This window comes from Pyxicephalus adspersus, chromosome 8, assembly GCF_032062135.1.
Source record: "Pyxicephalus adspersus chromosome 8, UCB_Pads_2.0, whole genome shotgun sequence".
NCBI classification, from domain to species: Eukaryota; Metazoa; Chordata; class Amphibia; order Anura; family Pyxicephalidae; genus Pyxicephalus; species Pyxicephalus adspersus.
Genome location: NC_092865.1, coordinates 18,693,855 through 18,798,362, shown reverse-complemented (window position 1 = coordinate 18,798,362; position 104,508 = coordinate 18,693,855). Strand labels below are relative to the sequence as shown.

Sequence of the window (104,508 nt, the reverse complement as noted above, 5' to 3'; positions counted from 1 at the left end):
GACAGGTGCTCTTTAATCTTCATGTGAAGTACAGGGGTATGTAATAGTGTTCTGTATCTTTTTATAATGTATCTTTTTATGTATCCTTTTACAATATCTTTTTACAATGTATCTTTTTACATCTGTTTGGATGCTGTAGAAGCTCTACACAGTGCTGAAAAAAACCCAAATTTTTCCTCCTATTGACTTTAATGGTGTTCGACTTTGACATTCGACCACCTGAATAATTTTGCTCTATTCGAGCGAATAGCTGCCAAATCGAATAGTGAGCTATTCGACCAACACTAGTTTTAGGAGACAGAATAAGATGGGTGAGCAAGTTTAAAAAGATGGGTTTTGAGTGCTCTTTTAAATGAGCAGAAAGTAGGAGCAGGCCAAATAGGATGAGGGAGACCATTCCAGAGAGTCGGGGCAGCTCTAGAAAAGTATTGGAGCCGTGGAGGTTGGAAGAGAGCGGATGGAGGAGTATTTTTCTATCAGGTCAGAAAGGTAAGTGGGACAAGAACTGTGGATAGATTTGAGGGCAAAGCACAGGAGCTTGAATTTGATTCTAAGGTGAAATGGAAGTCAATGAAGGGAACTAAAAAGATAGACAGCAGAAGAGGAGTGGTGGGAAGGATGGATGAGTCTGGCTCCTGAATTCATAATAGATTGTAAAGGAGTGAGTCGGGTTATTAGAAAACCAGTTTCTAAAGAACCAGCATCTGCACATTGGACTGACTGGCAGCAGTGAGCTGTACTAGCGGTATGTTTAGTTCCACCATAAAATAGCTCCTATCTATCTATCTGCTTTGCTTGTTCAGCTTTAAATTCATTTTTTACTCCTTTGTGCAGTTTCTAGTTTACAGGAAATGATCCAAGAATATGCATTTCTTCAGTAGCCTTCATGGTTGATCCCTGGACATTGCAGTATGTCTGAATACCTTCATGCACGTCAGTAGACAGCTGTACCAGAAGACTGTAAAACAAAGATCAGCACATTCATCAAAAGCTTATTGGTGGGATTATTGCTGCACCTTGCAAACATATGCAGAACCAATCATTACTCTACTTTTATCCCTGATAACCACAACTGGGAAATTACTCCAGGAAGAAGAAGGAGTAGGTAAGTATGTATTTCAGGACTATTATCATTTAGCAACATTTATTTAAAACTGTTGCATTCTTTTCACTTGTACATATCATTGAATGAAGAAAACTTATGTCTGCTGAAATACTGTCCTTGTAAATGCGATAAAGCCTACTGACATGAAAAGCAATAAAAAAACCTATCTGGTAAAAGTGTGAAGTAAGAGTGTAAAGTGAGGGACCATCTTGTGACAAATAATAGTGTTATTATCCATAATGTACAGAGCAGAAAGGGGTGCCATGTACACTACAATTACAACACCACATTAGATGGAGGAGAAGAAACAAGTTCACCGATTAGGCATTGTTACTAGCCAAATAATTTGTCTGCACTCAGTGTAATATTCTATAGTCACATTTCCTCCTAACCTTAAAAGGCTTTGATCTACTGAATTTTACTTTCTATAGTAATTAGAGTAAATTACTGACATCTATACACAGAATGTGTAAAAACATATACATGGACAGCATGAAATGAACAAAAATGGCTTCTGGAGAACCATTACTGAGTTTAATGGGGCATGAGCCACAATGCCATATATAGGTCAGTAGTTGTTCACCTAGGACATAGGGGTAATGTTTTTACTTTTATAGTACATAAGGCCAAATGTTCATTTTCCTACTCATTGGGGTTATAATTTATCAAGATTGGATCTACTTTGTTCAGCAGTTATCAGCTACAGCTAAGGTTGTCTTCTTTTCAACTGGAGAACCTCATGCTTACATTTCGTGATGGTATCCAGCAGATTTCTGAAAGCTTCTTCTGGTGGCTTATTTTATTTTTAATTTTTTTGTAATTTACTTTTTTCTGAAAGTCAGTAACTGTGGCTCACTATTTGCACAGGGGTGACGTAGACCGTTGTTTCCCGATCACTGCCTGCCCTGATCTTTGGCTCGTCTGACCATTCTCTGGCTCTCACTCTGGCACCATGCCTTGTTCCTGATAGTTAGCAGTCACCTGTCTTGGCGGGCATGGGGGCCGCAACCTGGCAGCAGCTCGCCATACAACTTCCTCACCTCTAGAGGGTCTGGACAAGACTGAACTCTTGTTTAGGCTCTGCGCCCTGTGCACATCTTCACCCACTGGGCTGGTGACACAGAGGGTCCATCACTCTGCCCTGTGGAGCCGTGACATCTTTCCACTATCTCTATTTAATTGCCTTCTTTGGCCACCCATTTTGTCTTTTTTAATTTAAGTATGGAGAAAAGAAATAGTGTAGGGTTGATGGTCTATATGCTCAAACCTCAAATTCTTCAAAATATCCATTGTCTTGGAAGCCTTGTGATCAAGAGCACACCTTTCCATTGCCTCTCTTGGCATTTTTCCTTAAATACCCCCTTTGGCCACTCTTTTTGGCTTTTAGATCTTGAATTTGTTTGGAGAACATAAGTGCTGCTACTACAAGGACTGCTGGTTAATTTTGGATTCTTTGTATTGTAATCATGTTTCATCAATAGTAACAATTATCACTACTACTATTACTACTGCTCATAATGCTGCAAAAGAAATTTGGAGGTGTACACTCGATATCTTTGCTTGTCAGCATTCAAACACATTGACTCCCACTTGGCTGACCACTTGGTGCCTTAGGAATTGAGATGAAATGAGTTTCATGGATCTGCCAAAATCAAGTCATGAACATGATCAACAATTTCTGTAGTTGACTTTGTTAAAATCCCTCCACATGTTGCTGCAGTTTAGATCTTCAAATGTCCACTCTGAAAGTTGGTATATCACTTCTTTACAATTGAGTATGACGGGCACTTGTCACTTCATATTTGCATATATTATCATGGATTTTCCTTGGAGATTCCTTCTGAATGACAGGAACTTTATGGTGGGCCAAAGTTTAACACAAAAATTCCACACTTTTTATTGATATGGTGCTATCAATGATCTGATATGAACAAATTTGACATGTGTACATTTGTCACAATATGACAAAAACAGTACGGCACTTCTAAAGTTAGTATGCGGTGCCATTGTCTCTAGTTTTGATTGTAACTAAAAGTGAAAGAATCTGGGATATCTTGAATTTCACTACATTATTGCACAGCGTTCAGGGTCCCATAGCACATTAGCTGTTACAAAAGACTAATTCATTTGAGCACATGCAAAAGTCCTGCTGTATTTTAGTTTTGAAACTTTGAGCGCAGGGAAATGCGTGTCTATAAAATCAAAGGGGAAAATTTAAATAACACAATTTCCTGCCGGTGTAAAATAGGCACTTAGAGATATATTTAAACTGAAAAAATACAATTATTTTTAATGCCTTACCAGTGTTGCATTATATTTAAATTCCGAATACTGAGAACCGTTTCCAATATAAATTAACAAGCCAACAAATTATAAATCAGGTCCTGTGTGGGTTTATAAAATTACAATTTATCTAGCTGACAAATTGGTGTATTATAAAACGGGGAGTTGACTGGCTGAAGTGCTCAAGCAATATGGTTAAGATTGGATTAGCTTTATTTTGGAATCTCTAGTGGATCGTCTGAGAAGCTGATTGTAAAATTGGTATAGGGTTTGTTAACGAGCACAGAGAAAACAATACCTTTCAGAATTCCCATGAACCTGAAAAGGTTTTGGTTTCAAGGTGTAGAACACAGAATATCTATGGTATTTTTTTCCAAACTTTCTTCATGCTGCCATTGTCAAGATTTAAAAAATGCTAGCTGTTTAAATATCCAATGGCTTTAATATTCTTTGAGTCATTGACATAGGATAAATATGCAGATCTTAAGTTCTGATCTCACTGCAATCTTGTCCTGGGTCAGTGCCTTTGACGGTATTAAGAGCCAATTTACATGTTGTTGTTCCTGTGTGTTGCATTAAATCACACACATTAACATGCGTTCGTGAGCATGTTAACCTTCAGTGCATTTATTCAACTTAGCCGATTTTAATGGCTTATTTCATATGGCAATGCACAAGGAAAAACAAAAATGGACATCTTTTACACAATACATCACAATGTGGATGTGTATTACTGCACACGGTGGTGCTCTGCATTGCATGTGTATCAGAAAGGAGAAGATATTATATATGAGAAGAGAAGATATTATTATTATTATTATTATTATTATTATTATTAATAAACTGTATTATATGGCACCAACCAGATAATACTCCAGTTTTTGTGATCATGCTATACATCTTCTAGACGGCAGTCCTTGAAATTACTTGCTGGTAGTAGAGGTCACACTGGATCAGGTGAAGTATCCAAATAGTGACGAGTCATTAAAAGATCAGAACAAAGTAAAGAGCAGGCCACATACAATTGCAGCGGAAAAAATGAGTTGAAGGTCAAAGCAGACAGAGAACAGAGACCATGACTCAAGCTGCATCATACTCAATGCAACTGATCAGAAGAAATGAAAAAGGAAGCCAAGATCAAGCCAGGATCAAGAGATCAGGAACAGATACCAGAGATATGGGGAGCTTTAAAGTGGAAATAAACTTTAAAATGAAAACAAATGTGAGGGGGCAGAGGTTCTTTATTGCAGATGGCTATGTCTCTAGCAAATTTGTTTGCAATTTTTTTGTAAGGTGCATTGAACTCAGTGTACTATCCTGACATAGCTGGCTCCCGGGATTAAGTTAACTTTCATGTGTGCGTGCAGGGGTTACTTTATTCTGGCCTGGCCAAAATGGTTTAGGACCCCAAACCTGGAGGATGTCAGTGCTGGTGAAGAAGCGAGGAGAGGTAAGTTTAGTTAAAAAAATAATGGATATTTAAGTTCGTTTTATTGCAGAAAAAAAAAGACATAGCCATTCTGCCATATAGAGCTCACATTTTGTAACTTTCAACTTTAGGTCTGCTTTAACCAGAGTAAGCTCTCAGATCTTGGAACAGATTACCAACGTAAACACAGATACCTTCACTCAGGTACTAAGTCAGTAAGCTGGATTTAAAGCCCATAAAATGCAAGAGCATGTCATCTTCCCTAATGGACGTAATCAAGCCAGAAGTGAACTTTAACACCCAAGCTCCAATACATTTTTGCACTTAAAACAGGTATGCATCTCAGGAGTTTTCCTGGAATTATTCTGATCAGATTGGTAGAGAAATCAAAATAAATTTACTAATTTGGAGTCAGAATTCAGATGAAAAAAAAAGTATATAATATAGTATTGTGACAGAGTGTCCCTAGAAAGTGTAGAAAGTGTCAGGGAATGTGGTAAAATGGCTCCAGGGAAAAGAGAGTTGTAATAGTTAAAAGGTTCAGGAAGAAACCAGGTCTTTAGGGCCCTGAAGCCAGCCAAGGGAGTGAAAGGGTGGGTTCCTCGGCCCAACTCAATCCTGACTGGGTTAATATGGACCTGCACTCAGGTGTGTGAGAGAGGATTTGTTCAGCAAGAGGCTGAGGGGAGAGTGATCAGCCAGGGTGTTGCAGGCTGGTGGTTATCAGAGAGGGGTCCAGGCTGGTGGTGGTCAGAGAGGGGTCCAGGCTTGGGGTGATCATAGAGGGGTCCAGGCTGAGTGAGAGCCGGAGGGGTCCGGGCTGAGTGAGAGCCGGAGGGGTCCGGGCTGAGTGAGAGCCGGAGGGGTCCGGGCTGAGTGAGAGCCGGAGGGGCCCGGGCTGAGTGAGAGCCGGAGGGGTCGGGGCTCAGTGAGAGCCGGAGGGGTCGGGGCTCAGTGAGAGCCGGAGGGCTCGGGGGTCAGTGAGAGCCGGAGGGGTCGGGGCTCAGTGAGAGCCGGAGGGGTCGGGGGTCAGTGAGAGCCGGAGGGGTCGGGGCTCAGTGAGAGCCGGAGGGGTCGCGGCTCAGTGAGAGCCGGAGGGGTCGGGGCTCAGTGAGAGCCGGAGGGGTCCCGGCTGAGTGACAGCCGGAGGGGTCCCGGCTGAGTGACAGCCGGAGGGGTCCCGGCTGAGTGACAGCCGGAGGGGTCCCGGCTGAGTGAGAGCCGGAGTGGTCCCGGCTGAGTGAGAGCAGGAGGGGTCCGGGCTGAGTGAGAGCCGGAGGGGTCCGGGCTGAGTGAGAGCCGGAGGGGTCGGGGCTGAATGAGAGCCGGAGGGGTCGGGGCTGAATGAGAGCCGGAGGGGTCTGGGCTCAGTGAGAGCCGGAGGGGTCTGGGCTGAGTGAGAGCTGGAGGGGTCGGGCTGAGTGAGAGCTGGAGGGGTCCGGGCTGAGTGAGAGCCGGAGGGGTCCGGGCTGAGTGAGAGCCGGAGTGGTCCGGGCTGAGAAAAGCCATTGTCCACACAGGACTACAAAACTGTGAGTAAACAGTACCGATACTGAGATAGTGTTTGTGTTAGCTAGGGCACTCAGTGAGGTAGCCGGTTGCCCAGCCGGGCTTCTACTATTTATTGTTTTTTGTAAAGTGCTAATAAATAGACAGGCAGGAGCCTGTTTGAACTGGAACGTTGAAGTCTTAGTCACTGCTGTCTTCTGACCCCGTTTCTATGTGTGATATTTTCAACAAATATTTATTTTTTGGGTGAAATATTACTAGGGATGGTTTGTTTGGCCAATCTTAGGGCAGCATGGGGACATAGAAAAGCTTGGCATCAGAAAAGGTGCAAAAGAATGGTCGCCAATGATTAATTTTATTGAATGTCAGTCATGCTACACAGATCCCTGTTTTGGAGCCAAAATTCCACCTACTGCACTAAAATCTACTTCTGCATGACACCTGAGGGTGAAGAAGACAGCACCTGGATGACATACTCTATCTAGGCGACAAGCACTAACTGCTCCCTTTCTTTAACCCTATCCGTCCTTAGATTAGCTTCAAGCTCTGTCCCTGACTATCGGAAAATGGTACCTTGGCTAGCTGTTCATCATCTTTCATAGAGGGCTGCATTGACATCATGACATCAGCTGCAGCACTCCAAATCAAGATGGGTCAGAAATAGGCATCCCAGTGCAGCAACTTTTCATTGGATAATTACCACCAAGTTATTTTCTTTATTCAAGTTATTTCATTATAATTCCTATAGACACAGAGACAATTGGCCTTGTTTGAAAGCAGAACTATGTTCTAAACAGACAATGTTCCTTCTGCATCAAAACATACTTACCTGCCTGTTCAGTATCTTCATTTAAAGAAAAAAAGCTGAATTGAGCATGTGCAAAGGACAATGTTAGGATATGCCCAGTCTCCTGGGGTCCAGCACTGAATGAACTTTTATGTGCATGCTTGGAAGTTACATGATTCTTTCCCAGTTGGTCAAAGATCAAGAAACCAATAAGAGAAGAAGTAGAAGATTGGTTGAGCACAATGGAACAGGGACAGATGAGTGTATATTGTGATCAGGTAGGTATGTTTATTTTTTTGCAGACCGGACATTGCCTCTCTCTTCTGCAAAAAAAGGACCTGTCTGGTCACAATTTCAAAATTAGAGCTATAGCTACACTTTAAACTGCATTTGTGCTTGTTCAAAATATGTGAATGCTACCACTTCTGTGCATGGTCTAGGGCCCAGGTACAATCCAACAAAAACAGAATTCAGTTGTAATTAAGTTTTGAAACAAGTTGAAGTAAATTGTGCCTAAAATTATAATTAAGAAAGAAAGAGTGAAAGCACATGCCAGCTAAGAATTCCACTGCAGATCAATTAATACAGGAAAAAGAAATGTGAACAAGCCAGATGTAAGCCATCTGAATGCATAACAGGTGTCTTATCCACCAAGCAGACTGAAATTACAAATCATTTAATTTTAAATCTGGCTATAGACATTTTGTAGAGGGCATAAGAATACTTTAAAACGAGAAAAAACAACATTAGAAATAAAGAATAACTTTTGCTTGATTTAGAGTGTAACCCAACATTTTCTAGAGCTGCCCCAACTCTCTGGAATGGTCATCCTCGTTCTATTCGACTTGCTCCTACTTTCTGCACATTAAAAGAGCTCCTAAAGTCTATCTTTTCAAAACTTGCCTATCTCTCGTCTTCTATCTCTTAAACCTTGACTACTCACCCACCAATTCATATCCCCCTCCTATTGGTCCTGATTTATTAAAGCTCTCCAAGGCTGGAGAGAATACACTTTCATCAGCGAAGCCTGGTGATACAGCAAACCTGGAATGGATCTGGTCCAGGATTTAAAATGTTTTACGGCAAATAGCAAATGATTTTTAAAAATCCATTCCGTGTTTTCTGTATCACCCAGCTTAACTTCTGAAAGTGTATTCTCTTCAGCCTTGGAGAGCCTTAGTAAATCAGGGCCATTGTGTGAAACCTCCCCCACCTCTTCCTCGGGGACATCGGGGCAGGGTCCTTTCCTCCTCCTGTGTCATTGTTTGTATCTGTCTGTCATTTGCTACCCCTGCTGGAAAATGTCTAGCAGAAGAATATTGAGGCAGGGCTGACAACACTGTGCGGCAGAGGCAGTGGTGTCCATTAACAACAGGAAGTTATGGGTTCAATTGATTTCTGAAAGGGCCACTGGATATTTTCAATAGTTGCAGCATTTGTAAATTGATAAACCAAATGTGCTGTAGAAATTTGTTGCAGAAATAAACTGAATATGTTTTCTTGCTCAGACATACTTTAATACAGATCATTACCTTTTCCTCATCATCTCCTTATTGACAAACTTTTCCAAGCAACTTTAGTAACTGCATATAATCAATACCTTAATTAAGTCTTGTGTATATGTTTCACATCATCAAAACTTAACATAGATGTTAAAATTAATGCTAAAATCTGCATAGCACGGAGGCTCAGTATCTAGCACTCTTCTTATTACAACGCTGAGTCCCAGGGATGAGTCAGCCAGTACACAACCTGCACTGATTTTCTATATTATGTTTGCATTGGTTTCCTCTATGCACTCCGTTTTTACCAGTCCAAAAACATTTATTTAGGATAAATGGTTATTCCCCAAAAATGGTGTTGGATACAGGGATGGAAATAGGGAGCCCTGGACCCTCCTCGGCTACTAGGGGCCTTCATGAGGGTCCCAAGTCAGTTAAGCAGGAAGACCCCACACCAGTTCTGCACAGGGGCCTACTGTTGGCTATGTCCACCACTGGTTAGAATGTTATTGATGTATGAATATCGTAGGGATATTAGATTTTGATACTTGTCAATGCAGGACAGTTAATGATATGACTTTGTTCATGATTATGACTTTGTAAAGTGCTGTGTATTATGTTGGTGCCATATAAATACAAGTTAATAGCTCTAATCTCTAATAGCATTAGGTTCTGTGTAACCTAGTAAATTAGGCCTAACCTAATTATTTGCAATTTGCTATTTAGCAATTTCCTGTTCATAAATTACTTTTTTTATATTATTATTATTAATAATGATAATAATAATAATATAAATATTAAATTTACATTTTTACCTTGCAATGTGCCTCTGAGCTTTCTAGAAACTTTGACTAAGCTATTCCCTAACATTGCCCTTCCCCTCTTGCCGTGTCACAACCCCCTAAGATCCCACACCCCCTGCACCCCAATAATTTTAACCAGAGCAACCCTTGAAATACATTTTGGGTCCATACAACCTATAAAAAAAATTATTTCTTTGAGGGTTGGTGGGAAGAATGTCACCCATTACTGGATAATAAGGAAAGAATACCCTTTATAGTTGAAATACCACCCTTATAAACAGCTAAAAGATAACTGGAGTCTTCCTACTGGCATTGGCAAATAGCGTTGAACCTGGAACTATGTCGACATCATCAGACGGGAAGTCAATCAGCCAAAGCTCAAAGAACCCCTAATAACCTCAGGAAAAACCCCACGTTCCATTCTTGAGATTGGCAGCTATAGCATGTCACTTCAGTATCTGCTTTTAATCTGCTGGTGCTGCTGACATCAAATCCAAGATGGCGGCATTCAGAAGCGATCACATATTTGAAGTTCTACAAACCTTACTATAAACATTTTCTTAAAGCAGATTGGCTAAATAATTTGAAACTTTGGGGCACGCTGCCAACCAATGGGCTTAAAAATGCTTCCATTCCAATGTTTCATGAGCAATTATTACTGGTAATATTAATATTGTCATTGCTACCCTTTTATCATTGTTTATTTTACATTTTATTTTACTTGTCTTTTTACTGTGCGAAAGAGATGTTTCAAGTCTTGACTGGAAAGGTCATGTAAAGGTTACAACCATGTTATTATTAAACACCAGCAAGTAATCAAAGGTAATTTCATTGGTCATTACATAGATTAGGTGCTAATGTATTATTGTTCCCATTTTATTTGCACAGATAATGTTAATGATTTAAATGGCACAGCAGAGCAGTGAAAGGTCTTGTAATTATGGTGACACTCTATAGGTTGGCTTTTATGGCTTAGTTCACACAAGCCATCAATTCTGGGGGTCAGCCATGTTTTTAAGTATTACTGTAGCCTATTACAGACTGTCAGGGACAGCAAATTACACATAGAGGTCAATTAAACCTATATACAAGATAGATGGGAACAAATCTACCATTATGTTTTTAACGTAATAGGATGATGAGCCAGATTTTGTGCAGCAAGGCAGACAAAAACAGAAAACACTTTGTGTCATTGTGTCATACACTTTGAGTCATTATTACATACAGTGCCATGCATAATTTTTGGGACAAAAACAGATTTTTCTTTGATTTTTAAATCAAACATTTCATACATGATTAAAATGCACAGCTGACTTTTAAGACTTTTTATATTTGCATATATTTCAGTTTCACTATAATTCAATTTCAGTAGAAAAACACTTTTTATAATTTAAAATCTAGTTTAATTTAAAATTTTACACTGAGGAACAGAAGGGTAAACCAAAGAAACTTTTATTTTTGCCCCAAACATTATGGAGGTCACTGTAGGAACTGGTAAATCAGTGCTAACACCTTGATTTCTACTGCCTGAGGTACTGTTCTATCCACTATTTCTTTCCTTTCTCCATCCTTTCCCTTCCCCATACCTTCTGTTTTTCTCCGTTCCCCATACCTTCTGTTTTTTTTCCCTTCCCCATACCTTCCTTTTATTTCCTTTCCCTTCTCCATCCCTTCCCTTTCTTTCCTTTCCTTTACCCATCCCTTCCCTTGCCTTTCTTTTCCTGATCCCTTCCTTTCCTTTCCCAATCCCTTCTTTTCCTTTCCTTTCCCCATCCCTTCTTTTCCTTTCCTTTCCCTATCCCTTCTTTTCCTTTCCTTTCCCCATCCCTTCTTTTCAAATGCAACACAAAATAACCAAAGCTACTAAGTTTTATCCAATAAGATGTCATCAGTCCTGCAGAGGAGAGAGCAGGGAAGATCCGTTCGTATCTAGGAGTCGTCCATATGTCGGATGTTGTTAACTCGGGGACTACATGTTCTAAGGACACATGTGTGAAACCTCAGTGTGGTCTTAGCCTCATCCATGCCATGTTTTACCAGCTGGGGGATTTCAGGTAGCCTCTATCTGTCCTTTTGGGTAAGCCCCTAAAATTAAAGGTTAAGTGTAGCCCAAACATTGCAATGTTGATGTCGGAAGTAAAGCATCGTAGCGCCTGTTGATTTTGTATGGGTCTACTGAACCAAATTTGGCTGTTATTGTGTAGATATTCAAATACCCCATTTGGAATGGGACCTGAGGATTTTCATCCTAATACTGTCTGTACCTCATACGAGCTGAAGAAGATACAAGACCAAACTTTGTCATGTTTCCAAAATATTCTGAGTTAATTTTGACTTTCTTCGAAATCTCAAAGCTCCTTATCATCAGAGTTTCTGTGTAATGGCTCTCATGTTTGATTAGCTCACTTATATTCCTCTCTTCTCAGTAGACATCTGATCCAGAGAACATTTCATCTGATATTTCAGTTTTTTTTACAGAAAATCCACTGTGCTCCAGCCCCATGGACCTAATCAGTAGTTTTTATTATAACAAAACTAAAGCTCCCCTGAAACCTGATTTAGCTGGGATGTAATCACATGTTGCAGTGCTTCTGATAGCAGCAGCCAGTGATGTAAGTTCCTCTCTGTGCTCATTGTTGCTTAGTCTTATGTCTAACCCCATACCAAAGTCATGATTCAGGACACTGTAAAGACAAGAGTGGCAGCAATTTGATATGTATTCACAGAGCATTCTTTCCCTGAAAATAGTGAGTTAATTGAACGTACAGAAGTCTTCATCTGTTGCATCCCTGTGCACTCTTATCACCTTATCTCACAACTGAGCCAAACTGGATACCAGCAAGCCCATGACTGCTTGATCCGGTAGCACCTCCATTTTCAAATTACACTACCTGTCTCAATTTATCTGTGACCAACCATTACATAAGATCATAACCTTATTTCCTGACTGTAGATGTCTCTCCCTTCATTTACCTGCTTCTTTTACTATAACCACACTAAACTGGACTATCCCAAATTCGCCTCGGCTACTAAGAATGAACTGCATTTAACAACATACCATCACCCTAAAACAGCCAAAGTACAATCACCCTCATTGCCCTCTTTATTGTTGCACCTCACCAATGAAAACATCAAATAACAATGTAAGTCTCCAAAAAATCTCCTGAAAAAGCCAGTTGGCGAAACGTGTTGGTATAAAGAGACAAAGCCCATAGGACCCAATGAGATATTGTGCATTGGTTGTACATTGTGTTTGTATCACTTTATTAATATTTTGTTTTGAAGCACAGATGGACTATGTATAGTTAGGCATCCATATTTAAGTAAAGCACATTGATTGAAGTGTTGCCACAAAAAAGCCGTCTTCAGTCTTCCTTCTTCTTTTATATATATATATATATATATATATATATATATATATATATATATTGAATTTGTGGCTTGGCAACCCTGCTAACCCTATCCCCTTGGGTATACCATTTATTTATCTAGACTAGAGTAAGGCTTAGTCTACACAGACAGTAGTTTTTTTATTTTTAGACTCCCATACTACTTTTTATATAAGTGTTTAAAAGTAAGCTTAAAAATGTCTATAAAAGCCCTTTTATGAGAGTTGGTAAGAGTTTCTAGGCTTTTAAAGCAGCATTTAAAACTCTTATCAATTACTCTAAATGTGTCCATTTGTTTTCAATGGAAGCAAATTTTAAATGCTAATAAAGTCTTGTAAAGGAATGCTAAAGCTCCCAAAACCTCTCCTAAAAGCTCAAAAGTGCACCTCTTACAAACTCCCTGGTGTAGACTAGCTTATTGGAATGCATAGGAATTTCAGACATGGCCTTTTGAAAGCACAGGGTAAATGCTGGGGAAACAGTCCATGTAAACCAGGGGTGTCAAACTCTGGCCCGGGGGCCAAATCTGGCCCCCAACGTCCTTTTTTTTCTGCCCCCCAAAGGAATTCTAAATATGAACTGCAGCTGGCCCGCCGCTGCATTAAAATAGCGCCGCTACTACAAATCCTGGCATCACTCGTGTCTATAGACCAGCGGGCTCTCTGCCTATGCGTGGCCCCACATTGTTTTATAGACTCGAATAATGCTGGGAATTTGAGTAGTGGTGCTATTTCAATGAAGAGGGAGTTTCAGCGGCGGGCCACTCATAGGTTTTAGCCCCGCATTGGCCGCGTCTGGCATTTCCAGCTTTCCCCCTCAACTGTACTTTTCCTTGCTACTCCAAGGCATGCACTTGAATGGTTGGATTTTCATAGAAGAATATTGTTATTATTATTGTTAGCCTGTGCAAAAAGTTTACCATTGAAATTTAACTACAAATAAAGAGGCAAAAGATTTTTTCCTAAATAAAATAAAAAAAAAAAATTATGCCCCTTTCTCTCTTATAGGCTTGTTCCAGATTGAATGTGAAGCAAAACCTCTTTTTTTCTATATAAAAAGGTTTTATATCTAATGAGAAGGAAAATATTTCCTCCAATTTTTTCAATAAATTTCAAGGTTGGCCCATGACTTTGTCCAAGTTTTTAACTTTGGCCCTCTGTTTATTTAGGTTTGACACCCCTGATGTAGACTAAGCCTATATATACTATGGGTGGCAGTATTTGGGGCCAGCAGGCAGTTTCCACTTTGCCAAAAAGCTACAATGGCAGTAGCGGCCAATCCTTTCTAGACTACAAAGCAGAACAAAGAACTGTTTTCATTATATATATATTATATTTAAACATATTTATATGTTATAATTGTTCATCTTGGTTCCAGTTTAGCAACACTTTTGACTTTTACCTGTTTTAGGTCTCTATCCACATCCTACTGCAATAACCTGCTCATTTTGGGGAATACAATAGACCTAAAATTTGTTATTTATACAACATGGCAAAAATATAAATATCCAAAGGTATGAAAACTGATGTTTTAATTCAATATATTGGAAGAATCAATTGGTAGAATTGTAACTTTGATAAAAGTTAACAATTATTTAGATGGTCGACTACTTATAGTTGATCACCGAGATCAACTGAAATCATTTGTAATATTGATCAAAAATAGATATATAAAAATAGATAATAGAGGTAATAAATAGGATAAGTAATAGGATAATATTAGATAAGAATTATAAAAATAGATCAAAAATGAAATTTCACAATGTAGTCCTAGCAAGTGAAAACAATGCACTCCGAGTGATACTTTTCCCAGGAGTTGCAAAGTAAAGTGATTACAGTGAATTTTAGAACACCCGCTAGTGGTAAATCCTCTGGTCTGCATATTTATTGTAATAAGGAAAATTTATATTAAGGAAGGCATTATAGTTAAAACTAAATTACTGTACGTGCTCACTGAATATTTGGCGTGATTTCCCTTTAGGTGCCTGTAAATTAATATGAAATAACAGAAAACTGGATTTCAAGCTGCTTTCGTATGCATTTCATAACTGCTGCTGACAGAGGACTCATTTTATATGCATTGGATTTTATCACGTTTGCCTATAGACAGTTATGGAATGCTTGGTTTTGCACTGAGGATTAATTTATGGCATTTATATATATTCATGTTTAACTTAGTTAACTGATCCGTGGCTGTGATCCACTGTGATGTGCAATTTAGTTATAATGGGGTTATTATTATTCTCCTGATCCAGGGCTTGGTGGCTTTTTTGCTGTCTTTAAAAGGACAATAAAATGAATCTGCTTTGTGATGTGTAAATGTTTTTAGATATAACATTTTGTGCTTCATGGTGGATTTCCCCTGTAGCTATAAACATAGGTGGGAAAAGTCTGGAAAAAGTCTAGTCACATTTTAATTGTTTTTTCTAAAGCTGAACTCTAGGTACAAATTTGGACAAGGATTAATGAAGCTTTTAATATCTCATTAAATCCCAGGTTGCACTGAGATATTGTACAATTTTATGTTTGCAATGTAATTATGTGTGTTTATTATCTAACAATATTTATTTATGAAGCACAAGCAATATTTCATTTGCATAAATTATTTGTTTCTCCTCGGATTCTGTATAACTCAATTAATTATTTGTAAAAGAAATGTAAACAGCTACCGGTATGTACCTGAATTTGACCTGGTATCATTCTCTTACAGTCTACTGTATAGCAGGACTGGAGAGTGATCAGAAAAGGCAGCACAAAGAGCCAATCAGTTTGTGTCTTAGTATTCAATGCAGACTTATCAGCACATTTGTACTTTATTTAAAAGGATAGATAAAGTTAAAAAAAATATATATTTTTTTAAAAGGATATTATAAAGTCCCCTCCCCCCCCCCCCCCCTTTTGTCTGAAAAGACAGAATGGGAAGGGAAGTCCACTGCCTCCTGGGATACATAGGTCACCTATCCCAGTAAGTTGTGTCTGCTCCTTCTGTACATGCCTGATCTTGACCATGCGTAAAAAGGGCTTTTCCCATAAAGTGCCGATCTCACGCATGCACAGTGACATAAGCTGAGCCAGGAAGAAGACAGACGAAAGTGATGGTGCCCACTGGTTTCCGTGCGCCGAAATAAAGAAAGAATCCAGGATGGCGTGGCACTAAATAAAAGCCAAATATTGACTGAGGGCTCTGTGGAAGTAAAGGTAAGTGTCATTTGTTTTAATGAAAGCTCTGCTTTAAAGCCCCCATCCCCTGCCCTCTAGTGCTACCTCCCAGCTGCCCCCTTTCCCCATCACATCTTTTTTTCAATTTTTTTAGATGACACAAAGGGGCTGATTTATAAAAGATTTCCAGGTTTGCTGGATCACCCAACTTTACTGATGAGTGTAGAAGATAGACTGTCATGGGACAACCTGAGTGATTCAGCAAACCTGAAATGGATCTGGTCCAGGATTCAATAAGGTTTTTTTTGTTTTTTTGATTTATAATTTTTTTATATATATATATTATTGTTTACTGTTGATATGAACATTAGAACAATATTGTACTTGTCTCCATCCTACCTAAATAAAGCTTGCTATACAAAGGTCATTACCACATCCATGCACAAAGTACAGTCGGTTCATGGTGCAAGCCAAATATGAAAGAGATCTGGTCCAGAACTGAAAACAATTGCCAAATAAATGCAAAAGATTTATAAGAATTTAATTTCAGGTTTGCTGGGTAACCCAGATTCCCCCAATACTGCTATCTTCCCCAATCTTGGAGAGATTTAATAAATCAGGCCCAATGTTGGATTTTTTCCATTTTAAGAAAAAAATGGCTGTAGATTGAAATAGAAAATGTAATTTTATTAAAACAAAATGAGAAAAAGGCTTCTTTAGCGATTGTTATATCAATGTTTTGAGAAAAGTTAAACCTTTTATTAGTCCTTTTTATTTTTTTTTACTCTACATACATTCTATAAAATATTGCACCCCACAATAGTTTGGTCAATATGCAATCTCAATATGTTTATCCTCCATTTTCCACTTTTCCAAATGGTTTTCCTCCCATGTTAATTTTCATGTTTAATTTGGAAAGCAGCAGTTGATGTAAATCCCAGGGTGTAATATTTTGCTGTGATACAAAGTCTCTATAAGTGAACTTTCTTAATATAACACACTGTCATACAGTGCGAAAAATAAATTGTAACAATCTTATATCGATCTGAGACTCCTGCCATTCATTTACCCCCAGCTGTTCTTTTAATTGGAAATAGTAGAAAGCATAGAGCACAATTTCCAATCCATGCCACTATGTTCTGGGAAAAAGCAAGGCTTATACAAATGCCACACAGAGACAAACAATGTAAAAGAGCCAATATAAATGTTTATTGACGGAATGTGGAGCATTTCTGTATGGAGCGTCAGGTGCAGGAGATCAAAGCCAAAGCAGTCGTTTGGAAACGCTGGATCGTACCACAATGATCTGTGAAAAGAAACAAAACATATGAGCAGAATATGCAAATAAAGATGGAGGTGCATAGTTAATACGAGTAAAAGTTGCTGTAATGTTTATTAAGCATTACATTGATTTGCTATGCAATTCTTTGAAATATTTTGAACTCTTGTGTAATTATAAAGAATAAAGCAATTCACTATAAGCTATACACTCAAATCATTTCCTGACCTCTGTCTGCCATGACACATTTACATTTTTTCATAGGTTGAATACCTGTCAGGTGAAAATATAAAAAAGTGATGAAAAGTTTTAGGTCCAACCAAGAAAATAACTAATTAATCTGGAGCAATGAAAACTACCACTTTATTACACATATTCACCGTGAAGTTGTACACACTTGTTGTTTCTCAATTTTCTCAAACCTTTCCAAAACAATTTAATGTATGGTGTCTGAAATACTGCTTGGCTATCACTTACAACTCAAATATACCTTTCACTATATTCTTAAGGTTTGGAAGAACGAAAAAGTCAGAGGGAGTAAGATCTGATTGTGACGAACGCCCTCTCAGCCTGCACATAGACCTTCCAGCACGCTCAGCAACAGTCCAGGCTGAAGAGAGGCCGTCACTGGGCAAGGTTAACCACTCTGTTACCCCTTGCCACACACACCGTCACAGGTAGACTGCCACCATGTACTTAGATGGAAGAACACACCGTTACCCTTGACAACCGCAGTTATGCTTCTGCTTTTTTAGTGTCACCCACTGCCACTCCAGACAGCGATGTCTCAGAAATCACAATGTTTATAGCAGCGTTTCAGGTTAGCAAGTTACACTTTTTCTATTTAGCTCATTCAGAGATTCAGCTTTTTATAGTGCTTAATAAGTAAAAACATACAAAAACAGCGCATAAACAAATTATAGAAAAATAAAGACTAATCTAAGAACAATAACAGAATTATAGCAACAGCATAAAAAAAGGAAAACTGTGAAATAATACTTAGGTAGAGTTGGTTTTCCTGCTCCAGGTTGCTGTGTAACGTCCAAGTTATCAGCCAGAGTCACTGGGCTCTCTGCAGTGCTCAATGTGTCAGTGCCGTTGTCCTTAGCAACAAGATGATATCAGTGAGAGCTCCCTCTACTGGGCTTACATAGCTTTTTTATGCCAACCACAGAGGTGGGACTAATCCAATAGCAGCAGAGTGAGGGCTGTCTGAAGGCCTGTCTCCACATGGATTATGATGCTCTGTGGACACTTCCCAAAATGCCCTTGTTCTAGCCATTATTAATAATTCCATAAGTTCAGGTTTTATGAACAAAATCACAAAATAAGGAGTTCAAAGAGACAAACTAGGCATGTCTGGGACCTATGGTTCACCAGGACAGGCTACATATGGTTTCCAGGCTTTCCTGAGGCCTAGGAGACTAGTTCTTGGTCTCAAAATGCTCACCATACCGATCCAGCTACAAATCAGTCAACTACTACTTTATAAAGAATGGTATATTAAAAATATAAAGATTATGAATAAATGTATTTCAGAATACATCTCAATCAGAGTTCAATCAGGGCCACTCTGCTAACCTTATCTGAATTTTACGACCCCTGGAGACACAAAACTCCAACTTTTACATTGGGTGTCATAAACCAGAGGAGGCTGGTTGTCCGATCAAGAACTAATCTGATAAAGGAAAATGTATGACCATGGTCTGTTAGAGAGACAATTTCCAACAAAGACTTTTTAAAAGAAGATTATTGGTTATATTTAAAGGGAAAATCAGGACTTACAATTTTCCACTATATAAGACTAATGATTGGGGTGGATGATCTATGCATTCAAACCCCCAATTCTTCAAATCATTGTGTTGTGAGCAGGTGCATGGTAGTGAAAAAAAGGAAACCTAAGTTTCCATTGATGTATTCCTTACAATGTTTTCTTCAAGTAGCACAGAATGTTAGAGTAGTATTCGACATTTCAGTATTGCTTTTCTGAAGTCAGTAATCAGAATGCCTCCCATATCTCAAATACAGGTAGTCCCCGAGTTAAGGACAACCGACATATGGACAACTCCTAGAACAGGGCTTCCTTGATCGACAGAGGCTTGATGGGGGGGAGGGGACAGTTCACATGACTTGCAGAAGAAATCTTTTGCTCTTCCGCAGCCTCTTGTAACTCTTCAAGACCCAAGACAAACTCTGCAATTGTTTCTTTTGGCATATCAAAGCACAGCTTGCTTTAGAAGTTAATGAATGTCTAGGCTCCATAAAGCTTTTGTATGTTTTGTTGTGCTTGTTTTCTTGCTTTGTTTGTGATTAGCTCACAGTGAGGATTTTATACAGTAACGACACCATGCTGCCTAATAATATGTTGAGACAAACATCTGTCCTAATTGCATTTATTAAAATTTTGTACCTGTTCCGACTTACATACAAATTCAACTTAAGGACAAACCTACAGTCTCTATCTGGTATGTAACCCGGGGACTACCTGTACACATGGCCATGACCTTTCCTGCTGACGTTTGGGTCTGGAATTTCCTCAGCCATAGAGAACTGGTGCTGCCACTGAAATGGTTGTTCTTTGGTCTCCTAATCACAGTGGTGTAACCATATTTTATCAATGGTAACGAGACATTCGAAAGGATTTTCACAAGATCTCTCCAATTGCTGCAAGATTAACTTTGAGCTATCTACTTAATATTCCCTGGATTTATCTAGTGTCTTAGCAATTGTTTTAGTTGAAATATACAAATCTGCCAAAACGGGATCATGAACATAATCGACAATATCAGAAGTTGAAGTTAAAGACTCGCAGATCTTACTGCACCCCTGGATTTACCATCTCTACGTTGAAAGTTGACATAACACTTGTTCACCATTTATTTGACTGATACTTGTCACTCAATATTTGCATATACTTTAAGGATTTCCTTTAGAAGATTTGGTTTGGAAGTTCCTTCTGCAGGAACAGGAACATAATGATAACCCTTATCATTGACAACAATATTAAAAAAAACATTGTGGTGTGATCCTGCAAATTGGCGCTTTACATCATGAAATAACTTTTTTTTAGCTACAGTGATGAAATCACACTCATTGTTTGGGAAGTGGGTCAGGTTGAAAATGTTTCATCACTCCTTTCACCAATGAAAGAATGTCAACTGTCATATCTATTTAAATATATACAATAAATTCCTTATCTATCCTTGAGATATAGGCACTGATTTAATAAAGTTCCCCAAGGCTGGAGGGAATACACTTTCATCAGTGAAGCTGGGTGATCCAGAAAATCTGGAATGGATATCTTAAAAGTCATTTGCTATTGTTAGCAAATGTTTTCAACCTTGGTACAGATCCATTCCAGGTTTGCTGGATCACACGGCTTCACTGCTGAAAGTTTATTCTCTCCAGCCTTGGAGAACTTTAATAAATCAGGGCCGTAAACTTTTTCGCCAACTCTAACAAAATAGGTAAAATAACCAAAAGCTCATAGAGAGGATGAGTAGAAAATGATGGGAGGGGGATAAATTACCCAGGTTTTATTTGTACTTACAACTGAATGTTCTCATACTATGGCCCTGATTTATTAAAGTTCTCCAAGGCTCAAGAAGATACAGTTTCATCAGTGAAGCTGGGTGATCCAGCAAACCTGGAATCGATCTGGTCCAGGCCTGAAAACATTTGCTAACAAATAGCAAATGCCTTTTAAAAAATCCATTCTAGGTTTGTTGGATCACCCAGGTTCACTGATAAAAGTGTATCCTCTCCAGCCTTCGGGAGCTTTAATAAATCAAACCCTATGCCTCAATTACAGCTACCTTTTGTACCTTTGTAATCATCCTTTCTAGGGGCTGTTTGCTATTTTAACATATATCAGAGGTATAATAAACTCTCAAACAGCTTTGCAGGAATCTGTAAAGCTAAAATTGTGTTCATAAACTATTTTGGCACTAAGAGGGTTATTTTTTTATATATATTTTATACATTTTTATTTAAAAAAAATATATCTATATTCTATATATATATATTTTTTTATATATAGCTATATATATCATGTTATATAATATTTTTTATATTTTATGTATTTTAAATTTATTTATTTTAATAGATAATAATCTTGTTACAGAATCTTGTTACTTTCCTCTTATATAATCCCATAAATTTCTTCTTCATCTCTTTTTTTTTTTGATTCATGATAACCACTTATGGTGACAATTTCAGCAGATACTTTTCACCATAAAAAATAAAGGAATTATGTAGAAAACTACTGTACATTCTATTTATTATACATTTTAATGAAACATTTGTCCAAAGTTATATTTATGAGTGTATAAGTATAATACAAGTTTCATGCATCTCTTCTTTTTATTTCAGCAGCAGCAATGAACACATCTTATTATCTTTTCTCCAGCTCAATACAAACAATTTTATTTCTGTTATTCTAACAGAATATTAGCTGGGAACAAGTAATCTAAATAAAGGAATATAGGAATATAGGAGGAATAAAGGAATATACAAAAAATGTAGAAAGTAACTAGGTTTTATTCTTGAGGGTCTATTTCAAAAAAATGGGGAAACAAAAAATTCTCTCTGTCTAAAATTCCAGTTCCAATTTTTAAGCTTCATATTTATAAAAATGGGAACAGGTTTTGTTCACTGGAAATCATGCTTCTAAAAGTAAAGAACAGAGTTACCGTGATACATCAAAGTGGCAATCAGAAGCTCTATTCACATGAATGGAAGAAATAACACTTTCTAAATTGATGAATAATTGGAAAAGTGGCAAAAAGAGTTTTTGAAAAAAAAAGAACTAACCACTATGTAGCCTCTGTCATTCCCCACTTTCAAAGTAGCAAATGTATTATGTGGCATCTATGTCTTTATCTATGTCATGCATATACATATAAAATGGAACAAAAGATATGAAATGCAAGAAGGTATAGCTTTAGTGATTAGTCGTTTTGTACCAATACCTTTTACTGTGAAGGGACAAGGTGACAGTGTTGTTTTACAATACATCCAATGTATTCTTTCCTCTTTTCTTATTTTTGTAATGAGTTTTGGAGTGTTACATTGATAACAACCCTGCAAGGTTTTATTACTGTCTGCATCCTTGCAGAGCAGATTTAGTTTTTTATTTGTCCCTTTATCACTTGGAATGAAAGGGAGAGAACACTTAAAATATTATGTTAACATCAGAACAGGAATAGAGGGAAAGTTTTTCAAAAAGGACACCTGCTACTGTGATTACTAAGATAGGGTTTCAAGAATAAAAAGCAAGACACAAAGAATAATGCCACCAATGGGGCACAGATGGAAAAGTACATCATGATGGGTTTAACCATTTCTTATGATATCCATTTACTAATTGGCTTTAGAAATTCTTTAAACCAATATGCAATTTCCTCTATTTATACTCCCCCAGTTCTAATAAATACCCTTCTGCAAAATGTTTTCAAATACTTTCATGACATTCCTTTTGGACCTTGAGATGTTATGTAAACCAGTGACAAGTGCTGCAAAAGCTGATGATGGGTCATAGGAAGGTGTGACACACCAAAAAAAGGTCCTAGTCCTCCTCTGTGCCAAAGCTTTCTCACAAAATATCCTTTAAGTACACTTACATTTTACAATGCCCACTTCTTGTGGCACCATGACATACTGTATGTTGCATTTGATAGAAATGTATCCCTACTACGCACAGAAATGTATCCCTACTACAAAAATAAATGATAGTGTTAACTCCAAAGACAAAGGTTCCCAGTCCTCCTCTGCACCAAAGCTTTACCACAAAATGTCCTTTACGTACACTCACATTTTACTATGCCCACCAATCCCTTGTGGCACCATGGCACATTGTATGTTGCATTTGGTAGCCCGCATAAATGTATCCCTACTACAAAAATAGTTGATAGTGGTAACTGCAAGCACAAAGGTTTCTTGTCCTCCTCTGCACCAAATACTTTCCTGCAAAATGTCTTTTACGTACACTCACATTTTTCCACGCCCATAAACCCCATGTGGCACCATGGCACACGCTATGTTGCATTTGGTAGACCACAGAAATGTTTCCCTACTTTAAAAAGTTGGTAGTGTCAACTCCAAGGATAAAGGTTTCCAGTCATCCTTTGCACCAAAGTTTTTCTATAAAATGTCCTTTAAGTACACCTACATTTTACCATGCCCACCAATTCCTTGTGGCACCATGGCACACTGTATGTTGCATCTGGTAGACCACAGAAATGTATCCCTACTACAAAAAAATGTGATAGTGTTAACTCCAAGGACAAAGGTTCCCAGTCCTCTTCTGCAACAAAGCTTTCCTGCAAAGTGTCCTTTAAATACACTCATATTTTACCATGCCCACCAATTCCTTGTGGCACCATGGCACACGGTATGTTGCATTTGGTAGACCACAGAAATGTATCTCTACTATAAAAAGTTGATAGTGTGAACTCCAAAAGATAAAGGTTCCCAGTCCTCCTCTGCACCAAAGTTTTTCTATAAAATGTCCTTTAAGTACACCTACTGTAAGCAATTATTGACCTGATCAGTGCCATTTTGTTAAAAATTGCCGCAATCTTGTTAATAAGATAGTTGGAAGCCTCCTTATTTTTAGACAAGGATAGGATTGCAAATTCTTGTATACCTCGTATCTTCACACATGGACTTGGAGTGTTCTTAGTGAGATTTTGTTGCAAGGCAGTAGCCGGGGCCAATACAGGAAGCTGGTTGGGGAGGGCTTGCAGATGGTCTGGGATGATGAGCAATTCCTGTGTAATATAAACTGGAGCTTTTCAACACTAAAATTGTAATAGTCAACTATTCACTCTGTATGCTGTGGTTTCTGTTACCGGGTTGGCGCTAACTCAGATCTCCTCTCTGCAACATAGAAGTTGTCACAACACCCAACACCTACATTTTACCATGCCCACCAATCCCTTTTGGCACCATGGCACACTGTATGTTGCATTTTGTAGCCCACAGAAATGTCTCACTACTATAAAAAATGATATAGTTGATAGTGTTAACTCTAAGGCCAAAGGTTCCCAGTCCTCCTCTGCATCAAAGCTTTTCCGCACAGATATAGTGCTCAGTTATGACTCTGTTCTTTGAACATTATATCTGTTTACTGACAGTATTCCCCTGATGGACTCCTAAAATAAGATTTGGTATTTCTTCCTCTAAGCTAGGAATCTAAAATACATAGATGAGCATTCTCCTGGAAATAGGACCATGTTTCCAATTTACACTTTCATCAATAGCCCTCGGCCTTTCTCTACCTATTATCATTTGTTTCATGGCAGGATTGTTTGTATCATAGAGCAGGGTAATTGCTCCTTAGATGCCCCATGCTTGGAGCTTTGAAAAACACTGTAAATTTCCCAGAAAGACTCGTCATTAACTTCTAGCCTTCCGCCCTTAGTTGTACATTGTCTACGTTTGAATTTCCACTGCTTAAACCTTGACAAAATTGCTCAACGTGAGATACCCATCAAGATCTAAACTAGACATAACAATTTATTCTCCTACAAAGCATAAAAAAATGACATGCTCGCGAGTGCCTTGGAGAATCATTACGAGGACAAAAAACTCATTGAGAAATGTCACAAATCACAGCGCCATCAAAGAGTAATGAAGCTGTCGGCATCAGAATTTATACTGAATGCATTAAATAATCCATACCTACACGACAGAGAAAAAAGCTCAAGATGGTCCTTGTACATTAATTGTGGTCACAGTGGCAAGGAAACATCGCTGAAACAATCTGTCTGGGTCCTGGGGCTGGTTATCACAGTCCAGTTTATGGCTCAGAAAATGACGCTTGAATCCTTCAGGGGCTGAAGACTGAGTGGATCTGCTGGGGCCTTCCAACGAATTTTGTTCTGTAGCTAAAAAAAAATGTTGATATGTGAGTGTTAGACACAATACAATAGCAACACTTCCCAAAAACTTTCATAAATTTGTTGAAGTAGGTTTACACCCAATCACTAAATTCTCATACTGAATATGGATAATTTTAAAAGTCAATTTTTATATTTTTAGTTCTGCAGTTTTCGTTAAAATAATACCTGGTCTTTGTGTTGGCGCTTTCTGCTATCCTGTCTCTTAAAGCAGAACTATCCCTAAAATAAAGGATCCCATTTAGCTTTACTTCCACAAAGCCCTCAGTCCCTATCCTAGATTCAGTCCCATGCCAGGCACCATTATCATCCTCCATCTCCTCTCTTCTTGCTATGTCATCCGATCTCACACTAAATAGACATGAGATTGGGCAGGCTATAAATGGGAAAATAAGAATGCCAATATCACTGGGCATGCATGAGATCGGCACTTTATTTCCCATTGCAGGAAATTGCAATGAAAAAACAGTCAGAAGCCTCCTGGAACACATGACATACGAATCTCTGGAGGATCTGCGCTCCCATTCAGTCTTTACCGCCGCGGCAGTAAAGACAAAATAGAAGCGGTTTACCCCCTTTTTTTAACCAAAAAAAGCACATTTAAAGAAAAAAAAAAGAAAAGTAGTTTCAGCAAGTTCTACAGATTGCTTTAAGAAAAAGCTAGATGATTTCCAGAAGCACCGAATATAACTGGGTATTAATGTTGTAAAGTAAGGATAACAGAGATTGTTGATCCAGGGAACATCCGATTGCCTGACGGGATCAGGAAGGAATTTTTTTCCCCTGTTAAAGCACAATAAACCATGTTTTTTGCCTTCCTCTGGATCAATTATGTCTATAAGGAATTTATCTGGGATATGTTTATTTCCGTAGTGGTTGAACTTGATGGGCTTATGTTTTTTTAAACCTAACTATGTAACTATGTCGGATCATTTTTACTTTATATAATAGGGTTATTTGCATTACTTTTGGTGATAGGTCTGCTTTAATTGGACTCCAACGTTGTCACCCTCTCATACAAGCTTCCTATGGAGGATACCATACATATTACACATAATACACAGGATAGGACCAATGTTGGTGCCATCTGAGAAATCAGCATGAAAAATGCCATGGTTGGAAATTATGCATGTAGACAGAAAAAGGCTCTAAGGAGTAGTGTTGGTGTTCGAATTTGGGTTGTCCTTATATTCGACCTGAATATGGCTGATCGAATTCGAATAGACTCGATTTGAAAAGCACTGGATTCGACTTTGCAAATTTGTGTGTTTAATGTTCGTGGCTTTAATGTTAAATAAATGTATTAAATGTGTGTGATTAGATGTGTGTAACTAACTTTTTTTACAGGTTATCCCACAATGACAGGATGATTCTTATGGCTGCACAGTCGTAGGAATCCTCCTGTCAGTGTGGGATCCCTGGGCACAAGAGGTTAAATGAGGACAAGTCTCCCCATTCATCACCTCTAGTGCTCTGTGATTGGCTGAGGAAAGGTAAACCCTGATGACAGCTCAAGTATCATCAGGATTTTCCTTTCCCCAGCCAATCACAGAGCACTAGAGGTGAATGAATAGGGAGACTTGTTCCCATTTAGCCTCTAGTGCCCGGGGATGCCGTGGGACTCCTGTGTTCTTGGATAGAGAATCTCTATCCAAGAACACATACAAAAGTTATGCTAGGGCTACAAGAGCAATCAGGGGAGCGGAGCTGTAAGCTCTGCTCCCCTGATTGCTCTTGCAGTTCTACACAGTCCCGAAAAATAACCAGAATTTTCCCCCCATTGACTTTATTGGTGTTCAAATTCGACGTTCGATCACATGAACAATATCGCCCTATTCGATCGAATAGCTGTCGAATCGAATAGTGAGATATTCGACCAACACTAGTAAAGAGGATAAAAACAATCAATCAACATCAATAAACAAAGAAAACCAAGGTATGAAAAGTATTGTTTTTTATTATTTTTATATCATATGTTAATATCTGTAGCAAATGACCATTAGAGTTTACCTGCACTTTAAGGTTATATTTGACTATAAACCTAAGCCAGAAACTTGAAGATTATCGAAACTCGAAAGCAAACATTTAATGCACAACACTTCACTAATCCTTAGATGAGGTGGATGCATTTAGTTTCTTTTTTCTGGCTTTTGTTACCCAGTGACCCTGCCAGAAACACACATCCTGTTTAAGGGTGACAACACTCACTAACTGTATCTATAGAAGAGTAGTGTTGTCACCCTTGGAGAGAAAGCTTTGTAGTTCAACACAAAGCCTCTGCCTCCCTTCTGAATTGGAACCACCATACTAACTGGTAACAGTCAGCAAAGGCAGCAAGCAAATTAATATTAATTTTATTATGATTATTATTATTAAATAGGATTTATATAGTGCCAACATATTACGCAGCGCTGTACATTAAATAGGGAATATATCATCTCACAATATTCCTACCAGGACCTAGAAGTTTTTTCTTTTTCAAACAAATAGAACAAACACTTTGAATGGTGTAATAAACAAACCATATTGTACAATTCAGTCTTCTTTTGTATTGTCAAGCTTTAGTTGCCTGGAAAACTGAATTGCAGTAAATGAGAGGTCTGTTGCAGAGATTGCAGTGATTTGTAGCTCCATCTTAGTAACTGACCTAATGCAGGCTTGCACAATCGCCGGCCTCAGCAGATATTCGTGTTATTTAATGTAGCTGAAGACGATTGAGGCACATCAGAGACTTGTAGCTGCATAAACAAGTTTTGAATTTATCTAAAGCAGCACCTCTGTAGCCAACAACCAACTATCATGGAAAGATTTGTTGCTGCATCTGATTGCTTGTGTGACCTGGTTCTATATGTTTGACTTGGTTGTCTATTTCTCATCCCAGGCACAAAAGAAGAAACAAATGAAAATTGCAATGGTGACAACTAATATAAGACCCCTCCATAGTGTAAGTATTTCCCCTTCTAAGCCATCTGTTCGCAGAGTGGGGACTGCAAGTCTGATGTTAACTTTCATTTAATATCTCAGTATAAAGAGGTTGTGATTATCTGTCTAATAATCTGGCCTTGATTATTTTTTATTATTATCTTTTATTTATATACCACCAATATATTATGTAGCACTTTACAAAGTCCATAGTCCTTAGGGGATCTTCATCTCTTCATCTAATAACCCCACCATAGTTGTATGTCAATAATTTTTTGGGAGGAAACCAATTAACCCAAATTAAGTTTTTGGGGGATAAGGGAGGAAATTGGAAAATGCCCCAAGAAAACCCATGCAAACATGTGGAGAACTTACAAACTTCATGCCAATTTGACCTTGGGACCCTAGTGCAAGAAAGCTAGTGTAAGGAACTTACCCGCCCTGCGAGCCTGCGGTATCCCTGGGGTTCCCAGCCACAGAGGGAGACCCCTCAGTAGCAAGCAGCATAACCATGGCTCAAGTCTAGAGAGAATACTCTTTCACCGGTGACGCTGGGTGATCCAGCAAACTTAAATAGATCTGGTCCACAATTCAAAACATTTGCTAACAAATAGAAAATTACTTTGAAGAAATCCATTCCAGGTTTGCTAGATCACCCAGCTTCACTGATGAAAGTGTATCCCCTCCAGCCTTGGAGAGTTTTAATAAATCATGTGTTGAACAGTTCTTTAAATGATATCTAAACCCAAAAGTACAAATGCTTATATATTATATAACATTATTATATAACATAAAACAGAAATGTATTATACTGCAGCTTACCAGTCTTTAATTGTGGTGACTACATTAGTTTATTACACTTCCAGTTTGTTGGTAAAAAGTGGTTAAAAGCTTAACACTCATTCACTGTACAGTTTTAGGACAATGGACACAAGATAGGACTGGGGAGACCATCATAGAACATATCATAGAGAAGTGTAGTTTTTCAGATGTAATGTATAATATTTACTGACATCTTTTTAAAAAACAATAATTGTCTGACTCTCTGTGGCTGCAAAATCCAAGACACTAACCCAAAGCAGGTAAGCAAATTGGGAAAGGTAAAGCTTCTGTTCAGGAACTGGCTCATCAACTGGTCATCAATGATTCCTTTCATTTTCAGGCAGTGGTTGCCTACTACATTGTGAATGGAATGAGCTTAGATGTTCAGCTGAGAATTTTAGGAGTTTCTATGTAAGGATTTCTGAGGACCAGAATAGGTCATTAACATATCTTTGATGGTCTGTGTCTCTACACACTTCTGTGAATTTCCTCAAGACAGAACAACATGTTCTGTCTCTGCATTCATCTAAAAGTATAATACTAGATGTTCACATCTCCCAGGTAGCAAGCAGAATCAAGTCTTGATTGCGTTCTTTTCCTAGAGACATTTTTAGCAATGTTCCATGGGAAATAAATGCTAATAACCTTCCCTAAAAGGAGAAATTCATTTATGGTAGGTGTTGTTATTACACGACAGGCCTATCAGTAAAGCATCCTATGGCCTTTCCACACTAAAGAATAGAACTGTCACAGCTGCATTAGGGATAAATGGGGTACTAGCTAAGGCAATGGTCTGCGGTCTCCCTAAATCACAGATACTCATTGTCATTTGAGGTGACAGCAGGAACAAGGATCAATGTACAACTGACTGCTAGGCAGCCTGTATTCTACCATTTAGCAAACAATAGGTGTCATTCGTGTAGTCATTCATAGCAGATCACTTATTGATAACACTAGACTTTGTACTGAAACAACTACAAATAATACTCTGAAATCCCAGATATTCAACAAAAGATGATCAGAGGCCACATACATTATATAGGAGATGATCAGAGGCTGCAAACAGTCTACAGGAGATGGTCAAAGATCACATACATCACACAAGGGATGGTCAGAGACTGCACACATTCCAAGAGATAGCCAGAGACTGCAGACAAACTACAGAAGACAGTTAGAGACTGCAAATCTAAAGAGTCATTTCAGACAGCTAAAGGGGTTCTTAAAACTGTGATGCACTTCAGAAGACAATCCTACTCTACAGACACACAAAATGAGGCTTCCAGAGGTCATTGGCTCTATGTGCTACCTGTTGCTTCTTTGTGCCACATCTTGTTTTTCTAACAGCAAGGTTCATGATAAAAGATCAAATGAAAAACATAAAACAAACAAAAAAAAAAAACTAGAAGCTGGTCTTAGGGTTATTTTTTCTTTATATTTTGTTTCAGTTCATAAAACACGGACTTCAGCCTGCAGGTGCCTTGAGGGCCACACAGTAAGTGCCAAAGGGTCACAAGCTGGGCATCAGAGACATAGACAAACCATGCATTTAACCCTTAAAGTGCAGGGAATGTCCCACTACAAGTTTTAATTTATTTCCATTCTCAGGATTGCATACTCTCATTTGGCTGGCACAGAAGGATTATGTGGTTTGTTTCCCTTCTCCCATAGGACAGCACTGGTGCCTAAAAATTGGCTAATTTTTCTTGCTCATGACATCCGGAAAGAGGGCAAGATGTGAACATATGTTAATGGCATGTGTAGAGTCAGTTATAGACAAAATGGGACCCTGGACTAACAAGAAGTGGTAATCCTAAATGCAGCATTTAATTTTCCTGACCCCTTGCCATTTTGTTGTTTTGGGCCATGGAGAAGGGGGGGGGTCCAGGGCATTTGCCCAGTTTGCCCTGCCCTTGTTACACTTACCACAGTCCCAAGTTTTTTCAGTTTCTCACATCCTACTGTCCAATAAGGAAATAGCCTCTTAATCATCCCTGGCTATTTAACTAGCTCAGTCACAGCACTCCGCGTTTGTGCCACGTGTCTCCACTAGTGCCGAGCCCCCTAGCTCTGCTGAGCATTTTCTCTACACCTCTTGGTTAATTCAGTGCTTTCCTTGTACAGTTTGTTGTTTCCAGCCTATTACCTTGTGCTGTTCCAGTGTTCTTCTCCATCGGTGGTTATTCCTGTGTCACCTGTGCCTCCTGTTGCTTCCAGTGTCTTCCTTGTTCTTGTGTCTACGGTGGCCCCTGTGTCACCAGTCTCTATTTCCTGGATCCCTGGTATTCGACTTCTGCCTTGTGACCTGACCTCTCTTGCTTGCTGCCTGCCTCGATCCCGGCCTTCCTTGACAATTCTCCTGCTTAGTAATTTGGTACCGTGCATCCCCCTCCACTCTCCAGTACAGAACAGTGAGTGTGTAGTGCTTTTTCATTCTCCTGTCACTGGAAACAATCACTGTTCTTAGGATATTACCAATATCAGAATGAGAGAAAGACACATCTTTGATGGAAGTAACCAAGAAATTAGATGATCAGATTGCACATGTGCTTTGCAATCTTACAAACTTCTACTCCAGACTCATTGTCCATAGGTCAGCTCAAGCCTGGCCGGAGGACAGGTGGGGGACTACAAAATGCAGTTACATTTTAAGAACACCTTTTTTTGGGAAAATCCTAACTCTTTGGTTTGAGTTAAAATATAGCTAAGCTGAAAAATACATTTAGTATAATTTAGAGTAAAATCCAAATTTTACCTGGAATATCTCCTAAAAAAAGTATTAGTGCATGTCCTGGTATGTGAGAGTGCCTAGGCACCTACAGACACTTCTGGCATTGACTGCCAGTATCAGGACATCTGGTGATGCCACTACTGTGGTGCTTTTTGTTGTTTTTGCTGCCGGTTCCAACATTAGGAAGCCTCCACCAAGATGGTACAACCACCTCCAGCGCCGTCCAGAACAAAGCATTGTATGTCAGTAATAAGGGAAAGATGAGGTGCAATAGGGAACAGGATAACAAGCAATGCTGATGATAAGTCCTTTGCCCTACGCAGTTTGCAGAATCCATTTCTCTTTAAGTACTCGCAATCTATTCAATATTACATTGTAGATCTGTGGAGGATGCTGTTTTCCTTTATCCAGCCATACTGACATGCTTGCAAGCTTCAGCTCATTATCATGGAATATTTTGCTTTTTAATGTGCTGCCGTAATGCCTAGACATTCATTATAAGCTCTACATGAATGCACTCAACCCCCCAGGGGTAGAATTAAGGACATTTACAGTCTCTGATAATGATTTTACTATATTCTAACTAGCATCACTAATTTTGTATTACATCAAGATTAGGATGAAAGAAGCCCTAGTTGAGTTGAAGAAAAAAGGCCAGCTATCACAATGCACTCTGTGGATTCAGACTCTTCGGAAAAAAAAGGGTTATCATCCTCCTCTTACCGTTTTATGTCTTGAGCAGTTTATTGCTCTCAGCAACCTCCCACCTCCATTACATTGACTTTGAAGAATGAGTTCACCAAAAATGATTTCTTAAACCCACAAGTGCTTTGATTGCCATTACTTTTACTTTATACTGGCTTTTAAAAATTAAAAATGCAGTGGAGAAGTTGGATGAAAATTTTAGTAGAGTAAAAAAAAAGTTTAGGATGTTTTTTTGGAGATCTACATAGCAAAACTAAATAGAAGAACTGAAGCGGTTAGACGTTTCTTTCCAATAGGGGAATAGTTCTCCAAAATCTGAGACATTTGGCAAATATGCATAACTCAATTACATTTTGTAATGTTCAAAAGATTGTGTTATGTGCCTGCCTATTCTGTGGACTCTTAACGAAGTTTAACACAAAGGACACGTTTTTACCCAAGTACACCATAACTCATATTGCATTGTAGTGCATGGAGGAGCCAGGTGCCTTGTCTATTGTATTGTCATGTGTTGGGGATCCTATTAGAAATAACAGGCATGTCCTCCAAAATGCACATACAGCACTTGTTATCAAGATGTTAATCCACATGGGAATATTTGTCATCACCTGTCACATGCATAAGTGTAAATTAATTAATAAGACAGAGATAGGGGACTTGCTTGCCTTTGATCCACCACTAGAAATCCTTAAAGAAGATTATTAAATGTCTTTTAATCTAAGAGTGCTATGGGATTATTATAGAAATGGGCATCTACTTCCAATAAATACAAAAAATATCAAAAAAGGAAAAAGGTTCAAGAAGTAGTAATATTTTAAGCCTTGGGTTTATATAATTTAGGAGACCGAACAGGAAGGGAAAAGACAACCATTTTCACTGGAACGAGTGTCCAATGAAGACTTTCATTTTAAAATAAAAAAATTGCCCTAATCTTGTATCATTTTCAATTTTCCTTCACTTTCTGTGTCTACAACCCTGGTCAATGGCATAAAAAATGAGAGTGAGTCTTTGGAACTGGAATAAAGAGAGTCTCAGATCTTTTTGTACAATTGCAAAAAAAAAAAAAAAGAAACCATTTGGGTTTTGTTAGATCTAGACAATGCCTTCAGATATACCCTCTCCTCCAGCAAGGTATACTTACACACCCGTGATGCAACCTCAATGCAGACGTTTATCCTGAGTATGTTATTGGACATCAGATGCTCACACGGGTGGATACAATTACAGCCTCATCAAGACAATGATTGGGTTTGGCAATTGACCCAGGAACTGCTTAATGGAAAAGTCACATATACCCCCAAAACCAGAAGTCCTGCTTTCTTAGTGCAAAGGCTCAAAAGCAGCAAGGAGGCTTCAAGGAAGTGCTGATGGGCCACCATGGGGATGGTTGTTACCAGCAGGGACCCTTTAACTTTGATACAAATAGGAATAATGTTCTTAGTTAAAGCAGACGTATCATTAAATTTTAACTTCATATAAAAGGGTGGCTCTGCCTTTTATTAAATGGGAAATAATAGTTTTTTTATTTGTTTTTGAATGTTTTAGGTAAGCCTCCTGGCCTTCCATCTTTACCCACAACCATCAGAGGGTTTCCTATATATGCATGAGATAGGCACTTTTTTCATATTTGCAGGAAAACACATCACCTGATCTTGCACTTGCGCAGTTTGAGTCTAGGTGTTGCGAAGAAAACCCCCGCATAAAAGAAATGCCATTCTGTCTGGTGGTGTAAAGAAGAGGGAAGCCAAGACAGCATAGGACTCGCTGGGCTTGGTTTATGGAAGGATTAGGGGTTTTTCACTAGTAAAGGTAAGTGATTTTTTGTTTTGTGAAAGTTCTATTTTAAGATGCACAGAAAATAGAAGGAAGTAATTGGGAAATATCTCTCTGCAATACAGCACCACAATATGAGCTGAAAGTGATTTAAGTCCTGATTTAAGCAGGAGCACATCAGGCTGTGAAGCATACAGGTTTAGGAGGAACATCGTAACACATTTATTATTGGTATAGACTTCGAAGAAAATGTTGATGCATTATATCATAAACACCTATTTAGATATCATTGTGAAATTCATATTCATGGGGATATTCCCATTCTCAAAGTAGTAACTGCCTATATGCCAGTACAACCCACAAACCCGTTGATCTACTGCTGAGATACATTCATATGTGAGTCACTTACTCTTGTTTGGTGATTTGTGAAGGTGAAAAGTAGCTCTGTATAAAAAGCAGACCACATACTACTTCCAACAGCACATTCCAGCTTAGCTTTTACTAAAATAGTCACATCACACAAATGGCAGAACCTGTGCAAAAGGGCAAAGCTCTCCTATTAGCAATGCGTATTCCAAATTCTGATAGGTAACAAGTATTACATTATATTCATTTTCAGTTATCTGCAGCAGTATGTGTCATTGGGTTTCTATTAGCAAAACTCAAGGACATTGCTGCTCATATTTTGCTCTTTAGCTCTGTGTTTGTGGTTATGGCTTGTGTTCCAGCTTTCCTCTGATAATTCATTGTTCATCTGATCTTTCTCTCTTCAATTGGTCAAATACACACAGTACTGGAAAATGAAGAATAATATTTGTACTTTCTCTCTCTTGTTCTAATATATACACTGGCCAATGAAAGTCACATACTCTAATATTTTGATGGACTGCCTTTAATTTTAATTAGCCATGGAGTAATTTCAATAAGCTCATACAACATTACATTTATTTCCATACAGAGTTGCATTCATTTTTTTGCCAAGATCTTGTTACGATGATAGGGGAGTTAGACCACTGCATAAAATCTTCTCTGGCACAACCCAAAGATTTTCAGTGGGGTTAATGTCTGTGGTGGCAAATCGATGGGTAAAAATTATGTCATGCTGCCGGAACCAATCTTTCACAATTACGATCTAAAGAATCCATGCCTTGTCATCTTGGAATATGCCCTTGCTATCAGGGAAGAAAAAATCCATTGATGGAAAAGCCTGGTCATTCAGTATATTTAGGGAGTCCTCTGACCTCAAAGCTGGAGGTTACTCAAACTGTGGTTGATTGGCCTCCATTTGATGAAGCCTGCATAGTTCTGGAGCTAACATACCTTGGTTGAGCCAGCTTCATGTCTCTAATTGTCACAGATCCCCACAGGAACAGGAGATTAGTGCCTGCCTTGCATTCCTCTCTTGTTAGCAGCAGCTCTGCCCCGGAATCCCATTCACGGTTTGCTTCCTAGTCTGAACCATGTGACTCCCTGAGAGCTACCCTTGTACCCCAGGGAACCAGGATCTTCCACAGATGCACTCAATCTACTGACGGAAGTGTGAACACCACCTGAGCTGCCTCAGCTCCAGCATTCCCCGTGGTGGTGGGGTCTGTTACCTGCTAGTCACATGGTTTTTTCTGTTACATGACTTCTTCTATATAAGGAACTGACTGGCAACAGGATGTTGTCTGAACAAGGAGTTCTTCCAGATCCCAGTTTGCATTTCCTGATCCTAACATTTTACAATACTGACCCTGGCCCTGTCCTGACTATTCTGGATTACTGCCTGCCCTGTCCGTGTCTGACTACGCTTCTGTCTTTCGCTCTTGTACTGCAAATTGGTCCTACCCAGTAAGCAGTCACCAACCCCTGCTTGTACGGGGGCCACAACCTCCGAAAGCCCATCACCCCTTGATAGGTACGCTGCTGAAGCCAGAGGCCCGTGCCTTGGACTCTGCACATCTCTGCTAAGCCGACTGGTGACACAAAAGGTCCACCACCCGCCTGTGTTTACTGTGACAGTATGACGCTAATGACTTTTTACGTAGTTGTAAAGGTGGTAGTCTAACAACCGCCATAGAGAGCATTGGTCACCAATTTGAGAAGCTTTTCCATTGACTTCTACAAAAATTGCTTGTATTAGAGGTTCTGTAAAACTTAAAATTTATTTCAAAGGTTCCTCAGGAGTAAAAAGACTGAAAAAGGCTGCTCTTGCCAATATGGCTTTGATCTTCAACCTGTCAGTAAATGTCGCTTTTACTTTTATATTCCATTTCGGCAGCTGAACCAGTAACCTATGAAATCAATATCCTCTTGGAGTTCGGCTTTCCTTTCAGCTCCTTTACTTACATACACTCATGTAAATCCCCTTTTTCACCTAACAGTAACCTCCCTTGCTGCTTCATATAGATTTTTTTTCCTAGGTCATGCTCTTTTCCTTATCACAAATTAAGAACAACCTAATGTAAATAATACTTGTTGTTTCATAGTGGAGAGAAGGGCAACTAAACTAATAAAAGGAATGAAGGAGCTCAGCTATGAGGGGGGATTAGCTGAACTGAATCTATTCTCCCTTGAGAAGAGACGTATAAGGGGGGATATGATCACCCTGTATAGATATATAAATGGTCAATATAGAGAACTCTCTCCCAATTATTCACTTTAATATCGATACAAAGAACAAAGAGGGCACTCTTTGCGTCTGGAGGAAAATAAGTTTAAGCTCCGGATAAGGAAGGGATTCTTCACTGTAAGGTCTGTGAAAATGTGGAATCGGCTTCCTCGAGAAGTAGTTTTAGCAACTACTATAGATTGCTTTAAGAAAATGCTGGATGCTTTTCTAGAAGCACAGAATATAACTGGGTATTAAGGCTTTAAAGTAAAAATAACAGTGACTGTTGATCCAGGGAACATTCGATCAGGAAGGAATTTTTCTTCCCCTGTTAAAGCAAGTTGAACCAGGGCTTTTTTTTATTTTTTTTTTTTCATCTCCATAGGGTTTTTATCTGTGATATGCTTTTTTCCCTATGTCTTTTTTCAACCTAACTATTACCTATAAAACTAATAGATACCGGGTCCTTTATTTCCTTTTGTTTCCTCTTGGCTTCTTATCTTGTTTTCTAAGCTAAGCTTAGCTTCCATCTTTAAAGAGGCCTACTGTTTACATGGCTCAGTAGCTCAAACTCCAGTGCACATGCAGTGACAATCCACCCATGTTTGCACAGCTCTTATATACAAAGTTTCAAACAGCTTGGTCTGTGTCCTCATCTTAAATTGCTCTGTAAATGTTATGTTATGGATTCATCATATAATAAATATTTGTTTAATAAATCAGTTCTGCCAGCTACAGCCTATGGAAGCCTGGAGTTCAGAAGGCAAAGCCTTGTGGAACACAGTATATTTAGTTGGGGTATATACTGTAGTTCTCTGAATAAACTGCCTGCCTCCCACTATGGCGTCCCATAGCAGTCCCATCACCAGTGAGTTAACAAATACTTTTATATTTATATCTGACTCAGCTTCTTTGAAAAAATAAAAATAATCAACCCTTTAAGGCAGGGGTGTCAAACTCTGGCCGGAGGGCCAAATCTGGCCCCAACGTCCTTTTTTTTGCCCCCTCAAATAAATCCTAAATATGAACTGGCCCGCCACTGCATTGAAATAGCGCCGCTACTACAATTTCCGGCATCACTTGCGTTTATAGACCAGCGAGCTCTCTGCTTATGCCCGGCTGTGCATTGGACTGTTTTATAGGTGCAGTAATAGTAATGCCGGGAATTTTGGTAGCGGCACTATTTCAATGAAGAGGGAGTTACGGCGGCGGGCCACTCATAAGATTTAGCCCCGCATTGGCCGCGTCTGGCATTTCCAGCACTCCCCCCAGCTTTACTTTTCCTTGCTACTCCAAGGCATGGACTTGAATGGTTGGATTTTCATAGAAGAAAATTGTTATTATTATTGTTAGCCTGTGCAAAAAAGGTTACCATTGAAATTGACCTCAGAAGGTTACAAATAGAGAAAGAGGCATAAGATTTTTTCTTAAATAAAAAAAAAAATCTTATATCTCTTTCTCTATTTTAGGCTTGTTCCAGACTGAATGTGAAGCAAAACCTCTGTTTCCATATGAAAAGGTTTTATATCTAATGAGAAGGAAACATTTCCTCAATTTTTAAAATAAATTTTAAGGTTGGCCCGCGACTTTGTCTACATTTTTAATTTTGGCCCTGTGTGTATTTGAGTTTGACACGCCTGCTTTAAGGCATTTAATTAAAAAAATCAATATGAAATGTTGACTTAAGTTTCACTTTAAAAAGATTCAGAGCCTCTGCTGTGAACTTTAACAGCACAGTAACTGGAGCACCTAAGAATACTAAGGGCTTGTGAAAAGTCAATGTAAATGATCAGTTAGTGTTAATGTTTCTTGAATATTATGCAGAGTTTATAATTATGTTAGCCGAAAAATGTAAACAATAACCCCCTTCCTTCCTTGCAATTTGCCTTTAAAGAAAGCAATCATAATGTGTTCATTACTTTTTTTGCTTTGCTTTTTATATTTTTGTGTTTATTATATGATTGCTTTACAGCATGAAATGAACAACAGAGCGTCATACCAGACACACTATTCACAAATATAGAAGAATGACCTTGGCACATGCATAAGGATGTTATGTTTGTTTTTTCCTATGAAAGCAATGAAGAACAAAGACCCCAATCTGTTTGCACACATTTCAAGGCCAGCAGTGGCTTCCCTTTTGCATACAAAAGCACAACACTCAAAAGCACAACACTCAAAAGCACATTATAAACATAAGCAAATATAATTGCTCCGCTAATATGGAGTATCAATTAGGGATTTATAGATTGGTCCGGTTTTGGTAAACTATGAATTAAGGCTGACGCAGACATGGTTTTATGGGTGTAATATATTTTTTGTTCCTGCAATAGTGATTTAGGTTTAAGTTGTGTTCTGAGAAGTAATATCTTGATAGCCAGAAGATATCTTTATGAAAGGTCACAGCTAGGCATTACCCAAAGCTTCACTTTCCCCTTTAAAGCATGTCCGAGCATTACTTTTATTACTTTTTAATGTTTCTTGTTCTAGTAGCAGAAAGCAGATTTTATTACTCCTTGTGACATCATCACCAGGATTATAAAATCTCCACCGGGGTGCTGTTGGGAGCTCAGTTACTCTAGATATAGGCAGGCCCCAATTTTCCAAAAGTCTTTTACCCGCACACAGTAGGGGACATTTATCAATTCAGCCTCACAGCAAGGCAACGCTAAGCAGGAGCAGCGAGACAGATCGTGTGACAGATTTATTATGAGTTTCAGTTTGAGTTATAAATTCCCGAAATCACACTGCAACAGAAATAAACCTAACCCTGACCACTTTTCCACTGTTTAGAGTGAAAACTTGTTTCATCTTCTGTAATAAATCTATTGCAGACCTTGCAGGTCCTGCTTTGCCTGGGATATTAGGATGCATAGGACACATATACACTGTAAACGTGAACATTCACAAGCAATTTTCACAGCACTTGTCGCAGAGACTTTGCTTAGTGAATTGTTAAAAATTTGTATATAAATGTTTCCCAGTGTGGGCAGGATGTAGGGTCTCAATGCAAGAGCATTAGTTTGCTGGGAATAAAATACCTGTATGCATGTGAAGTGCAACAAGGAGGCCTGGTGAATATGCCGAATTCTGTAGTCCAGCAAATGGGACTGCCAACACTGTTTTTGATTTCAGAGCAATAGTGGAAGTATTTTGTCAGGTTGTCAGTAACAAAAAGGATAAAACATGTGCATGTATTACAGGGATGTATTGAATGTTAATTTTTCTTTTGTGCCCAAATATACACATTAATAAAAGTTGGCTCAAAGGTTAGCACTCTGGCCATTGCAGCACTAGGTCCCAGGTTCGAATCCCAGCCAGGACGCTATCTGCAAGGAGTTTGTATATTCTCCCTGTGTCTGCGTGGGTTTTCTCCGGGTATTCCAGTTCCACATTCCAAAAACATGCAGTTAGGTTAAACAGTTTTCCCTTAAAAAGTCTCCTTAGGCTATGTTATTGACATATGACATTAGACTGTGAGCCCCTTTGCCCCTTTGAGGGATGGCTAGTGATATGACAAACTAAAGATAAAGCTCTGCGTAATATGTTTGTGCTGAATAAACACTAACTAATAATAAATAATATGCGAGTTTCCAAAAAACAAAATCTTTCCAAATGTATATGACTACTGAGGACTATTTAATGGCAATTACTGTACTGCTTTCCAAACACAAACTGTATCCTTATTGGCATATTATTATTTTAAGATTGTTGCACAAATACTCTTTAAAGCAAATAAAGTGTCCACATTTGCATGCAAATTTGATAAAAAAAAACTATTAGAATAATTGTAAATAAAATTTAGTCTCACCAGCATAAAATTAGACATACTTACATAATTGTGTACACTTCCATAACTATCACCATGACATTATCATTTATAAATGCTGCTAAAAAGATCACCATTTTTAAGATTGGTTCCCACTTGTATATGTTCAACTCAACATTTATAAAGAGGCAATCAGACTGATCATTAAATGCAAAAAATGAATAATGAATGAAAATGTAAATCTCAAGCAGATGTGTCTTTTTTATCCCTTATGTATATATACGCTACACCATTATGATCAATACCAGCCCATGCCGCTAAAACATGTAATATATTCCAAACTCTCATTCACAGAGTACAATAGAATAAAGCCCGAGAAGAGAAAACTCTTCATTTTTCTACATTTCAAACAAAGAATCTTTTCTACCCAATCTGTAAGAACACTGCTAAATGTTTTCTTTCTTATAAACCCTGATTTATTGCATGAGCACTTCATACATCAGAGTACACTTTTAATTCTACTTAAATTAAAACTCAGTTCACCTGCTGAACAAAGCCATGTCAGCATCAAACACGGGAACAAAAAAGCTTCAGATAAGGCTGTGTGGATGTGGAATTGGTTCTAGAATCACCCTTTTATTGGCTTTTCTCAGTTGGTTTTCACTTCTGCAAACCATTATCGTCCATGTAGGTGGTCAGTTGTGATAAAGCTCTACAGAGTCTGTCCCAGTGCAAACCAGGTTTGTAAATTGTATCCATTGCTGTGCAAATTGATTGAGATTATTCTGTACTTTAAACCCTAGTTTCAAACAAAGAATCTGAACATACCAGGAAAGATAACGGGATCAAAAAGATTTATGTAACAGCAAGCAACTCAATAGTGTATAAAAAATATCTTTGTGCTAAAATGGACCAGAGATGAATATGGTTATATTGGGATTGAGTTTAAAGAGAAAGTAAACTGAAAAATGCCCAAAACAAAAAAAAATACACTTACCTTCAATCCCACAACGCAGTTGATCGGTCCGGAGGTGTCTTTTGTCGGGTCCCGCGTCAGCCCAGCATCCATCTCCGAGCCGGCGTCGTGCCCCCGCCTCTTCTTCCGGGTTCTTCTTCCTACATCACCCGAGATCGGGTGACGTAGGTTGGAAAAAACCTTTGCCAATCTCAGTACCCATGTGTGAGATTCTCGAGCATGTGCAGAAGGAGCACCTAAAAGCATCCCAGGATGCGTGAACGTAGGTATCCCGGGAGGCTTTGCACTCTCATTTATTCGCCTAAGCCAGGGGTCTGCAACCTGCGGCTCTTTCTTTTTATTGAATCTAAATGACATCTAAAAATACTGGCTTCTTGGAAACGTCGTTATTGAGTGTAAGTTAGTGAATCAAGTTAAATGTCATTAGTGTTTGTGATCAGAAATGTGAGTGTGAATGTTAAACAGTTATATATCACACAACACATCTCTGCCCTTTATATAACTTAATGTGAATCTGCATTTTTACTAAGCATTAGACATCTTGAGTTGTTCCCATAGCCGCGTCTTTGGTTAAACATTTACAAAGAAACAGCGCAATGAGCATAATGGAAAATCCAGGAATATGCATCAGTGAACTTTGCTAAATATGATCCACTTTAAAATTGAGATGCTGCATTCTAAACCCTTCAAAGCACTTCATGAATGCATTTAGACAAAAACCCTTTGCACCTTACAGCCTTCAGAAATAGGCTAATTTGAGAGGATTTCATTGAGTTCATTTTCAACCAGCTTCTAAAAGGAGTGGGATTCCTTTTATTTATTTCCAATTAGCAAAATGGGTTTGATTTATTAAAGAAATATACATGTTAAAGAAGTTTCACAGCCTTCCAAGCTGGTTTGTCAGTCAACTGAAAATCTAAAGAAGCATCATGGAAGGTTGTGAAATGTCCTCAGTTTACACATTTAGTACACAACTAGTTGAATGTGACTGTTACTAGATATTAATTTATTATTATTTTTATTATATTGTATTTATTTAGCACTGACATGTTACGCATTGCTTTACAAAGTCCATAGTCATGTCACTAACCGTCCTAAAGGAGCTCACAATCTAATGACCCTACCATAGTCAATAATACAGTCTATAGTCAATTTTGGGGGAAGCCAATTACCTAACTGCATGTTTTTGGAATGGTTTAGGAAATCAGAGTGCCCAGAAGCCTGGACTTATACAATGACCTGGATAGATGGGAACTTTTACAGACAGCCCAATAAAAACTTATACAACCCTTGACATGATGGAATGATGGAATCACTATTCTTAAAGCTGTTTAATTTGGTGCGAAAAATGAAATCTTACTTATGAGACTGTACTATTTTGATATGTGGATGTTATGGAATGGACCAATTAGTTTGCAGTTATAAGAAAGGGCTTCCAAACATTAGGAATCAGTTGCACCTTGCTGATTGACAGAAAATATGGCCCCAGCAAGAGAGCTGAAAAATGAAACAATGGAAAGGATGATAAAACTCCATTAAAAAGCCAATTCAACATGGAGTGTGGCAAAAGATGTTGGTTGTTCATAGAACGCATGTTATGTCATCCTCACTATACTATAAAATCTTGCAGGGATCCTGGAATAAAAAGCAGACAGACCTAAAATACAGACACAATACCATGTAAGTTCTATTAACTATGAGTAGTTTTCAGAATCTATTTTTGCATTTTAGGAAAAGACAAACCATTATTATTTTGTATTGTGTTGTAAAATCACCTTTGTGGGGACAACATAAAAAAACTAAAAGAAACATCTACTTACTAAAAAACAGCCAGCATTAAAACTTTACAGAGGTTATACCATCCCTCTTTCTATGTTAAAAAAGGTGGACAGGGTTGGCTTTTAAAGTACATATAAAGTAAAAATAATATTTTTTTTTAAAGTTTTGGATTTGGAGTGGGAAGAGGTTAGAACCAGTGGTGGTTGGGAAGTTCCAATTTTAGTAAATTCCAACTTGGCTCAGAGCTGATCACCCCTCAGATCAGAACTCAATTCAAGTTCCAATCCGAAATTACTTTTTTGGCCATTAACAGGTGTAGTAGGGTTTAGCCAATATAATACATGGACTATGACACCTAATTCATTTAAAATAAAATAATTAAAAAATTAGTGTCTATTATGGAACAACATCCTGATAAACACAGCCCTACCTATGGTAGAGCTGATAGAGGGGGTAGTAAAGAGTTGCAAGAATACTTTACTATGGGTTTATCCATTTAAACTTATATCCTATATTTAATGTAGAGTGTAGCATAAAATGTTGGCGCTATATAAATCCTGTTTATTATTATTAATAATAATAATATTAATAATAACATCACATTTTAATTTAGATAGAAATCATCCAATATATTGGTGTCTATAATTATTAATGACCACATTGCATACATCATTCACAACCTTTCCCCTTCACAAAATGTAAATCTTAATTTAAAACACACATGATAATAAATACCTATATTAAGACAAAAAACTGAAATATTTTAAAAAGTTAAAAACTATTGTTGACTGTTACAAAATAAATGTCACATTGTAGACACAGATGTATTTAAGGGGGAGTTCTATAGGAGCTTGAACAAGGAAAAGATTTAGAAGAATAAGAATGGGAATAGGTACCATAGATAATGAGAAGCAATAGGGAAGAGAGAGGGAGAGACATAAAGGGAGGAGAGGTAGTGAATGGGGAAGGAATGGAACACCCACATGAGCCTAATGGATTGGCCAATACTGGAAAATGTTTAGTGTAACCTTACCAACCTTTTTACACTTAAGAAACCTTTGAAATAATTTTCAGGTTTTGAGTAACCCTTCAAATAATGTTTTAGGTCTTGGGAAACCTCTGCTTAGTTGGGTCAGTGGGGAAAAAAGCCTCCTAAATTAGTGGCCAGTGAAAATAATGCCCCCTTGACTAGGATACCAGCTTTATAGACTAAAAACATCTTTAGGCTGACAGTTAGGTTTTAGTATGTCTACTGCTTCCTCACGCCCAGAACTGCCTCCTTGTGGCAGTCCCATAGCGAATGAATAGGGGTAGCAGTGAGCAATACTAGTACCACTCACTGCTGCCAGCTGTTACATATGCAGAGCCTGGTTCCTTAAGAACAATCCCTGCCATGTGAGTCCTCAGGCAACTGGCAAGGTGCCACCCCTGGGGAACCACCGAAATTGCTCAATGTAGAGTCAGGAGTGAACCTGATCTTGGAGTGATACAGCTGGTCCTACCAAGTGGTGTTGGCCCCCAAACTGTGTAGGCATCATCAAATGAGAGGTCAATCAGCCACAGTTTAAGGAACCCCTAGCAATCTCTGGAAAACCTGGGATTCCAAGGAACCTGATTAAAAATGGTCAGTATAACCTCCTCCAACTCTATCAGTAAATAATAAAGCAAATTAGCTGGACATCGTGATATCAATTATGGTAGTTCCCGAAACCAGTATGAGTTTATAAAAACCAATCAATATGCTGTATCTTTGGCCTTTAGGGCTTTGTGAGAATAATACATCAGTACAGAAAGTACATATAAAGTAAAAATAATATTTTTTTTTAAAGTTTTGGATTTGGAGTGGGAAGAGGTTAGAACCAGTGGTGGTTGGGAAGTTCCAATTTTAGTAAATTCCAACTTGGCTCAGAGCTGATCACCCCTCAGATCAGAACTCAATTCAAGTTCCAATCCGAAATTACTTTTTTGGCCATTAACAGGTGTAGTAGGGTTTAGCCAATATAATACATGGACTATGACACCTAATTCATTTAAAATAAAATAATTAAAAAATTAGTGTCTATTATGGAACAACATCCTGATAAACACAGCCCTACCTATGGTAGAGCTGATAGAGGGGGTAGTAAAGAGTTGCAAGAATACTTTACTATGGGTTTATCCATTTAAACTTATATCCTATATTTAATGTAGAGTGTAGCATAAAATGTTGGCGCTATATAAATCCTGTTTATTATTATTAATAATAATAATATTAATAATAACATCACATTTTAATTTAGATAGAAATCATCCAATATATTGGTGTCTATAATTATTAATGACCACATTGCATACATCATTCACAACCTTTCCCCTTCACAAAATGTAAATCTTAATTTAAAACACACATGATAATAAATACCTATATTAAGACAAAAAACTGAAATATTTTAAAAAGTTAAAAACTATTGTTGACTGTTACAAAATAAATGTCACATTGTAGACACAGATGTATTTAAGGGGGAGTTCTATAGGAGCTTGAACAAGGAAAAGATTTAGAAGAATAAGAATGGGAATAGGTACCATAGATAATGAGAAGCAATAGGGAAGAGAGAGGGAGAGACATAAAGGGAGGAGAGGTAGTGAATGGGGAAGGAATGGAACACCCACATGAGCCTAATGGATTGGCCAATACTGGAAAATGTTTAGTGTAACCTTACCAACCTTTTTACACTTAAGAAACCTTTGAAATAATTTTCAGGTTTTGAGTAACCCTTCAAATAATGTTTTAGGTCTTGGGAAACCTCTGCTTAGTTGGGTCAGTGGGGAAAAAAGCCTCCTAAATTAGTGGCCAGTGAAAATAATGCCCCCTTGACTAGGATACCAGCTTTATAGACTAAAAACATCTTTAGGCTGACAGTTAGGTTTTAGTATGTCTACTGCTTCCTCACGCCCAGAACTGCCTCCTTGTGGCAGTCCCATAGCGAATGAATAGGGGTAGCAGTGAGCAATACTAGTACCACTCACTGCTTCCAGCTGTTACATATGCAGAGCCTGGTTCCTTAAGAACAATCCCTGCCATGTGAGTCCTCAGGCAACTGGCAAGGTGCCACCCCTGGGGAACCACCGAAATTGCTCAATGTAGAGTCAGGAGTGAACCTGATCTTGGAGTGATACAGCTGGTCCTACCAAGTGGTGTTGGCCCCCAAACTGTGTAGGCATCATCAAATGAGAGGTCAATCAGCCACAGTTTAAGGAACCCCTAGCAATCTCTGGAAAACCTGGGATTCCAAGGAACCTGATTAAAAATGGTCAGTATAACCTCCTCCAACTCTATCAGTAAATAATAAAGCAAATTAGCTGGACATCGTGATATCAATTATGGTAGTTCCCGAAACCAGTATGAGTTTATAAAAACCAATCAATATGCTGTATCTTTGGCCTTTAGGGCTTTGTGAGAATAATACATCAGTACAGTTACCATTTAGCTACTAATCCTTACGTGGGAAGCGATGATGAAAGAACCCTTGGATGGAACACCTGCTCCAGGAAAAAACAGCGTAGACGCAAACCTGTTTTTACATCAGTGACTCAGAGTACCAGAACACACTTCTGCCTTCCCAGAACCACTTGACCTGACAGTCCTGACTCACATAAACACCAGATACATATAATGAAATGGTTGGTCAAGTGGCAATTTGGCCTGACCTTGGAAAATTGTATCAAGCTGCAGCTTTTTCTTTTCTATATCATCATCAATTTTTTTTCTTTAACCATTTTCTAATCAGAATCGCAGCAGTTTGCAGGTATTGCATTTTTTTAATGAGGTTAGGGTTAATTTATTCACTTATTAATTCAGTTTAGCTTCTGCATCAACTCAGCCCCCGACAATCCAGTATACCACTGCTGACAACGTTGTAAAAGGAAAAAAAAGGTATCATTAAATTTTTAAGATACAGTCATTTATTTTTGAGTCTATTATCTCCTTCCTTTTGTGTTTTGTGCTGGTGATATGTATGGGTGACGGAATAGACTAATTGTTCTACAAATTTATTTCAGAAGTAATGATGTTGCCAAATATAGAGAACAATGCTGAAGTCTTTTTATGGTACCAGTATCTTGTCCTATGTTTGATACGTACATCAAACAAAACACTGACAGGCTGAGCCTAGAGGTGTATTATATACATATTATCTCTGCTGGGAAGAGAATGACTTGCTCTTTACAAGAACGTATTTTTAAACTGATAATTAGGGTTGTCATGTAAATCCATTAAAGCAGCACTAACAAGTAGTTATCATATATAAACTATATGAAATGCATAGTAGATTGTTATTTCACTGAATCTGGATGTTCATTGAGAAAATAGGATATACACAAGATATACACTGTTATATACATAGCCAAAAGACACCATGCTTATGGGGGGCAGAGTTATGATCTGGGGTGCCTGTGGGGGCAGTGTTATGATCTGGAGTGCCTGTGGGGGCAGTATTATGATCTGGGCTACCTTTGAGAGCAGAGTTATGGTCTGGGGTACCTGTGGGGGCAAAGTTATGATCTGGGGTGCCTGTGAGGGCAGTGTTATGATCTGGGGTACCTTTGAGGGCAGAGTTATGATATGGGGTGCCTGTGGGGGCAGTGTTTTGATCTGTGGTACCTTTGGGGGCAGTGTTATGATCTGGGGTTCCTTTGGGGCAGTGTTATGATCTGGAGTGCCTGTGGGGGCAGTGTTATGATCTGGAGTGCCTGTGGGGGCAGTGTTATGATCTGGCGTGCCTGTGGGGTGCAGTATTATGATCTCGGGTAATTTTGAGGGCAGAGTTATGGTCTAGGGTACCTGTGGGGGCAGAGTTATGATCTGGGGTGCCAGTGGGGGCAGTGTTGTGATCTGGGGTACCTTTGAGGGCAGAGTTATTATATGGGGTGCCAGTGGGGGCAGTGTTATGATCTGGGGTACCTTTGGGGGCAGTGTTGTGATCTGGGGTGCCTGTGGGGGCAGTGTTATGATCTGGGGTTCCTTTGGGGCAGTGTTATGATCTGGAGTGCCTTTGAGAGCAGTGTTATGATCCGGAGTGCCTGTGCGGGCAGTGTTATGTTCTGGGGTGCCTGTGGGGTGCAGTGTTACGATCTGGGGTGCCTGTGGGGGAAGTGTTATGATCCGGGGTGCCTGTGGGGGCGGTGCTATGATCTGCGGTGCCTTTGAGGGCCTCGTTATGATCTGGGGTGCCTGTGAGGGTGGTTTTATGATCTGGGGTTGCTTCAATTGGTAAGGTCTAGGCTCAGCAACATTATGGGCCCACAACTGGCTATCTGAATGTACTGAATGACCAGGTTTTTCCATCAATGGATTTTTTCTTCCTTGATGGCATAGGCATATTCCAGAATGACAATGCTAGGATTCATCAGACTAAAATTGTGAAAGAGTGGTTCGGGGAAAATGAGATAACATTTTCACACATTAAATGGCCACTAAAGAGTCCAGACCTTAATCCTTTTGCACACACAGGACTTGATTTTTGAAAACACTCCAAGTCTGGAGATGATAGACTATCATGGAAGAACCTGAGTGAACCAGAAAACCTGCAATAGATTACTTAAAAACCATTTGCTATTAGTCAGCAAATGTTTTCAGTCCTGGACCAGATTCATTCCAGGTTTGCTGGATAACCCAGGTTCTGTCATGATACTCTATCTTCTCAAGTCCTGGAGAGTTTCCATAAATCAGGCCCATATTGTAGGCATGGTCGATTATAATACATAGTACATTAGCAAACTAAAATTCAGTTAGGGTTTAAGCAAGTGTAATCCCCATTAGACAGCCAAACTTTAGATTTTAGGTGGAGTTTGGCTTTTTCATGCAACATTGACCCTAAGATCAATGGACCTACTGGAACTTTAGTATATGAAATTGAAGGTTATATATCATGCTTTTATTTATTCGCTGGGCCATCAGAACACTCATTTTAGTTTTCATTTTAAACCTTGTATAACTGTGTAAACGTAATTAAAATAAACAAACTGTGCACAAAGCGTAATAATAGTAATGGCAGCTACATACGTGAATCTTACAGAAACATTTCTCTCTAAACCCAATATTTCTAGAGGAAGTTTGTTTTATCCCCCCCCCCCATCAAGGTTTGTTGACCAAGTAAAGAAATTGGCAGTTGAAGGATAGATTGTGTACCAGTCATAATATTTCATTTCCATTGCCACAAAACAATACTAATTCCCTTTTAAAAATGTGATGTCTTGTTTTAGTTAATAGTACTTGAGATGATTTTTAGAAAGGTAAAGAATAGCAGAAACATCCCTGAGGCTACAAAACAAAAGCTCAGATACAAAAGCTTGATCACAGGAACCAAAGCAAAAAGTTTCTTCTTTCTATGCTATGGGCAGCAGCTCGTGTGTACAGCCAAACAAGAAAATAGGTGGTGTGATTGTCACTGTGACAAAAATGCAGACAGCATAGCCTTTTTTATAGGGGATCTAACCTTTATTCTCTTATTATGTTTTTGTCTGAAAGGGGTAGACATAGCAAGATTCCAAAATCAAATAGTGTTTTTTTATGTAGTTGTGCTTTAAAGAATCCCCACCAGAAGAAAAAATATGTCACAATTCTAAATGCTAGCTGCCACTCTGGCTTCAATATTTACAGTCACTGACCTTAAACAAGCATGCAACCAATAAATCAGTATTCCTCCCTATTCCATGTAAGAGCCAAAAAGTGTCAAAGGCAAAGGATCAGCATGTTTCAGGTAACTAGATTTTTTTTTAAGAAGGACATAAACCTTTTATTTGTAATTTCTCGTAATTTATAAAATATATATATTATGCTCCCCTACGGTATTGGCTAGGATATTAATAAATATTATGAATATATTTTTATTGTAATTGTCCCCGGGTTACATACAAGAAAAGGACTGTAGGTTTGTTCTTAAGTTGAATTTGTATGTAAGTCGGAACAAATACATTTTTTTTAATAAGTGCAATTAGGACAGATGTTTGTCTCAACATATTATTAGGCAGCTTGGTGTCAGTTACTGTATAAAATCCTCATTGTGAGCTAATCACAAACCAAACAAAAAAAAATCTTTATGACGTCTAGACATTCATTAACTTCTGTGCTTTTATATGCAAAAAGAAACAACTGTAGAGATTGTCTTGGTCATTAATGAGTTACAAGAGGCTGCAGAAAGATCTCAGCCCCCTAAGATCATCCACAACCTCAGCTGTGGATTAGCAAAAGTTTTCTTCTGCAAGTCATGCAAACCACCCCCTTCAGCCTCCATTCTGCACACATTCCCGTTCGTATCTCGGGGGCATCTGTATGTCAGATGTCCTTAACACAGGGACTACCTGTATACTGTATATACTTCACAAACATTTTCTGCTCAGTACAATGACTTTAATAGTTTATTACAGTGGTTACCAACCTTTCGGACCTCACGGACCACTAAATTCATCATTTTAAATCCGGCAGGGTGTAGTAGAAGCGAGTGCGCATGCGCCAAGTCCAGAATCCGGACCGTGCATGCCCGGGGAGTTGTGTGTCACTCAAAGGGGAAGAAACTTCCCCCAGAGTGACATGATAATGCCAGAACCCGTCCACTCTCCCACGGCAGGCTCAGACCTGCTTGCTAAACTTCCTGGGGGGATAGTAGCGCAGGGCTGTGGACACAACAAGAGTTGTATCCATACGGGGACATGATCAGCTATGTAGTGAGTGTGCCAGGGAAGGGGATTGTGTGAGGGTAATTGCATGTGTATGTGTAATGACAAGGGTAATTTTTCTGTGGCCCGCTGGTGGTCCACAAGAAAATTTTGACTGACACCAATGATCTGTTTGGTGATCTTTTTGACCACTGGTTGGCGACCACTGGTTTAATACATTGACTTAGAGTAGGGGTGTCAAACTCAAAAACACAGAGGCACGAAATTAAAAACTTAGACCAAGTTGCGGTCCAAACTTAAAATTTATTGAAAAAACAATTATTCTCAATAAGAAGAAATAGGAACACATGAGAAGAGCATGCAGTAATATGCAGTGGATTGATGTAAATTAATCAATCCACTGCATATTACTGCATGCCCTTCTCATGTGTTCCTATTTCTTCTTATTGAGATGAATTGTTTTACTTTGCCACAGAATGCAATGTGAAACCAAATGAATTGCTGCATTCATTTGGTTTCACATTGCATTCTCTGGCACAGTAAAAAAATATATAATATAGCAATAGCTCTATGATAATTCCTGATAATAATAATCCTGATAAATCCTTATTATTGCGTTAACCTGTCAGTATAAACTCCGTGGGGTCTGCGTATAGGCTGCTGCTCAATAGACACGGCATCACTTGCGTCTATAAAATGCAGGGCCACGCATAGGCAGAGAGGCCGCTGGTCTAGAGACATGAGTGATGCTGGGATATGTAGTAGAGGCATTGTACTGGGGTCTATAGAACAGCAGCTTAAAATGGATTGCAGCTGGCCGGCTGTTACTATGGATTGCAGTAGCTGCGGGCCAGCTGCAATTCCTATTAAGAATTTTTTGGGGGGCCAAAAAAAAGGATGTGTCAGGCCAAATTTGGCCCGCGGTCCAGAGCTTGACACCCCTGACTTAGAGTAAGTGAACTGACCATCATGTCTGATTTCATTTTAGACTAGTCTTGCTCAAACATTTTACTCCTGAGGAAACCTTAAAAGGTCTTAGGGAACCCCTGAGAAGTAAATGGGAAATGCCTCCCCTACAGTGGTGGTCAGAATGTTAACCCAGCCTTTCCTGACCTTTTTAACTCTTTGAAACAACTTTCAGGTTTTCAGAGAACCTCTTCCTATAATTATAGATTTTTATCTAACTTTTATCTAACTTTTATCTTTTATCTAACTTTTATCCACAGCTCACAGTACAGTAGTAGTAGTGGTGGTCAGCGGGAAGAATGTATCTTGCCGGTTAGACAATTACCCTTATAGATCATTGGTGTCAGTTAAACTTAGAGAGACTCATACTTTGCTCATTGCTCAAGGGACCCCTAGAAACCTCTGGAGGGTCTCTAGGATTATAAACATTGTGCTATGCTATATAGACAGCTATGGTGTTAAAAAGATCAATGGTGTCATGCATGTGTCTTCACGAAGTGGATTTTTTCTAAACTGGAACTATGCAGGCACTTCATCAAAAAGAAGGACAGCCAGCCACAGCTCAATGAACCCCCTGCAACTTCTAGAAGAACCCTAGGCTTCCACAAGACCTTTGTTGAGGATGGCCGGCTTAGACTATACCTGCATGAATAGTATGGGATATCCAATGTGGTAGAATCAATAATGTAATTTGGAAGATTCATAGCTTTTCATTCATAGTTTTTTTTGTTTGGGATCCTGGAACTAATGGGTGGGTCAGCCACTCCATCCCACTTCCAATCCAGGAAATGAGGATTGCTGAGAAGCACCTGGCTGATGCTAAAAAGGAGCGTGCCTTTGATACTGGGGAGAGTTGCATCCTAAAGCCAGGTGTGGCTCCGGCAGAATGGCTATGTGAAGCCTATATGCTGAAAGAAGGTCTCCACAGTTTAGGTCTGGTAGACCAGCGGCTCCATAGAGAGTGTCAAAGAGCCAGGAGGCTAAAATCTGTTTATTTTTAGGAAAAAACCTGGAGTTGTGTTTTTGAAGTATTATATGAATAAAAGTGAGCAAAGGGCCCTTAAATTGAAACAGAAGTTTCAAATACCTATCCATTGCAAGTACATTTGATGCTAATCCCCCACACCAAACACTAAAGATCCTAACAAAATGTTGTGGACAGAGCCAAGCATCATCAAGTATTCCCCCCACACACTTTGCTCTAATGTATTTTAGCCTTTTAGGTGAAGCACAATAAAACTGGAGAGGAGTGGGGTTGATGGGGCATGACTAAATGCTTTTTAAAAAATCAACTCATCAGTGTACAGATTGAGTTATGTTCTGTAGAGAGTGGATGGGCCCCTGTCTTGACTAAGACATAAGCCTTGGGAAGAAGCATTAGGCAGCATCATTTTCTTGTTCTTGGTCAGTAGTATTGCCAGCCACCCAACTGGTCTTTTTAAAAGATTTGCAGTCCTGGCAATTAGGTTTCCTCTAAAGTTAATCTGAGCTTTGCCATAAACAACAGGTTCACAACTACAGAAGCATATATTTCCCTTCCACCCCCTCCATTGCTCTATTCAGCCACTGGGAATAAATGGAAATATCTGCCTGGTCCAGGGTTGTGACATGGGGGAGTTATATGCTCCTTTTATAGCAATTATCTTTGCTTACCATTATGAATGCAGCAGCAGTGCACAAAGAAGGGCAAGTGTATGCTGCTGGGGATAATGGGGTTCAAGTAATCTTGTTCCTTTTGAATAAATGGGTATGCATGTGTTTACATTAAAATAATTCTCTATGGAGATGTAATCCAAAGAATACCAATAGGGGACACCGGTGCATCCTAAATGTATTTTATTAGCTTCCAGTAATGCTGTATACAAAACGATTCAGTATTGAAGAGGTCAAAACAGCAATAAAAGCCAACTGGGATTATGCATATGTTCCAAGTAAACATACTGAGGAGATAGCAGAAGGTGCAGAATGATGATGATTTAACAGTGTACTGTTTCTGTTCCAATCAGTGGCCTATCCAATGTTCCTGACCGAAATATCCTGCTACATTGGAGGTGAAGGATGTGGCTGTGCCATATGGCAGAGGCAACAGGACCAAAAGACTGGTTGCACTGATTTACCAATCCTTTGTAATGTAAAACAGTTCCCATATATCCTAGATTGTAAGCTTTTCTGGACAGGGTTCTCTCCTCCTCCTGTGTAACTGTCTGTATCTGTCTGTTATTTGCAACCCCTATTTAATGTACTGCTCTGCAATATATATTGGCGCTATATAAATCCTGTTTAATATTATTAATAATAATAATAATAATCTGTTTTACCTCTGTATTTTGCTTCTTGCCTAAAGCTTGACTTTGAATAAAACATTAAATTGCCTGTTGCTGCTTTTGTTGTACTCTAAAGTCTTGTTTTCTGCAGACAAGCATTTTACTCCACACTGCCTATAACTTCATTTTTATTTTTTAACAGGAAAGAGATTTGAGATTGAACTCTGCGGTGTGCACAAGCCTAGGAGCACCAAGACACTGATTGCATTTGCATGTAGAATAAACAAGACAACACGGTTCCCAAAACAGATGTACTTTGGGAAGATAACAGCCTAACAAAGTACAGCAGATGAGGGCAAGTCGGCTCCCGCCTGTATAGAAGTAATGCATATCAAAAGCCTCAATGCCTGCATCACACTTCATCTGCGGTAGGATTATAAGAGCAAAACACTGAGCAATGTCAGGATGTATTATGTACAAACAGAAACATCAAAGAACCCATTCCAATAGATTTTAGGACCACAAAAATGTATTTTGTAAGCATTTATATTTAATTCTTTTAAAGCTGAACTTCAGACAGACTTCAAATTATATCATCTACAGTTAAAAAAATAATTAAATGTATTTTAAATGCAACTGTACTGCACAGAGGAACTCTGACAAATAAAAATAGGGCAAGTATTAGGAGCCAATCAGGCTCTCCTACAGTGCACATGTGCTGACACCTAACATATGGACATAAGGAGAGAGCATGATGAGAGAAAATTTTGGTGGTCCACAGCTGTTGCTGGTGCACCCCCAGCGAGGTCAGGAGAAGGACCCTGCTTTGGGGGGGCGCACCGGCCAGAGCCGCAGACCATGTCCCCTATAGGGAACGCAGGCTCAGTGAAGTGGGCGAGTTGTCTCTGGACACAACCTGCCCACTTTGAGCCTGCGATGGTGGAGTGGGCTGGTTCTGGCATCATGATGTCACTATGGGGGAAGTTTCTTCCCCTTTGAGTGTCACCTGGCTCTTCGTCCTTGCACATTCTGGAGCCGGTAAATTTAGTGGTCCGTGGGTCCGAAAAGATTGGCGACCACTGCTCTGAGCAATGTGCCACATGGATCTGAAGCAGTTGTGTAGTTTGTTTAAAGTGAAAATTTAATTAAAGCATGGTAACGCACCTAAAAATGTTTGCCATATACAGTACCTCTACATATGGGATATAATATAAGACTTTTTTGAGCTTTATGTAAAATAGCTAGTAAGGACAGCAGAAAACAATGGCATGGACTATAGTTAGGGACTTCCACATTTTGTGGACATCAGAGCAGCCTTATGCTACTTTTTCCATGGACACCTGTATTAAAGACTGCTATTACTGTTCACCTTCAAAATATGCTAGTTTCTTGGATCTCTCTGTCTATAATACTTTAAAGTCAATGTCCTGGAAAGAAAATTGAGCAAGTAAAGCCAGAACCACTGATCTGCAAACTTGTTCTAGGTCATGGCTCAAAAACCAAATGCCATTGGATCAGCAAGACAGTCTTGCAACAAAAAGTAGAGATCAGCAACTACAAAACCAGGTTTTCGTCAAAAGAAATGTATAATTCTTTGTACAGATTTTTTTTATATTCAACAAAATTCTAATATTTGTATAAGGTAAAAAAAAAATATGAAAATTGAAAAATTCCATGGCCAGACAACCTTTTCAAATGCATTAGTCTATCTGCCTTTCTATTGAAATTGAGTGTTATAAATCAGAAATAACTAATGGAAATTCATTTTTTCTGATCTAGTCAATTGCAAAGGCAGCATGGAGGGGGTTACACGTGTCCCCTAAGCCACCACGTTGCCCTCTCAGTTATAATCTGGAAGAACAAAACACAAAGTTATTGTTATATGAAGCTAAAATAAAGCACTGAACCAGCTATTGGCCTTGGAAATCACCTAAAATTTCATTAGGGAGAGCAGAAGAAGAAATAGGTCAGTTCCCCTTCTGCTTTCATAATGGATTAAAAAAAAGGACATTTGTTTGCTCCTTGTCACTTAGAACACTTTGTCACGGCACATTTTGACTGCAATGTTAAATTGACATTTGCTCTCATTAATGCTTTCTCCAGCAGTGAAAATCTATGGCAGCTGGCCAAACTGCCTTTTGTAAACAGCTTAGATCTCTAATTGACTTCATAATGCTAATATATCTCAGTTAAGAGACATCAGATTATTTTTTAAATTGCAGTTTATATTAATAATTTGGGCCTCATTGAGTTGATATTTGAAATTCAAGTGCATATGTCATCTTGACTTATTAAAGAACAAGTTATTGTGCAAAATGGTAAGATTTTACATATGCACATGGCTAGATTGGTAAAATCAAACTGTCTTGAAAGGACAATCCTTCCACCCATTAAAACCAATTCATTGCCTGTTCTGCACTGCTCCATACATCTGTTAGGGCCAGTGGGTTTAGGACCCCTTTATGACATGCAGTAAAGTGCAGCATTGTACCACATGCTCAGCTGTACCCCAACTGCTCCTATTACCTGTATAGGAGTGTTTACACACAGTTACATTTTAATTTGGTTGTAGTGGGGATGCTGCATTGTTCTTGGAAGCAAAATAATGCTTCTGTGGTTGCTTTTCCTCCTCTAGATGAAAAACTTCACCACTGCAAAAATAAGGGCGACATGTTCAAATGCATTGACCTGTGGCGCTGGACATTCAAGTACTGCATCCTGGGCATTTCCCAATGGCAGAGAAAAAGCAGGGTGTGAATGCTATGTCAGTAAGTGACTGGGTGTTATTTTTTCAAGAAAACCTATCAATAAATTAACAATGTGACAAAGTGTTTTTGAAGCAGATCTTTATAGGTTTTAATGCTTTAAAGGTCTCTCTTCTGTTGTCCCATATAATTATTATTAACTAGTATTTATATAGCGCTTACATATTACACAGTGCTGTACAAAGTCCATAGTCATACCGCTAGCTGTCCCTCAAACCGACTCACAATCTAATGTCCCTACCATAGTCATATGTCTTTTTTAGAGTCCAAGGTCATTTTTTTAGGGAAGCCAATTTCCATGTTTTTGGAATGTGGGAGAAAACTTGGAGTACCCGGGGGAAACCTACACAAACACTGGGAGAACATTACTACTGGACTGAATGGTGCTCACAAGTTGTTAGGCAACACATGGCATCAAATGACCAACCTAAACCTTGCCATGTATGATATGGAATGCCAGATGTTCTATACTGCAAGTCCTAAACTGAACACTTACAAATCTTTAAACATTTAGAAATGCTCATTGTGCCATTCCGCACTTATAATCGTGGGAACAAGAAAATTTGGCCCATAATCATATTCAAATCTTATCCTGTTCTGCCCGGGCCTCATCATTGTATGAAGCCCACTGTGTTATGAATATGGTCAACTTTGCTTATAAATCCTATTATATGATGTGTTATGTCTTTATGAGGAAGCATTGAAAAATGAAACACAGAATAATAATTCCTGATTATTATGGTCAAGTTGTATCTAAACTGTATTCCTATTTTGGTGGATGAAGCATTGTAGAGCTTTCTAATTGGGCATATGTGCTGATATTTTTTAATGTATTTATATGATTGTGATATATATATATATTTTGTGGGAATTAGCTGGACAAATGGTAGGCAACTAGCAGGACTGGATGCCATATCAGGGTTTCATTGCAAAAAAAACAACAAAAATCATCCCAAGAGGAAGGCTTAACGTCAGCTGGGTAAAAATCAAACACACAAGCAGATATCTTCAGCTGTCCCATGTCTATACCAGTCCATTTTCCCATATGCAGAAAAACTAGTCACCTTGTCTGAAGAGTCTTGTCTCTCTCTCTCTTTCTGTGGAACACTGTGGAGCTGAATGCTCTCAAGCCCTCTCCATTAGGGTATTTTCTTCTTCCTCACACAGAGCCCCCTGTCTATGTCTCCAGATCTGTCTGTGTCTCCAGCACAGTCACTCCCACAGGCCACCTGCCTGTGTCCCTAGCACATCCCTCACACGAAGCACCTATCTGTGTCTCCAGAACATCCCTCACACAGAGCACCTGTCTGTGTCTCCAGCACATCACATCCACTGACTGAGCTCCTAGCTCTATATTACCCTGTTTCCCCTATGATAAGGCACTGTCTTATATTTTTTGGGGGGTGGCTTATTTGATGGGGATGCCTTATCATCGGGGAAACACGGTATATCTCCACCCTCAGTGCTTCCTCATCAATTATCTCCCAGGTGAGAGTCTTGCACCTGCTACTTCCCATAGGATAGGAATCCTGTGCAAATATCTCTACTCTCTAGTACCTTTCCTGCTGGTTGCCTACATAATATATATAAATAATTATATATATATATATATATATACAGAGAGAGAGAAAGAGAGAGAGATTCTTAACAGTTGTGTGAAAGTACTGATAAAGTCTTGGTCAATTCTGTATATAAACAAGTATGAACATTTACAGATCTAATAATATTAAAATTAAAATAGGGAACACAAAACATTTTCAAATAATACATGAAAAAAACTTTATGATAACAATAAAATGTGTGCTTTCAATGGCTAGTGCAGGGAGTCAGATGAACTAAAGAGTAGAGCAAGCTGCTGGATTGTGCTAATAAATCATAATAAGCAAGCGATATCCCTGCTGAGTTGGCTTAAATGTAAACTCTATTAAATAGCTAAACACAATGCTGAAATACATACACAAGAGTGGTTTTGCCTGCTGAAAGGTTTCTATTCATGAGATTTGCACAGCTTTTGTAGTTTTTGGGTTTACATATACTTTAACATTTACTATGAAACCCCTTAGTGAGTATTTATGATCAAGTGATAAGTTCTTGAATTGAGTGTATGTTCTTTCATAGAAAAATACAATTTACAACTGTCCTAGTCTTTCCAAGCAGAGATACGGAAGGGTTTTATATCCCAAAAATGGAATTATTGTCATCTCACCTGCTGACTGTAGGCTCAGCCCCATTTCCAGCTTGTTGTGTGGCTTGTTACTGATGAACAGATAGCAGAGGACACAGACGGTGATAATAAATGCCAACAGGACCACAGCAGCTATGGATAAGCCCACCAGTGCTCCCACACTGCGGAGACAAAAAAACATACATTCCATGACTAGCAGTCTATTAAATTACTATATAAATATAAAACTATAATAATAAATATTTTCATAATTCAAGTAAACATAATAGTTGGTATGTTAAACCTTTTGCTGGCCAAAAAGTAAACTTCGAAAGGGTTCCATTACCCACTGGGGTTCTCTGTGACCCTGGCAGAGATCTTTGTTTGCCAGTCTTGGCGTTACTGGGTTGCTTTCTGCTGACAGGGCCAAATCGAATGTTCAACACATCTATCGCATCTCTACAAGCCAATTTTGAAAGCTGGTAGATTTGCTCCCAATATTTGTTTATACCTGACTTAGCATTTTACTGAATAAGGCTTATGTAGTCACCTGGTAATAACAGAAAGGTCTTCTAAGCTGTTTCACAGTTTACCAAGACAATATTCTTAATTTGGAGCAATGAGACAAGAAAAGCCACTAGATGTCACTTTCCAGGATTGTTTGCTTCTATTGTATACTTGTAAATATTAATTACCTGTTATCATACAGTACATGAATAGATAGCACCTGTCTCTGCTAGCTGGGTGAGAAACCCCAGACTGGAGGACTATGTGCTATATATAAGGATTGTTGCGGGAACTACTTTGGAACACATGGCTACCTGTACAGAAGTGTTTGCTGCAGGTGGACATATGGGATCTCCCAGACCAGAGGAAGAAACTAACGGACAAGTGTGCCATATTCTTCAAGGGGGATTATTGATGCCCATGTCTTCTGTGTCATATTAGGTCTGATTCTGATCAAAGAGTTATATCTAACACATTTGTTAGTGTTATCTGCACAGTGCTGAAAAGATAAAGATCTGTGTAATTGTGTGAAAGTGATTCACCTTATAATACTTTTAGGTGAATCTATCTTTATTGAAGTTTATATACAGCTATCAGTACACTGAATAGGTGTAGACCCCTCTTGGTCTGGGAGTTTAGTTAGAATTAGTGCAGCGCTCCTTAAACAGAATAGGATAGAGCCAGGTTAGGCAACCGACGGCCCATAGGGAGATAGAGGTCCAGTTGCAGCAGCAGGATAGAAAATCCTTAGGGACTGAGTGGCAGAGCAGATAGGCTAATACTGAGTTCCAGTGTCCCATCGCTGACTTCTGCATCATTAACATTTACTATATAAACATATTGTTATTTCTATTCTGTGTGTACAGATATATTTTAATGCTGTTATGGTATGCTGGGTGCAATTGTCACTCTGTTCCCAAACCGCATTTAGATTACTGGGTAATTTCCCAGGAAAGGAATCTCCTCTGCTCTCATAGGTCCTATCCTGGGTGGAGGCGCTGCCAAACCCGTTAACGAATCCACTCTTCCACATAGCGAAGACTTTAGTTCTCCCGCTAGTACTATAGCCTGTTTGGAGTGGGTCATCTCATATAACCCTCCAAAAACACTTGGTTAGGATGTTTTGCAAAAACATTTGTATGCAAGTTGTAAAACCGTGCTTCTATATCTGGAAACTGTATCCGTTTTATGAACCAGTAGTTTTAAAGATACAGTTTTATACAAGAGCAGAAAAAAAGTAAGGAAGTAGAAACTATAACAACTTTGATTCAGTTTTACTTAAGTTAATATGATTAAACTGATAGTTTTTTTATCTCATTTTTTAATAATTATACATTAATATTCATTTTACAAATACAGGATGTGCCCATATTACTGAATTTAGTCAGAGCACAGCAAGAGGTTACACTTTAGACTCTCTCTAATTAAACTCTCTATTCCATGTCTGCTTGGGTTGAGTGCAGAAGAAGCATTAGGAATATTAGACCTCCTAGCAGATAAGGAAGGCAAACAAGTAGAGCCTAGAAAACGTTTGAAAAGATCCCAAGGGTTCTAACTTCTGCCTGAAACCACTGAATATTTATAATGATACAATTTGTTTTAGTTTTATAAATATGAATTACTGCAATATTTTGCATTCTCATATGCAAAATACTACAATAATTTAAATTTATATGACTAAATAAATTGTATAATTCCAAATGTAAAGTACTGCCCATTATAAATTATAGTGGCTTTGAGTGTACCCCTGAAACTCTAAACCTCAAAAGTTCTGGGCGGCACGGTGGCTCAGTGGTTAGCACTCTTGCCTTTGCAGCACTAGGTCCCAGGTTAAAATCCCGGCCAGTGCACTATCTGCATGGAGTTTGCTGGTTCGCCTGTGTGGGTTTCCTCCTACATCCCCCAAAAGCATGCACTAAGGTTAATTGGCTTCCCCCAAAACTGACCTTAGATTGTGGTTATGACTGTGGTAGGGACATTAGATTGTGAGCTCCTTTGGGGGACGGTTAGTGTCATACTATAGACTATAGACTATGACTAATGACTTTGTAATATGATGGTGCTATGTAAATACTGTCTAATATTAATGTTAAAGTCTGGATGACTTGGTAAAGATATAACACGCTAACTTCAATGCATCTCAATCCTGCTGCATTTTTGAAACAGAATGTTGGAGTCATCAGTGGCTGCAATCGCTGGAGAGGCTGCAAACCCCCAATCACTTGTGTCAGTAGATTGGATAAAACCCCCCTACTATACATATTTACACAAGCCACCCTTCTGGCAACCAGAACTGGCAATTTGTGAACTGTTATTTAGATAATAAAGAGACATTTATATACAGTTAGACTCTGTAATGCTATAGTATAATGGAAATTTCTTTTTTTGTGCCTTTCCTAATAAGTTATTTTATCAGACCATGAACACTTTTATTGCACATAGACACGCTCATTTCACCAGAGCTGAGAAAATACATATATTATTGGATAATGTGTAAATATCAGAGCATGAAACGAAGAGGGGTGATCATAGACCATGGTTAATAACACATTTCAAAACTATAACCACCTACATTCCTCATTTAAAGGGATTTTCCCACATTTGAAACCAAATCCTTATGTCCCAACATTTTTCTAAAATATAGGCTTCAATTAGAAAAATATAAAATTTAATTTATTATTCTACAATAAATCTTTTACCTAACCATGTGTTATTCTGAAAAGCTGATAGGTAGGTGCTTAAAGCACTTGTGGGTTTACCCAATCATTTGGATTAATAACTCATGGTCCACATAATTGGGGATGCATTCTTTGCAAACATATTTTGTGTTAAAAGGTATCGCTCAGTCTCATCTCAAAGAGTTTGTAAGTATGCCAAGCTTTCTTTACCCAGTGCACCAGGTCACAACTACAATCACCATTTTTTTCTGCTCTGTTATGTTTTTTACCTATTTTCAGGTACTATGACAAGTGATAAACGAGGGTGAGGATGATGAAAAGGTATGAAGAAATGTCCATATTTTGTCCAGACCCACATTTTGCCACAGTTTAATTTACATGTTGCCATAATGTCTCTTTATGGGTGCTCCAGGTAAATTGGAACCCTAGAAATGTCCCTGCTCGGCATACCATGGTGGAACATGAATTATTCATGCAATGGGCCTGATTTATTAAAGCTCTCCAAGGCTGGAGAAGATACATTTTAATCAGTGGAGCTGGGTGATCCAGCAAACCTAGAATGAATCTGGTCCAGGATTTAAAACATTTGCTAACAAATAGCAAATGACTTCCATTTCAGGTTTGCCGAATCACCCAGCTTCACTGATGAAATTATGAGAGTGTATTCTCTCCAGCCTTGGAGAGCTTTCATAAATCAGGTTTGATGTTCCTGCCTCTAGCATTCCTGCGAAAATCTCCTCGAACTTCCGATGGGTCTGCGAAATTCGGCGAACCGATTTCGCGGACCCATTGGAAGTTCCAGGAAATCAGTACAGGAGGATTTCCAGGGCTGCATTCATTCATGCAGCCCTGGGAATCCTCCTGTGTGCCATCCCTGGGCACTAGAGATTAACTTCTAGTGGCCGGGAATCGCAGTGGATTTCTATGGCACTAAAGGTTAATTAAACTCTAGTGGCCGGGGATTGTAGTGTATTTCCAGGGCAGTAGAGGTTAACTTTATGCAGCCCTGGGAATCCTCCTGTTTCCTTTCCTCAGCCAATCAGAGAGCACTACAGGTTTTGAATGGGGAGACTTGTCCCCATTTACCTTCACACTGAGCTGACCAATTAATGCAGCCACGATTTTTTTTTTAATTAAAATTCAATCTCGATCAGCAAATTTACACCAGCCGTTCTCGCTTACAATTTCAGTAAACGAGAACGGCTGAATTTTACCGAATCGTTTTAAAAACTCGTTCGCTCATCCCTATTCATAAGTACATTTGCCTTGAAGTATAAAAATAATGAAGTGTTGACTTGCTGCTATGTTCCCTGCTATGTCCTTGCTACAGAAATTAGTAAAAACAAATCTATAGTGTTACTAATATTAAACAATGGCTTATCCCTTCCTAGAAACTAGGACAGCCAAGAAACATTTCACAGACCTGTATCAGTAACAGAAAGGAAGTTCAGAAAACTGTCATTATGCTTTCATTGGTTTGTTTTGATTATATATATATATATATATATATATATTTATTAAACCTTCAATGTGTGATGGAGAAAAACCTTTAAAGAAACCCCCGTAACACTGTAATCTTCATCTGAATTTTCTTTACTCACGCAGAATACTGATTGCTTTTATAGCGATAATGTAAACTAGAGGATTCCATTTGCTCACATTTTATGCAATTACACTGCAATAGAATAGAAAAGTATAAAGGGTTCCTTGGAACTTCAAGCTATTACCTACATTTATTCAGGAACTGCAAGTGCAGTAAATGGGACTGTTGGAAGCGACAAATTGACATGTGTATGATTGGCAGCACAGTTGGTTTAGTGGCTAGCACTTATCTTTGCAGCACTACGTCCCAGGTTTAAATCTCAATCTGGATACTAACTGCAAGGAGATTGTATATTCTCATATGTTAGCATGGATTTCCTCTGGGCACTCCGGTTTCATCCTCAAACATGCCGTTAGGGTAATTGACTTCCCCTCAGAATTGACAGTGGATTGTGTTAATGTTAATTCATCAATCAATGTTTATTATTAATCAAAATATGTCTATGGTAAGGACATTAGATTTTGAGCCCCCTTGAGAGACAGCTAGTGACATGACTATTGACTCCGTAAAGCGCTGCGTAATATGTCGGTGCTATACAAATAAATAAATCATTGGGCCATATCATGTGTTATAGGACCTTGTGATTTGAAGTTACATTTCTGTAATAGATGGTAAACTTTGCCAGTTGGAAAAACATTGCATTGATTCCAGTTATTTATACTGCTGTATGAACCATCGTTTCAGACACTGATAACTCTCATCTGTTTCTCTACCTTAAGATAGTGAGATGATTCCAGACAAAATAAGTGTCTGTTTCTGATAACTGCAAGCAGTAATTAGATATCTAGTTATTTCCCATGTGTATCTTACAACAGAGATTTGGGGAAGGAGAGCAAAATTGTTTATGGAGTAATATTTTAAATTAAATTCTGTGCAACTAGGGAAACATCACAAATCCAGCAAGTATTGTCTTCTATCTAAAAGTTGACTTTAACTTGAGGAAGCAGTGGCCTGTTTCAGCCAATCTGAACCCATGGCAAAATGATCTGTGAGTGTATTTTTGTAGATCCCAAAAGTCTCACCTGACTAACCAATTTCTAGATCAGCCTTTCTTAAGCTGTTTAACCCTTGAAATAACTTTTGGGTTTTAGGAAACTCCTACTACAATTACTATATGCATTGACGCAGTATATTAGCATGGTGGCCAGTGAGAAGAAATCCTCTTGCACTACTGGCCAGTAGGAAGATTGTCACCATTACAGCCGAAAAAAAAATTTGTGTCACCTAAACTGATCTGAGAGGTTCAAATTGCTCATGGCTCAAGGAACCCCTAGCAACTTCTAAAGATTCCTAGGGTCCCATGAAACCCTGGATGAGAAGCACTGCTGTGGTGAAATTGCCTGTGTTGGAACATTTTACATAATCCATTACACCTGAACTAATCGAACGTTAAGGATGCCTCCACTGGTATAAATATCTACACTTCCACAACCCAGGCATGCATGTTCATTCACAAATCGGTTGGTGATAAATTTCAATTCTATTGCAGTGGTTGTCAACCTTCTAGATCTATGAGGCCTCAAATGTGACCCCTAATATCACAATCAGTAAAGCTATGTTGGTGCAGCTTTTTACGAATGTTTGGCCAATTTGCAGTCAGTGGATGCAGGATGAGATGGGGTCAAGGGATATGCGAGAGAGAGATCTGTCTCTGAGGATGTGCATGCCTAAAACAAACCAAGGGTATGGCAGAGAACAACCAGAGACAAGAAGAGACATCAGGAGGCACCATTCTTGGAGCTGAAGTTGTACAATGGAGCCAAAGTCAGAACCCTGAACAACCAGGCCCCCATTCACTCCCACATGGAGTAAAAGCTGACATTTGCAGTGTGATAACTTTGGAGTGGAGATTTAGGGTCTGGTTTATTAAAGCTCTCCAAGGCTGGAGAGGATACACTTTCATCAGTGAAGCTGGGTGATCCAGCCAACCTGGAATTTATTTCATTCAAATTTATTTGCTATGTTTGCTATGAAAATGTTTTGAATCCTGGACCAGATCCATTTCAGGTTTTCTGGATCACCCAGCTTCACTGATGAAAGTGTATCCTCTGTAGCCTTGGAGAGCTTTATTAAATCAGAGCCCTACATTCTTGTAAATACTCAACTGTGATTTCTTTAAAATAACTTTTTAAAAAACTTTGTTCCCACACCAAATTAAGTATTATGTTGTTACATTCAAGTGACGCTTTCAGTACCTTAAGAAGTTTGTGTGAAGAAACACCTGACATCTTTCTTCAGTCCAGTGACTTTGGCTAGGCTATGAAACCAAGCTAAGTCTTCTTTAATCCATGCATTGATATACTTGTTACATATAAACCTGTTACTTTCTTTAAATATTCCAAACACTTTTTGTTATTGTAACAAGTTTCTTTTTACTAATGAGACTTCAGTAAAATGATCAGTGGGTTGATTGTTGTGAGTTACCAAATCATTATTACACCTTGCAATGCCAGATAAACCAGACACCTATTTATAAAGAGTGACAATCTGAAATTCAGATGACCACTTTTTTGTCCTCCACAGTCTTGATTACCTCTTTTATAGCTTCATATTTATAAAAATGAGATTTTGTTCCTTGGTGATTAGAATTGCAAATGTAGCAACCAACATAACGTATTTACACCAAAGTGGTAATCAGGAACTCCATTTACTTGTGTGAAGCAGCTGATTGCCATATTTGAACGCTGTCATTTCACTTTCCGTACAGCCGCATATGTTACTTTCCAAAAGTGATAATTGCAGAAAAAGTGGTAAAGACAAGTTGTTTGAATCAAATATACCCTTATTACCACTATTTCCTATGGGGATCACTACTATCAAGTGGTAATCTCCAAAAGCCTTTAAAAAGTGGCAACTAGTGTTGGTTGGATAGTTCTGATTCAGAGTCTATTCCAGCTTGATTGGAAATAATTAAAGAGGGTGACACCCTTCCTCCATAGTATGTTTGATTATAAGCCAGCCCCAAATTAAATTAAATGGAAAAAGTGGCAAAGACTGGGGTTTTGTTGTCAAAATGTATGATTTTACCATTTAAATGTACAATCAATAATCAAAAATATTCAAATTCAAATATATTCATTAAAAAAAGAACATCTCCATTGAATTGGTCATGGGGATGATGCATGTCAACTATAAATAAATAGCTAGGAAAAGCTCCATAAGCTGAAAACCTCAAATCCGACGCGTTTCGCCAATAGGCTTTTTCAAGGGATATAACGGGAGTGTAATGTAGTTTTTGGAAAGAGTATAATTTTGGGGGCAAGTAGAAGAAAACCAGACACTGCCCTTACAAAAGGTGATCATAGAGTGATTGGTTAGCCATTTTCTCCTAAATGATTCATATGCTAAGCATTAGATGGTTACTGGTATCAAACAATGGCTTTGGGAGCTACTAGCACTTTCATTGTCCTGCTGAGTCCAAACAGTCAGTTTGCTCCCACATGCGGGAGTGGGAATCCAGCACAACATTACACTTGTAAAAAGAGATGTCCCACCAGATCTGGAGTTTGGTCGTTAGTTGCACACACTTCCTAATCTGTTAGCACTCACCACTTCTTGTTGCATCGTGATTGCAACGTTTTTCTGCTTATGGAGCTTTTCCTAGCTGTTTATGTATAGTTGACAGGCATCATTCTCATGACCATTTCAGTGGCAATGTCCTTTTTCTTATGAATGTATTTGAATTTGAATCCAATTGATTATTGATTGTATATTTGTTTAATATTTCAATACAATCATACATTTTGCCTACAAAAGCCCAGTCTTTTCCACTTTTTCCATTTCCATTACAGCTTGGACTGGAGCTATTCTGCCCAATTTGTAACCTGGTATTTGAGCAATTCAAGTTCTGATCCAACATGACTGTGACAGCTGTCTGGTGGCCAGATTGGCTGAGCCGTGCCACATGTTAATATCAGTGCTTGAATTTCCTATCAACGTTTTTGTGTTCCAAGTCCCTCTAGTGTTAATAAAAAAAATGTTGTAAAACAGTAAAATTACCAAAAATACATGAACTGGCAATCATTCCTAAATGTGACAATCATGTCAGTGGATATGAACAAGGAGATCTGAAAAGGGAACTTTCTTTGACCTGCTGGATAAAAGAAACAAAAGGTGGGCATCTTGTTTCTTGTTAAAGCACAGTTTCTAGAATGTTTTACCATTGGTAAATCCTATAAGATAACTTTTAGGTCTTCAGGGATCCCTGCTATATTTACTATATCCACAGTACATTAGTGTGGTGATCAGTGTGAAGAATTCCTCTTACATTGCTGTCCATTGGGAAGAACACCGCCCTTACAGACATCCAAAAAGAACATCGGAATCTGTTAAACTGACCTGAGATATCCAAACTTCTCATGGCTCATAGAATCTAGCAACCTCTGGAGAAATGCTGGTTGAAAAACACTAAGTTAAAGCTTAGATTAGGATGGGTTAAACAGACTTAATCACCCTTTAATAAGCTCAGCACCAATCTGGAACCCAACAAACATGCTGCACAAACCAATCCAAGCATAGATTCTATTCATATACAGATCCAGTGAACTCAGGTGACCACTGTAGTCAGGAGCTACTGACTTATGCATTAGATAGTATAGAAAAGGTTGTAGAAATTCTAATAATAGAACAATATGTTCATAAAACTTATATCAGATGTTATTAGAGAATGCATGCTTCCTGCATAGCATTTTAAACTATGCAATATATATTGTACTCATCATTTTGCTTTGGTAGCAGTGTCCTGGCATTTAGTTCAGGCAATGAAAGGATTAAGTACGCTGGGCCACAAACATTTGCTGCCAAAAGAAATTATGTGATAATTAGAGCAACAATTTAAAGATTAAAATGGCTTAGAAGATACTTTCAGGAGGGTTTTCTAGCCAAGAACTTAAGCATGCGACACATGGGGAGTAGCCAGATGGTTGGTCAGGGCGTTAAGTGGTAAAATTTTGGATACATTTGCACCTCCATGCTGTGCTTTGTTGAAATGTTTTATATGTGCTGACATTTGTCCCTATGGAAGGTGCATTTTGATAAAAACTGACCCTATGCAGGAAGCAGGACTTTTTTTAGGCACAAATGGTGTCAACAAAGCTTGGGTTTTGGGTTAAGGCAATAATTTAAATATTATGTGTTAAGACGGAGGGTCAGCTGGGCTTTGATTGGCAAGAATAGGAATAACTGCATTGCTGTAGGAACAGTTTATTGCTTGCAGAGTGAGCAATACTTCACCAGTTTTTCCCACTTTTGACAGCAAAGCCAACAGTGACTACATCAATAGCTCTGAATCTAACTTTGCACTGAGCATTGGTCTGTACAGTACACCTTACACTTTTATGAGATAAGAAGGAGGGACACTTGTAGCGCATGTATGCAAAGAACACCCCTCCAGCCATGCCTCCCCCCCCCCCCAGTCTGACGAACCACAAATAATGAATACTCGTAAAACGTTTGCCCCCTTTTAACCTCCGCTTTGCCTTGATATTGACTTTTATAAATACCAAGTGCAATTAGTGAGTTGGATTGAATGTTTAGTCCGGGATAAATCCCATGGAAAGTGCATTCATAGTGTTGTAAAAGTCAGACCAAAAAGATGGACAATTGAGGAGGAAAGAGGGACATGGAAATATGGTTACAAGGACAAACCCTCAGGGTATGGAGACAGTTGGAATCATCTACGCTATATTAGTATTAAGCATTTTTTTTATACACAGTAAACACTTATATGAAAACTAGTAAGGCTCCTTTAAATTTAACTGCCCCAAGGGAATTAAAGATGATTTGCTCTGGGGTGCAAGACATTTTTTTTTGCATATGTGTTCCTGGGAAAAGGATGGTTTACATATGGTTACAGAACATTTTTGTTTTATTTTTAATCAATAAGTTTGCCATAAGACATATAGAAAACAATGATCTTCTTTAAATGTTATATCACTGAGACGTGCAAACAAAAATGTTAGGAGTTACATTTAAGCAACCAGTAAGTCAAATCACAAAGTTCTAACTAAAACCACACACAGCACTCAGAAATACAACTCATCTGTAATGTGACAATTACATAGAGGCAACTGAGCTTGCCCACATACTCTACTCAGAATAATCCATGACAAATTATAACACAAAAACATAATCAACATGTAACTTTTAGGTGAATCTATCACATGAAATGCAAGATCACAAGCAAATGAGCAATCAAAAGAAGGAAACATCACACATCCAAAAATGTTAGTATTACCCTGGGAGAATAAATCATCCCATTTTATAAAATGTTTTGATTTTCTGTAACGTCAAAGGCTATTTCTTAGTAACAGATGTTTAACTCTTTGCATTATGAAACTCCGTAAATTAGACTTACCTTAACCACCACATGTAACTGTGCTCATATGGGAAAAAACTATTAGGATCATCACAGCAATACTTTAAGTCCTTAAATCCACAGCAGTATATAGCCCCCAGGTCACTGCCGGCTATGGGACAACTAAATGCCCCTACTAACATTTTGTCCCCATTGGTGTAGCTGGAGCACTCTGCACTCATAGTCCTGGCCACTTTTCCCAGCAAACAATGCCAAAAGACCCTGGAAATGCCAGTGTGTGGCAGGGGGATCCTGTCACCACCATCCCATGGAGTATAAGAGTATTGGTAGAGTCTACAGGAGAACCAAGACATGAGACCTTCACAGCAGCATCTTCAGCATCCCTCTGCTCTCATCAGGACCACGACTCGGATTCTCAGCCTTTTGTTGATGCTTGTTGGCCAATGGTGTCTTTCTGTCTCCATCTGCTGGTGATGAGAAGTTTGCTATTAGATATTGCTTTCACACTCAATTCAACTCCTACAGCGAAGTGTGATTATTTTATAGCTTATAGAAAAAAGTGAGGCTTTATCTACACCGACCACTTAATGCAAATTACGTAATGCAAATGGGCATATGGTAAACCTAATAGCTGCAAAAGAATCCAGATGTGACAGGAATGCAAACTGGAGGTATTTTATTTACTGGAGGTAGGTTATTTAAGCAAATGTTAGAACAGGAAAAATGTTCAAGTCAAAGCCTTTTCCAATGTGGAATGACAGCTTTCATATTTTTATGACTGACTCATTTGAAATCACCCCGAAGGTCTAGTACACACAAGAAAATCCAATGCCTGATAGATAATTGATCAGTCGGAATTTCCAAAACATGACGTCACGCCTCCAGGATATTGTCTTTTTTTCAATTTTTTTTGGTTGGAAAGTGATCAGAATTCTGATTTGACCTATAGATCTGTGTGATTACAAATATAAAAATAAGAAAAGAAAAGGGACTTTTAAGTCATCATGTTCAACTACATAATAATGGGATCCTGGCGAGCTGTCTTTTGGAAGGGATTGTAGTTCTGATGTTATCAGGTGGTTAAACTTATCTCAATTAAGTTCCTGAAGTAGTGGACTATGTCTATGAAACCCATCAAGCAATAATTGAAATTATTTCATCATATAATTTGTCATGATTTTCATGTTTTGTATAATAAAATTTGTGCTTTATTATAATATGTAGTTGAACATGATGCCTTAAAAGTCACATTTTCTTCTCTTTTTCCTTGTATTTGACTATTAAATTGGGATGTGGCATTGGTGATACATTTATCCTACTTTAAAGAAATATCTATGCGCTTACAACTTCATCTGTGTTCATCAGTGTTCGCCAACATATCCCGGTGCTCTGCTTTTGAACAACAACCCAGAAATTAGTTGCATTTAATTGGTCCACTGTTGAATTTGCCTAATATTTGATTCAGTTACAATCATTTTATGAAATAAGAAAAAAGATTTGAAGTTAAAAATTGGTTAATGTGTACTGAGCCTAAAGCAAACACTCCAGCAGCTTGAAATTGATATTTCATTTTTGTGATCATTCCTGGATTGAAAAACACTCACTATCCCCTTTTAAATCTTGAAATGGACTTAAAGCCTTTAAAAGCAACATTAAATCAGAACTGAGCACTGTTTTTTACCTTAATTCAGGTTGTGCAAGGCACATGATCACATTTTGGGTATAATAGACATTTTTATTACTGCTTATTGAAGAAATCTGCCCAGAGCTTCATGTCAAACTGCAGCCATCCCTGGAAATGTTACAGCACTGAGCTTTACCTCTGATTGAATTCTTGCCAGAAGTGCTGCACATCTACAGATACGTGATATAGTTCCCACAATGACAATGTGGCTGGAGTACAGAGATCCTAGAATTGTAGAAAAAAAACATCTTATGATGAGTTTTTAATGCATAGCAGCTCACCTGCCTATAAAATGGTATATGAAATGATATAGGGTCCATTTATAAGGCAGTAAATATGAAATTCACTAAAACACGGTGGAGAATTAGGATTGAAGATGTCAGATTCACTGCTGTATAAAAAGTGACATTCGCCAAAATGGAGAAGCAACCACTGCCATTGCAAACACATGGACCTGGAAGATCCTCCATAAGAGAAGGTAGGATTTACTATTGTATAAGAAACCCCTGTGTATTTCTTCGCCATCATTCCAAGCTATTGTACCTGTCAATATTAAATTTGATGCATACACTTTACAGTTTGCATTTGTAGTGCATCACATTTTTAAATGACTTGACCATATCTTGCACTCTGATTTCATACCAGGAGCCGAGGATTCAATTGCAGTTCAATGCTCGTCTATTTGCCATTAATCAGATCGGCAGCACCGTGGTGAAATAACCATTAGTTCCAGTTGCAATATTTCATGGTGACTCCCAGTAAAATCCTGTATATGTCCAACAGTGCCAGCCTACAAGCAACAATGTTTTATGTATTATATATCTAGCATGGTTTCATTTATAGTCATTTGTATTACAAATAAGAAAAAAATATACTGTTCTGTGATTTTAAACAATGCTAATATTTTAATTAGTGCAACACCACATATTTACTGACTCATCTATGGAGTATGGCTCTTGTGTGCAGGTTAACATGTTCCATTTGAACACTTGAATTCAAAATGAATGATATATTTTGATTTTGTATCAAAACAAAAAATGTAAATTAGGCATTAATTTGAAGATGATTATACAGGAGTCCAATGACAGGATTTATTAAAAATAGTTACTATGCCAAATATACACCAGCAATGGCTGCAATACTTATCGCCTTCCAAGTACTGTCTCCTGCAGACTCACTGCTCTTCCATCCAGATTTCTGGGGTGAATGATCCTTATCTGTATTCAACTCACTTCTTGACAGTGCACGGGGTCATGAGTCCACCCCTAGGGGTATCACTTTATCATCCTGCTCTCACAGTACATTGATGACAGTGATGGCTACACCATTAGCAGTGGTGCTGTCTGTATCGTTGACTGCTTAATCACTGGAGAAAAGCCAAAGAGTTAAAGTAATTTGGATGTCACAAAACATCTGGAAATAGAGAATTATAAAAACCAAAATTAGCTAAGATGCATGCAAAGTGGTCTCCAGAAGCAAATGCCCACAACCCCTATACTCACATGGTAGTGCAATGTTTTAATTCAGATATGATTGTATAATAAAAGAGTGTTCAACCCAGAATTTTTTTTTAAGCCAGATGGGAATAAATTGTAGGTGGGTGGCAGCCCCTACATTGTGACCCAACTCCAGTAACCACCCAAAAACAGCCAGGTGGTGCTCCCGGACTGAAGGGGTTGGGTAAACACTGCATAGATAGTGCAATAATTGTCGTTGGAAAGGATCTTTCACAAGACGAGTGCATCATGTATGAACGAGTGCTGTACATACATCACCATTCAGGTCTATGGAGAGGGAGGGGGGAGAATGGTGAAGCAGCACCCCGCTCCGCTCTCTCCCCTTCACTTGCATTACAATTGTTCATCGCCCAGGGTTCGTGAATGCGCCAGGACCAATGTCCGGACAATGGACAACAAACACTGTACACACGCAAGATTCTCATCAGATATCATCCCTGAGATGATTATCGGACGAGAACTATTGCACGTGTTTAACTACCCTTAGGCTGTTCACTTAATAAGGTCAATTCTCACTTTACGTTATATCATTCACTTAGCTTAGTCAATATGTTGATGGTTAACTTTGTGAAGAATACTCAATCACATGCAAGGAAATCAAAGAAAAGAGGATTTTTCCTTGTGAATGATTGAATAGTTGAAGTCATCATTAAGCTAAGGCTACATACACACGTGCAATAATTGTCCTTGGAAATGATCTTTAACAATCTTTTCCAATGACAAACGACCATTCATCACCATTCTCCTCTATATAGAGGGGAGGGGGAGAACGACAGAGCGGCACCCTGCTGCACTCTCTCACCTTCACTTCCATTACGATCGTTTGTTGTCCATGGATCCACCAGGATGGTCGTTCGGATGATGGACGACGAGCACTGTACACACACCAGATTCCCATCCGATATTGTCCCTGAGCAGATTATCGGACGAGAACCATTGCATGTGTGTACATAGCCAAAGTGACATAACTGTTGCAAGGGTATAATTCAGTGAACAGTCTATATTCCTTTTATAAATCAAGCCTATGGTGTGAAGGGACCCTAATGAACCTACAGCTTAAATTGGACCTAAATTAAAATTTTTACCTTACATAACAGAGTAGACAACCCTTTTATATAGGATAAAAATTACCTTTGTTTTTTTTTGAGGGAGTACGGGGTTTAAAACCCTTTTTTTAAAAAAAAGATTAGTAAAGCCTCCCCCCTTTTTTCTCTCTCATCGTGGCGATAAAGACTGATTAGGAGTGCAGAGCTTCTGGCTGCTCCTTTTGCGCATGCCTGATATCAAGCACGAGCAGAAAAAAAATTTTCTTCAATGGGGAAAAAAAAAATGCCGATCTCACAAATGCGCACTCTTTTTTAACATCTACGTCACCCGATCTCGCACTGCACAGGCAGAAGGAGAAAGAAGACGATGACGCACATCGCTTCTTCCATGCCGGAACGAAGGAGGATTACAGAAGGACGCGGGACCCGATCTAGAAAACCTCCGGAGGGATAAAAGGATCTGCAAAAGTAAAGGTGAGTGAGTTGTTTGTTTTTTTGTTAACTTCCACTTTAAGGTATATATCACCTATTCTATAGCTATTTCATGATTCTGTGCTGCTATTTTCCTGCCTTTTTCTGAACAAGAAGCCTATAAAAGGAGATTTTTTACATAATTATTTTATTTAGAACTATCAGAATATTAAAATAAGATTAGTTGCTAGCTGCTAGAATCTGTTGCTCTTATTTTGTTGCCTTCTTAATTTAATCTGTCTGCCTTAAAGCAGTAAAAAGCCTAATGAATCTAATAAAAATCCAATTTATTATACGTTGTTTGCTAAATTTTCACATCTGCAGCTTAAGCTACAAAACACACTTTCATGTTGTGTTCACATAGTCATCATTTATGTTTAAACTTTAAGCACACATCTTTGCTGGAGCAGTTTATTATTTAATTCTGCATTCACTGAATAACTTTGTTCTCCCTGCGTAGTGGGTATAAAGCAGACTGCAATCAGAACGCAGACAAGGCTCTTCAGGCCTGTTCTAGAATTAAACTAATTAATATTTGCATATAAAATTAATCAAGTTCTGGGAACGGTGGCTTTCATCAAGCTCTTCTGTGAGCTTACAAAAAAACAGCAGGAAAATTGCATTGCATCGATTCAAGCTGTGGCCGCTGATGGAAGGGACAAGGATGGGAAGAATTTTGGAGCTGATCAGCCTACTGTAACATTAACGGTACATCTGCAAAAAAAAGTGGATATTTAGAAATTTACCCTGCAGTATTTTAGGAGCACCCCACTATAATTAAAGGCCATCCAAACACATCTGTACTGTACTGCAGTGTACTGTTCAATGCTGTGTTTATCACTTTTTAAAGAGCATCATTCACAACTTTTATGAGCATTGTAAATTTATTGGTTAGCCTATTTAAATGAATGAGTTGCCAATATACAACCCATGCCAATGCAACTGGCAACATGCCTCAGTTTTTAAAAATGCATTCCACAGCCTAGTAGAAACTCAGCCTATCTCTTTGGACCACTTTAAACCACTTTTTTAGTTCATTTAAAAATATAAATATTTTTACCAGTATGTTATATAAGACATTTTGATCATTAGATCATATCGTATTTGGAAAAAAGGTTTATTAGTTGGGGGTTTAATCTGTACATGGCATTTGTAGGATTTACATCATAAGTGGCTGCTCAATGGCCAAAGAAACCTTTCACAGCACGTGAAAACTGACTTGAAGGCAAAGTTGTCATAGTGTGCACCCTTCTTCAGGGGTAAATAACACTAATCAGCATAGTGTGCAACAATGCTATGCTCTTCGGGCACCCAGAATGGCTCAGTTCCACTTACTTTTGCATTTTAATCTGCAGCAATCTATATTTTATAAAGGAATAAAATAAAACATTTCCGTACCATGGCTTATGTAATAAACTTTCTGAAAAATTACCTTTTAGATAAGGTGGCATGGTCACTCTTTTTCTCTATTTACTTAAGTTGATCATATGGCTAGTGTTGGAAAAATCTCACACACAGTTCTTAGCCCTTAGGGAGGGAATTCGGGACATGAGAAGTACCATGGGTCTGATTTATTAAAGCTCTCCAAGGCTGGAAAGGATGCACTTTCATTAGTAAAGCTGGGTGATCCAGCAAACCTGGACAGGATTTTTTTAAAATACATTTGCAATTTGTTAGAAAATGTTTTTAATCTAGGACCAGATCCATTCCAGGTTTGCTGGATAACCCAGCTTCACTGATGAGAGTAAATCCTCTCCAGCCTTGGAAAGCCGTTATAAATCAGGTCCCATGCAATGATGCTTGTAAAATCTTTGCTGTTTGTATAACTGGTTAAGGGGACTTTTGAGGGGAAAATTAAAATTATATAATAATGTTACAACTTTTTGTAGCTTAAAATGCTAAATGGTAATAGTTATATATATATATATATATATATATTGTGGGGGGTTAAGCTCAGGATCGCCTTTGTTGGGGTCAAAGGACTGGTTCATCCAACTCAGATCACACACTGAGGTATCAGCCTTAAACTGGCTTGTAGCCAGGTTTATTGAAGGTTGCAGATAAAATAACAAAACATCAAAAGAAAACCTTGCCTGTCCAGCACTTACTATACATCAGACAACCCTGTCTATCAGCTGGAGGGCTTCTCCCTGTCAGCTCAAAACCAAGCTTCCAGCAACCTTTTACTCACTTTTGAGCTCACTCACCCAGACCGACTTTCTGAGTCTCTCAAATTAATTGCTATGTGTCTCCAAGCAGAGCTCCTCACACAGTCCACCTGTCTGTGTCTCCAAACAGAGCTTATCACACAGACCCCTGTCTGTGTCTCCAACCAGAGCTGAACTCACACAGACCCCTGTCTGTGTCTCTCCAAGCCAAGCTCCTGACTGAGCTCCTGGCGCTATGTTATATCCCCACCCTCAGTGCTTCTTCATTAATTATCTCACAGGTGAGAGTCTTCCACCTGCTACTTCACATAGGAGAGGAATCCTGGGCAAATATATCTCCCTTCCACCTCCAATCCTACCTTGGTGTCACAATATATATATATATATATATATATATTTATATTTGCTGCTAAGCAAATACATGACATGCATTATGCAGTCAGGTCTGCATTTTGTAATAAAAAGGAGAAAATAGATTTCTAGGGGCTCTGTTTGTAAACCAGGGAATCAGACATTCCCTTCATGGGAATCAATTACTGCCATTGAAAGACATGGAATTGGAAGATTCCAATCAGGAAATGTTTTAGGGAATGTCTGATTCCCTGTGTTATAAATAGAGCCCTAGATGTTTGGTACCTGGCCTGTGTCTAAATCTTACACTGTTTCTCTCCAAGGTCCCAAGGAGGCATACAGATCACAAAACATAGACTGATGGTGGTAACTGAGTGGTGTATACAGGTTTTTGTTACTTTGTTGGAACTGACAACAGACGGCTCTGGCAGGGAAAATGTTTGTTAATTTTATTAAATTTTTGTACCAAAGGATGTGTGTAACTCATGGCAAAATATATTGCATTATCTCAAAGATGTATTGGAAGCCTTTAGAGCAGAGACATTTCACAACAATACAAAGATGATTGTAATTAGGGTGTTTATACATAAACAAGAGATTTTATCCATGCAGTGTTCTGTACATGGCATTTAATTCCTGTTTATTAATAATAATATTCATATATGGAACCTGGGCAAATACTGCATGTTGAATATATGCTTTTCTGGAAGCTGCACATTTTCTGAAGCTATCCCCACACATTTCACTGTTTGCAAAATAAATACTAAATGAACTTTTAGTTTGCCCAGAGCAAAATACTGGTAAGTTGGATATATCTACAAATATCTACTCCATTCTATATCTCTATACATACACACACATTGAGCTCTTATCCATATGCCCGCTCTAAACCAGTGCTTGGTGAGAAATGAAATAGAAATTGTGCCGAAGAGCTCCAACAGGCAAAGAGTAAGGCCAGAGAGGATATTGTAGGTAAATATGATCTCTATTTTCCTATACATAGTAAATGTACTAATTCCCATTGCATTATTTTAAAAACCTAAGCCCAGCTTCAGACATTTGCAGTCAATGTAATATGCATTATATTATGTTAATGTCAATTACAAGGTAGTCCATTCATTTTGACACAGTGCTTACATTAGAGAATAGAAGTTGGAATGCTGCTGAATCACTGCTGGGGGAGGGGGACAGGAGCAGATGAGCTGGCTTTATTGTTTCTGCTGTGTAATGTGAGGTTGAATTGCTCCATAATACCTGCAGCTACAGAGATCAAGGAAGGTTACTTTTAATGCTCATGTGCTGCTTGGTAAAAATTTGTTTTTGCTTGAATGTCCATAGTCTGCACACGGGGTCATTGTAAAGAGAGAGCCTACACAATTTACAAGAGAGCACTAGGTCAATAGTATGGGTTCAGAAAGGAGATGTATGTTCCTTACTTTACTGACTTGGCACTCTTTTTGTTGTGCATTTATTTTTTTTTTTATTTTTTAGTCTAGTATCTAGAGTAAGCTGATGTTTTGAATGGTGTTGGATGGAGTTTCTGATACCCCTTCACACACACATGTGGCTGCTTAGGCTTGAGCACTGTTACATGGCGGTAGGGCACATTCCTCACTCACCTGAAGCCTCATTCAGTGATGCCAACAGAGTGGGTAGGGTGTGCGTATAAATAAGTATCCATTGTTGGATGGCAAGCTATCATTACATTTGATGCCCTGAATGGCCAAGTGGGCAATCTCTCTTTGAGTCTCTGACATCCGAATTGCCTCTTTCCCTGTACATGTCTATGGAGAATTCAAAAAGCAGCTTGAAGCATATCAGAAGGTCAAATGGCGGCCCGAAGAAAGTCAAAAGAACTGTACAATATCTCAAAATCTCTTTAAACTACTTTGAAAACAGGTAATTTGTCCATTGCCATAAAGCCTGAAGCTTGTTGATAAAAGCCTTTTGTCTGTTCCACATTTAAGGATATGCATATAGAAACGTGCTGATTACACTATGGCAAATGTACTCACTTAACAGTTTGCATTGAACTAATCAGTTTCTGCTTATAATTCTGTTCTGAAATACAACATCTGTACATTTTTAATTAGAATTTACACCTGTAAGTTATGCACAGTCCTTGAACTTCTCATACTCCTCACAAAGAGCTTTGAAAATAAACTCTCCAAATCAATATTCACTGAACATCTTCCCCCGGTTTGTTTATAGCTATCACTGAAAATTACCTTATTTAAACCACAACTTGTTAAATATTTAATGCCTGACTAATAGGTGATGGGTATTGGTTTATACATAATTTAGAGTGTAGTTGAGCTGCCGGAATCTGTTTATTACTGCACAGAAAATGGTAAACTGTGCTGACCTACTACTTCTGGTGGGCCAATCATGTCTATCAGGAAAAGTAATGCCTATAGGACATTTTTAAAATGTTTTAAAGCCTGATCTAAATAATCATTGATATCCTATCGTATTTAAAGGTTCAGGCTTCAGGGTTTACATGTTGACCCTTTGCTTACTATTTACTGAGCAGAAGATAGTCAGAAGTTCTTACTTTTCTGGCTACCTGACTCATTGGGCCTTTCCAAGAGAGTATACACTTTCATCAGTGAAGCTAGTTGATCCAGCAAACCTAGAATGTATTTCTTACTCATTTGAAATTTGTTGGCAAATGTTTTAAATTCTGGACCGGATCCTCTCCAGGTTTTCTAGATCACCCAGCTTCACTGATGAAAGCGTATTCTCTCCAGCCTTGGAGAGCTTTAATAAATCAGGGCCATTATGAAGTGCAGCAAGAATAGGAGTCATGGATCATGCACTTATATATACAAGTCATCAATATCCACTACATTATTTTTATCTTGATGGGTTCTTTTTAATACAGACCTTTAGGCAGTACACAATATATACATATGCAACATATCTACCTATTGTATGAGGATGCACAAACTGGAATAATATGGCACAAGTATTTGGCATATAACATTTGGCATAACATATAACATCCTTCCATGACTTAATTTAGTAATCAAAAACAAGGTAATGAAGTGAATACATGGTCCCTTTGGCAGCTGCATGCTCTTATTTGCTTTTTGGCTCTGCAGGGATGTGGGCAGTGGAGTAATACTAAGGATAGGCAATGGGAAACTAGTTGCACAGTGGAAGACTGCAGTGTACATGAAAAGGATACATATTTAATTTTGGTAATCCCATTGAATTTAACAAACTATTGACATTTTCAATGGAGGGAGTGCGGGTGAACTGCATAGAAATTTTTTCAGCATATACAGTAGGAGTTCGGCTTTAACCTTTCCCTGCTCTATCTATAACTGAAAAAGTTTAGATTTCCTTTAAAGCAGCAAAAACAAGAATCTTTTCAAAACTTTTCTGACGGCTAGCTATTCTGGGCTATTCCCATTTCTCTTCTCCCTCAGATCGTGAACATCCCACTGATTTCCAATAACAGACTTCCTGGAAAACAAGTCAGAATTATTAAAAGCCATCACAAGCATGTGTTATTACAAGAAATGGCTCATTCTGACACCGGCTTCTATAACAGCCTTGGTATTGGTTGCAAAATTCTCTACTTTAGAAAGCCTGTACCAACCCGTTTTAGGGAAATTAGCTTAATATTATCCTACATATTATTAAATGGTGAAAATTACAGACCCATGAGGCTATAAATTGTAAGAAAAAGGTGCAAATGATAAATTCTAGACAAAAATGAGAACAGAGACTTGAAACAGGAGAAAAAAGGATACTGTGTGCATAACTGTATATACCAAATGAGTAGAGTGCCATCTTAGGGTGACTATCATATAGATGAAATTTGTTGCATCTCAAATTGCAACCCTGACAAGTACCAATATTTTGTTGGTTGCAGGTGACTCAGAGAGGGAAACTCAGTCTCCCAAAAATATGTGATAATGAGCAATTCCAGCGCTAATTGGAGTGTAACCCCAGTCAATACCAGTTTAAAAAAGCATTTTCAGGAAAATAGGAGAGAAGCATAAGATATTTTCACTGCTAATTGTAGCCTTGTTGGAAATATTCACTTTTGCTTACTGTTCCTGAGACAAAAGGAAGTGTTGACCCAGTTGATGACCTTTTTGAATTTTCTGGCTGCATATTTGGACCTCTTGGCTTGGCCTGATAACTTGACTGCTCTGTACTGCTTTGTTACTGACCCTGACTATTTTAAACCACTTTTGATTTCAGTCTCGGCACTTTACTATTATTGGCCTCTGACTTGGCTGTCCTGGAAGGCGTTCCCGTCTGTAGCTTCTGTTCCAATGACAATCCATCTGCTTAGTAGGTCAACTTCTACAAGTCTGTACCGGCCCTGTGGAGCAAACCACACTATAATGGCCAGCCTCGCCAGGGGTCCTCTGTCAGTGGTCACTGCCATCAGGTTTGCCTAGGCTGAAGAAGCAATAGAGGCTATGTAGACCATCTCAGGCATCTACCAGGTACATGACGCTGTTAAAAGGATAGTGGAAACTATGAGGATGGTCAGCTCTACCCTGTTTTACATGAAAAATCTCCCCTGATTGGGGTTCTGGACACTAACTTTATTACTAACTCTGGTGCAAAACTTAATTGGCTAGAATGTGTTAGGTATTACTACTCTACCAAGTTACTATTAGGTACTATGGTACTATTAGTATCATCCATGTATAGATTTAACCCACAATGTACAGTACCCTAAAAATTCAAAATGGAGCTGAACTTTTATTCTATGGAAGGGAAGGCACAGCGCAATATATCAGGGGTACCCAACCCCGGGTCCACGGCCCACCTGTCAGACCACTAGTTAGCCGCGGACCAGGAGTTGGACCCTGGCTTGTGCACAACCCAGCAGGGTTAGGACCCCGCTTGGGGGGGCGCACTGGTCAGAGCCATGGACCATGTCTCCCAGGGACATCCCAGGCTCAGGGCACTGGGCTAAATGTCTCTGGACACAACCCACTCAGTCGCCCATCGTAGGCTCAGACCTGTGATGATAGAGTGGGCGGGTTCTGGCATCATGATGTCACTCTGGGGGGGAAGTGTCTTCCCCTTTGAGTATCACCCGACTCCCCAAGCATTGCACAGTCCGGAGTCAGTGAGTCTAGTAGTCCATGAGCCCCAAAGGGTTGGGGACCACTGCATTATATTACACATCCTAGACAAAGACTGAAAATCTTCAAAAATTGTGGTGGTACTGGAAAATGGTGAATGGTGATGGAGAGTTGGTGATTAGAGTTGACCACCTAGCAGTGTGTTCTTGCATCTTTTTTGTCCGATAAGTTGGCTGCAGATTGGCACACAATTGCACATCTAACTGTAATAGAGAAAGTAGTGTCACCTTCCTGGCTGTACTGCCTAGCATTTGTCTTCTTCTGCCTCCTAAAACCCCCACTATTTCCCACCATTCCATATCTCCCCTCCTATTGTTTGATACTTCCCCCACCTCTTAGATTGTAAGCTCTTCTGGGCAGATTCCTCTCCTCTTCCTGTGTCACTGTCTGTATCTGTCTTTCATTTGCAACCCCTATTTAATGTACAGCGCTGCGCAATGTGTTCTGTGTAATACGTTCTGTTTATTATTCATAATAATAACAATAATTTGACGTTTGAATCACGGAAGTAGCTACAGAGAATCAGAAATCCTTGGACACAAAAGACTGCTCACAAATATGTATTTCAGCTGTGCATTTTTAGCATTTTGCCTGGAGTGACGCTGTACTGAAGAAATAGAGTATCAACATAATTGGAAATCATGCAGCTATAGATACCATACCCCCAGTCTAGATATATATTAACTTGAGCTACTTTGGCCAAATCCACCTCACCACCATTTTTTTATGATCAATACATGTAATCAGAATCCCTGTCCGGGGGGAAGTTTCTATCATTCAGGAGATAAGTCAGGCTGACATCCATCTTAACTAATCATATGGCTGACTGTTTAGGACCTTGGCTGTTTCTTAAGGTCAGAAAAATGTATATTTATTAACCTACCCAGAGATTAATATAAGAATGATATTAAAATAAATCACCACTTTATAACATTTGATTGCCCTTTGAAAAATCCATTAGATCATATCGATTCAAATATTGCATTTGCAGTTTCAGTTTCTGAGTTAAAGTGGAACTAAACCTAAATATTCAAAAACTGTGAGCAGACAGGTTGTTTATTGCAGAAGCCATGCTATGTCACTTTTGCAATGAAACAAACTTACCTGCCTGTTCACAAACTATAGGATACACTGATCTGTTCATGATCCATATATATGGCTGCCAGGAATGAATGTGCGTGCATGGGAGTTATGTCATTCCAACCTAACCAATCAAGATGGTAAAAGATCCCAAACCAAGAAAAGTCTGGATGACCATGGTAGAGCCCATGATGAAGCAAGAGTAGATAAGTGTAAAAAAATTGTGATTATTATTATTATTATTATTATTATTATTAAACAGGATTTATATAGCGCCAACATATTACGCAGAGCTGTACATTAAATAGGGATTGCAAATGACAAACTAATACAGACAGTGATACAGAAGGAGAGGACCCTGCCCCAAAGAGCTTACAATCTAGTAGGTGGGGGAATATACACACAATAGGATGGGAGATATGTAGTGGTGGGAAGTAGTGATGGTTTCAGAAGGGTTTTGAGCGCTCTTTTAAATGAGCAGAAAGTAGGAGCAAGCCGAATAGGACAAGGAAGACCATTCCAGAGAGTTAGGGCAGCTCTAGAGAAGTCTTGTATCTGTGCGTGTGATGAGGTTATGAGTGAGGAAGTCATTAGTAGGTCATTGGAGGAGCGGAGAGAGCGGCTGGGGAGTATTTTTTTACCAGGTCAGAAATGTAAGTGGGACAAGAACTGTGGAGGGATTTGAAAGCAAAGCACAGGAGCTTAAATTTGATTCTAAGGTGAAATGGAATCCAATTAGGAGAACTACAAAGAGATGCAGCGGAAGTAAAGTGGAGGGAAGGATGAATGAGTCTGGCTGCAGCATTCATAATAGATTGTAGAGGAGAGAGTCGGGTTAGTGGAATACCAGAGAGGAGGAGGTTACAGTAGTCCAGACGAGAGATGATAAGAGCGTGTACAAGGAGTTTGGTGGTCTCAGGGGACAGGTAGGGGCGGATTTTGGAGATGTTGCGTAGGTAAAAGTGACAGGACCTGGAAATGTTCTCAATATGGGGGGTAAATGAGAGGGCAGAATCAAAGGTACAACGTGCTGGAGGGGAGGGCCGAATAACAGTGTTGTTCGATATAGTTAGATATATGTCAGGGGGAGATTTGGAATTTGAGGGGGGGAAGATGATAAGTTCTGTTTTATCCAGGTTGAGTTTCACGAATCGGTCAGACATCCATGATGACACAAAAAAATTGTGATCAGGCAGGTAAGTTTACTTAAAATGATGGTAAAGGTTCACAGTTATTTTTTTTTTTTAAGTTTAGTGCTGCTTCAAGTTACTCCCTATTTACATACAGTCACCAAAGTTCCCTGCATATTATCGGAGAAATACAATTTGGAGACCGCTGTCTCCCTAGAACAAAAGGTGCCACAACAAGGACATTCTTGGCAAGATCACCATGTATTCTATTTAATAAAATCTCCAAATTTAGAAACACTGAAAGTTATGTTAATATAATTTTAAACATTATAAAGCTTTTAGAAGGTTTAGTGCAAAGTATGTAAATGTAAACCAGACTAAAATTAGTTCTACTTCCATTTAATCACGCTGCAATTAAACAACAACTTCATGAATTGCTTGTGTGAAAACAAATAATAATAATAATCATAAGTAAGCAATCAAGGCTAATCAAAATGATCAAAACAACAATAATCTATTCCCATTAATCATGTTAAATGTGATACAAAATAATATTTCATTAAACATGAATAATGTGAGTAGGATGTTTTTATGTTTATTTGGATTAAGGGAATAATAATCACTTTGATCTAACATACTAAACCCCTTTAGGTTTTCCACTTCTGTGAAGCATGAGTTTGGCTTTAAGTATCTTGTCTATCTAGTCTATCTATCTATCTAGTCAAAACAAATGTAGTATTTTTTGTACCATTTATTAAAATTGCAACTGCAAATTTTTGACTTCTTTGTAGAATTTTTTTTAATTATATAAAACATATACTGTACACATACACTGATTAGGGAAGGGAACCAAGGGACTATATAGGAAGATTTACAAGAGCTTAAACATTAAAAAAATGTTGTCAATTTATAACATTTTCATTACCATGTAAAGAGAAGAAACACAGAAGCAGTTAAAGTTTTTACATGGTCAATATGGCTTTACACAAATGGTCAATATGATGATGGTAGCCGTGCACACTCGACCTGTAGTAAACACAGCACAAAATAAACACCAGGTAAGGAATAAGAGCACCCTGACATGTTGTTTATTTTAACCAACCAGTTTAGTTTTGTTCTATTGCTATTTTATTATTTATGTATTTATACATATGTGATTTATATGCTGACGTTCAGCTGCAACAGAAGAACTGTTCTTTATTCAGACTTCCATTGGCCTATTTAATGAGCCAGTAGCTAAAGTATATCCTTACAATAAAGCACAAAATGCGTCAAGGTCTTCACATTGATGCTTGTACCCCTGTGCATGTCTCTTTTCACAAAAATTGGTGGTCTAGAATTTGCGCATGCTGGCACCCTCTTAATACAAGGTATGCAATGTGAGCTCCCATATGGCATTGTGACCATTTTGAAGTTCTCGTTATTAAGTTCACATAACTTTTAAGAAATTTACATTTAGTGACTTGTACTACTTTCATTGGTATATTATTACATTGGTGTTCTTTCTCTGTTGGATTTTATTTTTACAGTTTTGCCTAAATGTGTTTTATTGATTTATATAACCAACACTATGCAGAAAATGTGAGAATATCGGAGTAGGTGGAAAAATAATTTTTTTGTAAAAGGTGTGCAGCAACTAATTGTTTCATAATAACCCCCTCATTAAAAAACTCCTATACTTGTACTGGGCCTGCTTTTTCCTTCTCAGTAGCAGCAGTAGGCAATTTCTTCTACTGGACCAAGTGGCTATATCATATAATGATGTTTATACACCACTAAAAGGAGTTGAATATTAAATGCAGGCATGGGTGGGTTTACAGGAAGAAAATTGTATGAAGCTGGGTTCCATTCGGTCCTCAGGAGGAACAGCACTGGACCTCTGAGCGGTATAATACCTGCATATAACAGTAATAAAAAGTACAGGTACTCCCCAGGTTACATACAAGATAGGGACTGTAGGTTTGTTCTAAAGTTGAATTTGTATGTAAGTCAGAACACACAATTTTTTTAGTAAAAGCAATTAGAACATATTATTAGGCAGCATGGTGTCAGTTACTGTATAAAATCCTCACTTTAAGTTAATCACAAACACAAAAAAATCTTTCTGGAGCCTAGACATTCATAACTTCTAAAGCAAGCTGTGCTTTGATATGCAAAAAGAAACAACTGCAGAGTTTGTCTTGGTCAATAAAGAGTTACAAAAGGCTGCAGAAAGAGCTCACCCCTCCTAAGATCACCCACAACCTCAGATGTGTTTAGCAAAAGTTTTCTTCTGTAAATCATGCAAACCACCCATTCCCCCCTTCAAGCCTCCATTCTGCACACAGCAAGCAGGGAAGCCCTGTTCGTATCTAGGAGGCATCTGTATGTTGGGTGTCCTTAACTCGGGGACTACCTGTACTGAGATGAGGTGCTGTGATGTTTTCAGGAGGCAATGCCCTGCACCTCCCACCAGCCAACATCTGTCTGCATAGCCTAGAGAAACAGAGACCTAGGGACGCCAATACTGGATCTAAAAAAAAAAGTATGTAATATATATGTGATTAACAAGTATTTGAGGACCCAAGGAAGGCAACGTATCAGCATAATAAACTTCAGCTCTAACTATGCAATCAGCCACTCAGACATATATCTTTTAATTAAAAGTGAACGGATAAAATTGAGTTTCATTACCACATTCTGATGCCTACATCAGCAGGAATATGTGTTTACAGTGTGCCCCAAGAGGTTCCTTGTCTTCCTCCTTTCCACCATCTGCTCTCTCCAATTTCTTGCAGTAAATGCCCCCTCCCAGGAGTCTAGTCTTCAGTATTTGTTTGATGTTGCCTTAATTAGTTTATAATTTCTAAATATATGTTAGTACCTTTCATAATTAGCTCAAATCCTCTATCCCTACTCCATGTTTCATTATTTTCACGAAGGAATCACAATGGATGACTCTAATGGAAAAGGCTTATGAATGATATTTCATTTAAAGAAAAAAACTACACTTCATACCTGTCAGCACCCTTCTCAATTTTTAAAGTATCGCTTTAAATGGCCACTGTCATAACCTTCATACAGACTGCCATTGCTGAACTTTCCTTTGACAATACCAATTTCATGACATTTTCTGGTGTTTCAATGTCTTCCAAGTCAAAGAGCATGATTTTTTAAACCTCTCCAAGGCTGGAGAGGATACACTTTAATTAGTGAACCTGTGTGATCCAGCAAATCTGGTCCTGGTTTGAAAACTTTTATGATATGCTTTAGGATCTCATTCCTCTCCAAAATTATCTGTTGCAGGAAAGTGGATTGCACTGTTAAGCCTCATACACATTAGGTTTTCCTGCTGAGCCAGATAGTTAAATGACCAATTGTAATGTAATCAGTGATAGCTTTGCGTAATAATATGGCCAACTGAGGTCTGTACAGGTTGTCCTCGGGTTAAGGACATCCGATCTATGGACAATTACTAGATACGAACTGTGCTACACTGCTCGTCCAGAGGCTGTAGGGAGCGGTTCGTCTGGCTTGCAGAAGAAATATTTTGCTAAACACAGCTGAGGGTGTGGGTGATCTTAAGGATTGAGCTCTTCTGCAACCTCTTGTAACACTTTAATATCCAAGACAAACTCTGCAGTTGTTTCTTTTTGTATATCAACGAATAGCTTGCTCCAGAAGTTAATGAATGTCTAGGCTCCATAAAGTTTTTTTTTTTTTTTTGCTTTGTTTGTGATTAGCTTACAGTGAGGATTTTGAGGATTTTATACAGTAACTGACACCATGCTGCCTAATAATATGTTGGGACAAACATTTGTCCTAATTGAATTTATTAAAATAATGTACCTGTTCTGACATGCATACAAATTCAACTTAAGAACAAACCTACAGTCCCTATCTCGGATGTAACCCGGGAACTTCCTGCACAGTTTTGGATAAAGAAGGAAAGGTTTGGAAACAAGTTGGTATTAGGTTTTAACTACTGTTCATCCCCTGTTCATTTATCTTGGTGACCTTTTTTAACAATGTAGAAAGTAAAGGAAAATCCAGCATTCTGAGTTTTAATCAGGATAGCAATTGAGGAAAAATTCCTCCAATGGAGACATATATAGTTTGAGAAAAAGACAGGGGTCCATCAAGTTCAACCAAAAAGAAATATAAATATAGATACAAATATAATATAAACTTTTACTAGAAAGCTTATAGGTTCTGGTCAGAAACCTATACTGAAAAATGATCCAGAGAAAGGTGAAAACAAACCTTATAAAGCCTGCTCTAACAGGGACAACATTCCTTCCATGTTGCCTCGGGCAATCAGACATTTCCAGAATCAAAAGCCTTTAGTATTATGACTTATAAAATGTAATAGCCAATTATATTCTATCTAGAAATACATATAGCCTTTCCTAAATTGATCTTGAGAAAACCCACACCCGAGGAGTCTTTTCCACTTTTTAACTCCTTTTTTAAGTGGAGAATAAACTTCTTTTCTCAAAGCGTAAAATAAAAAGTAAACCCAAAACAATAAAATCCCTTACCTTCAATCCCGCAGATTAGTTTATTTGTCAAGGAGGTTTCTTTCATCGAGTCCAGCGTCATCCAGGTATCCGTCTTTGGTCAAACAGAGGGAGCGCCAAGCACAGACATCTTACTCTCTCTTCTTAGAGGTTCTTCTCCCTGCGTCACCTGATCTCACACTGCACAGGCACCAGATTGGGTGATGTAGATTGGGAAAAAAACTTGCTGATCTCACTGTGCATGCATGAGATCGGCAATATTTTTTCTATTGATTAAAAGGGCTCCTTCTGCGTATGCCCGAGCATCTTAGGCATGCACTGAAGTAGCAGCCAAGAGCTTCCTGGGATGCGTGACGTAGGTATCTCAGGTTGCTCTGCACTCTCATTCATCCTTGATCGCCCAAGAGATCAAGAATAAATGGGGCGGTGCTACACCCTTTTTTTTTTTTCACAGCCTTAATGTGAATAATTTTGCAGCAAGTTCTCCATAAGAACCATTTATACATGGTGATCATATCTTCATCAAAGCGGAACTTTTAGTAAAAAAAACAAAACAAAAAAAATAAGCAGTCAGTCCTACACCCTCCCATCTTCTTTCTGGCACAGAATGGACAGCAGGCATCTGTTTACATTACCCTATCTTGCATTGTGCAGGTTCAGTGACGAGCCTTCCTGAAAATGTTTTTTTTACATTTAAGGAATGTTCGTTCTTTGCATGCCCAAGATTAGGTATCCCACAGACTTGTGGGATCCCTTCAGCCATCTGTTGATTTAGTCCTGGCAAGCACAGGGGAGGTTTGGGATTTCCAGGTACCCCGGCATCCAATGTTGAGCTGAGCATACAGCAATCAGGCAGGTAGCATTGATGATTACAGAAGGGAAGTCACCTATTCTTTTCAGCAATAATGCCCTGCCTGATACAATTTTTGTAAAGCCAAGCTCAGTTACGCTTTAAGTTCTGTATTCCCTCATTTTACAACATCCTTTTCTGAATTGAAACCTCTGTTTCTATGACAGCTTTGGAGAAATTTTCCCTCATTTCCTGTTTTGTCTTTTAGGTTGTGAAGTAAAAGGAAATCTCATTATTGGGGAAAAAAGTAAAAATGTACCTGATAAGGGTTATAACTCCTTTCTACTCTATACAAAATTTAAAAAAAATATTGGACAAGATATTGGACATCATTATACCGTATGAGAAATAAAGCAGGAAGTCAGAACACCTACAACATCCCAATAACAGGAACAAAGCCAGGAACTATAGCAAAGGGATTTAGCTCATAAAGTCCACATATGATAGAAAACCCAAAGCTCTATCTAGACCTGAATTACATTTCTAGGTGGGCTGCCTCAAAGCTTATGACAATAAACAAGATGTGTTATGACCTACAGCACAATGTAATGCTGATCATGGATCTTTGTGTGTTGAATCAGTGACATATTAGGGTAATTTTAGCACATAGATTGAACCAATACACAAGAGATGGACCAGGGAATTCTGCTAAACTTCAGACTCATTCAGAATAATGCATTTTGCTCAGAGTAATACATTTTCATTTACTTTATTGGAAAAATGTCTAGTGGTATTTGTGAAAATTTCTATGTCAGTGGTCATAAAATACCCACTTTTCTTTCTTTAAAAAATTGGTAAAATTCCTGGAAATTGACATGTAGATAAATATTACATTGTAATGTCACAACTGATTATTTTAGTCTTAGTTGATGTTCCTATGTTAAAACTTGTGCAATTGTCTTCCTATTGTTCTTGTGTGGTTGTCTTCTTATTATTAGGGATGAAGATTATAACCGAACTTCAATAACATTTGTTCCTTTTATTTTCTGGTCAATGTTCTCAGCCAATCGGAACTGTCCACTGGATGGATGAGCTGACTGGTCAGCCAGTCATGTTGAATTATAAAAAATGAGTGTCTCATATCCCGAGCTGTCTAGTTGGGGGTGAGAGGTGTCATAATTCTTCTTTCTTTTTCAGGATCAGTTTTCTCACCAGATCTGTGATATGTGGTTTTATTTCCTCCACAGAAAATGTTGGACCCCAAGAATTTACCACTTTACCATCTGGACCAATCAGATACTTCCAGAAGTTCCAATCTGGTTCTTTGCCAGAGGACTCTGCAAAACACATATAGGTGATAACAAAATAAATAAAATGTGGATTGGTCAAAACAAAAGGCACCTATCACAAGACTTACTTCTTCTTAGCCAGTTTATTTAAATAGATACACAAAGTAGGACCAAACTTCTTCTTGAAAGAGCCTACAATATTCTAACAGAAAAAAAACAGCCCACTTGTTATGGGGGTCAACACCCCTATTCTCAACTTCAACGGGCTCAATAGCAATGTATGGGCTTTAAGCCCTATGAAAGCTTTCTGTAGAAAATGCCTGATTTAGAGACACTTCAAAGTAGCAGCAAAGAGTGGCAAGGTCCACACTTTATTATACTGCATTTAGGCAATACAGCCTGGTCACTTTGCACCTGCTGGCTGGACAGTAAAAGATCAACAGAACACTGAAAAGGTAAGAAATCTGCTTTCTCCTCCTGTCAGCAGGTGCCCAGTGATAGACTGAAAGTGCTCCGTAGTGAAGGATAGCCCGATTTGCTTACTGTTGTCTTGTGGTCTCCTATGCATTGAGCTAAATCAGGCATGGGCAAACTACCGCCCATTAGGCTTTTTATCCGGCCCGTTGAACTCTCTCTCTACTTCAGCGGCTCCTCTCAAGTAGATTCGTGGTCCGCGCCTCTGGCTGTTGCCCCCCGTGCGGGGTCAGAAGAAGGATCCCCTCTGGGGGGATGCACCGGCCAGAGCCGCAGACCATGTTCCCTGAAAAATTCCAGGCTCAGGGAAGTGGGCGGAGCAATGCACCCACTTCCCCATCGCAGGCTCAGATCCTAGATGGGAGAATGGGTGGGGTTATGTCATCATGACGTCATGTTCAGTGATATCCGTCTCAGCGATCCATCCATCTGATCCTGGCCCGGCCCCCTGCCAAATTTTAGAACCCATTGTGGCCCCTGAGCCAAAAATGTTTGCCCAAGCCTGTGTTAAATCAATTAAAATACCTGTGTTAGCGATATTTAAAAAACATTCCTAAAACACCAGGCAGAAAGATATGATAGACACAAAAGTATTGGTGTCTAAATATGACTTGCTTTGTTTCTTGTAATCCCCTGTAGATCCAAGCTACGACTGGTAGAAGGAGAAGAAGCAAAAGATGGTGAGTAATGTAATATAATAGATAGAAAGAGAGCACAAAAAGATCAGGTTGCATGTAATTTATAACTGAAAAAAAAAATCAGAACACCTATGCCTTGGCACACATATAGGGTTAGTACTCAAAAGCAAAAGCTCCAATGCAGAGCAAATGATCACACAAACAGGGTTACATTTATGGAAGTTAGGGTTTATGGTAAGTGTTAGGGTTATAGGAAGGGTTAGGATAAGGCAGGGGCGCCCAAACGGTGGATGGCGATCTACCCACAGATTGCAAAGGCAACATGAGTAGATTGCGGAGCCCTGCCTTTCAAAATAAACTTTACCTCGCACAGGAGTTATTAAGTCCAAGTTTTTATTGTTGGTAGATCATTTTGACTTGGCCATTTTAAAGGTAGCTCGCAAGCCAAAAAAGTGAGGGCACCCCTGGGATAAGGGTTGGTGATAGGGTTGAGATTACATAAAGGGTTATCGGTACAATTACATGCATGGCTAGTACCAGATTTGGGGTTACAGGGTTGGGACTACAGGAGGGGTTATGGTGAATGTTAGTGTTATGGTTCCAATAATTGATAAGTTGGGCTTATAGTAAAGGTTAGTGTAAGGGTTACAGGATAGGTTAATATGAGGACCCCTTGGCAAAACTTAATCTTTCCATTCACCCAGTGCAAAAAGTTAATGTAGCACCAATTTCTTACCAGTCAGATATTTAAACGCAGCATTGGCTCCAATACCGGTGACTGCTATCTTGCTGAACATCGGGAAGGAGACATTGTACTGCTTCCTTACAAATGAATCAATCTCACGCTCAGTGTCTGGCTCCTGATGTCCAAACTGATTACATGGGAACCCTAAAACATTAAAGTGATAAGGTCCCAGATCCCGCTGGAGTTTCTGCAGCGCCTTGTAGTGCTCATCTGTGTACCCACACTGACTGGCCACATTCACCACCAGCGACACCTGTATATGGGAAATGGGACACTTTATTAGAACATTCACACATTGAGATTGCTTGGTGTTATGGAGCACAGCAACATTGAACATTAACATTCTTTGTGTGTAAATGATGAATCCTAACATATATTGGGTTATTGCTGGACACGTCAGAATAGGAGGGATAATTCTAGGGCCCTTTTTCAAAAAGAAGGCTAGGTTCAGACTGGAGGAGAGGTTGCAGTTCCTCGAGCCAGGGAACCATTGCCTTGGGGGGACACTACAAGTACTTTTTACCTGTAGCAGTCACATTAATATAGAATATGGCAGGCAGTGAGTAGGTCAGTACATCTTACTGCCAAATATGCAGACACTGTGGTGTGAGTGACCGAGTGGCTAGCAAGGTGCCAGCAACTAGGAGCTGCATGAGATTGATCCCAAGGAAAGTCTGAACCTAAATTGTAATATACACAATAGAGGGTTATATTTGGACAGCATGATGGCCTTTGGAGCTCCAGGTTTCAGGTTCAAATCTCAGCCAGGGCACTATCTGCATGTAGTTTGAATGTTCTCCCTCTGTTTGCATGAGGTTTCATATTCCAAAATATGAAATATGACATGACTTTGGAAAGCGCTGTGTAATACGTTGGCACTATATAAATACTATTTAATAATAAAAAATAATGATATAAGACCCAAAGGTAATAGACCATGTTCCAACAAATGAGTCCAGTCAGAAAATACTGTATATACAGGTCTGAACTTAACTTAACTTTAAACTAGGCTGTACAAGTTTCCCAAGCGTCACCTATAACTTTTTAGATTGTAAGCTCTTCAGGACAGGGTCCTCTCCTCCCATGTCTGTATCTGTCTGTCATTTGCAACCCCTATTTTTTGTACAGCGCTGTGTAATATGTTGTAATATTTAATATTATTATTATTATTATTATTAACACTTATAATATTAATAACTTTTAGTATTCTAATTTTTTCTGTAGAACAAGCACATACAAATTTTAAGACTTCACATATTTGGTATCTTGGTATCTTCACTCAACACATGAATTGTATTTTGTGCACTGAAATATTTTTGCAAATTTCTTTCTAAAATAAAATATTTGTAATAGAAATATTTCTCCTAGATTGTAAGCTCTTGGGTGCAGGGTCCTGTGTCACTGTCTGTATCTGTCATTTGCTACCCCTATTTAATGTACAGCGCTGCGTAATATGTTGGCGCTATATAAATCCTGTTTATTAATAATAATATTTGCAACTGCCATCTTTCCGTTCTACTGCTCCATGTAGAGTTATAATAAACTTTCAGGACTAAAATTTATTTTTTATGTACAAAAAATAGAAAGAAGCTAAAACAATTGATAAATCTCCTCCTGTATCACTGTCTGTATCTGTCTGTCATTTGCAACCCCTATTTATTGTACAGCACTGCGTAATATGTTGGCGCTATATAAATCCTGTTTATTAATAATAATAATTGTGAAGAAAACACTGGCTCTTTAACCAATAGAGACTTTAAGCACAGAAGAACAAATCTCTAGATCTGCATGTTTCTGGCCTTTCTTGCAATGATCAAATATATAAAAAGTTTTATGAAATCCATCTGTAATAACAGATTTATATCTGCAATGTAGTATTTGTTGTACCTAGACGTACACAGACTCAGCATAGCAGCATTGTGTGCGGAGCCCCCTCTGATACATGCCACGTCCTCAGCCCCCTTAGGATCACACATGGAGGGAGGAAGTCTCATTCCACAGCTACTTAACCCTTATGGGCCAGAGACAAGAAGAGACAAGATCTGCTACAATGTCGCTGTTTCTAAAACGATCTCTGTATTAGCTGTGATCTGTGATACATGTGGCAAAAGATTCCAAACTAGCAAAAAGGAATTTGGATCCCATCCACTGGGTGTAGCAGGACATACTATGCAGAGATCCATGCAGATAAATAAGTTACATTGTTATATTGTCTACAACTAGCCTATGTCAGTGTTATAGAAAACTTCACAGGTAAGTAGCAGTAAGTAGTTATAGCACAGTCTACCCTGCAAGACTTCATCTGGACTCCAATCTGCAGCCACATTATAATGGTTAACATATACATGTTATAAGGAAATGCATGATTAGATAAACTGGTCAGTTCTATCCCTGCCCCCTCCTTTTATAATGTAATACATCCCCAGTGTCTAGATACTGCCTGTGCTGACCCAGCTCCTTAGCCCTTAGCAAACAGTGCAACAGTAAAGTGTTTTATGGATCTGACTCACCGATCCCCGGTATTTCTCCAAGGACACCAGCTTGCCCCTGATATTCACCACCTTAAAGGTATAAAAATCCCGATCCTTCTGCAGGGAGGGGGCCAGGAAGAAGAAGAGGAGCAGCACAGCTGGAAACATGGCTTGTATGATGAAGAAAAGCAAGCTACCGAATACCGGAGGGGAGAAGAAGCGGATCTGACCGCTTGCACCCGGGACAGCCAGCCGATTCTGCAAATCAATGGAACAGATCCGACTGCCAAAGTTCTATAGCTCGGTACTTTAGGGACACGCCCCTATCGGGCCATATATATAATTGTGGGCGTGGTCACAGATGGCTGTCCCAGGGCAAAGCAGAGACACCCTACTGCTAATACATTTCAATAGATTTCTAGACCACGCCCCTAACATTCCATGTAAAGAATTGTGGGCGTGGTTACAGACAGCACCAACTGTAACAGGGTGAAGAGCTACCCTACCGCTAATGCATTTTAATACATTTTCAAACCACGCCCCTAACATTATATCTAAGAAATTGTGGGCGTGGCTACAGACAACTACACTACTGCTAATGTATTTCGATAGAGGACTTTCAGGCAACGCCCCTAATATTTTATCTAAAACATTGGGGCGTGGCTATAGACCGCCTAAACTGTAATAGTGCATTATATTGGAAGACTATAAACGTTTTGGGACTGAACACTTTCAGGACACGCCCCAAATGTTTTATCTAAATAATGGGGCGTGGTTACAGAAAGCAACTGGAATACTCCGGCAGCATAACGCTTATATCAAACCCAGACGCGATACTTTTTATGACACGCCCCTAACGTTCCATATAAGGGATTAGGGGGCGGGGCAAGGGACAGAAGCAGTTCTAGAAACTTGGAGAAAAACTCAGAAAAAGTTATTATTAATAATATTATTATTTTTAAAAAATAGGATTTTTTAGCGCCAACATATAACACAGCGCTGTACATTAAATAGGGGGTGATATACAAAGAAAAGACTTAGCCCCCTGCCTGCAAAACACTGGGAGTAATTTTCCAAAATAATTTTGCTTGTTCACTTTAATACCTCATCACCTTGCGAAGGATACCCAATCATGTGCTAGGAAAGTTAAAGAAATAGGATTTTCCTTTGCAGGTGACTAAACAGTTGAAGTTAGCAGAGCTTGATTACATTTACTAAACTAAGTGCAATATCTCTTGCAATATGTCACTTTGCTGTATGAACAGTCTAGATTCATTTACCAAATTATTTCCAATAGGTGAGAGCGGCACAACATGTTTGAGGATCAGAGTGCAGGAGTTAGGAGTTACCAGGGCACAGAGCGGGCATCATTTAGGAGGAGCTAGGCACTAATTGGGGCACAGGGCAGATACCATATAGGAGGAGGCGCTAACGGGGCACAGGGTGGGCATGATATAGGAAGAGATAGGCACTAACACATTGCAGGGCCATACAGGAACAGTCAAGTACTAATGGGATGCAGGGCGGGCACCATATAGGAGGAATTAGGCCCTAATGGGGCTCAGGGCAGGCGTCACACAGGAAAAATTAGGCAATAATTCGGGGTACATGGCAGGTGTCATATAGGAGGAGTTAGGCATCAATTGGGGCACTGTAATGTGCCTGGGCACACAAATCACAACCAACTCCAGACTTTATTCCGTAATCCAGGTACAGGCCGAGGTCAAACACAATAGATCAATCAAATAAGCAAGGTACAGAAGGATGAGGCAGAAGGCGTAGTCAGGGACAATCCAAAGTCAGGGCAGGCAGAGTTCATGCAAGGTCAATATTCAGACCGGGTCGCTGCTGGTAATAAGTCCGAGCTGATGACAAGACACAGGGGAAGACAACAGAGGTCAAAATGGTAATCCAACACAAGCAACACACCCAAGCACACTGTAACACAGAGGTTATAATGGGCAAGGGTGCTAATGAAAAGGTCACATTAAATGGGCAGGGGGCCAAATCCAATAGCACCTGGAATAGGAGGAACATACTGAACATACTGAATAACTAATGCTGTCGATTTAGCTGCAAGGATATCAAACTATACTTGCCCTGCCCCATGGCGAGGCAGTCGGCTGCCTCACCCCCAGGGGGTACAAGAGGTGCGCACAGTAGCGCGCCCCTCTTACAGCAGGACCCTTGGGCCGTGTGGTACTGTGTATGCCTGCAGGGCGCACAGTCGGCTGAGCAGTAGCTCGGCCCGACAGATCCCTCCGCCAGGGAGAGGAGACACGCCGCGAGCAAAGCGGCGGCAGCCCCGGCCCTGCTGTCAGCTTTAGCGGTCTCCTCCAGGCTGCCTCCGATCCCTGGGGTCATCGCGGGTGAGGACGACGGGGGATCGCTGGCGGGGTGAGTACCTTACTGGCACAGGGTAGGTGTCCACAGCCAGCACTATATAGGACGAGTTAAGTGCTAATAGGGTGTAGGGCAGGCGCCATATAAGAAGAGTTTTATATATATATAATAATAATAAACAGTGACAAAGGATTGCAAAACACACAGCAAATTAAATTAAATATTTTAGAGGAAATAATGTGCCATACACAGACCCATTAGTTTAATATAGATACTTTGATCAGACTTTATTTTAAATAACCCAAACAAGCTAATAAAAAGTTTGGCTCACATTACAAATTTTCCATCACTGGTAAATTTCAATTGGATCTTCTGATTCATGAAAGTTCCTGTAGATCTATTGCTGATACCAAAGGTCAAATCTCAATAATGTATGCTGGAGTACCCAGAGGAAACCCACGCAGAAAGGTGGAGAACCTGCAAACTCCACGCAAATAAGTTTTTTTTACAGTCTTTTGCATTTTCCATTTTTTTTATTATAACTCATATCAGATTGTTATTGTGAATTTCGTAAGCTGGTGAGGCATGTTTGTCTATCTGTTATTACTATTGTTCTTGTTATTTTTATTATTGTTGTTATTTTGTCATTTTCTTTTCTCTGAAAAACTCAATAAAAACATTGAAATACAGATTTTTTGATTCAAGGTATCATGGAGTTTTCGAGTAAATAGAAGTTATCAATAGTTAGTACATTGTTTGTCCTGCAAGTGTAAATATGTAAATCTGAACTATGGCCACTAGAGGGCATCCTTTGTCTAAAAACAAAGCTAAATAGGTGATATTATAGTTTCCTGACCTTTATATGTCAGCATACAAATTGGGTAATTCCCCTCCCACTCTCAGGACTTAAATAGATAAATCCAAGGTGGGCCAAACTCCTAGTGCCCCACCATCTACCTCCTGTGTATGCTCAGGGCTGGTGTAGCTGCTTACCTGGCTGGAGTAAATTTCTGGCTGTCCACTGTCCAGGTGAAGCCCCCCCTGTATGGTTTCTAGCCATGGAGGGGAGACCTGCTGTTGGTGCCTTGGGGCATGGCAAAGTGTTTGATAAGGCCCCAAATCCTTACACACACTCCATTTGTGGTTCAGAGGTATGGTAATCTGTCTCTATGTTTGGATCACAACATGAATGCCTGAATCCACCCATTGGGTACGTTGGTGAGACATTTTATTGAAAATGTTATAGCTTTTATGTATGCCATAGAATCCCTGTATGTAGAGCCACTGGCACAATGTGCGAACAAATACTTTCTTTGCAGCAGGAGCACTGTGTGCAGATATACAACAGCATGTGTTTAGGTGTGTCTTGTATTGCAGACAGAAGTGCATGGAGTATGTCAGGTTCTGTGTTTGCTGCAAATTTCACACCTGGTGGGGATCTGAATTTGCATTTAATTGACCTGCTTATGCTCTGTGCTGAAGAGCCATTGTTCAACATAGTGTGTGTGTGAGATGTTGCCAATGTTTTTTTCTATGACCGAAATGGTCATCTGTGTGTTGTGGATTGGATTATTATGTCCTAATACAGTCATTGAAACATTTTCAAAATGTACTTTTATTTCCAGTTACTGTCCAATACCCAAAGGCTAAAAATCATGTGTAAAAAATATATAAAATGCAAAAAAAAGACATTACTTAATTTCCCTAAATGGAAGATATTGGTGGGGGATTTTACCTGCAAGGGTTTTTAGCCTATAGAGTGACAATTCTCCATATGTGTGGAATATGTGTAACAACAGTAAAGTGATAAGAGCCCTTAAAGTGCCAATGCACCATTTGTGTGCAAGGCATGTGCCTACAATACTGAAAGGGATAAATACCCTTAAAGCCACTATGCACAATGTGTAATCGAGTGTACATGCAGGAGCTAATGTAAATAACAGCTCTTATTTTTCTGTAATTGTACAGTTTCTGCTTGAAATCTGCATTATTAATTCCTACCATTACACTATACTAAAAATAACTTTTTCCCAAAATGCTGAAGCCATCAATCTTCTGTAGGAAGGAATTCCAGTCTTCTCTCCTCAAATGTATACACTTCTATGGTATCTTTTACCTGGTGATCCTGCCACAAAGGCTGTAGTACAAACCTTTCTTGTTAAAAGTAATGGTATCATGTTCCTGTCTGGCAGTTGCATTCCTGCATTTTCATATGTTTTTCATAGATTCCAATGCAGACTATAAGTGTCCAGTTCAAACACATTACATAGTGCATAGATATATACAAGAAGTGACAAAATGTGCAGCATGGAGCCATTCCCTAGTCAATGGTAATAGGTGGAATACCAGCATTTTTTTATGAAGATTTTTTTTTCCCAGCTCAGTAAGATAACATGTATTTCTGCCCACCTCAGTCCCCAATTATTATTATTATTGTAATAAACAGGCTTTATATAGCACCAACATATTCACAGTGCTGTACATTAAATAGGGGTTGCAAATGGCAGTTACAGACAGTGACACAGGAGGAGAGGACACTGCCCCGAAGAGCTTACAATCTAGGAGGTGGGGGAAGTGTCACCCAGTAGCAGAGGAGATATGTAGTGATGGTTTCAAAAGACAGAAGAAGATGGGTAGGCAAGTTTTTAAAAATGGGTTTTGAGTGCTCTTTTAAAGGAGCAGAAAGTAGGAACAAGCTGAATAGGATGAGGAAGACCGTTCCAGAGAGTTCGGGCAGCTCTATAAAAGTCTTGGAGCCGTGTGTGTGATGAGGTTATGAGTGAGGAAGTCATTAGTAGGTCATAAGAGGAGTGAAGAGAGCAGCTAGGGGAGTATTTTTTTTCCCAGGTCAGAAAGGTAAGTGGGACAAGAACTGTGGAGGGATTGAAGGCAAAGCACAGGAGCCTAAATTTGATTCTAAGATGACATGGAAGCCAAGGAAGAGAACTACAAAGAGATGCAGCTGAAGAAGAGCAGTGGGAAGGATGGATGAGTCTGGCCTCAGTCCCCTTTGAATTGGGGTCTCTGCCAGCCATAGGTCTCCTTTTATTATGCCGTATCTTTTTGTGATGTTTCACAGAGTATAGACCTTGATCAGTGGGTGGCAGACCCCATCTCCAAGCAAGGTTGATGCAGAGTTTCCTATGGGACAGACACACTGCAGTGATAAAATGGATTATGCTGTTGCTAGAACTACCAGTTTGAAGTAAGGATTCATTCCCCAGGACAGACTCCTAATGCTACAAGAAAGGTTCAATTTAGGAGGCCTGCTCTTGATAAAGAAATGGATGTATGTGAGGACCCTGTTGTCACAGGGGGTGATAATCCCTCTACTATAGGAATAATGTTTTGTGGGTAATTCTCTCCAATTTGGTTTGGTCACCCATTGTTCGCTATCTATTGTGTGTATGGTTGTTTAGTGATGGTGGATTGTTCTGTGATACACTTTCTCCGGTACATGTCACTTCCTGCATTGTTCAAACGATCGTATCTAGTGTGTGTACATTATTGGTGGCTTATATTTGAATGATCATATTGTTACAGAATGTGCACTATATGCTTGTTCAAAATAATCTTTGATCGGTCGTTAATCATTTGTTTTCCAACGATAATTATTGCCTTTGTGTACGTAGCCTAAGGGTATGTCCAAACCTGATGAAGTGGCCTCCTAATATTGGGTTTCTCACCTTCGCAATGTAATGCTGTCAGCACAGTATTAGCACACAATAAGGGAAGATCTGGATAACACCAACACCTCCATCTCTTCCCACCTACCTGACCTCCCTCAGTTGGTTGCTATCAGTAGCTTGCTCCTGCAGGCTGCTAGTTGAAATGACTTTGGTGTTCTACCCATAATTTTTGTGCTCCCTGTTCTTTGTGTCATAGGTGTCCAGTCACCCTTATAATTCTCAGCTCTTTACTTCCACCCTATATTTCATTTGAGCTTTTTAATATCCCCCCCCCCCCTTAGTGCAAGCCATTTTTCCACCATCTTTTTATTATGCCCTAAATGTCCAGTGCCCATGTATTGTGATCCAAATTCCTAGTGCCCAATGTTAGACTGTCAGTGAGGTTGCAGTGCATTTTCCTCCCACCAGTAATGATCCACTGCTTTGGGGGATATGCTGCATCTAGCATCTCCCTGCAGCAGCCCATTAGCGATAAGGGTGGCTGTGAGTGTGGTGTAGAGGATACATTTTAAAATGCTGAATGTTTGAGAACCAGTGCTGAGTGGCTGGCAAGGTGCCAACTGCTGGATGATGCCCAGGATTGTTCTCTCCTGCCACAGATCTGAGCCAGCCCTTGTACAGTAAACCTACACTCTGATACAACAGGGCTCTGCCTGGGCAACAAAGAGTTAAATATTAGAATTTTTGGGAACTTTCAGTGACCCTGCAGCCAGTCAGTTCTGCTCAGAGGTTCTAAAGAAAAAAGATTTAGAAATTCAAAATTAGAAAAAGATACAAATGTATACATCCCAGGAACAAACACAATTGTATAGAACTCAAATAGAGCTGGCAAGTTGCCAAAGGTCACTGACACCTCTCTGAGCTGCTGTGTGATGCTGGGAGAATGATGCACAGACTTTGATGGGTAGCTGCTGGCCTCTGTTTTGGCAGGACCCAGTGCAAAGATCCTCTTGTTCACCCCTGATGGCGGCCCAGGATAACCCTGGAAGCAAATATTTACCAAACCTTAGCTAACCCTAGGGGTAAACACCTACCCAACCCTATCATACCCTAAAAGTAAGCCCTTATCCTTCCCTTGGGGAAGCCCTTACCTGACCATAGGTGTCCCTAGGGGTAACACCTAACCAACCCTGCTTACAAATTTTTGTCTCCAGGCTGAAGTTCTGTTTTAATGCAGACTTCAGCTGAGGAATAAAAGTGACAGATATCTGATAAGTGGCACAAGAAAATGAAGCAAGAGTTGAGCAGGCAACTCAAATATTGGGGGGGGGGGGGGTTGATGGAGGTTCCTTGAGCAATGAGCAGTTTGTGTCTCTTAGGTCAGTTTGTCAGTGGTTCCCAACATTTTTGGACCCACAGACCACTTAAACCCCCCTGGCAGTATGACTCGGGGTGAAATTTCAAAAAGTGGTAGCCTCGAGCCACACTCAGGGTTGAATTGAGGGCTTACCTGGTTCTCAAGAGCCTGCGGAGTCCCCTAGCCTCCCATCCTGGCGTGTGAATGTTGGAGATGTGAGGCCAGGGAATGCGAATGCCGGGAAAGCATGTTGAGTGTGGCCGGGTGGCACGCATTGGTGGGGGGGAGCTTTGGGAAGTTTAAAATAAGTATTTTTAAATATCAAATGTACCAATTTGACATTTAAAAATACTAAAATAATCTTACCGCCAGGGAGGGTTAATTACCACTGCGCATGCACGGGGAGCCGTGTGTCCCTCAAAAAACTTCCCCTAGAGTGACATTATGATGCCAGAACCCGCTCCCACACAACCCGCCCACCGCCCTGAGCCTGCGATCCGTATGGGAGACATGGTCTGTGGCTCTGGCCAGTGTGCCCCCCCCAGGCAAGGGGTCCTTCTCCTGACCCCGCTTGGGGGTGCCCCGGCCAGAGCCACGGACCACCAACATTTTCTTGCAGACCACCAGCCGGTGACCGCTAGTTCAAATGACACCAATGATCTTTTTGGCTACCTGTAAGGATGACATTTTCCCCACTGAAACACTGATATAGAAACTAAATAAAGCCAACAGAGGCACCCAGATACCTCTAGTATTTAAGATGAGGCCGACACCTGCAATAACATTCAGGTCTCAGGGAACCCCCTGCCAATATTTGATATGCCCAATTCAGGGTACATTGACCTAATGATCTTAAAGCTTACCTAAACTCAGAAATTTCACTTTACATAAAAATGTAGACAACCCTTTTATGTAAGGTAAAAATTCTGTTCGTTTTTTTTTTTTTTTGGGTGCAGCACTGCTCCCTAATTTTCGAGAATTAATGGGAGCGCAAAGCCTCCTGGGATACCTACGTTAGGCAACCCGGGAGGCTCTTGGCGCTCCTGCACATGCCTGAGCATCTCAGAAGGAGACTTTTGGTGAAAAGAGAAAAAATTGCTGATCTCACCCATGCGCAGTGAGATCAGCAAGTTTTTTTTCCAACCTACATCACCTGATCTTGCGCCTGGGTTGGGTGAAGTAGGAAGAAGAGGCGCCGCCCTGGAGACGGGATACCGGAACGAGGCGGGACATGATGGAAGAAACCTCCGGACTGATTGACTGCACTGCGGGATTGAAGGTAAGTGGATTTTTTTTTTTGTAGGCACTTTTGAGTTTAGTTCCTCTTTAACCCCCTTCGCAGTATTCCCGCGTGTGACTCAGGGTGGATTTTCTAGGCAAAAATCGGTATTCCTGAGTCACACTCGGGGTCCCCCTGGCATCCTGCTGGTCCCCGCAGGTCCTGGGGACACGTCCTCCGATCTCCAGCCGCGAAGTGCTGAGACGAGATCTACGGAGTTTCCCGGTGACGTTGGATCGGCGGGAAATTAAAATAATTTTGTAATGGATTCAATACAAAATAGCTGTATCCAGTACAAA

General features: G+C 39.1%; 2 protein-coding genes across 3 annotated transcripts; both read right to left on the bottom strand.

Moving 5' to 3' along the window:
* Positions 1–17,154: 17,154 nt before the first annotated feature.
* SHISAL2A (shisa like 2A) lies at positions 17,155–70,550 on the bottom strand. Of its 2 annotated transcripts, none has more exons than XM_072419201.1 (4): positions 70,168–70,550; positions 59,067–59,206; positions 24,928–25,133; positions 17,155–17,271 (listed from the first exon to the last, which is right to left on the bottom strand). In XM_072419201.1, the coding sequence occupies exons 1-3, from the start codon at positions 70,479–70,481 to the stop codon at positions 24,949–24,951; spliced, it is 639 nt and encodes a 212-aa protein (XP_072275302.1). In that variant the 5' UTR covers positions 70,482–70,550; the 3' UTR covers positions 17,155–17,271; positions 24,928–24,948. The 2 variants fall into 2 exon arrangements, with proteins under 2 accessions (XP_072275302.1, XP_072275303.1); XM_072419202.1 differs by having other exon boundaries at positions 24,932–25,133; positions 70,168–70,549.
* A 20,187-nt stretch (positions 70,551–90,737) lies between these two features.
* GPX7 (glutathione peroxidase 7) lies at positions 90,738–96,021 on the bottom strand. Its single transcript, XM_072419652.1, has 3 exons — positions 95,641–96,021; positions 93,122–93,383; positions 90,738–91,321 (listed from the first exon to the last, which is right to left on the bottom strand). The coding sequence occupies exons 1-3, from the start codon at positions 95,767–95,769 to the stop codon at positions 91,158–91,160; spliced, it is 555 nt and encodes a 184-aa protein (XP_072275753.1). The 5' UTR covers positions 95,770–96,021; the 3' UTR covers positions 90,738–91,157.
* Between the last annotated feature and the right edge of the window lie 8,487 nt (positions 96,022–104,508).

Coding starts and splice junctions, on each gene's coding strand:
- GPX7 (XM_072419652.1), bottom strand. CDS start 95,769: ATGTTTCCAGCTGTGCTGCTCCTCTTCTTCTTCCTGGCCCCCTCCCTG. Junction 93,384..95,640: donor TGGAGAAATACCGGGGATCG/GTGAGTCAGATC, acceptor TCCCATATACAG/GTGTCGCTGGTGGTGAATGT. Junction 91,322..93,121: donor TGCGTTTAAATATCTGACTG/GTAAGAAATTGG, acceptor TGTGTTTTGCAG/AGTCCTCTGGCAAAGAACCA.
- SHISAL2A (XM_072419201.1), bottom strand. CDS start 70,481: ATGTCTTGGTTCTCCTGTAGACTCTACCAATACTCTTATACTCCATGG. Junction 59,207..70,167: donor AGTTACATGTGGTGGTTAAG/GTAAGTCTAATT, acceptor TTGTCTCCGCAG/TGTGGGAGCACTGGTGGGCT. Junction 25,134..59,066: donor GCTGAGCCTACAGTCAGCAG/GTGAGATGACAA, acceptor ATTTTTTTTTAG/CTACAGAACAAAATTCGTTG.